General features: G+C 45.4%; 1 protein-coding gene and 1 pseudogene across 2 annotated transcripts; one reads left to right on the top strand and one right to left on the bottom strand.

Moving 5' to 3' along the window:
• Positions 1-15,174: 15,174 nt before the first annotated feature.
• LOC142449215 (anaphase-promoting complex subunit 13 pseudogene) lies at positions 15,175-15,439 on the bottom strand (annotated as a pseudogene).
• Positions 15,440-66,272: 50,833 nt separating this feature from the next.
• Positions 66,273-134,875, top strand: PTCH1 (patched 1). Of its 2 annotated transcripts, none has more exons than XM_075549795.1 (24): positions 66,273-66,458; positions 76,029-76,221; positions 98,625-98,814; positions 101,285-101,354; positions 101,468-101,559; positions 102,932-103,130; positions 103,451-103,572; positions 104,439-104,586; positions 105,459-105,590; positions 105,979-106,134; positions 106,736-106,834; positions 106,984-107,109; positions 110,003-110,121; positions 110,664-111,066; positions 111,427-111,736; positions 116,323-116,465; positions 118,433-118,616; positions 120,207-120,487; positions 122,266-122,403; positions 125,147-125,289; positions 128,221-128,320; positions 128,863-129,117; positions 130,710-131,265; positions 131,980-134,875. In XM_075549795.1, exons 1-23 carry the CDS (start codon positions 66,456-66,458, stop codon positions 131,262-131,264), a joined length of 4,161 nt encoding a protein of 1,386 aa, XP_075405910.1. In that variant the 5' UTR covers positions 66,273-66,455; the 3' UTR covers position 131,265; positions 131,980-134,875. The 2 variants fall into 2 exon arrangements, with proteins under 2 accessions (XP_075405910.1, XP_075405909.1); XM_075549794.1 differs by lacking the exon at positions 66,273-66,458 and adding an exon at positions 73,405-74,450.
• Positions 134,876-144,179: the final 9,304 nt, after the last annotated feature.

The following is a 144,179-nucleotide window of genomic DNA, read 5'->3' as shown; positions in this document are numbered from 1 at the left end:
CTACCCTGCTTGGTGGCTGTTTGTTTAACTTTAAGCCTTTAAGACCCCAGATGCTATATCTTCTAATAGCCAGGCACTATCAGCTTTCTTCACCATATTTGCTTATGCACCCAGTTTGACTTCAGCAATCCTATCAGAACGATGAGCATCAGAGAATGCCAGGTTATTAGAACAAAGTGCCTTGCATTGAGGGAGGACGTGAGTAGAGGACTAATGACCATCTGATACCTTGATAGTTAACATTTAAATATATGTACATGAACCTATATCCCTATCATTATATATTAATATATTTACATATATACATGTCTATATTTATCCATCTATGAATGTATTTTGCCTCCTACCTCTTTCCTGTATTTCCTCTTACTTTCCTCCTGTCCCTTTATCATGCTCAACCTTCATTCTGCTCTCAGAAATTCCTCTCAGCTACATTGAAGTTGATCAAACCCCACCAGGCATTATACACCTTCCTCACCATCAATTTTAGATCTCTTGTTGTTCCCTTGTCCCTGGGTTTGTTGGCTCTCCCTTCCTTTCCCCCTACCTCCCTCTCTCCTGTGTCCCCCCAGAACCATCAGTCCTGTTGATTTCTCCTCACGATTGTTTATCTAGAGTATCTTATATAGATAGACATTAAAGGGTGGGGGGGAGGCTATACAAAGTTCCAGGTTTGACTGCTGACCCTTATGTATGTTTTCTGATCGAGTCTAATGAGGTGATCTGGGCTTTTCTTCTGAGGAGTCTCTGGGTGTATTGGAACTACCAACCAATAGATTAGCATCCAAGAGCATGACCATTTTGCCACCACAAAAACAATGACACCAAATCCATTGCTACCAATAGACTCACACTACAGTAGTCACCCTATAGTACAGGACAGAGCAGAACCCTCCATAGGGTTTCCAAAGCAGAACTCTTTATGGGAATGACCACAGCTGATGGGTTCCAGTCCTTAGCTTTCCAGATTGTGGAGGAGTGCTTTAACCAAAAGGGATGCACACCTGCTGAGGCAAGAGAATAGAAGCACAAAGCGTTCTGACTGAAAACTGCTGGGCTTTCTATCTGGCCAACAGCTCTGGGGCCTCAAATTCCTCCAGTGAGCATTTCCCCCCACAGGATTCTGTGCTTGAATGACTGGTTAAAAGGCAACCATGACACCAGAAGGCTACGGCTCTGCTCTGCAGCCCTCTGTGCTGAAGTCACCATTGAAAGCCATTCAGCCAGAACTAGCCAAATACACCCATTCATCAGAACAATTTTCCTCTTAAAGTTAGCTCCTAATCCCTAACACTATCTGCCAAAGAAGGCTGTGTTTTGTGCTCAGTTTAAGCACACCCCTACCCCAAAGACTTTGGATGTTTGCAAGAAGCCTGGGCTGCACTTTCCTCTCAGCCTGCTCTCACTCACGATGGTATGAATTTCTGAGAACCTCCGTGAAGTATTCCTCCAATGTTGAATGAAACCAGACATGTTTCGAACATCTGGAATCCCTACCTTTCTTTCCCTAGACCCAGCAGACGCTTTCCCTGAAAGCACCCCACCTTAATGATCCCACCTGCCACCTGGTAGTCACCCCCCAGCTAGGCCCCAGGCCCAATCTTCCCATCCTGTTTTCCCCCAACAAGTGCCTTCTGTATTTTAACACTCCCCTTCCCTTCCCGGCCTCGGAGGCACTCAGAGCTGACCGAGGAGGCTGCTGGGACTCAGCATCAGCATCAGGGTGGGCTTTGGAGGAAATGGGCAGGAGCACTTTCCTTCCACTCGGTTATTGAATTTGGAGAGTCTGCAGAGGAAAAAGAATTAGATATATGCAGACATAATCTCAACACATTTTCCAAAGGAGCTCAAATGAAATTTAAAAAACTTCAATATACAAAATGGGAAGAGCTACAGCTTTGTGGGTGGTATCACGGAAAAAGCTTGGGGCCAGGAGGAACGAGAACAGGATTCTAGACCCGTATCTGCCAGTCACTAGCTCTGGACGCGGGGTACGTTGCTGGGCCTTCAGTTTTCTCTTTTCTCTAAGGAAGAATTTGGATTTACTGATGCACTTCTCCAGCTCAAACTTCCATAGGTCTGCAGACACATCTCTTGATCCATATCAACTCACAGGTCAGGGCCCTGAGAGCACACACTTGGTGTTAAGACTTAACTACATTGCTTGTTTCCACTCAACTTTTTCCCCTCTCTCTGGAACAATATGAAGTTTCCAGTCGTGCCTTTAAAGTTCTTCCAGGCCTTCACAGGGTGGTGGTTCTTTTTGTTTTACAGTTGCTGATTTTTTTAAATAATATTTTGTTGTGTTTTCAGTGAAATTTTACACAAGTTGTTCAGTAACGTGAATATGATTTTTCCACAAAGTGTAACCGTCTTATTGTATCCTAGCTCTTCCGTTTCCAACACTTTAGTTTTCCTCATCCCTTTGTCTGCTCATCTCTGTTTTAGAGGAACTGTTGATCTTTGGTTTCACGTAGATAGTCTTCCCTTTCTTTTGTGTGTTAGCGCAGTATTTCACTAAACAGTGACCTCAGGAGACAGATTTGGCCCACGGTCTAGAGAGTACTTCAGGGTGATCGTCTCAGGAAGTCCTCTAGTCCCATTGGCGCAGCAAGGCTGCATTTCCTAGACTTGAGTCCTCTGCCACGTTTTCCTCCCATTCCATCAGGATCCCTCTACGGTTGTCCTGACCGCAACAGTCCATGGTGGTAGCTGGGCACTAGTTAGTTCTTCGAGTCTCAGGGTAGCTCAATACGGTTGTGGCTTCTGTAGTCTAGTTTGTTTTTTCTGAAGCTTTCCCTTCTCTACAAGGTTTTCAAGGCTGGTGGTGATTATTAACAAATGCAGGTGTGTGGTGAAAATTCTGTCTATATCTTCCCTATAGCCAATGTCCAAAAGAAATGTCTAATGGAGCTCTTCTAGGGAAACATGGGCCCATCCCCCAACAGCATCCCCACAGTGAGGTCAGAGGGAGAAAGGATCTGACTGGGTTCTGTGCCATTCCTCACAAAAATCTGCAATACAGTCTGACAGCTTGTCTGTGCCTACAAAGTCCCAGTTCCCCACAATGGGTTGGCCTCCCTCGTTCGTAGAGAAATTCATTCAAGAAATTTTTATTGAGTGCCTATTATGTGGCAGAAACTGTTTCAGAGGCAGGGGTACAGGTCTGTGGTGGGGGGACCATAAAGCTCTTATTTCATCATGTTTATGTTCTAGTGGGGGAGACAGCAGTACTAAATCAATACATGCATCAGGCTATCATGAGTGCGCTGGAGGCGCAGGACACAGTACTAGTGAAACCAAGAGTGGTGGGGGTGGGGTGGGGAGGCTGTTTTTATACGGTCGCAAAGGAAAGCCTCTTTAGTTAGGTAGCATTTGAGAAGAGAGTTGGAAGAAGTTAGAGAGAAAGCGCCATAGATATGTGGGAGAAGAGCACTCGGGGCAAAGGCCTGCAGTAGGCCATGCTTAAGGAGTTTATGGAAGGGGAAAAGGCTGCGGCGGCTAGAGTGGAGCAGGTGAAGGGAAGGGAGATACGGATGGGAGATCAGAGATGAAGGGTGAAGGGAGGGCGAGGCAGCATATGTCTGGTGAGGATTTGGCTTGCACTGCAGGGGCAATGGGAAGACATTGAAGGGGGTGAGGAGAGCTGCGGCGTGATCAGATTTCCTGCACCCAGGAACAACTGCTCCAGCTGCTTTCTCTCTCTGAGATCTTCATCACGCATGAAGAAAACAAGCCCTGACACCTCTTCCACCATTTGGGGATCCACACCATCCAACCTGGTCCAATGAGGTGTGCACACGCTGTGAGCTCCGCCTCCCAGTTCATTCTCTAGGTGCCTTGCACCCCAATACTAGCAGTCCCAGAAGGTTTTCCCTTTGTGCCTTGTGGCTCTCCAGAGAAATCATAGGAGAAATAGTCAGGGGCTCTAGGCTCTCCCACCTCTGTGTGTTTCAACAGGCACAGTTCTGTTTTCCCCATCATCACTGGCTTTTTCTTTTTGTTCTAAGTAAGCCATCACCTGAAAAGTAGGTATCTGGGGGGAAAGAGAATCAGAAGTACATTCACCACTGTTAGCGAGTTACTTCAGGTTAGTGATTACTTCAGGTAAGGGAAGTGGGCTGGAAGAAGGCCAGTGGTGAATAACCACAAATAGTTTTTGCTCATTTTAAAAGAAATATAATACAAAAATGTCAAGGTCTATAAAATTATTGGCAAAGATTGGCGTGTGACGTGGTTTGTGGTAGGTGCTGTTCAGCCTGGATAGAGAAGACACGAGGGGAGAGAGAAGGAGGAGGGGACCTGCCCTCTGAGACCCCAAACCTTTCTAAATGGGGTAATAAGAAAAGACCCACCTGGGTGAGCTCATTGAGAGCTTTCACAGGGAGCATGACAGAATGGATTGCTTCCTGCACAGCTACAACTATGTGAAAAGTAGACATTGGGAGGGTGCCGGCATTAACTTCTGAGGTCTGCCATAACAAAGTCCCGCACATACTCATGTTCTAGAGTCCAGAAGTCCAAAACCAAGGTGTTCATAGGACCATGATCCCTTGGAAGACTCTTTCAGCTTCTGGTGCCCACAGGCATTCCTCCTTGTGACTACACCACAATCTCAGACTTCATCTTCCTGTGACCTTGTCTCCCTTCTCCCTTTGTCATGCCTCCAAAGACACTTATTGAATTTAGGGTTCACCTAGATAATCAAAGATAATCTCATTTAGAAATTCTTAACTTAATTGCATCTACAAACATCCCTTTTTCCCAGTGCTGGGGCATGGTCATATCTTTTTGGAGTCACTATCTGTGATAGTTACAAAATCTGGTGTCAATTTGGCACTTGAGAGGATTAAGAGTGAAGGGGTAGAGTCTAGCCTGTTAATCAAGATATAGCCAATGAGGTCCTCTGTGTGGGCATGGCCTTCTCCAAAGGATTCTGGGAATTCCTGGATTTCCTCCTTGGAGACAGAAGTCTCTCTCTCTCTCTCTCTCTCTCTCTCTCTCTCTCTCTCTCTCTCTCTCTCTCTCCCCTCACTCCCTGAGAGACCCTCTATTGACAAGACACATGGTGCTACACCCTGGGAGCTGGAGAAGCCACATGAACCTACCCTGATGCAAATAGATCTCTAGAGCCAGAGAAGCCCTGTAGAGACCCCTGTCAGTGCTGAGATGCTTACAATGCCACTGGGTCTGGAAGACTTCCAACACACTGGCCTGTGATCTTCCTGCATTCAGCATCATTTCATGTGTTTCATGAGTCTGAAGAGGACTTTATAGATTGGTATTGGAAATATGGGCTAATATAAGACTTATGGACTTGATCTGTACTAGACTTGGATGTGTTCTCAATGTTCAATTGCTCTTGTATATAAACCTCTTTTTTATTCACATATGAGTCTCTATGAATTTGTTTCTCTGGTCTACCCAGACTAGTACCCCATCCAACCCACTCCAGTGTCTCAGAGGGCACTTCTGGGAATGATAATCGTAGAAGCAGACTACAGCCGAATCAGGCAGAGGCACCCAGCCAGAGAGCCAGCAGTGGTATGGGGGTTCATGTGGTGTGACATTACCAGTGGTTGAGGACGTCGCTGGCAAAGGGAAGCAAGAGCATGGTATGGCACAGTAGTCCCCACCCTGGAGGCACATTAGAATCATCTAGGGAGCTTTAAAACATATATGAATACCATGAGCCCTCCCCTAGAGATTCTGTTTTAATAGGATTGGGAGGTGCCAGGGTATTAATACTTTTTAAAAGGTCCTCAGGGGGTTCTAATGTACAGCCATGGTGGAGAACCTCTAGGCGCCAATAGAGTCCTGACTGAGTAGTCAGAGATCTAGAGCTGTGTTCCCCTCCAAGCTCTGAGGCCCATACTAGACAGATAAATTCATACATCAGGTGGGGGAGGGCCTCTTACAGATGGGGGAGAGCCAAAGTATCTTCTTTTTTTTTCACTCACACAACAAATATATTTGATTTTAAAGAACATTTTAGGTTTGGAACAAAATTGTGTCAAAGCAACAGACCCTTATAGCCTTCTCCCCTGCAGTTTCCCCACCTTGAATGAAGGCTATACATTTGTTAAAACTGAGATACCACGGGTGACACATTTTTATTAACTAACATCCATAGTTTGCATTAGGATTCACTATTTGTGTTGTATCATTTAGTGGGTTTTGATAAGCACATACGTATCCATTACAGTGTCATGGAGAATAGTTCCGTGGTCCTAAAAATGCGTTGTGCTCGACCTGATCATTTTCTATATCCTCTCTCCATCACCAAATCCCTAGAAATCACTAATTTTTTTCATAGTCTTTATTATTTTGCCTTTCCCAGATGGCTTACAATAGGAATCATATAGCATGTGGCTTTTTCAGGTCCTTTCTTGGCTTGATAGACAAAATCTTTGATACATTCAACCTTTCCTCCATTTATCATGATGTTACCTATTGGTCCAGTTGTGAGGATCTTGGTCTTCTTGGCATTGAGTTGTAACCCATACTGAAGGCTCAATCCTTGATCTTCATCAGCAAGTGCTTCAAGTCATCCTGATTTTCAGCAAACAAGGTTGTGGCAGTCCATAGTACTTTTAATATTCTTCACCAGCACCATAATTCAAATGCATCAGTTCTTCTGATGTCTTCCTGACTCATTGTCAAGCTTTCTCATGAATATGAGACCATTGAAAATACCAAGGCGTGGGCCTGGTGCACTGCTGTCCTCCAAGGTCACTCTTGTTCTTCAACACTTTGCAGAGATCTTATGCAGCGATTTTCCCCGTGGTTGATTTCTTCACTCCTACTTTCATGAGCATGCATTGTGGATTCTATCAAACAGAAATCTTTGACCATGCCATCTGTTCTCCATTTTTCATCATGGTTGTTCATTGGTTCAGTTGTGAGGATTTTGGTCCAGTTGTGAGGGTTTTGGTCTGTTTGTTTTTGTTTTTTTTTTAACATTTCAGTTGCAATCCATGCTGAAGGCAGCAGTCTTTGATTTCCATCAGCAGCTTCATCTGCATATCAAAGGTTGTTTATAAGCATTCCTCCAATCATGATGCCAAGTTCTTCATATAGATCAGCTTCTCAGATGACTCGCTCAGCTTGCAGATTGAATACGTATGGTGAAAGGACACAACCTTAATGTAAACCTTTCCTGATTTTAAATCACACAATATTCCCTTGTCCTATTTGAATGACTATTTCTTGTACAGGTTCTGTGGAAGCAAAATTAATTATTCTGGCATGTCTATTTTTTACAGTTACCCATAGTTTGTTAGGCCCATGAATTGATGGAACACCCATTGAAATGTTTCAGAACATTTGGGATCTACGAGGAAGAATGTAGTATCAGGATCAGAGGAAAGCTTATCGACAACTTTGGGTATGCAGCTGACACAACCTTGCTTGCTGAAAGTGAGGAGGAATTGAAGCACTTGATGATGAAGATCAAGGATTATATTGATTACAATTCAATAAAAGGAAGACCCAAATACTCACAACTGGACCAATGATAAATGGAGAAAAGGTCGAAATTGTCAAGGATTTTATCTTGCTTATATCCACAATCAATGCTCATGGAAGCAGCAGTCGAGAGAGCAAATGACGTATTGCATTAAGTAAATCCTCTACACAAGGTCTCTTTAGAGTATTGAACAGCAAGGAGGACTAAGGTGTGCCTGACCCAAGCCATGGTATTCTCCATCGCATCATATGCGTGTGAGCGTTGGACATGGATAAGGAAGAAGGAAGCAAAATAGACAGATATGAATTGTGGTGCTGGAGAAGAATATTAAAAGCACCATGGACTTCTAAAAGGAAGAGCACGTCTGTATCAGGAGTAATACCACAATGCTCCTTAGAGCAAGGATGGCAAGAGTCCCTCTTATTTACTTTGGACATATTGTCAGGAGAGACCGGTCCCTGGAGAAGGACATCATGTAAAGTGAGGAGCAGTGAAGAAAAGTTAATCTCCAGGTTTAAAGGCAATGTTAAGCCCTTCTGGTATTGCAAATAATAGAGAAAGAAAGTAAACAAATCTCTAAAAATAAATAAATAAATAAAGTGATGTTGAATAAAAGCCGTGAACTAGGAGGTGGGATAGCTGTCTTCTAGTGATGCCTCTGCCATTAATTAGTATTGCATGACCCAAGTTTTCTTTTTCATTATTTTTTTAAGAAATCACACTTTAATAAAACACAAATGACACAATCTTATACATGCATATGACTGTATATCTATCTACATGTGTCTTATAACATGATTATGAACATATGGGTAAAGAGATAAACTACCCGAGGTTGTCAACATGGGCTGTTGTGGGATGTGTTGATGAAGATATGAATGGCCCTGAGAGAGAATGGAGGGAGGCAATCAAAACTGAATGACTTGCATTCAGACCCAAGTTTCTAATCTGTAAATTGAGGAAGGTAGATTACAGGGTTATTAAGAAAAATCAGGGGAATACTCAAAGATTGGATTGACACAACAACCACATAAATGGGCTACAACCCATCCAAAGCCATGAATCTGGAACAGGACCAGGAAATATTTGGCGCTGTTCTCCACAAGGTCATCGTGTGTTAGGCCCACCTAAAGGGCAACGAGCCACCACGAAGGCGCCTTTCTACATAAAACCTAATCTGAAGTCGCTGAAAGTTAGAAGGGAACTCATCGTTATTTCTCACGTACTCAGAGCCAGGCAAGGAGTCCTGGTGACATGGTGGGTTCCCTGCTGAGCTGCTAGCTCAGCAGTTCAAAATGACCAGCACTCTGTGGGAGAATGATGAGGCTTTCTGCTCCTATAAAGATGTACAGTCACATAAACCCACAGCAGCAGTCCTACTCTGTCCTATAAGCTTACTAGGAGGCTGAATTCACTCCATGGTAGTGAGAAGAACCAGACACTGAAGTGATTACTCACTCCATCTTAATTTTAAAAATTTAATGCCAAATAATAGCATGAGTAGTTTTTCCTATACAATTAGCACATTTACAGTGAATAAAATAGAGGCTCCTTGGGTTAAATAAAATGACCAGTTTCATACAATTGGTTGGGGTGAGCCTAAGGTTTTCCATCCAGGTTTATTTACTTCTACAATTTATTAAACTATGATTTGTAATTCAGAAACATAAACCCATGTCGTCGAGTTGATTCTGACTCATCATAACTCCATCTAGGGGTTTTAAGACTAAATCTTCATGAGGGAGACAACCTCATCTTTCTCCCTCAGAGTACCTGATGAGTTTGAACTGCCAACCTTGCAGTTAGCAGCCCAACACCTAACCCATAGCATCACTAGGGCTCCTATGATTTGTCTAGATGTAGAGAAACTGCAACCTCACCCATTGTTAGGGGAAATGTAATATGGTACAACTATTGTAGAGAAGAGTTGGGCATTTCTTCAAAATGTTAAACACTGAGCTCCCATAAACCAAATCATTGATGTAAAGTCAATTCTAACTCATTTTAAGCCTATAGGACAGAGTAGAACTGCTCCATAGGGTTTCCAAAGCTGTACATCTTTATGGAAGCCAACAGCCTCATCTTGATCATGCAGAATGAGGAGCTGGTGGGTTCCAACAGCCACATCTTTCCATTTTAGCACCCCAACTTAACGCACTGTGCCACTAGCACGCCTACCACATTACCCAACGATTCCAATTCGAGTTATATACCAAAAAGACTTAAAAGCAAAGATTCATAAATTTATCCACCAAGGTGCATTGCAGCATTATTCACAAAAGCCAAAAGGTAAAATCAATTTAAGTGTCTATCAACAAATATATGGATAAATAAAACATGGTACAATCATAGAATGGAATATTTTTTACCCATAAAGAGAAATGAAGTTATGATATAGACCACAACATGGATGAACTTGGGAACCTTGAAAATATTATGCTAGCATAATAAATCAGACGCAAAAGGATTAGCACTGCTTGATCCCACTCATATGAAACAGCTAGACTATCCAATGCACAGAGACCAAGGTTTTCAGGGTCTGGAAGGAGGGGATTAACAATACCTATTCCATAATAGGCACTGTTAAAGGTGATGAAATTTTTGAAAATGGATAGTGGTGATAGTCATACAGCGTATTTGTGTCACTAAATTAACACATCAAAAAGGCCGAAAAGGCAAATATTTTATTATTTTTATTTTCCTACAACTAAATTTCTAAAAAAAAAAAGCAAAACAAAACATGATTTCTCTATACTTACAATTTTATTTGTGAGTTTTCGTTATTACTTTGAACCTAACAATCTATAAAAATCAGTTGGTGCTCAGTTATGAAAACCTTCTATGCAAATCCAAATATCTTGCTTGACTGATTTACTGGTTAAAAAGGGCTAGGACCATAGTCTTATGGGATAATTGAGCCAATCGGCATAAACTCCAGAGTTCATAAAGATAATGTTCTACAGTCTAATTTGGTGAGTAGTGTCTGGCATCTTACAGGCTTGCAAGTGACCATCAAAGATACAACTACTGGTCTCTTCATATTTGGAGCAAAGAGAATGAAGGAAACCAAGGACTTAAAAGAGCAACCAGTCCATGAGTCTAACAGCCCCCCAAACCATGGACTCTTCTAGTGGATACTAGAATTTAACAGTGCCCGCAGCCAATCTGGTAGTTCTACCAAAAAACGAGACTCAAATTCCTTTTAAAAGACCACATTTACTATACTGATAGAGACTAGAGGAGTCCCTGAAACTGTCACCCTAAGATATTCTTTTAATTAAAGCCTGAGCCAGAGATTTCCTTTCAGACAAATAATAGAGTGGCTTATAAAATAAACAAAATCACCCATGAGGGATATGTTGCGGTTAAGGCTTAAACCATATAAGACCAAACAGCCACCATTAGGCCTAAAACAAAGACGAGAAAGCAAAGACAGCAGAGAAACAAGGTCAAGGATACAGGACAAAATACTGAAAATGCTGACATATTATCATAATTATAACTAATCTCAAAGAACCATTTTTACAAAAATTGCCAGATGGGAATCGAATTTGCTGTTAAACTTTCACCTTAAAAAACAATTTCCATTTTTAAGGAAACAATGCTCATTACCTCATTTTTTGGATGAATGAATATTTAATCACAAATTCATGATCAAACTGGTTTACCAAATTCACAGTGACATAGAGGTTAGGCATAGGCTGTTAACTGCCAGGTCGGCTGTTTGAAAGCACCAGCTGCTCTTTGGGGGAAGAGGAAGCTTTCCACCTTAAAGAGTTACAGTCTTGGACACCCCCAGGGTAGTTCCACCCTGTCCTGTAGGGTCACTGTGAGTCAGAATCACTCGAGAGCAGTGCGTTTGAGGGTTCTTTTGAACACAGTGCTTGACACATAGCGAGGCATGGCTGCCATAGAGCCAACTGTGACTCGTGACAACAGATTGAAAAGTTGCTGGTCTGACATCGTCCTCATGATAGCTGGCATATTCTAGCCCATTAGTATGTGTGGTAGATATATAATCATTTGTGAATTTGAGAATTAAAAGTGTAGGGGTGGAGTCAAGCTTGTCAATCAGATCATAGCCAATGAGGCCTCTGTGTGAGGCATGGCCTTCTCCTGAGAATTCTGAAAAATCCCGTACTTCCTCCTACTCTCTGCTCACACCCTGGGAGACATAGCAGCTGACAAGACACATGGACCCACCCTGATGCAGAGAGCCCTGCCAGCCCTGAGATGTTTCCAATGACACTGGACCCAAAGACTCTCCACCCACTGGCCTGTGATCTTCCTGCATTCAGAATCATTGCATGTGTTTCTGAAGAGGACTTTATAGATTGGTATCAGACATATGGGCTAGTATCAGACTTACAGACCTGATCTGAACTGGGCTGGGATATTTTCTCCATGTTCAATTGCTCTTATATATAAATCTCCTTCTTACACACATATGTGTGTCCATGGAGTTGTTTCTCTAGTCTACCTAGACTAGCAAAGTATGTATATTATGCCAAGTAATCTCATCAGTCTCTACCACATTTGCTGGTCCTCCACTTCACCAAAAACTATGTCCCACGCAGCAGACTGAGCCCTCTTATCAACAGGTCCGAAGCAAGAAGATCTGTGGCACAAGCAGGAAAATGTCCATCACAGTTTTATCCATAGGAGAAGAAAGATGAAAACCATCGAAGTGCCCGTCAGCTGATGAATAACCAGACAAACTCTGATACATACACACAGGGAATACTACACAACTTTAAAGAAAAAGGATAAGATGACTCTATGAAGCACTTCACGATATGGATGAACCTAAAGGATATTATGCTGAGTAAAATGATCACAAAAGAACGAATACAAAAGGTTAATAAAATTTTTTAATGAAAAGATAATGGCATTTTTCCACGAACTTTTTAAAGCCCCATGTATTATATGATGCCAATACTGTGTAAAAATCCAAGAAAATGTTTATAGCAGAAAGAAACATTCTTTGAAGATTACTGGAGTAGTAGAGGAAGAGCGGGGTAATCAGTGTCTAGAGAGTAGACATGTATTTACTTAAATGAAGGGAAAGAAAATACACAATAGGGGGAGGGCAGTATAAAATCATGAAGGCAAAGGAAGACAATAGAAGGAGCAAAGAGTTAAAGACGACAAATCCCACCCTTGCCAGTGAGTTGATTCCAACTCATGCTGTTGTTGTTAGGTGCCATCGAGTTGGTTCCAACCACGGACAACAAAATGCAATAATTCCCGGTCTTGCACCATCCCCACTATTGTTCCTATGCACAGTGTAGCCATGGTGTCAATTCATCCCACTGGGGCCTTCTTCTTTCCCCCCGTTCCTCTACTTTATCAAGAATGGCATCCTTCTCTAAGAACTGGTCTTTCCTGACAACATGTCCAAAGTATGTAAGACAAAGGCTTGCCATCTTTGCCTCTAAGGAGCACTCAGGCTGTACTTCTGCCAAGACAGATTTTTTGGTCTTCTTAGCAATCCATGGTATTTCAGTAGACTTCTCCAGCACCACTATCAAATCCATCTTTTCTTCTTCAATCCTCCTTATGCAATGTCCCACTTTTCATCTGCATATGAGGCACTTAAAAGTACCGTGACTTGGTGAAGGCTCACCTTGGTCGTCATCCTTGCTCTTCAATACTCTAAAGAGGTCTTGATACAGCAGAGCTACCCAATGCTATGTGTCTTTTCATCTCTTGACTGTTGTTTCCATGAGCATTGATTGTGGATCCAAGCAAGTTGACATTTTTGACAACTTCAAACTTTTCTCCATTTATCATGATGTATCTCTGGGACCAGTTGTAAGGATTTTGATCTTCTTTCCATTGAGTCCTAATCAAAATGGAAGCTGCAATCCTTGATCTTCAAAAGCAAATGCTTCAGCAAGCACGGTTGTGTCACATGCTTGCCAAAGGTTGGAAATCAGCCTTCCTCCAGCCTTAATGCCATATTCTTCTTCATATAAGCCAGTTTCTCCAGTTATTTGCTCAGCATACAAATTGAGTAAGTATGGTAAGAGGGTACAGCGCTGTCACACACCTTTCCTAATTTGAAATCATTCAATAGTCCTTTGTTCTATGCCTGCAACCACCTCTTGATCTGTGTCAAAGTTCTTCATGAGCAATTCCCATTCTTGCCACGATGATCTAGTTTGTTGTGATCCGCACGGTTGAATGCCTTGCCATAGTCAATAAAACACAAGGAAACATCTTTCGGGTATTCTCTGCGTTGAGTCAAGATCCATCTGATATCAGCAATGATATCCCTATCAGCAATTATATCCCTTGTTAGATGTCTTTTCCTGAATCTGGCCCATTGTTGGATAACTTAAGCAAAGTTTTACTTGCATGTGATACCAATGATATTGTTCTATAGTTTGAGCTTTCTGTTTGGTCACCTTTCTTTGGAATGGGCACAACTATGAATCTCTTTTAATCAGTTGGCCAACTAGCTGTTTCCCACATTTAATGACTTAGACAAGTGAGTGTTTCCAGCACTTCATCAGCTTGCTGAAATATTTCAATTGGTGTGCCATCAATTTCTGGAGCCTTGCTTTTTGTTAATGCTTTAAGTCAGTTGTTCTCAACCTTCCTCATGCCTTGACCCTTTAATACAGTTCCTCATGTTGTGATGACCCCCAACCATAAAATTATTTTCATTGCTACTTCATAGCTATAATTTTGCTACTGTTGTGAATTGGGTGACCGCTGTGAAGGTGTCGTTTGACCTCCCAAAGGGGTCGCGACCCACAGGTTGAGAACTGACCTTTGTCCTTCAGCAACACCGGTTCTTGCTTACGTACTACCTCCTGAAATGCTGGAATGCATACCAGTTCTCTTTGGTACAGGAACTCTGTGTATTCTTTCCTTCTTCTTTTGATGATTCCAGCATTGTTCAATATTTTTCCCAGAGAATTTTTTAATATTGAAACTAGCAACTTGAAATTTTTCTTGAGTTCTTTCAGTTTAAGGTATGCTGAGCTTGTGCTTCCTCTTTAGTTTTCTAAGTCTTTTCACATTTCATTATAGTATTTTACATTGTCTTATCAAACTGCCCTTTGAAATTCATTCATTCATTCATTGGAGCAGATGACTTATTAATCAGTGAATTTATCCATAGTTTGAAACAACACGGGGAACTTTTGGGGTCACGGTAATCAGTGAATGGGGTATCTCTAGATCTGTAACATATGCCCTGTCCCTATCCATGCACTCAGGCTAAGTACACATCCCCCTTCCACTCAGAATGCTTCTCTAGAGGAGTCCATGAGAAGTTAATCATTGTTACAGCTGCTTCTTTTGCCTTTCTCACTTTATCCTCAATCCTCTTGTAGCACAGGATGCATGAAAGCAGCAAGGAAGTGGTGCTCGCTTCGGCAGCACACATACTAAAAAAGTAGCAAGGAAGTGTCCAACACGGACAAGAAGAGAAAATCAGAGTTAAGGGTAAAATCAGAGTTTTAACAATCATGTTCAAACACAAGACATTGGATGAAGAGTTTAGGCACAAAGAGCTAAATATTCCACATTCTTAGGAAAATCTCACTTAACTTCTCATCCTGGTGAATTTTACTTTGCTGCCACAAACGATGTGAGAATATACTTTTAGGTGTTGATTTCTTGCTAAGAGATTTTCATTAGAGTGCTTATAGAAACACACTCATGAGCACACACCCACACATGCACACACATACTCACTGCCCCTGAGCAAGGATCCAGGTGTCAGTTTCCAAGGGCGGGGGAGAGGGGGACACGTTCTCATGCCGGTACAGTAAGGCCAAGTGTGTCCACTTCATTTCTTATTCATTAACGGATTCTGTGGTGCCACTATTGTCTTGCTCAGGTTCAGGAAGCTTGTTCAGAGGTATTACAACACCCTAATAGGGCAGCTTGTCTTTCACGCCAAGTGTCTTCAATCAAGTCCAAGATCCTTCTTTCTCTCTGCACCTCACTGCCCATCCTATTAGATCAGCTACCTGCCCACTGCTTCTGCTAAGCCACACCCTCTGCATTCCCTTTGAAATTTTTTATTCAATTATTTGACTTCATCATTTTTTCCATTTTCTTTAGCTACTCAAATGTCGGAGTTTCTTCTGACATCACTTTGATCTTTTCTTTCTTTCCTTTTTCATGACCTTTTTGCTTTCTTCATGAATGATGTTCTTCATGTCCTCCCACAGTTCATCAGGTCTTCTGTCATAAGTGTTCAATGTGTCAAAGCTGTTCTTGAGATGGTCTCAAAATTCAGATGGAATAGACTCAAAGCTGGGTTTGGGCTTTTCTGAACTTGTTTCAATTTTCCTCAGCTTCAACCTGAACTGAATAGGAGCAATTGATGATTTGTTCCATAGTTGGCCTCTGGTCTGTTTTTGACTGCTGATATTGAGCTTCTCCACTGTGTCTTCCAACAGATGGAGTGAACTGGATTTCTATGTATTCTATCTGGAGTAATGCATGTGTGTAGTCACCTTTTATGGGGTTTTTTAAAGTATTTGCTATGAATAAGTCATTGGTCTTACAAAATTCTTTCGTGCAATCTCCAGCTTCACTTCTATCACCAAGCCCAGGTTTTCCATTTACAAGAGTCTATTTTCAGCTCTTGCATTCCAATCACTAACAATTATCAATGCATCTTGATTGCATGTTAGCTCAATTTCTGATTGAAGAGGTTGTTAGGATGTTTCAGTGTCTTCATCATTAGCTTTTGTGCTTGGTGCATAGACAGGATTGTACTTCAAGACTGATTTTACAGTGTCCTTTTGACAGTGAATGCCCGTCATTCCTCTTGACTGTGTTATTCCTGACATAGTACATCATATAATTTTTTAACTTAAAATGGCCAATACCAGTTCATTTTAGCTTCCTAATGCCTAGGATATATATCTTTATGCATTCCACTTCATTTTTAACAACTTTCAATTTTCCTAGATTTATACTATGCTCATTCCATGTTCCACTCATTAGCAGCGTTTTGCAGCTCTTTTGCCTTACCTTAAGTCCTGCCCCATCACCAAATAAAGATCCCGTAGGCTCCATTCTCACAGACTTTACCCAACTCGCATTACCATGGTTGACTTCACTCCAATAAATCAGTTCTTCCTCAGGAAATTTTTGAGCACTCGCTGACCCAAGGGGTTGATCCTCCGGTACTACCTCTGACAATGTTCTGCTTCCAGTTATTATGCCTTCAGCATCTGACAATGTTTCAGTTCTCTGCATAAAGTTTTCAATCACAGAAATAAAAATATAGAGTCTCCAAGATTGTACATATGTCTTCCCTGTGGGTTTGAATTACCAACCTTGTAGCTAGCAGTCCAATGCTTACCTAACAACAGCACCAGGGTTCCTAAGGGCAACAAAAATACTATTTCCATATACCATCATGCAATGACAGCAGCAAAAATAATTTTTATAGTCAACTTGAACAGAGGTGGAAAGGTTAATCAGATCTGCACCTACAACCAGCCATACATAGGATTGAAAAAGGATATTTCTACATATTATTTATATGCACTACAAATATATCCATGAATATAGTTATATCACACAGGGGACAAAATTATGAAAAGATACTTTGAGGGAATGCCATATACCTTGAGGGAATGAGTCACTGGGTCTGAGAACTCACAAACAGAGTCATATGGGGCCTCATGGTTCATTTGAGTAACCGTCCACAAAGACTTTCTTCCGGCCCACTTTTGTGAGTCATGACTGAGGTTTTAAAAACTTGTGAGTGGACATCTAAGGTGAAACTATTAGTTTCTCCCCTTCTAGGGCAATGAAGAGTAAAGTAAACCAAAGACACAGGGAAAATTATTCTACAGGATTAGTGGGCTACGTGACACCCAGCCTCCACAGCCCCGAGACCATAAGAACTACATAGTGCCCAGCTATCACTGGTAACCATTCTGAAAGGGATCACAACAGGTTCCTAGGTAGAGTGGAGGAAAAAGGTAGAACAAAATTCAAAATAATAAATAAACCAGGCTTATTCTTCTGATACATATTATAACACTTAGCCACCCTGGGAAGACAGAATTGAAGGGCCCTATAGGGTTTCCTAACCTGTAATCTTTAGAAGAACAGATCACCAGGTGGGTTCAAATCATCAACCTTTTGCCAAGTTTAAGTTGAACATTTATCCACTGTGCTCCTGGTCTGGTTGAGATTGGTGAAATCCCTGACTAGGCCCTTAGATATCCTTCAGGTCTGTAACTGAAGGCACCCTCGGGGCCCTAATTCAGCCAAAAGATAGGCCTTTAAGGTAAACAAGAACCCCAGTGGGGAACATACCCCTAAGAACAACCAATCATAGAAGAGCAACAGGACAGCATTTTCCCAGGGGAACTCTCAGAAGTCAGGAAGAAAGAGAAAAACAGGATGAATGGAAGAGGAAAGCACAGGAAGGAGGTGGGAAGAGTACAGTTACATTGTGGGGCTCAAAACAGGAAATTTGTTTGAATTGTTAAGTGGAAAACTTGGTTCTCTGAATCCACAATAGAAAGTATACTTTTAAAAGTGTACTTTTCAGTATATTCAAAGATATGATAAATTATATCACCACAATTTCATTTTAAAATATGTTCAATACTACCCCCAAAAAATCCTGAACACATTGAATTTTACTTATTCCTGATCCCCCTTCCTTCAACCCCAGTCCCAGACAACCATCAATCTACTTGCTCTCTCGGTGGATTTTCCTTTTCTGATATTTCACATAAATTTAATCATATAATATGTATTTTCCCATATATATAATATGGGAATTTTTTTCCATATAAAATGGGGGGATGAAGACTTGCAGAGTTGCTCCTCTAAATATCATAACCTACTCTGTCCTGTAGGGTCATTATGAGTCCGAATTGAGAAGTAAAGAGGTCATCCATGGTGGGTATAGCTAGTGTCAGAAGTAGTAGAGAAGTCGTAGAGCAGAATTATGTCTGACTTCATAGGCAACAGCGTTGGGCTGATCCTCATTCTTAGAGATAAGGAATCTGGACCAGTTCTGGCACTGTGACTACTACAACATATGAGATCTTCCTTGGCTTAGCTAGTTAAGAATTTTACCATGCAAACTGAATATTAGAAGCAAGAAAGAAAGATCACCCTCATTAAGTGACGAATGAAGGAAAAGGCAAGAAGACGGAGAAGATAGGGTTTAGACATGGACACAAAACCTATAAGGTACTTATACAAACTACTGACATTTAAATTGAAGTCTCTTGCCCACAGAAAGAGACAAGCAGGCTGACAGACTGGCAGAAAACCCCAGAATTCTCAATGCAAACATCTTAAGTTACAGAAGCTCTTAGCTTATTTATTTTCCACATTAGGTTCTGCACTCAAAGAACCTTCATGCAGTACACTGAAGATCAAAGAACATTTTTTCCAAGGACAAAACAAAACCAGAAAGAACCCACTATTCCAAATATACGTATGTTCTGAGTTGTGAATATTTTCCATCCTTTATTGTAGGAAAAGAAATTAAGGACAAGAAAGAAGTAGGATCAATTGTGCACATATCATTGTTAAGAAAAATAGGTCCAACTCCACATAATGTTAAGCTGAATCTTTCAGAAATTAAAATGATCAGTTGTCCCCTTTCTTGAGAAATCTTGTGCTATTATCACAGCCAAGAAATTTGTAAAATAAAAACAACATATTGACTTACCTATAGAGACTAACGTATTTCGTGATGAGTCGCATATGTCACAAAATCTTTTTTCTGCAGAAAGATTTTCTCTTCACAGGAAGTTCTAGCTCCCCTTGTCTCTCGCTTTATTTCAAGAGATGTTTAAATTAAAGGGCTCTTGCCACATAATCCTAGTCCCCATGAGAAAAGAAGACTCACAAACTATGTTCTTAAATTTTCCCCAACTGACCAATGTTTATAAATAGTAAACAGTCAACAACACAAAACACATATACAAAAATAAAATGAACAAACTAGCTCTCATTGAGTCAACTCTGTGTCGTTACCCACGTGTGCTAGAATAAAACTGCTCCTTCCATAGGGTTTTCAATGGCTAATTTTCCCAAAGAAGGACGCCAATGAGTGGACTTGAAACTCCAACCATTTGGTTGGCAGCCAAATATGTTAACTGAGGTATAATCACTTGGGCAGGCTTTTCAGCATTAGGGTTCCGTATATATTTATAGTTGTCCTTTGTGTGGCTCGCTGGCAGGAACTGAGAATGCACACATGAATAAAACATAGTTCCTATCTTCACAGTGTAAGGGAGACAAAAAGTTCCAAAGTTAAGTAGAAAAGTCAAAGATAGCACATAAAACTGTTGAGTAAGTAATGCTTTGGAAATGGCTACAGGCCAGCAGGTGGTGGAAGTGTTCGTGGAAAAAACAGCACATTCGTCTACTCTTGAAGAATACGCAAGAGTAAGATGAGTGATGAGTCCTGGGAAGAACCTTCCAGACTTAGGGAAAAGTAACTGCAGGTCACTCTGTGCTGCTGTATGTAAAATAAAAGGAGGAAGAAGTAAACTGGCACATTGAGCAGCAAACAGACATGTAGAGTTTAAATGGTATGCCACGAACTGTTATGGACTGTATTGTGTCCTCTCCCCAAGTAGGTGCTGAAATCCTAGCACTCGTACCTTTAAATATGGCCCTGTGTGAAAATAGACGTTTCTGTTAGATTAATGAGGTCACATGAGAGTTGAGTGGGTCCTCAATCTAACCATTACTGAGTTCTAAAATGAGCCAATTAAAGCTTCCAGGACAGGGCGGCCACCTGAACACATACACAACTAGACCTCTCTATGACAAACTGGGAAAAACAGGGAAGAAGGAACCATAGGGTGGCCTGTGATGCCAAAGAAAAGCTTGACAGTTAAGTCAGTGAAAACCCCTACTTCCCAGAGGTTGTGAGATTGAGCAGAGAAAGGGGAAGAGGGGACCAACGAATCTGCAAGACATGCAGAACTTTGCCCCTGGCCTTGGCTATCCCTCGGGGCTTTCCATAACACCAGCAACCAGGCCCCTGCACAACCCTGCATGGCGCCAGCAACCAGGCCTGGTGCACACGGATCACGTGGTGCCAGCAGTCAGGCCCAGGGGTTTCCCCTCCCAAGGCATCAGCAAGCATTCACCAGCGTAGTTGTCCATGCTGCAAGGCCCACACAGCCTGCCTATGACCGCCCACATGTCCATGTGGCACCATGACCTTTTCACTGTGGTTTACCCAGCTCTGCCTGGCTGTAACTACAAAGCTCTTTGGCCAATCTATGCACCTTTTTCCTTTCTCTCTAATTAATGTCCTCCTTTCCCCCACTCCCATCATTTTCAATCGCCGGTTTTCTTTTTTCCTCTTTTTCTTTCGAGCTCCTTTTTCCATTTTTTTCTTGTTCTCTATTTTTTCCTTTCCTTGTTTCTTTCCTCTTATTCTCCCCCTCTCATTGTTTTTGTTTTGTTGCTTCTAGTCTTCCTTTGGGGCACCAGCTGACAAAGACAACTACTCACATAGGACCCACCACCTCTTGCAGCACTGGCAGCTGACCACAATGCCACCCAAGCAGTAGTCAGCTACGGCCCCACAAAAGAATCGGGAAAAATAGGTGCAAACAACTGAACAATACTTACAACCGAAGAATAGTTTAAAGAAAAGGACCAGGAACTAGAAGAAGTAGAATTTTTTAGAAATGATGTTCAGGTACTTTCAACAGATGCAGAAAAGATTCAAGAGAACCAACCTAAAGAATTGAAAAACTAGAAATCCTACAACAAATGGAATTCCGGACGATTAAGTAGCAAGAGAACAGAATTGGAAAACATGGGATAAGGACAGATGGAAAGCCAAACCAATGCGCTTGAAGATATTCCCTTGAGTACAACTGTGTTGAGAGGAACAGGCAACAAAAGGAGCAAAGGAGTCCAAAGAAAACCTAGGAATTAGGTGGGACACTGTTAGGAAGAACAACCTACGTATGTCCGACTGGTGTTCTGGAGCAGAAACAACAAACAAACAATCTGAAGAGAAAATAGTACAAGAAATCATGAAAGAAGAATTCCTTAAAGTCATAGTAGAGGAGAAAATCACTATTGAAAGGGAATAGGCACCAAGAGAAAAGCATTGCTCCGTGCCAAAGTCAGACTCTCCAATACTGAGGGCCGAGAGTGAAGCCTGAACTTCTGCGGGAGGAGGTGAGCTTCAGTGTGGTTCCAGGTCTTTGGCTTGAGCGATTGGATAGATGGAGGGGTGGATGGAGAGCACGTATAGACAATTCAGAACAGCAAGCCTAGAACAAAAGGATAAGAAGTTTGATTTTAGTGACTGGTATTGATTGAATTGTGATCCCCTAAAACGGGTTTTCTCCTAATGAAACAGTAAACGGCTTCTCCTAGAGCCAGCACCCTAAATTCAGACTTCTAACCCCTGAACTGTGAGAAAACAAATGCTCCTGAAAGCCACCCATTGGTGATGTTTCTGCTATAGCAGCACTGGCTGACTAAGGCAGGTGCATTCGGTTTGATGGGCCCACAGGGTATTTCAAGGTAGTGGCATAAGTCAAGATCTCAGAAGAGAAGTGTGAGGTAAACATGAACTTGGGAGTGTATTCACGCTTAAATTCTGAGTCCTTAGCTTGTGGGAGGCTAAGGGGTACAGTGGGAGCCTTAAATCTACTTTGAATCTTAATACACATTTAGTCTCAAATTTTCTGACCGAGAACCATCAACGTAAAAAACTTTGCCCTGAGGCAGAATGTATTTGAGAGAGAACACTACCACTCCCCCTAGCCAGCCCAGCATGGGGCAGACTTACCTCAGGGTTCTGCTTCAGTGTGTCCTTAGTCGACATTGGGATACTGGGCACGCTGGTTGTGAGTCATGCCCTGACCAAAATGGTCAGAAGCAACTCAATGGCATCTACCAACAACAGAAAACATATTTCAAGTTGAGATCTTTTCCCCTAGAAGAGGAATCAACAGCAAAATCAAGCACTACATGTTAGGAGTTTTGTTCATATTGGTTCTTTCATGTATTGCTCTGTACCAGCACCTAGAAGAATGTGTATCATAGAAGAATGTGTATCATAAGTAATGGACAATGTATATCATAAATAATTTATCATGAATAAAAAGTAATTCCATTTATGAGACTGAAAGAAATTGTCCAGGTAAACTAGTGGAAGAGAAAGAGACTGGTCAAAGAACACACAAAGGGATAACCTGTTGGGCATCTCCAGTGCTATCGCTATCAGTAGTGTACACCAACTATATTTCAAGCATTATTGATTATGGTAAAGGAATTATGAACTGGCCACACATTATACTTTCAGAACTTACTTTCATGTAACTGTCTTCTGAGTAATAGAGCAAAATGAGAATATTTTTTTCTTAATCTCCTGGCTTGGGTAGTGCATTTTATATCATTCAGGCTGATTTTGATGAGCTAAAGTGGTTAAGACACATGCACATATAAACATATAGTTCAACTAAATTTAAAAAACTTGCAAAGAACAAATTCAAATAGTAAAAGAGCATATCTTAGTCTTCAAATTCATATTCTACTGCTTACTCATGATCTCCATTTGGGTGATTAAAGGCACTTTAAACTCGATATGCTGAAAAGCAAATTTATGGTCTGCCTCATCTCTTAGTGAATGGTACCATCCTCCAAGCAGAAACATAAATAAAAACAAAGAGTCATCCCTGACACTTGCCTCTCCCTCTTTCTCCATAGCCACATTACTCTCAGATCCCATCATGTTTAAAGTCGTCACTTTCTCTCCCCATTACCTAAGGAACTGTAAGCGTCTCTTGGACTTCTGCTATAACCTATTAATTATCTACTCCTTTCCTGTCCTTTCTGCCCCTGCCCACAATGTGCTCTGATGCCAGTCTGAGAATGTTTTTCCTACAATGTAAATCTGATCCTGTTTCCCTCCTCTACGAACCAGTTGTCAACAAGTGGATTCTGACTCATGACAACTCATACTGGCCAGAGTAGAAGAGTGTCCAGTGCCGTTTTCTATGGCTGATCTTTTCAGACTGATGCCCTTTCTTCTGCAGTGCCTGGCTACGTTTGAACCACCAGTGGTCCACTTAACTACCAAATGCATGACTCTTTCCTCCTATAAAAAACATTTCGATAGCTTCCTTTGGCACAAAGGGACGTTCTTAAATGGTCTATACCTCCTTCTTGGTGTGGTGGCTTCTTCCTCTCTATTCAGGTCCTTCTGACTCTGCTGTCTAATCTCTCTTGCTGTGCTCAGGCCTCCTTTCAAGTTCTCAATCATACCATTCTTACTCCTACCACAAGGTCTGTGCACTTGCAATTCTCTCCATGTGGAATATTCGTATCAGCCCCCACACTCCAAACCAGTTCACCTTATTCCAAACCAATTCACTCATCTTCATATTTCAGCTCAGAAAGTCCTTCATCAACTTAAGTCAGATCCACTGTTAGGTAATTTCAGAGGTCTTCACTCCTTTCTACCACACCTTTCTAGCATCTCTCTCCAATTAGATGCAGCCTTCACTATTAATTCATTCGTGTAATTATATACATGCATTTAATATGTATGTGCTTTGCATTGTACCATAAGCTGCATGAGTTATAGCTGTTTCCTGATCACTATTATATCCCGAGCACCTAGTTCTGTGCCTGGCACATACAAACAAAAATTTCTCAAGTCAATGCTGGCTCCTAATGACCCTATAGGATAGACTAGAGCTTCCCCTGTGGATTTCTGAGACTCTAGTTCTTTATGGGGATCGGAAGTCTAATCTTGCTCCTGCGGGGTGATTGGTGTTTTCAAACTGCTTTCCTTGTGGTTTACAACCCAACTCATAACCAGTACACCACCAGAACTCCTTTGGCTGGCACATAGTAGGTACTTCAAAACATATTTGTTAAAGTGATTAATGCACAGATGAGTATGTTTGTGTATTTGACATAATTAACCAAAACTATCTTCCCAAACCTCAGAGGCAGACATTTTTATTCAAACCTCCTAGAAAATTGCATGATGAAATGACACATAATATACCCATACGTACACACTATCATCCAGTCTGGTTCAGTTAAGCAACCCTATGGAACAGAGTAGAACTACCCTACAGGATTTCATCTTTCTGGAAGTAGATGGCCACACCTACTCCCAGGGAGCTACTGATTGGTCCAAACCACTGCCTTTTGGAGTAGGAGCTGAGTGTTTAACCACTGTTCCACCAGGACCCCTTTCCTCATCTATACGGATTAACAAAATGTTTAGTCATTACAGAATCATCTGATTTAAATTGCCAGGTTGAACTGAAAAACTAGAGCAATACTCATGAAAAATAATTTTTCAGAACTGTAAAGCAATAAATTTCTATTTTTGAAGTTAAAAAATTTAAGCTGAGTCTCCTTTGGAAATACTACCACAAAAATGAAAGAATCAATTAGAAACAGCATATCTAATGCTCTTTCACTCTATTCTTTGCCATAGTATGCAAGGGGGTAACTCCAAAAAAGATAATGACATTTTTAAGCAATGTATTTAATTCTTTTTAACAACAGTATACTCTTCAAGTACTCTCCATTACACTTAATACATTTGCCCAATCTGCAATTCCATTTTTGGAAACATTTTTCAAACATCTGTTTGGATGGCTGACAGCAACTCCCTTGTGTTTTTCTTCACCTGTTCTATATTGTCAAACTGTTGTCCTTTCATGTCTCTCTTCTTGTGGGGAAACAAAAAGAAGCTGCAAGAAGCAATGTCAGGTGAGTAAGGTACATGGGGGCACAAGAGGCATGCTGCGTTTTTCAAAAAACTGGTGCACTGAGATGGCTACAGGAGCAGGTGCATTGCTGTGGTGGCAAAACCAGTCCCCCATCTGCCACAAATCAGGCCTTTTTTGTCACACACTGTTATGCAATCTTTTCACAACCTCTAAATAGAAAGCGTGATTAACAATCTGACCTGATGGGACAAACTCTAAATGCACTATCCCCCTCACATCAAAAAAAAAACAAAAAACACACACACACAAATGAGCATCGTCTTGATCTTTGATTTCACTTGACAAGCTATGTTTGGATGAGTTGATGATGGCATCTTCCACTGGCTTGACTGCTGTTTGCTTTCGGGACTGTAAGAATAGCACCATGTCTCCTCACCAGTAATGACCTTGGGGGAAACGTCTGGGTCGCTTCAGAGCTGTTCTTTCAAAGCACAGCATGCTTTCACTCCATATTCTTTTTGCTGATCAGTCAGAACCTGAGGCACAAGTTTCACAGTGACCCTTCTCGTTCCCAAATCTTCCATTAAAATTCACTGAACAGAGCTCCAAGATAGTCCTAAGTCCATATAACTTGCCCATCTCTTCGACAGTCCATCATCTTTGAGCACAAGTACACAAATTTTGTCTTCATTTTCATCCATTTGGGAAGTTGGTGGACATCCACAACAAGGTCTGTCATCAATTGACTTTCACCTTTTTTTGAAACAAGGAAACCACTCGTATACTTGAATGTTTCCCATACAGCAGTTCAACTTCACAGAAGTTTCTGGGGCATTTTTCCCAAGCAGGAAATAAAATTTCATGCCATATGCTGGTCTCTTAAATCAGCCATAACAAAACAAAATAAAAGACGTTAAAGTGAAACTGCTTTTATGAAAAAATTCACTGTGACCAGAAAGAACCTTCCCAGGTGACACCACTGGGTGCACTAACTTAGAGTGTGTTACTTGATATGCACTACAAAAGCTCTGCCCAGCGGAGTTTCTTCTGGGTTTTCTTTTTTTGGGAGGGGAGGTGAGGGGTACCCCCTTGTATAACAGCAGACACTTCAAAAACTAAGCAAAAATATTTCACAATACTATTTTGAATAATCCATTTATTATGGAAATTTGGACAGGATATTGCTGATTAAATAGATTCCCAAAGAGTTAGACAAAATAGTATGGTTCAAATGATTAATGGCTGCTAAGTGAAAGGTTGGAGTTTCAAGTCCACCCAGGACCACCTCAGAAGAAAGTGCTGGCAAAGTTCTTCTGAAAAGTGAGTCAATGAGAAGCCTATGAAACACACCCTACTCCGACACAAACGGGGTCACCAGGAGTTGTGTTTGACCCCACGTGGTATTTTAACTCACTCATTGCATTTTTGTTCTTGTTTTATATGTCTGTTTCCCCACTTGTGGAGGACAAGACGTTACTGATCCTTTTTGACAGGTAGGCATTCCACATGCCTACCATCCAACAGCAATAAACCTTCCTTAAATAAACAACTACTAGCTTCGATTTTTTTCATTAAATGTTTCCTCTGTATTCTAAATCACTTTTGAACAAGTTCAAGGAATCTAGTTCAAAATAAGGTGCAGGGATTCCATCTCCAATATTTACATATATAATTATTCCTTTTGGCTTCAAAATATATGCTTAGGTTAATCAAAGACAGTCTTTTAATGTTTTGCACAACCTTCTACATGCTGCCTGAATTCTCTGCTGAAAGAGCAAAAAAACATATGGTAAATTGGGCATCAGAAATCATTGCTAAGAAAGAAAAGAATATTCCAGTATCTCTTATAAAATCGTCTTTTGGAGAGAAAAAACCATCTTTGGAATCAGTTATGCTAAAACAGAAGAAAACCACTGATGGTGGCCTCAACTGGCTGAAAACCTTCAAAGCGTGCTTGCCAGAAGATCCCTTATAGAACTTTGGAAGCTGCATCATATGAATAAAAAATTTTAAAAACCCAACTCATAGGGAACCTCTAAGACAGAATCAAACTTCCCCTTTGGGTTACTGAGACTGTAAATCTTTATGGAAATAGACAACCTCATCTTTCTACTTCTGAGTGGCTAGCAGGTTTAAACCACCAACCTTGCGGTTGACAGTCCAACGTGTAAACCACTACACCACCAGGGTTCTTACTCTGGTGGCAAAATCATATATATATATATATATAAAACTAAATTCATAGTGAAAATTCTTTCCTCATGTTCAAGGTAATTATCTTAATACAGGTTTCCCCGAAGTGATTTTTCAGGAAGGATTTGAGTACAAGTAGTTTATCTAAGAGTTGGCAGTGGTGATGCAGTGGTAAAATTCTTACCTTCCATATAAGAGACCCATTTGGATTCCCAACCAAGATACATCATGCTCAGCAACCACTCACCTTTCAGTGAAGATTTGCATGGTGCTGATTCTAAACAGATTTCACTGGAGCTTTCAGACTAAGGCAGACTAGGCAGAAAGGCCTAATAATCTACACCCAAAACTCAGCCGGTGAAAGCCCTAAGGATCACAACTACCTGATCCCATCGTGCATGAGGTTCCCAGGAGTGTGAGCTGAGCTCATGGCAGCTAACAACAAAAATAGTTTATTTGGGAGTGTCAAGTGGGAAAGTGCAGTAGGGAAGCAGAGAAAGGAGATGGGGGTGGGGGTGGGGGAGGGAAGGGAGTCAATAAAAGACTCATTATCATGAAAGTCACCTCTGGGGATAATTAAACACTGATCCCCATTTAGTTTGTGCTTGAGCACCACTTCAAGGGTTATTAATTCCCTAGCTCATCCAGCCTGCTGTGTGAGGTGAGGGCAGTTAAGCAGTTTGGGTGGCCAGAGAGCCCTCAGGCAGGGAAATGCAGATCTTGCCAGAAAGCTGAGCCAGCATGTTCAGAAGTAGTGAGGTAAAGGGCAGTGGCAGGGTGGCTGAATGTCAGCCACTGTGACAGCTATACAAAAATGGCCATCAGTGGCCATACTGGCTGTTATGATGCATGTTGTCCTCACATGGACCCGAGATGGACTGTGTTCCATGTTTTCAGTGGCTTTGATTTTTCAGATAGAGCTCCAGGGATTTCTTCCATATCACCTCTAGGTGGACCAAGAAAACCTCCAAGTTTTTAGTAAGCCCCTGATCCTCTTAACTGTTTCCACCAAGCAAGGACTCATATTTATGTCTTCAGTGTTTACTGTATACATTGCATTAATATTTATTATTTAATTTTCAAATTCATAACAGCCCTGTGAGGAAGGTGTCCTATTACCATTTATAATCACAATAGAAAAAGAAAACTTCTTCCTGCCCATACACCAGTGCATAGCACAATCTGTGCTCCACAGTCTATGTTCTGAACCACTACCCTATGCTGGAAGGACTCTCCCTGATGCTTGATGAATATGATCCACTCCATATGCTTCGGAATTCACCCAAGAGCAACGAACCTTGTTAACTATCGGGCATCACACTCATTGCCCTGAGTGGTTCTTTCATGTTGGCACTGAGAGCTGGGCCAATTATTCAACAGTCAGTTGACCAAATACAGGACAACTTTGTGTAGGGGAACAGCGCTCTATGGGCCTTTGACTGAAACTTCCAAATGAACATTTCGTGTGGCCAAGTGCTCAATGAGAAAGAAAGTCTAATGAATCTCCATGGTCTATAACTAAAAGCAATGCTTGAACTGCCCAAGCTTGAACACAATTATAAGGGCTCCGTCCCAGGGCTTGGGGCACAAAGTGACTGTTATCTAAAGTTGGAAGGAATTTCCTGAAAGAGTTGGTAGTTGTATAAGGACACACATCATAAAAGCTTGCTTGCTACCCCCTAGTCCCTGATCATGAGAACAAGATTGGACCAGTAAGGACACTGATCTAGACCATGAAATTATTTTCACAGACCTTGCCTCCAACAGAGAAAAATCCACCTTCCTGAAATAACTTCCTTGAATAGACTGCTGTCCTAATAATGAAGGGCTCGTTTTATGGTGGAAACCCAGAGTGAATTTAGACCAAACAAATCCCCACCTTCTGAGAAAATATGAAAATAACTTACTAGATAGTTATGGATTAAAGTCAAAGTATTTCACTGTATCTTCAAAAGCCTAAATTCCTTAAAGGGTACATTTTTAGCTTCTTAAAAACAAACACCTGTTGCCATTCAGTCAATTGCCACACACGGTGGCCCCATATGTTTCAGAGTAGAGCTGTTTTTCCAGTGTTCAATACCTGTGACTTTTCTGAAGTAGATTGCCAGGCCTTTCCATCTCGGCTGTCCGTGGGAGATTTAAGCTGGAAACTGGTTAGAAGGCCAGAGCAAACCATTTGCACCAGCCAGGCACTTTCTAGCCTGTTAAGGCTCAGTTTTTCCTTTTATCATTGTTGAAGGAACCCTCTGGCCTTCTTTGGTTCTATAGAAAGTCAAAACTATTTATTCTATAATCTTACATTTAAAAACACAAAAAATGTTAAGAATGTTAAAAAGATCATCAAAAGACAATGGTCCCCAGAAAACTGGAGCTAAGAAGCAATGGCCTGGAATTGATCGTACTGGAGGCTGTACAACTCTAGCAGCTGTGATTGAAATGCACAAGATGTGAACTGCATGTTGGTGAACTTATTACAAATAAACGAGTTCATAATAAAAGAGGCAAGTGTACCTAATGCACGACTAAATATTTAAGAGAAGCTGGAGATAAGATCAGCTGACACAAATCCTCCATGTTCTGCATGACACTTGTTAATTATCTCTATCTGGGGGAATTATCTGCCATGTTTGGCTTTCTCCAGGGGCAACAACAACAAAACTGTGTGAACTGACTCCAGTAGAGGCAATGATTAAGCAAAGATATGGTAGGGGGAAAATGCTGCTTACAACTCAAAATCATAAAAAAAGAAGGCCATGCTTACTGGTTAGAGCATGATGGGTGAAACCCCTGAGACATGACTTTTCATCACCCTTCAGGCCTGGAACTGAATTCACCCCTCTGCCTATGTGTATCTGAAACAACTGGAAAATTTAATCCGAACAAGAAACATTAGGCTCCTCTGTAGTCGAGCCGTCCAAGAGGACTTGATTTTTTGGTTGTTTTGCCCTTTAACACGGACCTTGTGAAAAGGCCAACTTGCAGCGTGGATGAACATTTAAGGTACACCTGAGAGAAAACCACCAAAAAGTAGCCTTGGTGAGGATGGTTTTATAAACTCAGCAACTAGGACTTCTGAGCTATCTGCAACTACTTTCCCCTTGTAAGTGACCAGTCCCATCTTTGTCTTCCCATGTCAGTGGCCTGCCATAGTAATACTCTTTCTTGAAGACTGACTCAACTTTGCCAAGGTTCCTGCTCATTTTAAAAAGACCTCTCTTCTCTGCTAAGCCATTCCCAGAAACAAAGCACTGGTACAGCTGTAATGGGAGGTAAACTAGATAAAGTTTAACTTATTACAATAACTCTTGACTCATGAAAAATTGTCAGAGTGAGGAGAGTTGCTTAGAGGGAAATTCAGCGCTGCTGGAACGCAGGAGGAGCATCATAAAGATAAGTAGGCACAGACCCATGGGGTTTTGAGGGACTGGGACCTTTTGGCTTACTTCAGTGGAAACCGGCTGGGGCTTGACCTTGGTCCCGCCACGGTCTCTGCTGGAGCCTGGACCATTTGGAGCCCGAAGGGGGCCTTGGTCTCAACACAGCCACAGTTTGCCACGGCCCGCATCAGGGCAGGGACGGGACCCTTGCAGCTCCACGGGCAGGGATCGGGTTCAGCTACATTGTTGCTTCTGTTTACACCTCTGCTCTCTGACCCCCCCCCCCCCACGGTCTTTGATGGCTGCACAGGGTCAGGGGCTTTTTCTTGGCTCAGTTGAGGCTTGTTATCACTACCTTGGGGCAGGGACTAAACCCTTGCAGCTCCACGGTCGGGAGTGGGACTCAGCTACATAGTTGCTTTTGTTTCCCTCTCTCCTCTATATTCCTACACAGTCTAAATTCTCTTACTTGTGAATTTTCTTCCTCTTCTTTGTCTCTTTCCTGTTCTCTCACACTCCACTGCTGACCTCCAGACCACTCCCCTTAGCCTAGGGCATTTACACCTGTGCCACACCCAGCTGGGTGAGCTCCACCCTAGGTAGCTAACCCAAGATCCGGGAAAGCCCTTCTTTCCCTCCAGGGGATACTCTGCCCAACTTCTCACCTGGGAATTCCTGCCTGTGTACCCGGGAGCATAAGGCAGCTTGGTCAACACTCATCAACATTCCAAGCTGTTGCAGGAACCTCTGTCGAACCTCCCCAACACCAAAGCAGGCAACCCACCAGCCTTCTGGGGCAGTACCCTGAAAGAGAAGCCATAGGAGGATAAAGTAGTAGGTTAAGCCCATAGTAAAATTAGCTGTAGGCAGTTCGAGGAAGCATTCTTACAAGTCTCCTAAAGAGAGCCAATGTATATGACAAAATGTTCCTGATCTTTAGACATAAGAGAAATGCTAATTAAAACAACAATGAGGTAGCCCAATTCAAAAAATCAGAAAGCAAAAAGTGTTGGAGGGGCTGTGGTGAGATAGGAACTCTCATCCACTGGTGGTGGACTTGTAACTATGTACAACCACTGTGGAAATCGATCTGGCAATATCTAAAACAGATGGAAATCGAGTTACCATATGACCCAACAATCCCCCTACTGGGCATATACCCAGAAGAGGCAAGAAACAAACCAAGGCCAGACATCTGTGCTCCAATGTTCATTGCAGCACAGTTCACAATTGCAAGGAGTTGGAAGCAACCCAAATTTCCATCAACTGATGATTGGATTAAAAAACTGTGGTATATACATACAATGGAGTACTACGCACCACTAAAAAGCAGTGATGAACATATGAAGCACATAGCAGCATGGGAAGAACTGGAGGAAATTATGCTAAGAGAAGTAAGTCAGGCACAAAAGGACAACATGAGCCCGCTGAGGTAAGAAATTTTTTTTTTTAATGAAAAAGGAGCATAGGGGAAAAGCTACTGCATACAAACATTTTTGAGGTGAGGACTGTGTAGTATGACAGAGACCAGATCAAATCCAGGGATGCACATGGCAGACAACTGGGGAGGAGGTGGGGAAAGGAAAAAGAAAAAGGATGAATATAAGGAAGAAAAGGGGAGCGGGGCATGGGGCGCTAACCCACCCAAGGGGAGGGTATTGTTTATATCTCCACAGGGAAAGAGGAACCAGACTTCAACCCAGTGCCCCAAGGTGTGAATGCAACACTCTGGCATGGAGTAGGGATCCAGTGGAGAGGTCTGGGGGGCTGGTCCCAGTACCAAATACTAAGTGGATGCCTGCCCCTACCCCCAGAAGAATTTTTTTCAAAGGACGGCATTGAATCCGCACCTCTGGGAGAGGGGCATATCTGATCAGAGCACACGGGAGCAGATGAAGGGGGAGTAGGAGAGTGTGGAGCACATCCTGACCCACCAGGCCTTGAGGACGATGACCCCAATTAGAGCAGCCAGAGCCACTATGAGACATGACGCCCCTCACTGACCCATGGCCCAGCGGGGGACAGCACCAGAGACACAGTGTGGGAATTTCACCCAACCTGATCCCACCACACCGAGGCAAGCCACTGGGGGAGTGCAGGGAAACAGCAAGGGAATAGACTAGCAAGGTCCCTAGGGAATGCTGAAGGTGGACTTTGGGGCCAGGGCGTGGTGCCCCAACAGACTGGACTGGAAAACACACCTAAAGGCCAACAAACAATCCTTGAACAAACTACAAGCTTTTCTTTATTGTTGTGTTTTGTTATGTTCTGTCAGTGGTTTGTTGTTGTTTTGTTGTATACTGTTGTTTGTTTTTTCTCTGTCTTGTTTTTTGTGCATGTTATTATCTCCAAAGATCTGTCTAAATAAGATAGACTAGATGAACAATCCAGAGGAGAAAACAACGGGACCAACAATTCTGGGGGGACATGGGATAGGGAGAGGTGGGGGGAAAGGAAGTGGTGTTAACAAACCCAGGGACAAGGGAACAACAAGTAATTCAAACTGGCGGTGAGGTGGGTATGGGAGGCCTGGTAGGGCATGATCAAGGGTAATGTAACGAAGAGGTATTGCTAAAACCCAGATGGGGATGGAGCATGATAGTGGGACAGGAGGAAAGTCAAGGGAAATAGAGGAAAGAGCTGTGAGGCAAAAGGCATTTATAGAGGTCTAGATAAAAACATGTACATATGCAATTATATTTATACATGAGGATGGGGAAATAGATCTATGTACCTATATTTATAGATTTAGTATAAGGTAGCAGAAGGACATTGGGCCTCCACTCAAGTACTCCCTCAGTGCAAGAATGTTTCTTCTATTAAATTGTCATTCTATGATGCTCACCCTCTCGACACAATCGCTGATGACAAAGCCGATGAATAAGCAAATGTGCTGAAGAAAGCTAATGGTGCCCAGCAATCAAAAGATATAGCATCTGGGGTCTTAAAGACTTGAAGATAAATAAACGGCCATCTAGCTCAGAAGCAACAAAGCCCACATGGAATAACACACCAGCCTGTGTGATCACGAGGTGCCAAAGGGAACAATTATGAGGCATCAAAGAACAAAAATATCATATCATTGGGTGCACACCTCTATGATAAGATCCAGAGGACAAATGGGTGTATAAGCAAATGTGACGAAGAAAGCTGATGGTGCCCGGCTATCAAAAGGTATAGCATCTAGGGTCTTAAAGGCTTGAAGGTAAACAAGCGACTATCTAGCTCAGAAGAAACAAAGCCCACATGGAAGAAGCACACCAGCCTGTGCGATCACGAGGTGTCGAAGGGATCAGGTATAAAGCATCATCAGAACAAAAAAAAAATCTTACCATAGTGAATGAGGGGGGTGGAGTGCAGAGTAGAGACCCAAAACCCATGTGTCAGCCACTGGAGATTCCCTTGCAGAGAGGTCTAAGGGAGGTGACGACCCAGTCAAGGTCCGATGTAGCACCGATGAAAAATATAACTTTCCTCTAGTACCTAAATGCTTCCTCCCACCCCACCCCCCACCACCCACTATCATGATCCAAATTCTACCAGAGGATGTACACTGGTACAGAGAGGACTGGAAAAACAGGAAATCCAGGGCGGATGATCCCTTCAGGACCAGGGGTGTGAGTGGCAATACTGGGAGGGTAGAGAGACAGTGGGTTGGAAAGAGGGAACCAATTACAAGGATCTGCATGTGACCTCCTCCCTGGGGGAAGGACAACAGAAATGGGGGTGGAGGGAGACATCGGACAGGGCAAGATATGACAAAATAATAATTTATAAATTATCAAGGGCTCATGAGGGAGCGGGGAGTGTGGAGGGAGGAGGAAAAAATGAGGACCTGATGCTAAGGGTTTAAGTGGAGAGCAAATGTTTTGAGAATGATGAGGGTAATGCATGTACGGATGTGCTTTACACAACTGATTCATGTATGGATTGTGATAAGCATTGTATGAGCCCCTAATAAAATGATTAATATAAATAAATAATAAAGAAAACATCCATTAGTAGTCAAAACATGAAATGTAAAACGTATGAATGTAGGAAATTTATAAATCATCAAAAATTAAATAAAATGCATGAATATTGGTATCTTAAAAGAAAGAAAGAAAACGAAATCACCAAAAGAAAAGAAATATTATCAGAGTAAATAAATGTGTGTGCTGAGTGTTTGTACTGTGAAGGGGAAAAAATGGGGAGTGTTATCTTCACTGAGGTTAATGTTGTTCTCTTGATCATGAATTGAGTTTACCACAGGTACAAGGAGGCAGTTATTCCCAAAGACTAATGAACCATGTGAACTTCAGGCTCCATGATCCTGAGACCAGGTGCCCAATTAAGACAGCTGACTACTCTGAAAGAGATCACTGAAATTCCTGGATAGAGAAGGGGAGAAATGCTGCTTAAAACTCAAAATCATAAGAAAAGGCCAAGCTTAGGGGTTAGCTCATGATGGGTGAAACCTCTGAGACATGACTTTTCATCACCCTTCAGGTCTGGAACTGAATTCACCCCTCTGGCTCAAGAATGAGCAAAGGGATAAACAGGCCTGTACAGTGAATACCTAGCTCGTCTTGAGATACAAACAACCATTGAGATCAAAAGGACAGTATTTGCCCAGGGATAGAGCTCGGAAGGCAGAAAGGGATAGAAAAGAAGGACAAAGGGAAATATTAAACACAGTGAGGAATTGAAGAGGAAGTTGTAAGTTGGTAAGGATTATAATCAATGTCACAAAATAAATTCTGTATAATTTGTGAAATGGAAAACTAATTTGCTCTGTAAACTTTCACCCAAACCACAATTTTCAAAAATAAGTATTTGTTGCGAAAAAATAGAACAGTGGTTTGATGTGCTTTTATTTAAATAAGATAAGCAAAATCGGCAAGTGATGTCAACTTTGGAAAAAGTAACAGAAGGTTTGTTCAAAACCACGAGTTACTCCGCCGGAGAAAGAACAGAATTTCTACTCCTGTAAAGAGTTATAGTTTCCTAAACTCATGGGGGTTAGTTCTACGTTGTCCTGTGTAATTGCCATGAGTCATAATCTAGTCAGTGACAATGCATGTGAGCAAATGTCTTACTTTTAAGTTAAGATTATTTGGAAATCCATAGCCTGATAGAAACAAGAGCAGAGAAAGAGAAGACCAGAGTTATGTAATGTACCAGCAGTGAGGACTAATATTAATGGGTGACTACAACTTTATCCTACAGGGAAACTCTGGACAACCATAAAACCTGAACCTCAGGGTTATCCCACCCAAGGAGGAGGAAGGGAACTAAGCTATTGATAAGTACCAACTTCTGAGGCCCACTGTGTACAGAAATCAGATTCCACTAAGGACTCCCGAGGAGAAAGATGAGGCTTTCTGTTCCCCTAAGGATTTAGTCTCAGAACTACCCTTAGTTCTACTCTGTTTCATAGGATTGCTATGGATTTGAATTGAGTGGACGTTTAGTGAGTGAATGAGTGAGTGAATGAGTGAGTTTTCCTAGGAGTCCTTAACCCACCACCATAGAGTGAATTCTGACTCATAATGATACTATAGGACAGAATAAAATTGTTCCGTAGGCTTCGCAAGACTAAAAAGCTTTGTAAAAGAGAGTCTCAACTTTCTCCTGCAGAGTCAGTACTCCACTCAGACCAGACACTACTAATCATGTCACTCTCTACTTTGACCTTACCAGGCTCAGAATGCTCTCATTAGCTATTCCCCAACTATCCGAATTGACCTGACCCTCAAAATGTCAACTTTTGTCGTCTTTGCTAGACAATGCAAATCATTCAGTCAGTCTAAAGAACATTAATATTAATTAATAATAATTTTAGAAACATTTTTCTATGCTTGTGTGTGTGGATTTTCTTTTTTTTTAAACATTTTATTAGGGGCTCATACAACTCTTATCACAATCCATACATATACATACATCAATTGTATAAAGCACATCCGTACATTCTTTGCTCTAATCACTCTCAAAGCATTTGCTCTCCACTTAAGCCCTCCGCATCAGGTCCTCTTTTTTTCCCCCTCCCTCCCTGCTCCCCCCTCCCTCATGAGCCCTTGATAATCCACAGATTGTTATTTTGTCATATCTTGCCCTATCCGGAGTCTCCCTCCCCCCCCCCCCTTCTCTGCCATCCATCTCCCTGGGATGAGGTCACATGTGGATTCTTGTAATCAGTTCCCACTTTCCAACCCACTCACCCTCCACTCTCCCAGCATCGCCCCTCACAGCCCTGGTCCTGAAGGTATCGTCCACCCTGGGTTCCCTGTGCTTCCAGCCCTCATATGTACCAGTGTACAACCTCTGCCCTATCCAGTCCTGCAAGGTAGAATTCAGATCATGGTAGTTGGGGGGAGGAAGCATCCAGGATCTGGGGGAAAGCAGTGTACTTCATCGGTACTACCTTGCACCCTGACTGACCCGTCTCCTCTCCTAAACCCCTCTATGAGGGGATCTCCAGTGGTCGACATTTGGGCCTCGGGTCTCCACACTGCACTTCCCCCTTCATTCACTATGGTATATATGATATATATATATATATATATTTTTGGCATGATGCCTTATACCTGGTCCCTTTGGCACCTCGTGATCGCACCGGCTGATGTGCTTCTTCCATGTGGACTTTGTTGCTTCTGAGCTAGATGTCCGCTTGTTCACCTTCAAGCCTTTAAGACCCAGACACTATCGCTTTTGATAGCCGAGCACCATCAGCTTTCTTCGCCACATTTGCAAGTGTGTGGATTTTCAATGGTTAGATTCTGTGTCAATTTATTACAGCCAAGACTCTCGATGGTTTGGCAGCAAAGGCCAGGTAATCTCCCGTGATGTGACCCTAATATAGTGTTATCAACTCATAATGGAATCTGCTGTGAGCAGTCAAAGATTAGGGTAGGGAGTGACCTAATCCTATACAAGCAGATACTGTAGAGAGCTTGTTTGCTTCTTATTGGTTTGTATCCTACAACTTGCTCATTGACCCCTGTTTTGTTTGTTTTAACTTGAGCCAATGGACCACCATATTACCTGCCAACCCTGGGCACCATCAATCTACTGCCTGACCTGCTAACCTTGGATTCATTCATCTCTGCATCCACCAGCAATCATCTTCTTGCTTCATCTTCCTGATTCCTGACTTGTCAGCCCCAGCAGCTAAGTGAGTCAGGAAAAGCCTCCAACTTAACATGTGATCCATGAACTTAAATTGAACTGGACTTACCCACTTCTTCAACTGTATGGACTGGATTTACCTGCTTCTACAACTGTGCAAATCATTTTCTTGGTATACATGTCTGTCTTTATATGCATATATAAGTGTCATTGGCTTTGCTTCTTTATAGAACCAGCCTAACACACTCATGGGGGAACAGAGAACAAGTGGGTAGGGTAAAGAAATGTTCCCAAACTTAAATGAATTATTTATCATGATATTACTCTGCTATGGTCAGAAGAAATCTGACAAGGATCTCATGTGTCTAAAAGCATGATGTTAGAAAGACTATACTCCCTGTTGGAGATTCAAGGAAAGACTCTGCTTCCTTTCATTTCCAAGTTCTAGAGGCTACCCACATTCCTTAGTTTGTGACCCCTTCCTCCATCATCAAAGTCCACAATAGTATGGCAAGTCCTTCCCAACCATATCACTTTAACGTCCTCTTTTGCCACCCTTTCCCACTTTTAAGGACCTTTGTGATTACATTTGAACCAGACAAATAATTTTAGATAATAAAGATGCTTAATTTAATTACATTTACAAAATCCTAGTGCCATATAATATAATAAAGTCATGGGATCTTGGAATTAGGACATGGATATCTTTGGGGAACCATTATTCTGCCTACCAAAGCCCCTTAAATAGTATCTCATATGGGCATTGGGTCTCTATTCAAGAACTCCCTCAACACAAGAACATGTTGTTCTAATAGACTGGCATTCTGTGATGCTCACCTTCCTGACATGATCACTGAATTCAAAATGGGTGTATAAGCAAATGTGGTGAAGTAAGCTGATAGTGCCCAGCTATTGAAAGATATTGCATCTGGGGTCTTAAAGGCTTGAAGCTAAACAAGTAGTCATCTAGCAGGGAAGCAAGAAAACACACATGGAAGCACACCAACCTTTCGTGATCATGAGGTGTCAATAGGGTAAGATATCAGACAACAGAAAACCCCAAACAAACAAATATCACAGATGGGCTTTGGGTTTCCAGTGCGATCCCCATCATTTGCATCAATCTAATTGGACATTCCCTCACAGAGGGGTCACAAGGAAAGAACAAGACAGCCAGGGTGCAGCCCAGCACCCACAGAGCACACAGCATTCCTCTGGTTCTTTAATGCTTCCACACACACCCCACCCCACTATCATGACCCTAGTTCTACTTTACAAATCTCGCTAGGCCAAATCATGCACACTGGCACAGATAAGAGCTCTCAACACATGGAATCCAGGACAGATAGATTCCTCAGGAAAAGCAATGGGAGTACCGACACCATGAGGGTAGGGGGAAAGTGGTGGGAGAAGGGGGAGAAATGGGGAAGCGATTACGGTGACACATAATTCTCCCCACCCCTCCCCAGGGGACAAACAACAGTAACATGGACAATGGGAGACAGAGGGCAGTGTAAGATATAAGATAATAATAATTTATAATCTTTGAGGGGTCCGTGAATGTGGGAGGGTGGGGAAGGAAGGGGGAAAAGGAGGAGCTGATACCAAGGGCTCAAACAGAAAGAAAATATTTTGAAATGATGATGATGGCAACATATGTACAAATGTGCTTGATACAATTGATGTATGGGTTGTAATAAGAGCTGTAAGAGCTGCCAATAAAATGATTTATTTACAATAAAATACAAATTTTTAAAAACAGTGTCTTATAGATATTTTTCTAAAACGAGTCTTGTGACAATGCAACCTCACTACTTATTTTCCATCTGCACTAGCTTGGTTCTCTAATATAATATGGATATACTATATGACTCTTGACCCATTTGTTCACATAGAGTTCGTCAGATTTATTCCTCTGTGTCCAAATTCAATAATTCTTGAAGTTGATTGTAATTCTACACTGGAATTGCTATAGTAGTTCCTAAAACTGAGGGGGAGAAGGGCAGAGCTAATTCAATCCCTCTGTTTCATAAATTAAATAAGGCAATGTAGGCTGAAAATACTATTCTTGGTCACACAGCTAGCTACTCAGCAGTAGACACAAAATTTGAATCTAGGGTATTTATTTGTTTGTTTTGCTTTTTCTATTATATGATATTGTTCCTAGAAAGCTATTCCCCCAAGAAATATCCTTTGGGATATAAAATTGCTTATTATTAACATCAGTATTACCTAATTCAATTAGCCCATTCTGGATCTAACATCTCTCTGTACCTCCTTTTTCTTGCCAACAGAACCACTAATTTATCAAAAACAACAATGTAACCAACTAGATAACCTGATTTCCAGATGCCCTCCCAGCAAGGTGTGAGTGTGCGGGTGGTTCTAGCCAATGACCCAGAAGCATAACTCCATTCGGTTTGGCTTTTGAGAGAGCTATAGGTTTTTTATTAAAAGAATAGGCTTCTTATTAAATGAGGAAGCACATATTGCTTTTATTCCTGCCTGGATCATGAGCATGATGGTCCCTAGAAGTGCAGTGATATTCAGCATGAGAAAACCACCTAAGGATGCAGAGCAGAAAAGTTCAAGGGAACTGTGATCATATCAAAGGCCAGTCATCTTCCAACTTTCTTACTTAAAAAAACAAACTCCTACTTCTTTTTACCATTTGGTCAGGGTTCTTTCACACACTGCGAAAAGTAAACCTCCATGATTCAGGTGGCATCAACAAAGGCAGAAATTAGCAATAAGAGTCTAGGTATATGAATATTTTTATCTAATTTTAAAAGGTAAGATATAACTCAAATTCCCTGTTGAAACCAACCTCAATCATTGCCTATAAGATAATAAATCAACTTTCTACTTCCCAGCCTAAATGCATGTAAGTTACCTGCAAGAAATTTTGAGTTCATATACTTTGTGTCCATCTATGTTTCTATTTTGTTCAAGACCATGTGGCCCTTAAATAATTGAAAAATAGGGATTTAAGAACATTTTTCAGCAGGATTTTAATTTAATCCTATTCAATAAAAATTAACTTGGTGTCTTAGCATTTCTTTCTTTTTTATTAGCATTTCTTAAGCACCAATTTATTTCCAAATTCTACATCCATGGAAATATTGTGGAATATTTTAAGTATTTCCATAAATATTGGAATGTGCTATTGATAGGAAGTCTTTTCATATTTTATGACTCTTCTACAAACATAGAATTTCAAAAATCCATTAAACAATGATATTATAGCATATTGAAAGGGGAAGTTGAGGTTCTACAAATACATATATTATAGAGAGATAAAACTGCCAAAAATAGGCAAAACTGGTCAAAATCTACAGGATAATAGTATTTTCCAGATTATTTTACATTTTTTATGACCAAGAAACATTTGCTTCCCTATCAGTTTAAAGTAGCTCAAAGACAATGAAAGAATCAGATAATAGAATAGACAATCCAGAAGCAGCCACTAAATAAAATTCTGTTTTCATTGAAGAGAACCAATAATTTGCTGACCTATTATAAAGTCCTTAGCTATATTGAGGTTCAAATCCTAAAAGAAATAAAACAAGTTACATGTGCACTAAACTTTCATAACAAAAATCAAAAGAAAAAAAGAAATTCAATTAAGGTCAGGATGGTGAGATCTAAAACAAAGAAAGAAAAGCAATGATCTTTTAGGTAACTCAAACCTAAGAATTCTTTTGAACATTTCTCTATAGACAACTAATGGAGAAAAATAAGAGGCAAGTAATGCAAAAAATGTATATTTTTCATGTTCAGTTTTCTCTCTAAATTCTCCAAATTGCAAAAGTTGCCCAGTAGCACTCAGTCTTGACTTTCCTGGACCTGCATCTTATTTCCTCGGAGAACCTAGCTTCAGTGACATGCAGTGGTTTAACATTTCCACCAAAGCTGTTCCTGAGTGACAAGGCAGAAATATGCGCAGACATAAACTATACCCTGGGAAGACCAACTCTTGGACATAAGAGTAGGAGCTTCCAGACAACTAATTGCTGAGAGTAGATGGAAGGCCTGAGAACATGTAGATCATTTCAGAATGTATCTTCTAAAATGAACTTTAATATAGAGGCTCTGGCACTTGCAATTATGAAACTAATGATGATGAATACATAAGACATCTTTGAGCTTCATAGTAACTTTTAAAAATTCTTTGTAAACAGGCATATTTAACACACCAGTTATGGGAATTTATTTCCTACAAGGATATATTTTCAGTCCCCCAAAATCCAGAAAGTGAGACCTGCATGCATGCACTTGAATGCCTAATTGGGAGTGAAGTTACGACTCACATCCCTGCAATGCCTCCTCCTTTGCCTCCTTGTCCTCCATGCAGAGGGAGTTTGTACATTCCAGAAGTCCTGGGGTTTTGTTAGCTTATACAGATACAATGTCTACGTTCTTGTAACTCAGATACAATGCCCAGGCAGTGACTATTGGATTCCGTCATGTCCCTCTGCTATACATGGACTACACTCGGGTAAAATGGGGCCAAGGAAAGCAGGAAGAGAGAATGAGAGAAAGTCTGGAATGATCTCAGTAATTGATCAAGTCAACAAAATTATTGAGCATTTTTATTGAGCACGATGTTGTATTATTGGTGATAGAGATACATAAGATAGCTCCTGTATCTAGTCCCCACTACCATGAGATACATTCTGACTCACAGCAATCCCGCCTAGGGTTTCAAGGTAGCAAGTCCATACAGAAATATATTACCTTATCTTTCTCCCTTGGAGCAGCTGGGGAATTGGAACCACTGAACTTGCAGTTAGCTTACAGGACAGAGGCACCAGAATGCCATCACAGACTGATAGAAATGTTGGATATTGTTGAAGATTTTTTTTCTTTTTTAGGTTGAAAATATCAGAAAAATCTTTTCCAAACTGACTTCCAAAACTGGGAAAGAAATGGCCATTTTTAATGAAAACCACAGCCTGACTCACGCCCTGGTGGCATAGTGGTTATGAGTTTGGCTGAGATGAGCAGTTCGAAACCACTGGACACTCCTCAGAAGAAAGACTGGGCTTTCTACTCCTGCAAAGAATGACGGTCTCAGAAACTTACAAGGACAGTTCTTCCTTGTCCTACAGGGTCACAATGAGTCAGTAAAGACTCCGCGGCAGTGAGTTTGGCTTTTTGTTGGTGCTCATCAGGATGGGATCTCTTTCCATTTCTCTGCTCTCTCTTCCACAACCCTGACTTGCATTTGTTATCAGACACAGTTGATGTTTAAGCCCACTCCAGGTTTACAGGAGCTCTGGTAGTGCTGTCGGGAAAGGGTTGGGCTGCTAACCACAGGTTGGGCTAGAAATCCACCACTCACTCCAAGGGTGAAGGGTAAGGCTATCTGCTCCCATAGAGCTTTAAAGTCTCAGAAACTCTACATAGGATAACTATGGGTTGGAATCCACTCAATGACAGTGAATTTGGCTTGGGTGGGTTCACAGGGAAAAACCTTGGAGTGGTGCAAGCTGTTAATACATTAGACTAACATAAAGGTACCTCAAAGGCCTAGAGAATTCCTTACTCATAATCAACCTAATGGATCACATCCTGCTCTGGCATACCCAAGCCACCAAGAGCGCCTAGAGCAGCATAAACAATGGGGAGGAGAAAACAAGGGGACCAACAGTTCTGGGGGGGGGGGGGACATGGGAGAGGGGAAGGTAGGAGAAAGCTTTGGTGGTGCCAGCAAACCCAGGGAACAACAAGTGATCTAAAATCGATGGTGAGGAGGGTGTAGGATGGCTGGTGGGGGTTGATCAAGTGCAATTAGCTGAGAGAAATTACCAAGAGCCTTCTGAAGGTAGAATATAATAGGGCAATGAGAGGAAAGTAAAAGGAAATCGAGGAAAAAGTAGGAGACAAAGGATATTTATAGAGGTCTAAATACAGGCATGTACATATGTAAATATTTATATATAATGATAGGGAAATAGATCTATGTACATATATTTATATGTTAAGTATTAAGGTAGAAGATAGACACAGGGCCTCTATTCAAGAACTCCCTCAATGCAAGAACACTTTGTTCTAATAACCCAGCACTCAGTGATGCTCACCTTCCTGACACTATCGCTGAAGACAAAATGGGTGCATAAGCAAATGTGGTAAAGAAAGCTGGTGGTGCCCGACTACCAAACGATACAGCATCTGGGGTCTTTAAGGCTTGAAGATAAACAAGCAGCCATCTAGCTGAGAAGCAGCCAAGCCCACATGGAAGAAGCATACCAGCTTGTGTGCTCATGAGGTGTCGATGAGATCAGGTATCAGGCATCAAAACATCCCAGCTCAGTCCAGATCAAGTCCATAAGTCTAATATTAGTCCATATGTCTGATATTTATCTATAAAGTCCTCTTCAGACTCACAAAACATATTCAATGATACTGCATGCAGGGATATCACAGGCCAGTGAGTAGAAAGTCCTCTGGATCCAGTAGCATTGTAAGCATCTCAATGTTGGCAGGGCTAATCCACATGATTTCTCTGGCTCCAGAGGTCTGGCTCCATCAGCCTCTCTCCATGTGTCTTTTCCACAGGGATGTCTCCCAGGGAGTGAGCTAAGTGAGAGAGTATCTCCCACCTCCAAGGAGGAAATACAAGAGTTCCCAGAATCCTCAGGAGAAGGCCATGCCCACACAGAGGTCTCATTGGCTATATCCCAATTGACAGTCTAGACTCCTCTACACTCTTAATCCTCAAATTGACACGAGATTGTTTAATTACCACAGACCAGCCCTTGTCAATTTGACACTTTCACATAACTCTTTAGCCATATATAATTTTCAAACAATAATGAAATCATATCTGTATCTAACAGGATAAAACTAAAATGCATACAATCCAATATGTGCCACCCTCATTTGAACATAACATTCTATAAGTGAACAAAATAAAAATATCCTATGCCCAAAAATTCCAGGTAACTAATACCTACACCTTAATTCTATAATACTATGAATATATTCCCCCATCTATGAAAGTTTGTAAGCCAACCACTTGATGCTTTTATCTACCCCATTTTGGGTATCCAATTTCTATACTGCCCACTTACATCAACCCAGTGCTCTGAGAAGACAATCATCCATGAAATCATTAGCAAAATGCACCAGTTCACAGGCTTAAAAATCTTCTCTTCATCTGGTCGGGTTCTGGTCAACTCAATGTGGGCTCCCTCACTTAGCCTCACTAGGGTGCCCATTGGTCACCTTGCCTTTAGACCATGTCCCCATAACAAATTCTCAACAAGCCTAGTCCCCTGTGCTAGGTCATGAACTTCATACCAGTCAACCCACTCTCGTCTTCTCCTCTAGTTACTTTTTTTTTTTTTTACATTTTATTAGGGACTCATACAACTCTTATCACAATCCACACATATGCATACATCAATTGTATAAAGCACATCTGTACATTCTTTGCCCTAATCATTTTCAAAGCATTTGCTCTCCACTCCTCTAGTTCCTTATAAACCAAGTCCACGGGTGTCAGTGGCCAAACTCAACCTGTCTCTTTATTGCTGCATTTCACTCACTTCCACTCAACAAGTAGATCCAGGTGGCCACCTGGCAAGCATTTCAGCCTGTCCACAGGTTCCCTTTAATGTTCAATCCTAAAGAGGTGTTTTCTTCATGGTTCCAGATTTTTTCCAGCTTCTGACAAAAAGCACTAGTTCAAAATTCAAATATCCAAAGAGTTCCTCTTTTTTTCTTCAATCTGTCAACAGGCCTTAGACAGAGCTCTTGGAATACAAATACTGTGAGTACTCCAAAGCACTGGGTGGGCTTATCCTTTCAGAGCCTTCTTTGCAGGCCTGTCGTAAATCCATCTAACATACAAATTAGTGGCTCGAGGCAAGTAGGCTTAAAGCTCTCTATTTTCATACTTCCCAAAATCATTTCTATAAATTCTTACATCAACAATAAGAAGAAGAAATCAATATAAACAAAGTAGAATCAGATACTATACTCAATTCTTAAAACAGTCAAGTTCAATCCTTATTTATTTTATCTGAATCCTTATCTAAACTAATCTATTGATACAAAAATGTGGGATTAGGTCTCTGAGAGCATTGCCTCAAGTCAGGGCCATTTTGACATCAGTCACCCATTTTCTCTAACCAGCATGGGCTCAGAAATTCAAGGGACGAATTCTATCCCTGAGCTCAAAATATATATTAAGAACATTCATTTTTGCCATTTCAAATAGGAATAACCAGACTACTTCCAAACAAAATAATCAAGACTTAAACTTTCCATGTTCTTTCCAGAAAACAACCCAATAAACTGCGTGGGCATATCTGACCTCTGGCTAGCCGAAGAAGAAACACTACCATGAGGTAGAAGTCAAACAAACATCCACTCTCCATCTTTATGAATTGTTTCTCTAATGCCCCACTCCTGGTACCATAATGTGTTAGTCCCTGTAGACTAGAGAAACAAATCCACAGATACTCATACGTGTATAGGAAAGAGTTATATATAAGAACAGTTGAATGTTGAGAAAACATCCCAGCCCAGTCCAGATCAAGTCTATAAATCTGATATTAGCCCATATGTCCAATACCAATCTATAAAGTCATCTTCAGACTCAAAAACACATGCAATGATACTGAATGCAGGAAGATCACAGGCCAGTAATTTGGAAGTCTTCTGGATCCAGTGGCATTGCAAACATCTGGCAGGGCTCTCCATCTGACGTCTCCAGCTCCAGAGGTTTGACTCCATCAGCCTCTCTCCATGTGTCTTTTACACAGGGATGTCTTGCAGGAAGTAAGCCAAGCCAAGAGAGTATCTCCCACCTTCAAGGAAGAAATACAGGAGTTCCCAGAATCCTCAGGAGAAGGCCAGGCCCACACAGAAGCTTCATTGGCTATATCCCAATTAACAGGCTAGACTCCACCCCTACACTCTTTTTTTAAATCATTTTATTGGAGGAGCCCCCAATAAATACACCTCTTCTCACAACCCATACATACATCCACTGCATCAAGCACATTTGTACATTTGTTGCCATCATCATTTTCAAAACATTTTCTTTCTACTTCAGCCCTTGGTGTCAGTTCCTCATTTATTTTCCCTCACTCCCTCCCCCACCCTCTCTCCCTCACAAACTCTTGATAATTTATAAATTGTTATTATTTTTTCATGTCTTACACTGACCGATGTCTCCCTTCACCCATTTTTCTGTTGTCTGTCCCCCAGGGAAGGGGTTAGATGTAGATCATTGTGATCAGTTTCCCCTTTCTCCCAGTATTGCTACTCTCATTATTGGTCCTGAAGGGTTTATCTGTCCTGGTCACCCCTACACTCCTAATCCTCAAATCGACACCAGATTATGTAACTACCACACCTTCTTTACCAAGCATGTTGTTCTTTTCCAGAAGTGGTCTCTTCTGATAACACATCCAAAGTATGTGTGATGCCTCTCCATACTTATCTCCCCGGAGCTGTACCTCCCCATCGACAGATATCTTTGTTATTCTGCCAGTCCATAGCACTTTCAATATCCTTTGTTAGTACCATAATTAAAATGTGTCCATTCTTCTTTGTTCTTCCTTATTCATTGTCCAACGCACACACATGTGAGGCTCACCTTGGTCCTCAAAGAGACATTCTTGCTCTGCTACACTTTACAGAGATCTAGTGAAGCAGATTTGCTCAACATAAAATATCACTTGATTTCTTAAATGCTGTTTCCATGAGCACTGATTTGTAGATACAAGTAAAATGAAATCTTTGACAACTTTATTTTATCTCTCCATTACATTGTTTATTGATTCAGTTGTAAGGATATTGGCTTCCTTTACATCGAGTGGCAATTCATACTGAAAGCTGCAGATGTTGATCTTCATCAGTAAATGCTATGAGTTCTCCACACTTTCAGCAACTCAAATTCGAAACTCACTTCCCTTCACATCAATGCTGGCTCACAGTGACCCACTGAGAGTTTCAAAAACTGTAACTGTTTGGGAGTAGAAAGCCCAATCTTTCTCTGCTGAAGCTTTGCTGGTTTGGAACTGCCAACCATGTGGATTGCAACCCAACAAGTAACCACAACACCACCAGGGCTCTATAACCATCAGCAATAAGATAGCTACTTTCACCTGGAGGATCAGGAAAGTTTTTGAGCAAGTGACATTTGAACTAAGTAGCAGAGATGGAAGGTGGAGAAATAGGATATTCCAGAAAGAAATAACATGAGCAGAAGTGGAAAAGTAGGAACACATAGGGAGTAAGTACTTGGTTGGTACTTCCCAATGCATAAAAAGGAACCGAGGTGGAAGAGGCTGAGGAGCCTGATTAGCCAGGCATTCTAAGGAGTTCTGACCGTGTGGTGGGTTACATGATGGAAACCACGAGCTGCTCTGTGGGAGAGAGATGAAGCTTTGTCTTCCATAAAGCGTTTGTCTCTCAAAAGGGCCTACCCTGTCCCAGACATCAGTGTGAGCCAGAGTTGCCTCCACAGCAGTGAGGAGAGGAAGGAAGGCAGAATGGATATGAGCTGGAAAGTATTGACGGTTTTTTGGTTTGTTGGTTTTTTCTGGGTCCAGAAGTGAGTTGCATACAACTGTAGCTGAGAGGACTTTAGCATCATGCATGAGGTCGATTGATGTGGGTGAGGGTGAAAGCAGGGCCCAGGGTGGAGACGGTCATAATGATCTACATGAGGACCTGGGATTAAGGGAAATGAAGGACATGAGGGAAGAGCTTAATAAACTAGGCAAAGGGAAATTTATAAATATGCATAAAGTGACCATCATGGGTGGATGTTGATGCTTGAGTATACGCACGAAAGAGTATGTGTGAGTGTGTACATGTGGAACTGTATGCATATATGTGTGAGTGTGTGGGATGAGTGTTGTGAGATAGAGAGAAACTGTAAGAAAAATAGTGAATGGTATTTCGCTGAGTAGTTTGTTTTCATTTTGGCATTTTGAGTTGAGATACAAGTAGACAGCCAGTGTGAAGGTTATAGAATTCCTGAGTTGCTAGGAAAGTTAAGTAACAGAACATTCAGCCACATTGCATCCACACCCCTGTGTGGCAATCATCCGTCTGCTGCACCTCTGTAGTTTGCCACACTACACAATACACCCTATTGTTTCCTCTATGTGAAGCTTGAATTCATCTGCTTGTTTTATTTTATCTTTAATGGTTAAATGACTTTTGGTTAAATGACTTTTGCTTTTCTTTTATACACTGGATTTTCTATTTCCCATGTCTTAAAGTGCTGTGCCAATGCCTGGGTTATCTTGTATGTATCTTAAATTGTATTGATTTTATTGGCTTATGTTTTACACGCTTACTGATTGGATACTATGCCCCCAAATTCTGTCTTCCCTAGAACCTCAGAATGTGATCTTACTTAGAAATAGGGGGTTTGAGAACTAGTTACAATGGTATCATTTAAGAGCAGGGGAGACCCTCAGTTCTAATAACTAGTATAAGAGACATGCAGAGTCTACCATGTAACTGCAGAGGTTGACATAAATGATAAATCTGCAAGCCCATGAATGCCAAGGATTGTCGGCAACACCAGGAGGTAAGAGAACAGCACAGAAACAATTCTTCAGCAGGCACTCCATCCGTAGGTCCTGTCAGCACCTGCCTTAGATCTTTCAGACTTCTGGCCTCCGGAACTGTGTGAGAATAGGTTTTCCACTGTTTTAAACTAATCTGTTTGTGGTTAATAGGTTGTGGCAGTCCTAGGAAACTAAGACAATATATAAACATTTATTCCATCTAGAACTTGTTATTGCAAATAAATAGTGATAAGGTTCCAACTGCATTTTCTTCCAGAAAGATATCCATTTGGGCCAACACCATTTATTAAATATGTTGTTCTATTTAATTAAATTACCTTCATCGTAAGATATTATATTTCCACTTTTACTGGGCTCTAGTTCGTGTGTGTGTGTTCTCTATCCATTTGATTAAACTATTTGACTCTTCCCATGACTCACAGAAGCAAGACAGAGCTATAAAAGCAAGTTGGAGAGCAAGCCTGATGTTTGGCTCTGTCTGGAGAGTCTGTCTTTAAACCCAGAGGAAAATAATATAGGACTCGGAAAGATCAGACATGTGTGAGTAATTAATTTTGGTGTGGGGAAAGATAGGCAGTTTAGGTGGCATTGAAATTTTTATTCTTGGGGAAGTAGTAGAGAGGGCTGGCTAGTTTGACACTGAGTGAGAGGTCAGTCAAGGCAGGCAATCAAAGAATATGCTAATGATTTAAACAAGAAAAGCTCTAGCAGTGAGACAAGAAGAGATGAAGAGTCTGGTCCACAAACTCCAACTTTCTGATACTGATACTAATTTCTGTTCCATGCAGGGAACATCTTATACAATCTTTATAGTGGGTAGAAAACAAACCTCATTGGAAACGCCCCAGCAGGGTTCTAAGGTACGATCGTTGCAAAATAGCACAGCCTTTTCCCTGTGAGCAGCTGGTGGTTTCCAACCCCTGACCTCTGGTTAGCGGTTGAGCTTTTTTTGTTTTCCTTTTTAGCAGTTGAGATTTTTAAGCACTCTCCTACCAGGGATCCTTATAGCCAGACAAGTGGCCTTCAAATGCTATCAGGTACCAGACTCACCTGCGAGATGGAGAGGGGTCCTGATAAAATACTGATGACTAGGCCCCATCTCCAGAGTTCCTAACTCCTTAGGTCCGGGTGTGTTCCTGGTCATCATCCAGTTGACTCTGGCTCAGGGTGAAACTTTACACACTTGTACACATTTACACATGTGTGTAAATACACAGCAGAACAAAATACTACTCAGTCCTGCTTCACCCTCGCCATCATGAATACACAAAAGTCCATTTTGAAGTCACTGTGTATTTTGAATGTCTTCCAACTTAGAAACTTATCTTTCTTTCAGCCTTATGTCAGATAAATTCTGCTGTGATTCACGATGTTTCCATTGGTTAATCTTCATAAGTAGATTATCAGGCCTCTCTATCTAGTCTGCGTTAGAAGTGCTGGTGAAACCTATCCATCATGGGTGAAAAGATTGGAAATACTGGTGGCACATTTCCAGGTCGGGCTGATACTGTTGGTGCAGGGAGCACATTTTTGAAAACCACTGCTTGATAGCTTAGCACCAAAATGACCAGTAGCCCTTGAGAGGTTCAAATGTCATAGGCGAACCCTTCGTGGAAGGCCTCTCTCGTCCCCTCATGCAGAGTTGATGCTCTCCTTCCTCTCAGGCACAAAGTAACATTTGAGTCACATCTTAAAGGATGTGTTTAAAGGTCAAAGGCCTAGGAAGGAGCTAGAGCAGCAGTTCTCAACCTGTGGGTCGCGACCCCTTTGAGGATCCAATGACCCTTTCACAGGAGTCGCCTAAGAACATCAGAAAATACATATTTCCTATGGTCTCAGGAACCGAGACACGGCCCCTCTGTCTCCCGGCGGTTCGCCCCAGTGCAGATACGCTCACATACGAGTACCGGCATGAAGACTATTATCCATGCCACACCATGCTTCAAGACAAAATTTCATTGATTTGTAATTAGGGATAAATATTTCACAATATCTAATTTCATATTGTTTTGTGATTAATCATTATGCTTTAGTTATGTTCCATTTGTAACAATGAAAATATATCCTGCATATCAGATATTTACATTACAATTCACAACAGTAGCAAAATTACAGTTATGAAGTAGCAACAAAAATAATTTTATGGCTGGGGGCCACCACAACATGAGGAACTGTATGAAAGGGTTGCGGCATTAGAAAGGTTGGGAACCACTGAGCTAGAGTGATGGGTGTGGAGGTATGAGGGAATCAGAAATCTGCCAATAATTTTATTTAGTTAGGGAAGAATTCGCTAAATGGTTAGAGATACAACTGTAAAGGGAGGCAGCAATCAGACTCAACAAGGGCCTTGTAAATCACACCAAGGAAACCTGGGCAAGGATTCTTGGTTAAGGAAACTGATTGTGGTATGTACATATAGAAATTTATATTAAAAATATGGCTCACACAGTTGTGGAAAAGGGGGTGTTCTAAGTGTGTGGGTCAGAAGTCAGGCTGGAAGTTTTTCTTGGCTCATGTAGCTGCATGGGCTGATGAATCCAAAATCAAGAAGTCCATCGAGAGGTTGTGGCTATTGAGTCGAATGAATCCAAGGTCAGCAGGTCAAGCTGGTGGTTGCAGAAGTGAATTAATCCAAGGCCATGGACAACACCCAGGATCGGTAGTCAATATGGTAGAGCATCGGCTTAAGTCCAAAGAGCCAGAGATTGAAGAGCGAGCTATAAGATCCAGGCTGAACAAAAAGCAGGCACACTTTCCCACAGCATCTTTTTCTATTGGAAGCAGGCCACATCCTCAAGTTTATCTCAACATGAAGGATTAGTAGGTCTTAACTTCCAAACCACTGAGAATCCTGGTGCAGTCAAGTTGACAAAAAACCTTAGCTATCACAAGATAAGAACTTTTTGGAACAAGATAATGGAGATGTTTGTTTAGCATATGATGTAATTCACACCACTAAGTTATATGGTTAAAATGGAAAAATTATGTAATATATATATATTATCATAAGAATTTTTATTTCAGAACTCTATACAAATTTCACATTTTCCTAAAAAGCAGTGCTTATATTGCTTATAATTTTATAATATATGATAGTTGTGCATGAGTTGAATTGAACCTGGTCTCACACGTAGATGACAAGAATTCAGCCACTCAACTATCTCTTCTGGCCCCATTTTCTATGGTTAGCAAGACATTAAAGCTTGGACAACTCTAGACAAGAAGACATGAAGAAGAATTTAGCCTCCGCCCTGCAGTCAGTTCCACCCCATGGCCACCCCCATGTGCTGCTGCAGAGTGGAATGACCCCGCAGGTTTGTGCTGTTCTTTTATTGTAATTTTGTTTTGTTTTATTGTAATATTAATAGAAGCACATTAAAAAGGTCTTTCTTCCATGGGGTGGCTCAAACCGCTAACCTTTAGGTTAGTAGTCAAGTGCAAGCCATTTGTGTCACTCAGGGACCTTTAAGACGTGGTCCATGGGGTTCAAAATAATTTTATGTCTGGAAAAGTGTGTGTGAAGCAATCATACAGTGATGAGATTCAAATAATTTAGCAACCAATTCACTATCCTAATGACAATAAAGTATAAATAATAACTTATATAATAAATAATAAAGTATCAAAAAGATATACCCAAAGATAGTATATTATTTCATATAGTTAATACTTAAATGAGAACATAAAAGAGGTACACAAAACTATTATAAGTAAGTTTTAAAATATTAATGAAAAATATGAACTAATACCTGACAAAAAACAATAAAACTTATTTAAGTTTTTTTTAAATTGTTTAAATCATTTTATTAGGGGCTCATACAACTCCTATCATAATCCCTACATACATCAATTGTGTGAAGCACATGTGTACATTTATTGCCCTCATCATTCTCAAAACATTTGCTCTCCACTTAAACCCCTGGCATCAGCTCCTCATTTTCCCCCCTCCCTCCCCCTTACCCCCTCCCTCATGAATCCTTGATAATTTATAAATTATTATTATTTTGTCATATCTTATACTGTCCGACGCCTCCCTTCATCCACTTTTCTGTTGTCCTTCCCCCAGGGAGGAGGTTATATGTAGACACTTGTAATTGGTTCCCCATTTCTACCCTACCCTCCTTCCACCCTTCCGGTATTGCCACTCTCAACACTGGTCCTGAAGGGATCATCCACCCTGGATCCCCTGTGTTTCTAGTTCCTATCTGCACCAGTGTGCATCCTCTGGTCTAACCAGATTTGTAAGGTAGAACTGAGATCATGATGGAGGGGTGGGGTGGGAGTAAGCATTTAGGAACTAGAGGAAAGTTGTATGTTTCATCGTTGCTACACTGCACACTGACTGGCTCATCTGCTCCACGTGACCCTTCTGTAAGGGAATGTCCAGTGCCTACAGATGGGCTTTGGGTCTTCACCCCGCACTCCCTCTCATTCATAATGATATGTTTTTTTGTTCTTATGATGCCTGATACCTGATCCCTTTGACACCTTGTGATCACACAGCCTGGTGTGCTTCTTCCATGTGGGTTTTGTTGCTTCTGAGCTAGATGGCCACTTGTTTACCTTCAAGCCTTTAAGACCCCCAGCTGCTGTATCTTTTGATAGACGGGCACCATCAGCTTTCTTCACCACATTTGCTTATGCACCCGCTTTGTCTTCAGCAATTGTATCGGGAAGGTGAGCATCATGGAATGCCAGTTTAATAGAACAAATCTATTATAAGAAAGTTTTAAAATATTAATGAAAATATGAAATAATACCTGACCTAAAAACAATAAAACTTATTTAAGTTATTTCTATATTGCTTCTTGACTGGTGTCTTTACTTGAAATATTCTTCACTTTTATCTGAGCATCATTGGCTTTGTGCTTTATCCTTAACCATCTTTTCACTATAGGAATAGGATACCATTCCTTTAGAGGCAGGCTAAATAATCGTTGCATTTGATATGGTAGAAACAGGCAACTTCTCTGAATATAGTATGTTCATCTCCTAAAAAAAACCCTTTCTACTTCTGCTGAACTTAAAGCAATTGTTCAATTATATTTTTAGCTCTTTGAACACCTTCACTCACTCATATTCATTGACTGATAATTCTCATGGGAAATTGGGGCATAACCCAAAGCTGAAATGTATGCCAGTGTGCCACCCTCTGGATGTTTGGTACTTTTTACATTATGTTTATTTACTTAAGTGACAAAGTAAGGGAATAAAAATGTCATAGTTCATCAAAAGTATAATAAGCAGTAGATAAGAGCAATCAGATTCTATAGATGAACCAAAAATTTTTAAATGTAGCAAACTCTGTTTTGACATCTCTTGCTGATACTGATCAGTGATTTCTCCCCTGGGGAGGGCTCAGGGGCATCTGAGGTCAACCAGCACTAGGTCAAGATGATGAGTCACCTCATTGCTTGTTTATTATGTTACCCGCTTGTGCTATTATATAATATGTTTGTATGTGCATACTTGTTAAAAGATCTGTAAGTCCCATTAAATATACACCCATTGGAAAATATTCATTCTCTTGGTCCCGACATGGGACAAGGAGGCCCCTGTGCCCAGCTGTCTGTCTGTCTGTATTGTTTTCCACAATGGCAAAGTTGCTCCTTTGGACTCGTTGGAGTGTGGGAACCCGCTCACCCCATAATGGGTTCCCAGGGCAGGCTTTGCTCTTGGGTGCCTCTGCCTCCTGCCACACAGGAATCCCTTAGCTCTCCCTTTGTCCTGGACAACAGCTCCCTCTTCCTTTCTGAAGCAAAGTGGCTACCTCTTCCCTAACTCTTCCTCTTCCCCACTCCCAAGATAAGGTTCACTGGCACCCTAACACTGCTTCACCACTTCGGAGACATCCTAAAGATGTCTGGGCTCCTGCATTTATCACCTTATTTTTTGTTGTTAAATACCATGGGGCCCATTCCAACTTATAGCAACCTATGTACAACAGAACAAAACACAGCCTGATCCTGTGCCATTCTCACAATTGTTCTTATCTCCTCAGTACGGCCACTGAGTCAATCCATCTTGTCAAAGGTCTTCTTCTTTGTCTGTTCCCTGCTACTTTACCAAGCAGGATGCCCTTCCCCAGGGAGTGGTCTCTCCCGACAACACGTCCAAAGGATGTGAGACAAAATCTTGCCATTCTTGCCTCTAAAGAGCATTCTGGCTGTACTTCTTCCAAGACCATTTGTTTGTTCTTTTGGCGGTCCTTGGTATTTTTGCCTATCTATTTGGTCTATAACTATTTCTTTCCGAACCCAAGACACATACAAATGCAAGCATAGGACTGTGAATTTATCCTGCAAGTGCTTTTATTATAAAATAGATCATGCTTTCCCATGATCATGCTTACCTTCACATCCACTATTTTTAAGTTTCTGTAAGAGTCAACTGAGCCTCATAAAGATCCCATCTATGTCAGAGTACAGTTGTGTTCTATAAAGGTTCCCAATGGATGATTTTTCCAAGGTGGATCAGTAGGCTTTTCTTCTGAGTCCTCAGGGTGGACTTGAGTCTATTAATCAATTGTACCACACATCCATTAGAACGGTTAGTGTTAGAATGGTTAGTGCTATAAAAACAGTATAACAGTTGTGAGGATGTGGAGAATCAGATCTCTTATCTACTCTTAGTTGGAAAGTAAACCAGTACAGCCACTCCTATGGAAAACCATTTGGTGGATCTCAAAAATATATAACTTAATAATTCTACCACTAGGTATGTTCCATAAATGCTTGAAAGCAGGGTCTCGAACAGATACCTGTACACCAGTGTTCATTGCAGTATGCTTTCCAATAATCAAAAGTTAGATCCAACTCAAGTGTCTCTCAGCAAATAAGTGGATGCGCGATATGTGATTTTGAAATATTATTCAACTATAAAGAGAAATAAATGTGATACATGCTATGACAAGGATAAACTTTGAAAACATTATGCTGAATAAATTAAGTCAGATCCAAAAAACAGATTTTGTATGATGCTACTTATATGAACTACTTAGAATAGGCAAATGCATAGAGACAGAAGTCTCCAACTTTTTAGCCAGCAATTGATGTAATAATCATTTGTACTACACATCCATCAGAATGGTTAGTATTCGAAAAACAATATAGCATCGGAGACAGAGGGAAGGAAGTAGACGCCGGGGAGTTCTAGCTTAAGTGCTACTGCGTTTTTATTTGCAGTGGCAATCTTTTTTTGGAAATAGTGTAGATTCTTGCCCAACATGTTGGCTTTAAATATCACTATCATGTATACTACACACACCCTCATATATATATAAACAAAAACCAACTCACTGCCTGCCATTGAATCAATCCTGACTCATGTCGACCCTATAGGACAGGTTAGCTCTTGGGTTACCAGCCCCAACAGTCAAGCAGGTCCTTATGTGAATATACGTCTGTGTGTATATGTGGATATGTATGTGTTTGTGGGTGTCTCTGTGTGTGTATGTGTCTATATGTGTGTGTGCATATGTACGTGCATGTGTGTATGGGAGGGGGGTGTAGGAACAACAGGTGCCTGGAGGGTGACAGGTCAAGTACTCTCCACCCTAGATGCCAAGAGGGTCTGACAAGACTCCAATAAGCTCTGTCTCCTTCCTTAAAACACTATCCTGAGGTGCAAAAGGCTCAGTGGCCAGGTTCAAGCCCCTACCACTACCGCCACCACCACCACATCTGAAAACATGTCTTCAGCAACAGCTGGTAAAAGTTGCTAAAGGAAATGATTGCTACCCCCAGTGTCTTGCCCCTGGGGAAGTCTTACTCTCTTTCTCACTACCATCCAGTCAATGCTGACTCACAGTGACCCCCTGTGGATTTCTGAAACTGTAACTGTTGATGAAAGTAGAAAGCCCAGTCTTTCTCTCACGGAGCTGCTGGTGGTTTCGAACTGCTAACCATGCGGATGGCAGCCCAGCCCCAAAGCATTGCATCACCAAGGCTCCTGAAAACAATCACATCACATTTTCAAACTCCTGCTCTCCAGAGGGAATCTGCCTAGCAATGACCGGGGGTGGGGTGAGGGAGGGGTGTTCAGAGCCACCAACAGGCCTGCACTTCAGATGAACCCCCAGCTTGAGAGAAGCAAAGGACTTGTTCAGGCTTACATCCCCTGCAAATCTCACATACATGGAAGCTTCGCTTCACACAATCTTAGTCATGCAAAAATAAATGTTGGCTCATCACTTCCAGAAAAAAATATTTTAAATACAACTATGACCGTGGTATTTATGTATTTAGCCTTCCCCCTCATCCAAGTTACTATGTGTCTACCCTCTAGAAATGTTTTCTTGGATTATTATGATGGTGCTCTCTTACCATTTTTGTCCTTTTGTGACTGACTGACTTCACTCAGCAGAATGTCCTCCAGGTTTGCCCACATTATGAGGTGTTTCACAAATTCATCATTATTCTTTAGCCAGGCTCGCTATGCCATTGTATTTGCACGTCTAAGTTTATCTATGCATTCTTCTACCATTAGGCAGTGAGTTATCAATACTTCACATTTTATTTTATCTTTATTTATTTGTTTTAATCATTTTATTGAGGACTCTTACAGATCTTATCACAATCCATACATTGATCCATTGTGTCAAGCACATTTGTACAAATGCTGCCCTCATCATTACCATAGCATTTTCTTTCTACTTGAGCCCTTGATAGCAGCTCCTCATTTCCCCCCTTCCCACCACCCTTCATCCCTCATGAACCCTTGATAATGTATAAGATTTTTTTCTCCCATGTCTTACACCGACCACTGTCTCCCTTCACCCATTTTTCTGTTGCCCATCCCTCTAGAAATGGGTTATATGTAGATCATTGTGATTGGTTTCCCCTTTCTCCCCCATATTCCCCTTACCCTCCTGGTATCTCTAGTCCCATTATTGGTCCTGAGGGGTTTATCTGTCCTGGATTCCCTGTGTTTCCAGCTCTTACTTACCTATACCAGTGTAGAAGCTCTGGTCTAGCCAAATTTGTAAGATGAGATTGAGGTCATGATAGTGGGGCGGTGGGGAAGCATTAAGGAACTAGAGGAAATTGTATGTTTCATTGGTGCTGTACTGCACCCTGACTGGCGCCTCTCTTCCTTGTGACCCTTCTGTAAGGGGATGCCCAATTGTCTACAGATGGGCTTTGGGTCTCCACTCCACACTCCCCCTCATTCACATTGATATTATTTTTTGTTCTCAGTCTTTGATGCTTGATACCTGATCCTGTAGACACCTCGTGATCACACAGGCTGGTGTGCTTCTTCCATGTAGGCTTTGTTGCTTCTCATGGCTAGTTAGATGGCTGCTGGTTTATCTTCAAGCTTTTAAGACCCCAGACACCGTATCTTTTGATAGCTGGGCACCATGAACTTTCTTCATCACATTTGCTTATGCACCCATTTTTGTCCTCAGGGATCGTGTCTGGAAGGTGACATCACAGAATGCCAAGTTATTAGAACAAAGTGTTCTTGTGTTGAAGGAGTACTTGAGTTGAGGCCCAATGTCCGTCTGCTACCTTAATACTTAACATGTAAATATATGTACATAGATCTATTTCCCTATCCTTATAATACTTCACATTTTAAATGAAGTTTGGTTCTATCCTTTTCCCACAGATCTTAACTGAGACCAATTATGAAATCTGAGTAACAATAATGCTAAGTGGGCAAACCAATATCTTTTGTTAAACAGAAGCTATTTTGGTTATTTTTCATCTCTCAGTAGGTTGCAATAGAATCTATTCAACTCGTGGTGACCCCTGTGGTCTAGAGGAGAACTGCTCTGCAGGGCTTTCTTGGCTGTGGTCTCCACAGAAGCAGGTAACCAATCTTGCTTCCACAGCACTGCTAGGCGTGCTGTGACCGCCCACCCTTAGGTTTGTACTACAAATAATTAGTACCCCCCCCCCCGGCCGTTATCATCTTGACGACCTGTGTTAGTCAGGGTTGACTAGAGAAACAAATTCATAGACATTCATATGTGTATAAGAAAGATCTGTATATGCAAGAGCAATTGTACATTGAGAAAACAGCCCAACCAAGTCCAGATCAAGCCCATACGTCTGATATTAGCCCATATGCTCTGATACCAATCTATAAATTCCTCTTCAGACTCACGAAACACATGCAATGGAAGACCACGGCCAGTGAGTGGAAAGTCTTGTGGATCCAGTGGCACTGTATGCATCTCAGTGCTGGCTGGGGTCTCCACGTGGCTCCTCCAGCTCCAGGGCTCAAGCATAATTCCATGTGTCTTCTCAGCAGGAAGACCAAGCAGAGAGTCTGTGTCTAACCTCCAGTAAGCTATTTATCTCCATAGTGCCTCCAAATGAGGTAATCAAGCTGCAACCTGATTGACTCCAGAGGTAAGTTTATTGTGCCAACATGACCAATGAACAGATGTGGGATTAATTGAAGGTCAGAGAGAGAAATGGCTCAACGAGCCTCCCCTTTCTTTTCTCTTATTCTTTGATGATCTGACCAGTGTGCGGCTGCCTGAGCCTGTTCTCTGCCTCAATTTGCAAGCTACACTCCTGAGGGACACCTAACCTATGGACTGTGTCACTGTAGTTTGAGGTTCCTTCAAGACCTGCTTGGCCACCCTACTGGTATGTACATCGCTTGAGCTGGGGACTGTCGGACGCTGTCATCTGGCTGACTGCTGGTGACCTGCCTTGCTTGCTATTTGCTGCCTGTGGCAGGATAGTCTGAATTGTTCTACAGAGGACCACCCGGTGGCCCTCAAGACTTGAAGGACTGCCAGTGTATTAGCTGTCTCGTGGAAGTGAGTTGCACTGAGCCATTTGTACTGCTTTATAGATTAATTAACTGTATACTTCTTATATTTTCTATCTATCTAAATCTATATAAAGTCATTAGTGCCCTGGTTTTGTTTCTCTAGAGAACCCTGTCTAACATCCCACGCCTTCACAAGTTGACACCAGAGTATGTAACTACCACACTACCTTTATTACCTCTTAGGTACGATTACAACTGTATCAAAACTTTTCTGACCTGTTTAATTACATTATACTTCCCCTGGGAAGAGTAAATGGTTCAACACTGGGCTTTGATCCAGAAGACTGGTTGGCTGGTCACACTCAACCGGGAGGCCCTAAGGAGACAGGCTTGGGAATCTACCTCTGAAAGATCTTGAAAAGCCTATGGAGTGGATCTACTCTTCTGACCCGGAGTCACCATGAGTTGGAATCTACCCAGTGGCAACTAAAAACAACATTTGTGGGACACGTGTTCAATTGCCGGCCTGTGTATCTCAAGAGCTGTCATCCCCCCTGAAGTGAAGGCTCGTGTGTTGCTATGGTGCGGAGCAGGGTTCAGCAGAACTCCTGGACTAAAATGAACCGGGACAAAAGCATTGGTGACCTACTTTGCACGATCAACAATGAAACCCCTCTGGAGCACGCAGCCTATCATGGGGATGCAACAGGACTGGCCACTCTTATTCTGGGAGTGACTTGATGCCAGCTAACATTTCTCCCTTCATTGGAAGCCGTTCTGCCACACTTACCTCCCATAGTTTAAAAGTCTCTTTGCCATTTTATCTTTCCAACACCCTGTTTACAGGATAGCTCCTACATTTCTTCATCTAGAAACGTCATACAGGGGAGTCTTCTGTTCATCAGATGCAGGAGTAAGCAACTAGAGTAACTTTCCATATTTTTGATGGTAAAGGGCACTCACAGACTGTGCACTCTACCTGCTTCCTCTTGCCTGGAGATGATCATCCAATCTCTTGACACTATAGACCCTCGATGTACTCCCCTCCTCCTTGGCCAGTGAAAGCCTTTGGTTTATTGAATTCCCGATCTTCCTCCACTAACTTCAAAAGATATTTTTTAAATTTTCTTTTTCAGGTTTTTCTGTTCTTTGTGTTTTGTATTTCTCAGAGAAGTATATTCAACCTTTGTTTTCTTTCTTGCTGTTGCTGTCCAAACTATTCATTTTATTGTTCAGCACATCTTCCCATTATAATTCAGTTGTTCACTTGATCTCCTAATTTCTAGTCAAACATCTTTAGAGAAAGTTTTTGTTTGTTTTGTTGTTTGTGTGTTTTTTACCACTCCAATCCTCAAAGTCCTCCTTCTACAAGCTGGTTTGGCTGGTGGGTATTGTTCCGACAGCAGAGGGTGGGGAATAGTCATTTTGGAATTGGAACCCCTAAATTACACAAGGTGTCTTCATATGGACCTTGTACAGATCTCTCGGATCCAGAATAAAAAACGACCCTGCTAAGGTGAGGCCAGTGTGACACTGCCACTGGCCGTGTGTAAAAGTGGTGCTCATCCTGAAGATGAGGGGGGATAGCTTTTGAAATGTGGACAGATGTTTCTTCTGAGCACTCAATTATTCTTTTGAAAATGATCCAATTGCTAGTGGTTGGTATCAAGAAGGGAATCTCTGCGTGTTCAGCAAATGGTTAACTGGCGACTACCTGAAAGATTGGCAGTTCAAGTGCACCCAGAGACGCCTTAGAAGAAAGACCTAATGAATTACTTATGGAAGGTCCAACCCTTTTTTTTTTAATCTATGAAATGCAGTTCTAATCGGCCCACATGGACCACCATGAACCAGAAATGACTTGAGAGCAACTAGTTTAATTTGGGGGTGGGGGGTTGAAGGTGGAGGATGGTATGGAGAAGGGGACAAATGGAAATGCTTAGACACAACTTTTGGTGGGAGTCAGGAAAGAAGGAAGACTAGAATGAGAGGGTGGGGAGAATGTGTGTATGTGTGTGTTTGTGTCTGTGTGATACAAAAGTAACACTAAGTTTCCAGAAGCAACAAACAGAGCCAAGGACAATCTTGCCCATCAACAAAGCTGATCATGTTCATTCTTTGTTTTGAAATATTCCATAAGGCATCTCTATGAACTTCCATGCCTCAAACATCTGCATCTGGTCTTGTTTTGAGGAGCCCTGGTGGCCCATGCAGTGATCAAACTCTGAGCTGCTAACCAAAGGGTCAGCTGTTGAAACCCATCAAGGACTCTTGGGGAGAAATATATGGCAGTTCATTTCTGTAAATATTTACAACGTTGGAAATCCAATGGGAGCAGCTTTGGGGGGGGGGGGCTGTTATCTATCTATTTACTTATTTAATAAATCATTTTACTGGGGGCTCATTCAACTGTTATCACAATCCATACATCCCTCCATTGTGTCAAGGACATTTGTACATGTGCTGCCATCATCATTTTCAAAACATTTTCTTTTTCTACTTGAGCCCTTGGTCTCAGCTCTTCATTGTTCCCTTTCCTCCCCCTGTGCTCCCTCACTCATGAACCTTTGTTAATCAATAAATTATTGTTATTTTTTCATGTGCTAGATCCTGTTGGGTGACTATGAGTCAGAATACACTGGACAGCCATGTTTTTGGTTTTGGTTTTTGGGGGGTGTCTTGTTGTAGTACTTGTTGAAGTCCTCAACTACCCAAATTAAGTTGCAAAAGTATTGTCTAGTAGTCTCATCAACCATTAACATCCTAAAGCCAATTGGCTTATCAGGCATAGACAGGCTGAGTGCTACAAGTCTTGGTTAGCTGGGTCACCCATTAACACCTTGATGCCAAGTGGTTTGTCTCAGCTGAACTGAGCTGGAGCCAAAAAAAAAACAACAAAAAACGATTTCTGCTGGAAGGAATGTACCACAAATGACTTTGGGAGGGTCAAGGCAGCTCTTGACCAGGGCAGCGAGCCCACCCTGGTGGAAATTCTCATAAAAACACCAGGAGGCAATAACTTACAATATGTGTTTCCAAGGGGCAATGCATATTGCCTTGATGATTTAATTCTTCTAACATCTGAGAGGGAATGGGTATATTATAATCTGACATGATTTTTTAAAAACATGATAACCACACCCCCTTACATACCCTTCAAGTTCCTATATCAAAGGCTTTCTCTCTCCAACTCCAATTATTTGCACTTCCTCCTTGTTTGTTTTACTCCCAATTATAAAGTCTTTGATGGAAATATTTCTAACATTAATACATTCCTATGAAAACTCCCTCCAAACTAACAGGTCGTGTGGGGATAACAGCAAGATCTCTCACACACACAAAGCTTGATAATATTTTAGCTCTACTTTATCAACCAAACTCAATGCTCACAAATTGATCCTGGCCCCCATGTTACAGAGCAGGACTGCTCCACAGGATTGTCTTGACTGTAATCTTTACAAAATCAGTTCACCAGCCCTTTCTTCAAAGATGACATTCTCAGTGGGATCCAATTGCTAACCTTTAGGTTAGTAGTTCAGCAAAAACCGCAGGCACTACCTAGAGACCATCTGCATTCCCACAAGAATAGGTTTGCCAAGAAGTTCTTGCAGCTGTAGGACCCCTGCGCCCACAGGTTGCTCCTAAGGTCCTGGAGTACCTTTGTGTTTGTAATTTTGAATTCCTAAAGCATCAGCAAACTACATAAGTCTCAGGCCCAGGAGCACCTGGATCCATCCCTGAATACCACCAGTCTCAGCCCCCTCTCAAGATGCAAGTGGCCAACTGTGTTTGCAACTGGCTATTGTGTTTGTCTGAAAGATCTTCTCTTTGATTTGGAAAGGAAACTCCACAAATGTTGCTGGAATTCCCCCAACAACATGACTCTTTATTGTGCTGGATTCAAATGCACTGAGCTAAGCTATGTTTCTGATCTCCATTTTTCTTTCACACCCTAAACCCCTCTATCAGGATTTGTTGCTTGCCTTCCTTTTCCTCAGTATGAATAGGGTTCTTTAAAATGATATAGGGGGATATGTTTTTGAAGAAAATGTTTATTTGTTTTTCACAATTATTTTGAGAGTTTTTGTCTCCCATTTCTCTCTCTCTCTTTTTTTTTTTTTAACTAAAGCCATATTAGTATGAAATGACTTTCTACTTCAGCTTAATTCCTAGGACTGCCCAGCATTCCACTGTCTAGTGATCTACTATGTCTCAAAGGTAAATATTCTGGAAATTTAAATGATCCTACATTGAAAAACATGTTTGAAGAGACATTCAAAATTTTGTGGGGAAATAGATTTAAAAGATAATGGAATGTTCCCACCGGGATGAATTGTAACAGCTAGGATTCTGTGGTCTTTCTCTGTGTTGCTGTTTTTTGATAGCCCCAACCTACTGCCATTAAGTCTGTGTGACTCCTAGCAGCCCTATGTTTCTAAGACTCAATCTTCAAAGGAGCAGACAGCCTCATCTTTTCCCCAGAGTGTCTGGTGGCTTGGGTTCTGTAGCTCATGGCATGCACCCATTCACACTGCCTGCCCAGGGCTCAGTGAGAAGACACCAGCTAGTTAACTTTACTCGAAGTTAAACCAGCTAGTTGATTTGAAGATCAGCTAGTTAACTCCTGATAGCATCGGAAAATTTTCTCCCTCCTTCCTTCTCTGAGGAAGCCCTTTGGCGCAGTGGATAAAGTGCTAGGCTGCTTACCCATCAGGTCAGTGATGGAGAAAGATGTGGGGATCTGGCACTAGAGATCACAGACTGGAAAACCCTGTGGGCAGTTCCACTCTGTCCTACACAATGGCTGTGCGTCAACGTCCACTCAAGGGCACTGCGTTTTCCTCTCTCCCCATGTGTCTGTTATTCATCTTTATTCACAATGTGTTCCATTTAAAACAGTCCCTGTCGGCTGAGTGTGAAACATGGTCCAGCCGGCTGGTTTGAGTTGATAAAAGTGATAAACATTGAGTCTCAGCGCAGACCAAGAGGCTCTGAGCCTTTCTCCCGGACCCACAAATACTTCTGTCGAACCCATCCATCCAAACTAGCCTCATCCGGAAAGGCAGCGTGGGTGGGAGCTTTGGGGTGGCATACCCCCAAAACCACAGTAATTGGAAGGGGAAAAAAGCAAATATCAGTTAGTGGATCCTCAGCCAGCTACTAATCTTGGTTTCCAAGGGATCCACCTTGTCTTATAAGTCTCCGTCAGAAATGACACGGATCCACATACATCTTACTGTACTGAACATGTCCCCCGGGGAGGCTCTTGTTATCTGCCTGGCTTCCCTGGCTCTCTGCCTCCCAGTCAGCCTGTGGGCCTGTCAACCAGAATGCTCCCAGCTTCTCAGAGCTGCCGTGGGAATACCAGCAGGAAAGGGCTTTGAAAATTGAGGACAAGAAAGGTGGTGTTCTTCAGTAACCCTTTGGGCAAACTCTTCCCCCGCCCACCCGCCCCATTTGCTGAAAGGAGCTTCCCTGCTCCCCTGCACCCCCACCCCAGGGCTCTGGCAAGGAGGCGTCACGTTCACCAATAAAGTGTGTGTGTGGGGGGGGGGGGGAATGGCACTCGGTGGGGAGGGAGCGCGCGGGGAGACCCCCGCCCGGCGGTCCTCAGCACACCCGGGCGGGAGGGTGGAGAGAGGGGCGCCTCCCAGGAAGCCGAGGAGGGGGCCGCCTGTTTACCCAGCAGGGCTGTGCTGATAGCACGTTCCTCTAGTTTACTTTGCTTTCCTGGAGTTTATTGTAAAGGGGTAAAGTTTTCGGGCTCGTCACGTGACCCTGACAGGTCCTGCCTATGGCGCAGCAGACCACCCACGCCGAGGGCCATGGAACTGCTTAATAGAAACAGCCTTGTAATTGTGAGTCCGAGCTGCACTCCGCCGCGAGCCTCCGGCGGCCCCGCGCGCCGGGTTTTTTACACTTTCCGTTCCTTTTGTAAAGTCCGAGGAGGAGGAGGACGAGGACGAGGACGAGGTGAAGGAGGAGGAGGAAGAGGAGGTGAAGGAGGAGGAGGAGGTGAAGGAGGAGGAGGAGGAGGAAGAGGAGGAGGAGGAGGTGAAGGAGGAGGAGGAGGAGGAGAAGGAGAAGGAGGAGGAGGAGGAGGAGAAGACGCAAACGAAGAGGAAGAAAAAGACCTAGCCTGAGAAGACAAAGAGACCCGCAGCGACAAGGCAAGGGAGTGACGAGGGCAGACCGGGAGAAGAGCAGGCGGCGGAGACGGCCGGCGAGGGGGGCGACGGCCGAGGGGATTGATGTGAAATCCCAGCCCGGCGTCCGCGAGGTCGACGCCGCGCTCCGGCGGGCGAGAAAGCCGGCGATGGTGAGTGCAACGGGGCGTCGGGACCTCGCCCTGCCCTCGCGCAGCGTGCGCCCCGGGAGGCGCGGGTCGGGTCGCCGGGCGCGGGCCCCGGGCCGGGGGAGCAGGGCGCGGGGGTGGGTGGGCTGCGCCGCCCAAGGCGCGGGAGCGCCGGTCCGCGTCCCGGCGCGCGCTCGCAGCGCGGCTCCAGCCCTCGAGGGTGGCCCGCGGGACGAGCAGGGGGGCTGGTGGCGGCGGCCAGGGCCGGGAACGGTTCCGGGGCCGATTCTCACGGAGGGGGTCGCTTCGGATCCCATTTTCACGCTTGATAGGGTCGCCACCTTGGCTTCCGCTCCTCGGCCTGGCGGTGGCTACTGACTGGGCAGTGGGGACAGAGCTGGTGATCGAAGGGCTGGTGCGGAGAGGATGACAGCGCCGGGGGAGGGGGGCGCTGGGAAAGCGTGCGCGCTCAGAAGCTAGTTTTACGCTTTCGGTGGAAGCTTCTAGGTGCACTAGCTGGGGATGGCCAGCACAGGGCTCTCACCCCCACACCCAGCATTTTCGGCCGCCCGGCACGGACGTTCAGTTGCGTTGAGTTAGGAGAAGCACTCAGGGGTCTGGTGATCCTGCCCCGGTGCTGGAGGAAACTGGGCCAACGAGGCTTCCTGAGTTCAGGAAGGGGCCTGAGGAGGCACCCAGTGACTCTGGCACCCGCGGGTTCGGGCACTCTCGTTCTTGGCACTCACTGAAGAGGTGGGTGGCTGGCCCACGGCTCAGAGGACCCTGAGTGCCGCCTCAGGAAAGCCCAACTGTTTGGAACCCAAATCTCCCCAGGACGCTCACAGACCCAAGCCTTTTTAACTCATGTAATACATGACAGTGAATGAATAAGCAGTTTAAAGTCTTCTGGCCCTAATTCCCATCACCTAAGAGGAACCATGTGGTGTGTGGTCTATGGAAGACTCCCAGAGACCTTTTTTTCCCTAGATCTGGGAGAGAAGGCCATCTTCTGGGGAATATAAAAGAGGAGGCCGGAATAATACAGTCCCACAATGATGGCTCCAAATATGTAATAATTGGTTAACTGAGGTCTGAACCACTACAATAATCCCTTTTTCATCATTCTGTTCCAAAAAAATTTTTTCTCTCTCTCTCTCCAGTAATTGAACATGCACTTAATTGTCTCCATACACACAAAAAGACAATGTTTTTTTGGGGGGGCATCCTTTGTTACTGTAACTGATTATTGCTGGGTGGTACCTGGGTGCATTGTGTGCACGTTGTTAAACAAGGGCTTGCAGCTGTGAGTTTGAGGGTGTTCCATTTGTAACCCAGCTCCCTTCTCTCACAATGCTGTAAAAGCCTTTGCTCGTTTTAAATGAAAATGTTGGTTCAATGTTAGTGGACACCAATAGGCCCATCATCTAATATGCCTATTCTCAATGGGGGGGGGGGGCGTAATTAGCGTCATTTCAAACTCACTGTGAGAGGTGTATCTGATTTCTGGTTAGAATCTAGTCAGTATCTGACAGCTATTGCACAGGGAGTTCACACCAAATGGAATTATTTTATGAAAGGCAAAAGGGCCATTCTACAACTTGCCTTCAACATTCTACTGATAGAAAAATTAGTAAGGCAAATGTCTTTCCAGGCTTTTGCTTCTCTCTCTCTCTCTCTCTCTCTCTCTCTCTCCCTCTCTCTCTCTCTCTCTCTCTCACACACACACACACACACACACACACACACACACACACACACACACCTTTTATTTTCTCCCGCCTCTGCCACAGTGTATAAAGCCCTATTGAGACATGTAGGCGTGATGTGTAAACCGGATTAGCAGTATGAAAGAAAGACACACAATAAGCTGGAATTGTTTTACTTCCCTTTCATTTCTCATGGCTATATCTCTAATAAATTTGTTGCTCCAGCAGTGGGTCAAAGGGATCATGTTGCTCAGCTTTTTCATGTAAGGCCCAATGGCAGAGATCATTGAAATGAATGATGTGCCTTCAGCCACAGGAAAAGCTTGATAGAGATATATTAGACAGGGAGCTAGAGACAAGGGCAATGCTCTACCCACTAGTGGACAGTAGTGTGGCTAAGCAGATATTTAGAGAAAGGGGAAGAAGCAGTACAGGGGTCAATGCTCTATTTTCTTTCAAGTTCTTTCAAGCTCCGGACATCTTTGTAGTTGGTGATTCCCTGCAAGAGAATACCAAGTGTCCAGTACTGTGCAAAGTAGAATTCCTCTTTCAAGCTAGTATTTTAATCAGGAGTAACAAATGTGAAAATTTCTGGGAGCTTCTCAGGATATCCCCTCACCCCCACCCTAGCCTCACTGTAAACTCAAAAATGCCAGTGCTCTCATTTACTCCTTTGTGGAGTTGGGAGCCGCTTCCCATTAAAGGAGATCAGGGGTAATTAGCAGCAGTATTTTGACAAGTTGGCTGGAGCTGGTCCCTTTCCTCCAGTCCTGGGGTGGTGGGATAAGGGAAGGAGACAGGGGGAGCCATGGAGAAGGGGAGGGGAGGCAAGCCCAATGGTTTCAAATCCTGAAGCTGCTGAATCTGTGTTTTTCTCCTCCTCAAACCTTTTAGACTTATTTGCCATCACCACCTTTTAAGTAAATACAGAAACTGCCTTGAGAAAACAATAATAAGGCATTCTTAAAGAGCCATGCAAGTATGGTGGACGATGGTACACTGGCATGAGTTGAGCCAAGGTTGAACTCCCATCCAAGTTACCTGCTTTGAATACTCAGGTCCTCCCATGTCACCCACATCCTGTACCTGGACTGCTCACCATAAATAGAACAGATTAGCACACCCACAACTCTTCTCTCTGCCCACCCTCTCACCAGGAATAATGTGAGACTTGATAGAATGCTTGTTTTCTCTGCCTCCCTCCTCCCCCCAGTTTCAATTTTTGGGTTATTAACTTCATTTCAAACTCACTGTTGTCGAGTTATTATTAATCATTTTATTGGGGGCTCTTACAGCTCTTACAACATTCCATACATGCATTGTGTCAAGCATATTTGTACATATGTTGCCATCATCCAGAAGAGTTATAAACTCTGTAGACATTGTACAATGGCCCAAAGGTCAAATGACAACTACATTCTCCTCTCCTACTTGTTTACACTGTAAAAATGTGCTACATTACCTTTGATCTTCTAGATTCATTTAATTTGGTCTGAGAATTCAAGGAAAAGTTAATTTTCCTGTGGTTTTTCAAAGCCCCACCATGTCTGGCTTCCCCCAAGCACGTATCATTGGAATTTGCGACACAAAGGGCACGTGTTTTATTTCAGTGTCATCTTAGCCTTTGGATAAGCGTATGTCATATTGGTGATGTGAGTGGGGTGACCATGGGTATTTGAAGTATCGGAACAAAGATGGTAAGACAGAGTTTAAGGAATCTCTTGTAACAATTTGGATCAAGACTAGTGGGGGAAAAGGCAAATATTGCATGTAGACAAACTTTAACAGGTAAGGGGACATGGAAAAATGGACTCTTGCTTCATACAGCCTAGCAACTCATGCTGGTTGATAAGGCTTACAGCTCTCGCTTACTTGGTAGGTACTGTTTACCTGGGGAGCAAAGTCATTAAAAGGATTCTTCCCTGCGGACACCTTAGCAGGCCTGGCTCTGCCAATCAGCCTATATCAGGTTTGTGGGATCCTTGTGGTTAGTTGAAGTTAACAAACCCCGTGTGGCGCAGCGGTTCCCCCACACAGGGCATGCATATTAAACCCAACAATGCTTACAAATGTAAATAAGGGCAGATTGATTAGGAACAACATTATTGCTGGGAATGTCCCACTCGCCTGCATCAGCAATGAGGCAAATTGGGGGCAGCCTCAGCCCTGACCACCCAAGTTGAGCAGGCTTTACACTGGCTCCTCTTCCCTTTCTTAAAATGTTACACAAACAAGGCCAATTAGATCCTCAAAGTAATTCTTCTCAGTGTATGAAAAAAGCAGACCACAGGCGAAGCGACAGGCAGGGGGGTGGGGAGATTAAGACAATGCTTGTCAGAGCCAAGGTTTGGGATGCATTCGGGAACCCATGAGTAGAATTTGCAGGCCTGACTATTGTGTGAGATGCTGAAAAACCTATCAAACAGTGGGGGATGGGGCTGAGGACACATTGATTCTTGGGGATCAACGTTCAAAATGTTTAGGAATTAAGTCAAACTGAGGGAAATGAGGCCCAGTGAAGACGCTTTGCCATTAAAATGGTGCACAGGTAACAGCAGCCGGAACAAGAAGGATGAACATGTAGCTATTATTTGCACATAGCCTTTAATTTCATTCTGGTATGCCATAATCACCCCAAACTTTAAAAGGTGATTTCCAGCAGCAAGGAGGAAATGGGCTGGTGGTGAATGTCTGCAGAGCCATTCAGTTTGCTAGAATATTAAATCACTCTTCGGCTTTGTGCACTAACCAGCATTATAAGGATCGGGTTTTTGAGGAAAGAATCAATTTGGCTATGTGTCCAGCCCAGCCTCCCTGCGATCCTGTTTACTAACGTCGTGCAATTAAATTTCACGGTGCTTGTCTTCCTTCCTGGGTTTTCGCAGTCCTTCCCAGAGACTGCAAATCGAATCACGTGCTCTTTCCGAGTTATCTGGGTTTTGAATTTCCGCGCTGGCTCAGTACTCAAGTCCTCCCCCGGATGCCGTGAGCATCCTCAGGCACGTCTACTCGCTTTGTCTCTCTTTACAGTTCAGGACACCCTAACCCGCTTCGGGTACGGCAAACATGTTGCTGGCTCGGGACCCAGGGGGCAGGGCCTCCCAGGGAAGCCAGTAAAGAGTAAACGCGGCAGGAATTGTGGCCAGGCTGGGAAGGAAGGTGAAGGACGAGCGGGGAGGAGAATGGGGCTGGGGAGGCAGCAGAAGGGGACGGGTGAAGGGAGGAAGCCGGGAGGAGAGTACGTCTGGCCGAGGGAGGAGGGAAAGGAAAGGGGCGGAGGGAGTAGCTGCGCGAGCCCCCCAGCCAGAGTCGCCTCGGTGGCCTGCTAGCCCGCCGAGCCGGGCGCGGGTCGGGACCGCGGACGCAGGGCGGTGAATGGGGAAAGAGCCCGTGTGTGCAGCCATTGGTCAGTTGCGGAGAGGCCGCGTGGACATTGGGCAACGTCAGGGGGCCGGACCGCCTTCAGGAATGTACTACGGCGCGACCGGCACGTCCGTCCGCGCCTGCCGGTGGCGCGCCTTCCCCGGCCTCCACAAGGCCTCCTCTGAGGTGCGGAGTCGGCTAGTGTGCTCGCCTCGCTTCCTCTCCCTTCCTACCTGCTGGGCCTGGCCGCGCACGAGTGGGGAGCCCGTAGCCAGACGCGCGCGTTCCCGAGCGCACCGGACACGCGCTCGCGCGCAGGCCTCCGAGTGCGCCTGGCGCGGCCCTGGGTCACGTGGTCGCGCGGGCTCCACCCCCACCCCCGTCCCTCCCTCTGGGTTTCTTTCTTTCCTTTCTTTCTTCTTTTTTTTTTCAATGAACACACACCAAGTGCATCTTAAAGGTACACTGCTTCTGATGCCGGCCCCCGTCGGCTCCTCGTTGCCACGGTTCTTTTGCAGTTCAATTCCGTAAAAGAAAAGAAAAAGTAGAAGTATTTAAATAAGGCTGAGTCGCGGGTTTGTGGGTCTGCTTCCTACCGCAGGGAGGGGTTTAATAACTTGCAAACGTAAGAAAAATTCCACTTTCAAAACTTTTTTTTTAACTAAACCGCGCAGCTGTATAGACAGTATAATTTATTCACCCTAAAGGGCCCGGTTTTCTTCCCCGACGGGAAGGGAAGCCGCGGGCTGCCTTGGTGATGATGGCCGCAGTGTGGGACAAGTCCTCGAGAACAGCCCTCCATTTGTTTCGGATGAATCCAACATCAAAGCCTTTATTCTCCCTTGCGTTTCTCTATCATTCCATGTAACAGGATGCGTACCGGGTTTTGTAAGAATTCGTTTAAAACTGACTTTAAATCAATACGGATATGAGGTTAATAAAAAAACCGCAATCTAGAGTAACAAGCTAGAAAACCTCTTCCTCAATTAAACAAGGCTGCTTCTCTGGGCTGTTTAAAAAAAAAAGATTGGTTTCCTTTGCTTATGTCACATTTAAGATTAAAATGAAAAACACTCCGCCTCCACGAGCCTACTTTGGTGTCTGGATTGCACATTCGTAGAACTCCTTCAAACTGGTTGCGCGCTCTTGGTTTTTTTTGGGGGGGTGGGGTTCAGAATTATTAAAGGGGGTGGTTTTTCCCCAGGTCCTTGCTTACCTCTTTAACTCTATTTTGTTTATATTAATGCAACGCGTTGTTCCCTGCCAGAGCTAAGTCTTCTCTTTAGTTATAAAAGAAAAGGGGGGAAAAAAACCTGGCACACACTGGCGCACTATCCAACCACCCTGTCATTATTGGTGCAGGCCTGGGAATTCAAGCCGGACCTCCCAGTATTTGCTGCAGCTTGAAGCCAAGGCGCCTCTGAAAGGGTTTTCTTTGAGGAATTTCAGAAATTGTTTAAGCGCTTAAAAATATATATTACATTTTTCCATGTCTGCCGTGAAGCAAATGCTCGTGTGTGCGGGTCTGTGGGTGCGTGTGTTTGCGCAAAAGGCGTCTCACAAAAAGACGACACTGTGGAAAAGTAAAAAGGCATAAGAAAGAAAGGGGGGGGAGCATTCCTTAATGGAAGTGTTGCATGAGAGAGGGCTGGCGCTCTCGGAGGCTCCCCCCAAGCTGGGGATGCACACACTGGGGTTGCCTACCTGGGTGGTCTCTCTACTTTGGTGAGCTGTTGCTAAGCAGCTAATAATAGTCATGTTTGCTGAGTAATTTCTGCCCTCCGCGAGCCAATCCCATTGCAGAAACTCAAGCCATCTGACAGCCCTGGGGGCGGGAGCTCCAGCCTTTTTCTCTTTCGCTCGCTCTCTCCCCCTCCACCCCCTCCCCTCCTCCTCTTTCTCCAAATGGAGAGAGTTCTTTTTTTTCTTCTTCCATCTCATCTATTGAATCAAGGGGCTGCTGCGGCCGCTGCCCGCTGCACACACACACAGCGCAGTCCCCAGGTCCCCAGAGCTAGAGAGGCGCGCCGCACTGGGGCAGAATGGTCCAGCGGATCGGCGAGGGGTGTAAGAAAACAGAATCCCGCACCGAGCAGCCCGAGTTCCAGCAGTGCGAACAGCAGCTTCGGGAGCCGCCACTGCCAGCGGCCGCCGCGGGAGCAGCAGCGGCGACCGCAGCTCCCCCGGCTCGGCAGCGCTGAGACCCTCCAGGCACCCGTGGACCCCGCAGCAGCGACTCGGCGCGCTTGCCCTCTCCGATAGCTCGGGCGACCTGATTCAGACGGTGGGGTCGGCGGCGATTTCCTCGCGCTTTTTGTAGTGAAAGGGGTCAGGGCGCGAGTAGGGGGACTTGGTGGGGCCGCGAGGAACTGCCCAGCGAGCACCCAAGGGACAGGCTCGCCCCGCGCACTAGCTCTCGCCCTCCCGCTAACTGGATGTGGGCAGCGGTGACCGCAGGGACTTCGGGACCCCCGCGCAATGTGGCAATGGAAGGCGCAGGGTCTGAATCCCAGACAGCGGCCGCGGCCGCAGTGGCAGCTGAGCCAGCCGTGTGAGCAGCAGTGGCGGCAGCAGCAGCAGCAGCAACAGATCTGTCAACCGGAGCACGAGCCGGAGCCCGAACAGTTGGCGGCCAGCAGCGCACTTGCGAGTGGAGCGAGCCGGCGCACCGGGAGTCCGCAGAGTCGGCAGCAGCGCGCCGCCCGGCCGCCGGGGAAGCCTCGGTCCCCGCGGCGGCGGCGGCGGCAACATGGCTTCGGGTGGTAACGCCGCCGAGCTCCCGGACCGCGGCGGCGGCTGCGGCGGGGCCCGGGGCCGACTGGCCGGCGGTGGCAGCAGGAGGCGCAGACGGACTGTAGGGTGCCGCCGCCCCGCTGTGCCGGACCTGGACTATCTGCACCGGCCCAGTTACTGCGACGCCGCCTTCGCTCTGGAGCAGATTTCCAAGGTGCATTTCAGACTCTCTCTTCTCCCACTTTCTTCCCTCCTCTTCCTCAGTGGGATCGCCCCGCCACGCGCGCGCGCGCACACACACACACACTTCCAGGAAACAGATGTAGAAAGGAAAAATGGAGATTGAAAATTTTCAAACCCTTCCTCCAGTCCTGGAAGGAAAAAAACTATTTGAGGGCCGCAGGGGGTGTAGGTGCACCGTGCGTGCGTGCGTGTGTGTGTGTGTGTGTGTGTGTGTGTGTGTGTGTGCGCGCGCGCGCGCGCGCGTTCTAGCCAGCGTTCTTTTCAGGAGTCCTTGAAAGTCAGTCCCAGTCAGTACTACCCTGCCCCCCGTACCCCCTGGCTCGGAACCCCCTCCCGCACCCCTGCCCCTATTTGCAGCCTAGCCCCCTTAACGCCGCTCCATTTCTTAACTTCTTGGAGGGGGAGGCGGAGTAGAGGGGGGCGGAGGGAGGGAGGGGGTGGAGGGAACCGAAATAAAGGTGGTTTCCTTTTCTGGCCGCTGGTTTTGCTTTTGTTGAGCGTGAAATCGCTACTCCCTTAAAAATTATCTTCCGGCGAAGGCATCTCCTCTTTTTATTTCCAGTTTTTGAGTCGCCTGTTCTCTGAGCCTGGGCTGAAAGGGAAAGTTGTAAACAAATTGCCACCTTAAGTCCGCAGTAAGGCCGGCTTCATTGTGTTTACGAGGCTCAGGGAAATGTGTGGAATCCGGTGGAGGCGAGCGCCCGGACTCGGGCCCGCTCGGGCCGCCGCCGGGAGCCAATTGCACCTAGCCAGGACCCCCGCTGGGGCTGTCCTAGGCCCTTCCCCGGCCTATTCGGGTATTTTTCACCTTTCGCCAGAAGGGAAGGGAGAGTAGGGAAAAATCCCTCTTCCAATCACAAATATTGTTAATTTGCAGATGGCTGCCCCACTTCCTAATTCAGATCACACAGCGCCTCTTAACGCTATGGAAATTGATCGCGAGTAAGATCCCGCGGGCGCGCTCACCACGTGGATCTTCATTTACTACCAGGCCGGACGCGATCCGGATGGGGGAGCCCATAGTACATTGTTCTCAAGACTTTTAGCCCCCCACTACCCAGACCCGCCTGGGCACAACGGGATGGCTTGTAGAACAGGAGTTATGTATGGGGCAGGGGGGCTTGCTTTGCCAGTTCTTACTTGTTGGATTCTATCCACAGGATTACAAATTCCGGACAAATATTGCCAGTGTTGGCTGATTTCTCTCCTTTACATCGACTTCCCCTTGGCCATGTAGCCCTTACCCCCAGCGTCACAAATCACACTCTGCGCTACCACGCTGGACGCGCGTGGGGCGCCCCGCTCGCCCCCGCAATGCTGCTCCCACGATGCCGTCGGATTTGATTTATGATCAGCGTCCGCCCCCGCCGTTCGGGGTACCCTAGAACTGACTGGTTGACACCCCCGAGGGAGAGAGCGGGCACCCTGGCCGCCCTGCGCTCGCTCGGGATGCGGCACCCCAGGGCTGCGGGGAGTCGGTGCGCGGGCCGCGGTGGGGGGTGTGCTGTACCTCCTTTGCGCTCACTCCTCGATTCTGCTTTGTCCCCAGGGGAAGGCCACTGGCCGGAAAGCGCCACTGTGGCTGCGAGCGAAGTTTCAGAGACTCTTATTTAACCTGGGTTGCTACATTCAAAAGAACTGCGGCAAGTTTTTGGTTGTGGGCCTCCTCATATTTGGGGCCTTCGCTGTAGGATTAAAGGCAGCTAATCTCGAGACCAACGTGGAAGAGCTCTGGGTAGAAGGTAAGAGACCCAGCGCCAGCTGCTGCGCCCCGTTTGGTTGCATCTCCAACCCCCCTAGCCTTCCTTTCAATTGATAGAGATATTTACTGGCATCTACCTAGAGCCTTTCTGTAAAGAGAGGAGAAACCCTGCCCGCACCGGGGGGGATTGTTTATTGTTTGGGCTCCTGGCCCGGAGCCAGGCCCGCCCGACAAAGACCGCGCTGTAATCTACTCGGGGCGCTGCGCTCTGCTAGGTGTTGTGGGAGAGAGTGGTGGGGGCGGGCTGGCGGGGCGCGAGGGCGGGGGGCCTCCGTGGGACGGACCACTCCGCGCGCTCGGGGTCCCCGGCACGGCAGCCGCCGTGGATCTGCCCTGCCGCGCCCCGAGACGCAGCTAGGGGAGAAGCTGGTCTTTGTAGGCGCCTCTCCTCGGTTTCCGTGCCCTCCTCCGCCCCCACCCACCGCGTCTGAAGAGCGCCGAGTGGGAGGGGGGCGGGAAGGCCACCCCTCTGGCTGGGGGAGTTTGCGCGCCTCCGGCGGCCGCGGCGCGGGGGAGGGCCAAGGGGCGGGCGGAGCGCGGGCCTGGCCAGGCGGCTGCGTGTGTGGTCCTGTTTTTGGACGGCTTTCAACTCTGGGGGAAAAAAACATTTGTCTCAGGGTACCAAAAAGAAAAAAGAAAGGAAGATGGGTGGGGGGTTGAAAAAAAGAATAAAGCACAGACTGGAACGTATGCTTGCAAAGTAAATTGATGTTTCTTTGCGGTGGGGGCTTTTTAATGGAATTATTCTGGGCGAAGCCGCCTTTTGCTGACTGGAAGAAGAAATGTTTCAAGACCGCCTGTTTGGAGGGAGGCGCCACAGACGCTAGTCTTTGATCCACAATCCATAATTTGGGTGTGTGTTTTTTAGGACCCCCCCCCCGCACACACACAGACACACACATTTAGACAATTGTAAACATTAAATAGGGGAGGTTATTCGGTTTTTCTTTTTTTGTCCCAAACAGGAAAACCTTTTACAACCATTTGGTAATAAAGCTTTTTAAAAAAAATCGGTAGTTTTCGGTTGCCTTTTTGGAAAGTAACAAATCCTGCTATTTGGAAACATTTAAAACCCCCAAATACTGCCTTGGGCATCTCTCTAGTGAGAGAGGGGTGGGGGCGGTCAGGGAGACTCGGGTAATTATGTAGGTATTTCCAAACAAAATATCTGGGCCGTTCCTAGTGAATTTGGACGCTGAAGAATTATATACTTAATTGCTAGTGACTCATTTCAGGGAGCTATTGGCGACTTAACCTTGGAGAATATTTTGTTAATCTTTGTTTATAAAGGCTAGGCTTGCAATGTTTTGCAAACTATGGCACAGTCTTTAATTGAGAAGTGACAATTAAAATAATAGTCCAAATAATTAAGACCAGAAAACATTCCTGCCTTCAACTAGCCTGGTAATTAATACAAGTGTTCTTTGACTTGAATCCCTGGAGTAATTTACCTGAGTTCAGCACTGCAATGTCATTGGTAGATTACCGGCGCCTCCCCCAACTACCATCCACTTGATGGATTGGTAGATAAAAGAAGGGTTTTATTGAGCACATCGTATTGAGCCCTGGGCACTCAAGAACCCAGGGGGTTAGGTTGTTAGGCTTTGGCTTGCTAACTGCAAGGTCAGCCATTTGAAACCGCCAGCCACTGCAGAAAGACCGAGCTAGAGCCTCAGGAAGTCACAGGGGCTGTTCTACCCTGCCCTTTAGGGTCGATATGACTGGGCATCTACTTTTTCGGTTTGGGGTATTTTATCACATAAGGAGTCCTGGCGGCGCTTCTGGTTCAGTGTTGGACTGCAAACCCATCAGGGACTCCTGAGGGAGAAAGATGAGACTGACTGCCTTCCCTAAGGATCCCAGAAGCCTAGGTAGCATTTGAGTCCCAGTTGACTGGCTTATGGTGGGTTGGGTTTGGGGACTTGAGCTGTTTGTGATTAGCTGCTCACTTCAAGGTTGGCAGTTCCAACCTACTAGCAGCTGTGTTGAGGTAGGCCTAGCAAAGTGCTTTCATGAAGATTGCTTTCCAAGCCAAGACAGCCATAGAACAGTGCTTACTCCATTACAGACATCAGAATCAAAGCAATATGTTTGTTGAATACATCTGATGCCTCTAGCACTGTGCTAGAAGGATCTGTGAGGGATTCTGCAGTGAGACACCCCCCAGCTGTAACTACTGCAGTCATGTGAACTTGTACCAAATTTGGATTCAGTCTAAAAGGGCTGTAATGGTGAAATTAAAAATTTTTTTTAAACTTAAAAAAGTTCTTAGAGAAAAGGAATTAAGAAAAGTTCTTAGAGGAAGGGGTTGTTCTAGGCATAGGCTCAAAAAAGGAAGACTGAAACTGTAGTGGGGCAGGGGGTGGGGCGGCGGTTGCCCTGAATGGAGTGAGGACTAGGCTTCAGCCCATTAGGGGCCTGGGCTATAATTTGGAGATGGCTTTGAGTACAGCCAGGATAGAGCAGGGCAAACTTCCTGCTTAGGTCACATGTTCACTGGGGCCGACAAATGATTGTCAGGTGTAGATGATAATGGCCAAAGATGGTTTTGCTGAAGCATTTTTAATAGTCGGTCTTTTAACGAGAGATAGTATCTGATTTCTTCTCCACAGTGTCTAGAGACACCTGTGTTTTGGCATTTTACCACTCATTTTAGGTCCTAAAGGGGGGGAAACACCTTTCATTTCAGTCTCTTGGTGCTCCAGTTGGCTTAGTGGGAATAGAATTTATCTTCAGTGGACAGGGTGAGGAACGCACCTGAGACAGACTGCACCCCCCCCCCCACACACACACTGCCTACTTTTGGTCTCTATGCTAGAATGTTCTTGCTTACATATTCTCATTTTCAAAATCCCAAACCAAACTCACTGCTGCTGAGTCCATTACACCCAGCTGACCCGAAAGGACAGGGTAGAATCGCCCCTGTGGGCTTCTGAGACTAGAACTCTTTACCGGAATAGACACCCTCATCTGTCCCTTGAGAAAGCAGATCTTGGTTTCGAACCGCCGAATGTGGCATTTTGCGGCATTCAACCCAATGCCATGAAACCACTCTGCCACCACAGCTCCTGCCATCACCATTTCACAGTCCATAATCATGATCGTCTTTTGGTTTTGTCTTACATAATAAGTCTATATTGTCATTTTTATTTTTGTTTTTTTAATTGTCATCTTAATGTCATATTTAAAGTGCTGTCCCATTAAATGAGAACCTTTGGGTCATCTATTTCTGTGTCCTTGCCCATTTCCCTGTTAATTACTTAAACTATTTGGTTAAACTATTTGTTCTTGGTCTTGATTTATTATTAATCATTGATTGATTTACTTGATGCTAGATTCTTTTATAGAAGAAGCAACATTCATATGCAACTTTAAAAATTTGTTTATGAGAATGAGCTTAGTATCAACAGTAAGTAGTAATTGAATACTTGTTTTGGAGACTAACAATTTCCTGGTGCTATCAAGTTGATAAGACTAATAGCAATGCCAGAAGTAAAACTTCCCCATTGGGTTTCCAAGGCCAGAGTATTTCTGTGGAAGCCAGACTGCTGCCAAATCTCTTTCTTGTGAGTTTGCACCACCGACCTTCCAGTTAGCGACCATGTGCTTTAACTGCTGCACCACCAGGGCTCTTTCTAGGCAGTAGCAGAGATCAATAAATCAAAGTAAGTAGCAACTCTGAAAACCCTGAATTTGGCTTAATTTTTGTGCTGTCCGTAAAGAAGTCTGTTAGGCGGTGTTTTCTTGAGCCTGTCAACTTTCTGTGCATAAATAAATGTGCTTGCTTTACAAATAAGACAAATGAGTAAGGATTTGTGTCTGTACTTAACAGAAGAAATGAAAGAGAAGAGATTTGAAGGGGAGAAGAAGACTAAGGGACAGTTCGGAATAAACGCTAGTTCTCCTATGATTCAAAAAAGGTTGTTAACATACCTACTTGCCTTGATATATTTGTTTGCATATTCTGTCAGCCAAAATAGTGTTACATTTTGATACAGTCAGCAAATATTCTCCTATTAGGATGTGCTTTTTAAGGAACCCTGGCAGGACAGTGGACTGCTAACTTCAACGTCGGAGGTTGAAACTCACTAGCCTATCCAAGGGAGAAAGATGAGGCAGTCTGCTCCCATAAAGATTTATAGTCTCGGAAACCCAAAGAAACAGTTAAAACTCTGTCCTTTGGCGTTGCTGTGGGTTGAAATTGACTTGATGACAGTAGGTTTGGTTATCTTTGACTTTCACACTTAGCCTGATATGCTGAGGAAATGTGGCTTTTGAATACATTAACCACATTGTACTGATGAAATAATCCAGATCAGAAAGACTGCCTGAAGACTCCACAGGGCCAGTTCTACCTTGCCCTACCGGGTTGCTATCAGTCAGCATTGACTTGATGGCGGTGCACATGATGCCCCAAGTGGATGACTGATAATGTTTTCTAACTTAAAATGACAGAGATGCATGAATGGATCTGGGACTTGCACTTAATTCTAGCCCCAATCTAAAAACAATTCGTTCTTATGACATGGCTTTGCTCGATGCTCATCCTCATGAAGAGATATCACTGAAGATTAGGATGCGATGACAAAGTGTGGTGAAGGAACTAAGTAGTGCCCAGCTGTAGGGAACTGCGTGTCTCCCTACCCTGGATTTAAGCCATGAATTTACTCTCAGTTTCCTGCCATACAAACTGCCCTGAGGTTTTACTGCCCTTTGTTCCTTTCCCGCCAGAGGGTGGCTGCCTTGACCCTTGCTAGGATTGGTGCTCTTTCACTCGCAGCTGCTATGCTCATTGGTCAATTCATGACTGGTGGCGTCTCCCCCCAGGCTCTCCAGGAATGCTTCACTAGCATACTTACCTGTTTTATCAGTTGCCTGCCATTTCTTCCTTATTTAGAGATGCACGACTATTGGCTACCTCAGCTGTACCTTATTTTACATGTGATGTAATGGTGCCCGCCCTTTGCTGGCTACAAAAACCTCTGCTCTCAACTCAATAAATGAGGCTTGATCAGATTCCTGTCTTGCCTCCATTTCTCGCGCCCTTGCCTATCTTCATTCCCAGTCCCTCTTTCAGGTACCCACGTTGATGTCCCGTGGGACGGGACACCCAGCTACTAGAAAGAGTAGATTCTGTGATCTTAAAGACTTGTTTTCAAACAAGCAGCTATATAATTGAGGCATCAACTAAGTCCACATGGAAGAAGCACACCAGCCTGTGGGATCCAAGGATTATCAATAATATAATCCAATCTAAAGGAGGGAATGGCATCAGAGCGTAAATTGTGTACATTTGGTTTGCAGAATGTGGGGATGATGGTGGAAGCGAAATGGATAAAGCCCCCAGTGAGTCCCCTTCCCATCATAGTGGAGGGGTGTGAATAGCCCCGGTGATAGCAGACAGAGAGCCCTGGAACGTTAATTACGGCAGACATTGGTCTGCCAAAATGTACTATCTGTAGACCCATTTTAAATCCGTTTCAATTTAAAAAAATACACATGTGGATGAAGCCCCTGGTGAACCCCCTCTGACCATGGACCAGGGGTGTGCATAGCCTTGCCAATAGGCAGAAGGCATTGCAAAGTGGATTGTTGCAGATGCATTGAGGTCAAAGTTTAGGTTAAAATTCAGTCTTCTTCATGCATTTAAATATGTTTTTTAATATTTTCTGCTTTTCTATTTAGGGGGTTATCTGTTTTACTTTTTTTATTCTTAGTTCTTGAATGCTTTTCTGTATATGAAATCAAGGAGAGGTAAATCTCTAGATGGTAACTGGTTCCTTAGGGGTATGGTGTGGCAGGGGAGGTTGGTGGGAAATGGAGAGCTAAGAACAGTGAGTGCAAGAATGAAGAAAATGGCCTAAAACCGTGGTGATGACTGTACAACTCATCTTGATGTGACTGAACTATTGAGTTGTATGATAGATGAATTATATGCCAGTAAAACTATTGGGGGAAGGGGAGGGGGGAGAGATTCCCTGAACATACTTTCTATTGCACTGGTGTTAAGAATTTCTTGACTCTGTTTTTAATTGTATATGTTGATTGCCTTTTAAGAAGTTGTCAAGATTCTAGCTTGGGTTTCAAGATGTCAAGTTGAGCTTATTTGTGAATGGAGAATGGAGGTTTGGTAAGAGAACATGAGGAATGAGATCGTGTATAAAGACATTTGCTACTGATTAAGTTCAGGGGGATGGTATCTAGGTGGGGAAGAGATTGGTTTTCATTTGAGAGGAAAACATTCCTTGGGCACATGTTCCAAAGAGATCTCGGTGATAAGCCGAAAGGAGCCTCCATCCAGAGGCACACAGTCAAGCTAGCTTGCAGTGCAACAATGCTAAGATGTTTGGTGAGCCTTCCAAGATACTCTGGAAGGGAGAATCACGGACGTTGGAGAGGTGGGCGGGACTGAATCCAGGCAGCATGGCAAAATCTGGAAGAACAGAAGGGTTTTGGGTAAGACGAGGCTTGGTAGGTCAGGAGAGGCCTCTTCCTGCGAGTCTCCCAGTGTATTAGGAGGGCCAACACCGCTTCCTCTTTCCACCATTCCTTTTGGCTTGAGTTGTGACTGGTCACAAACCCCTTTATTTAACTTCTGAGGTTCTTGGGTTGCTTAAGTAATCTGTACTCGATTATTAACAGAAAGATGGGTGGTTTGAACCATGGAGAAAAAGGCCCAGAGATGGGCTTCCCATAAAGATTATAGTCAAGCAAACCCTGTGGAGCAGTTCTGCTCTGTAGAACATGGACTTGCTATTAGCTGGAATCAACTAGATGGCAATGGGTTGGGCATGTAAGGGCTCTTTATAGAAAGAGTGGGCTTTCTGCTCCCATAATGAGCTTACAGTCTTGGAAACTCCCAAGAGCAGCTCCACCCCATGCTACAGGGTCACTGAATTGGCATCGACTCTGTAGCAGTGACTTGAGTACCTCCCAGAGAAGCTCTGGTGGCTCTGTGGTTTAAGCATTGGCCAGCTAACCTAGAGCTCGGAGACTCAAGCCCACCAGTCACTAAGGGAGAAAGATGGGACTGTCAGCTCCAAGATTGACAGCTCTGTTCTGCTCATTCAAGGGTTGATGAGTCAGAAGCTATTTGAATACTGAGTTTGGTCTTGAACTTGGACTGTGTCCATCCTGGTACCCAAAGTGCTTTCATCTGGCTCACTCTTTTGGACAGAGAAGGGTAATTTTTTATTTTCAATTGTGGCCATGTTTCTGCTGCCATTTGTTTTTGTTCCGAGATGACCCCTTATCTCCTTTAGAATCTATTCCCCTCCGTATTCACTACCACTCAACTCTCATAGACACAACCTGGCTCTAGAAGTTCTCCCACGACAGTTCTCCCAGGTCGTTGATGTCTGGGCTTTTTGTTTGGTTGCTTTCTCCCAGAGGCTGGCCCAGCCCCTGCCTCCTCCTCCGCAGAGGGTACAAACTTGAAATGAATCCATATCACCTTGGTGTGTGTTTGGTCATTAATGTCATGCACGTCCTGCATCATAGAAGGAAAGCACACAAGTTGATTGAGAGAGGGGGTCGGGGGAAGTGTTTGTCTTTCGAATACACACTTGGCGTTTACAAGTTTCCCCACCTTGGACCTGGCCAACATCCCGACTTCCTTGAACTTCATCATCATTTCCACTTAGAGCAGAGGCACCTCAGCACTGCTGGCATTTTGCACAGGCCGCTGTATGCGTTGTGCAATGTTGGTCAGCGTCTCTGGCCTCTACCCACTAGATGCGAATGACACGAGTAGGAAACACACGTCCCAGTATCTCTCCGGACCTGAGAACACAGGACCTCCCTCCCACCCACCCCCCAACCCCACGCCCCAGTTTGTAACACCCGAAAGCTATCTCCAGACATTGCTAAATGTCTACTGGGGGGGTGGAGGTGAGGAAAAATCAGTCCCCCTGGTGAACCGTCGGTTTAGGTGGTGAAGATATTCCCACTGGAAGATCTAGCTTGTGCAGTTGGAAGGATTTCATCCTGACGGTGGGATAGGCACAGCTAGGATGCTGCAAACATAGGAGCTCTCCCACCTCACCTCCATCGGGACCAACTGGGGAAGTGGTTTTCTAGAATAGCCTTCCAGCGATTCAGCTGCAGTGGGCTGAAGCCTTTGGGCATGAAGGTGACTTTTTAAAAAGCCATCAAAGATCCCACGGGACTTTCCCCCTCCAATACTGAGATAGTGGCCCTGTCCAGAAGCTGGCATAGCATGTAGCTCGTCGGCGGTCTTATTCTCCAGATGTTCCCCTCACAAACCACCGTCCCCAGAGGTGCCCTTAATGGAGCACAAATGGACCGTGCAGGGCGAGGTGTACCAGCCAAAAAGACCAAATGGGCTTCGCTTATCCTGCCTTTCTCCCTCGGTTACCCCCATTTCGCCTCTCTGGGGCCATGAGTTTCCATGTTGTTTCACAAGGGACACAAGCACAGAATGAAAGGCAGCTAGTGTCTGCTTCTCGGCCCCCATCCAGTTGGTAAAATGAAGGATATGTGTTTGGGAGACATGTGTATTAGATCCCAGTGTGGGCACATGCCTGCCACATGCAACCTAGGTGGAAGCAGTTGTGGTTTTACTGTCATCTTTGGAACAAAATTGTTGAATAGTTAAGTGCCAACAACGTGACGACCACGAGTAGCCTTCGGTGCCTGCTGCAGAGGGCAGTCGCTGCAGGGCACCCAGCGCATCTCTTTGCTGGCTGCCTGCCATCCTGGACCTTCAACAAGTTGCAAAGCCAGGACACACAGTGGCGCCTTTCAGAGATCCACGCCGTTGCCGCCACTTGGAGGCTGCACAAAATGACAGCTTCCAGATGTTTGAGCCACCCAATCCGTTTGTTTAGATCGTGCACCCCAGCTGATGGTGAGATTAATGCTGGCTGGACAAGCTATGGGAGACTTGTCTGGTTTCCACCGCGCCATGTTTATATTTTATTTGGAGTTCTCCTTCAAAGCTGACCTCCCTGTGACCCCCACTGCGCTCTCCACTCAGGGGCAGGATCTGATGGCCTACCTACCTTTGCCTGCCTTCTCATACGGGGAGTTAGGGGCCCTATTGTACACGGACACCTCCCATGTTCCCCTTGCTAGCGGTTGGCCTCAAATCCATTTGATGACCATGGCTTTGGTTTTGGATGCTTGAAAGGGTTTGACAAGAATACTTAGCGTTCCAAGACATGAGAACGTCTCCCGGGAGAAACCCGCTTTACTCTTGCTGAGGCGTTTAGGAGTGGGCTGCCCAGGAGAATGCACCCTTTCCTTCATCCCTTCTTGATGAAGGAAACGCTTGTGGCTTTGTTACAGTAGGGACTGGAGCATAGTTGGAAGGCCAGCTGTCCTGTGTTAGGAAAGCTACACCACTGGTGGACAGTCAGGCACCTCCTAGTGAATGACAAGGTAGTTGTTGGAGAGAGCTCTCCTGGGGAGGCCGAGCCTCAGTTCTCATCCAGAAACCCAGGCTAGAGTTGGCCCAAAGAGTCTGCACGGCATGGGGGTCTCATAACAACACTAGCCATGAAGGGGAGGCCAGAGAGAAGCCCTCCCCACACCCCAGCCCCACTGCTGTTTATTACGGTTAGGAGCCCTGAGCAGAAACAGGAGACCTCCCCAAAAGAGCAACCAAGATAGTTTTCAATTATTGATGCAACATGTGAAGAACTGGAAATGAGTTTTGGTAAGTCAGTATGCATGATTTTTTCCCCCTTAAATCATTGCTTAAGGGCTTCTGGCCCCTGGCTTAGAAATCCTGCCCAAAAATGCCAGATGTATTACACAGTCAAGTATTGCAATGTAAACACTGCTTTGTGCCATGAAGCAGGGTGGTCCATTTTAAAAGAGCGAGAGATTGAGAGAGAACAAGAGGATAAAGCTCTTTGCGCGCAGTGAGCACAGTAGTGGTGGTGTCATTTGTGTTGTTGGCTGTGGAGGCAAGATTTGGAACCAGAGAATCCCAGATAAATACTTTGGACTGCCAAAGAATAACAGCTGAAATGAAGATGGCAATGAGAGCAAGCTATGGCTTGGATCATGTTGCTTCATTGGGTCAGATAAGTTTAAAAACACTGAACTAGATGGCGAAGCAACAGCAGGATGGAAGAGAACTCTGTGTGTGTGTGTGTGTGTGTGTGTGTGTGTGTGTGTGTAAGATGTTAACATGAGCTTCATCCAGTTCCTCTCCTACTAGTGGCTTTGGACGGTGATGGGGAGCTAGGCAAAGCAGGGCAGAGCTTCCTTTATGGTCTATGGAGCCAGAGAAAGCCCTGCTAGCTTGTTGCACCTTCTATGTACAAACCTAAAACTTAACCTAGGGTCTTAAAGGCTTGATGAAACCAGCAGCCATCCAGTAGGGAATCAAATAAGTTCACATGGAAGAAACACACCAGCCTGTGTGATCATGAGATGTCAATGGGATCAGGTATCAAAAGATCCAAAACAAACAACTATATCTATGCAAACAAGGAGGTTTGGAGTGGAGACCCAAAGCCCATCTGTAGACAGTTGGACATCCCCCCACAGAAGGGTTATAAAAAAGGGATGATTCGACCAAGGTGCAGTATAGCACCAACACCAACAAAACAAATCATTCCTCTAGTGCCTGAATGCGTCCTTCCCCCCCCCCCCCCCACCACTACCATGGCCCAGTTCTACCTTAAAGTCTGGCTAGACCGAAGAACACACATTGGTACAGATCAGAGCTTTCGACACATGGAATTCAGGACAAATAAATCCCTCAGGAACAGTAGTGGAAGAGTGATATCATGAGGGTAGGGGAATGGCTGGGAATGGGGGAGGGGGGTAAAGGAGGAACCCATCACAAGGTTGACTATATAGCATCCCCCCGCCCCCGGACAAATAACAAATATAGGTGAAGGGAAACAATAGACAGTGTAAAATACGAAATAATAATATATAATTGATCAAGGATTCACAAGGGTGGGGGAGGGAGGAAGGGCTCAAGTAGAAAATGTTTTACACATGATTATGGCAACATATGTACCAATATGCTTCATACAATTGATGTATGAGATGTTATAAGAGTTGTAAGAGCCCCCAGTGAAATGATTAAAAAAAAGAAACCCCAAAAACCGGACAATAGCATGAAACTCGTCTGGTGTTTTGTAGCATTGGATAGTAACCCCAAAAGAAGTTGCAAAACAATTGGGCCTCTGGGGTATAAATGTAGTGAGGTGTCTACTAATGACGATTGTTTCAGATCAGGAAATATCTGTGCCTTCCAGTGACCCTACAGAGGTACTTGTTTTACAATGTAGTGGGTGATTAGAAGGAATTGGAATTTGTGGAAGCTGGTGGCTCTAACCTACCATGTTGGAATGTTGAGGGGAAGGTGTGGTGTCAGTTTTTGTAAAGACCCCCCAGCCTTGCAGACCCTACTGGGCCATTCTCCCCGTTGCAATGAGATGGCAATGGGTTTGTTGTTGTCATCACTGTTGCAGTCTGTTAAAAGTCCTTAGATTATTCAAAATAAGAATATTTTAAATCAATATAAACACATTTTGTGCTAAGGGGAAATAGAGTTTCAGTTTGAATTTAGAGAATTGTTAAATTATCAGCGATAAAACCACCCCAATTTCTGAAGTCTGTGTTATAGAGTGATTTAAAAAGCTGTAATGCCGTGGAGAAGGACAACAGAAACGTGGGTGGTGTGAGATCTGAAAATGATAATAATGTCTAATGTATCAAGGGGTCACGAGGGTGGGGTGGGGGAGGGAGGGAAAAAAGAGGAACTGATACCAAGGGCTCAATAGAAAGTAAATGTCTAGAAAAGAGTGATAGTAACATGTACAAATATGCCTGATGCAATTGATGTATGGATTGTAATAAGAGTTGTAAGAGTCCCCAATAAAATGATATTTTAATACAAATCTAAAGAAAGAAAGCAGTAATGATGAAAATGAGAATTTGGAAATGAAGGTAAATATAGGGCTTCTTGACTCCCTCGTCTTCCTCCCACTACACCCATCCTTTTTCAGGTCTTCCCCACCCCCCATTCCCCGATTTCCTGCTTCACTAGGGAAAACCAGAAACTTCTTCACAAAATAAGCATAAACAACCCACAAAGGCATTATTTTAAAAAAATTTACCTCAGCAGTGTAAGTAATTGCTTATTTGTTTCTTACCTGCCCCCCCCCCCCCCGCCCGCCCGCCCGCCCCACATGAAGCGCATGCATCGCTGGAATACTAAGGGAAAACCGATGTGATGCCCTTTGTTTTAGTTACACATAATCCAGAGGGAAAAGGTGCACATGTTTAATACCTTGCTTAATTGCAAACAAAGTTTGCAATTTGAGAGAATTAGGATTAGGCCTAAATGTCTATTAACTGCTCCTTCTGGAGATTTGGGAAATAGGATGACCCCCCCCCCACCCCACCCCACCCCCGCCTTTTTTTTTTAAATAGGTTACAGTTTCACATGGCTCCCAAAAGAAACCTCTCTCCCTTTTTGTTTCCCACACCAATTGATTTATCATTTTGCTTGCAAGCAGATCCAGAATGTTAGGGCAAGAACACACTCACTTTTTTCTCGTAACTTTGTTGTTGCGGACCGAAACCAGTTGACTTGAATAAATTTTTCTGAGCCCTGAATGTAGCCAGCAACGTGGAAAAATCTTACCATTCAGGGCCGTCTGAATGTACATTTCAGCCACACAGTGAGCTGCATTGGTAAGCACTGGGCTGCTAAATACAACCATTTTTCGCTGCAGCCAGTTGGACAGGTGATTAGCATAATTAGCACTGAGCAGCCATACATATGGTAATCCTGAGTGTGTAAATGCCAGCTGCGGTGTAAAATTTATGTCGGGGTCGGCCGGGCTGGGCGAGAGTATTGTGTTCCAGTGCAGGTCAGGGCCGCCGAAGCTCCCTCCTTTTCTCTGGTTGGTGAATACGCCAAACAGAAGCGCGAGACAGAACTATAACAGCTCCGGCTTTGATGGGACAGCTCCGTTCTGTGCACACACGCCCTTGCACATCCTTGCACACATGCAGCGACCCACCACTTTCCCAATACAGCAAGGTCCAAATGGGCTACAGCCAGGATGGGGGTTTGGGGAGGTGAATGAGCCAAATGATTCCGGGGAGGAGGGGAAAATGTCAGCCTCTGAATTTTAAAAAGAAGTTAAAAGTTCTGCCTTTGTGTTTCTCCCTCGTCCTTTTACCCTTAGCCCATTCCCTTGCACTGAAGGGGGAAAAAAAAATCCCTGCTAGATGGCATTGGGCACTCCCTTAAAAGAATAGGAGCCTTGCCATCTGGGAGGGGTTCGTTAGCACCGAACAAAACACACAGTCTCTGCAGCATGACTCTCCTCCCAAACTGCTTGATTGGTTTTAGAAAAAGACTAGAAGATTCTTTGTGGGTAGAGCCAGACTTATTCCCCCAGGCCCCCATACACCCAGCCTCTACTATCAGACCCACTAAATTATCCTTAGTTGAAAAGAAATGATAACTTGGAGCTCCGGCTTGAGAGCAGTCTTGAATGGCTCGAGTCCATTTAAATGCTTGCTGGGGGAGTGGATCGCAGTGAGGAGTTCACACATTTTGCACATTTGCAGCACTGTTGTCTGAGCCCCTCCCCCCACCCCGTCTTAAGGAGTGGGAATTTTGACAGAATATATAGTTCGCACACACTGACCTCATGATGAAACTTCCTCACAGCACCAGGTGGTCCTTATGAATCAGCCCCTAATCCAGCTAATCCTGATAGCGACAAAATCATGAAAGTGGCCCCCAGTGACGGGCATCTCCATACACAGTCTCCAGGGAAGGGACAGTGCTAGAGATGAATGAGGCCAGCAGCCTGTGGATCAAGGTGCAGGACACGCATGGTCCTGTCCCCCATGCGTGCTGGAGCAGAGGCCAACCCGAAGAAGCCCAGGGTACTGGTGAGAAGCCCAGAGAGCACCGAGAGCTGATGGCAGCCCCGAGGAAGCGGAGAGAAACGAACAGAGGGTACTGTTATGCCACAGCCCGAATGCTATTGGAGCAAGCCCACCAAACAAGCAGTTGGCATTTTCTGTTATTGTTGAGCTGGGGGGTTCGTTTTTTGTTGTTTTTAGTTTTTTTTTTAATCATTTTATTGGGGGCTTATACAACTCTTACCAAAATCCATACATCCATCCATTGTATGTCAAGCACATTTGTTGCCCTCATCATTCTCAAAACATTTGCTTTCTACTTAAGCTCTTGGTATCAGCTCCTCATTATTACCCCTCCCTTCCCCTCCCCCTCCCTCATGAACCCTTGATAATTTATAAATTAGTATTATGTCATATCTTACACTCTCCAATGTCTCCCTTCACCCACTTCTCCGCTGTCCATCCCCCAGGGAGGAGGTTAATGTAGATCCTTATCATTGGTTCCTCCCTTCTACCCCACCCTCCCTCCACCCTTCTGGTATCGCCACTCACCACTGGTCCTGAAGGGTCATCTGTCCTGGATTCCCTGTGTTTCCAGTTCCTATCTGGACCAATGTACTTCATCTGGTCTAGCCAGATTTGTAAGATAGAATTGGGATCATGGTAGTGGGGCAGGGGTGGGAGGAGCATTTAAGAACTAGAGGAAGGTTGCATGTTTCATCGTTGTTTGTAATTGTTAAATGTAGACGTTGTCATTGATAGGTGCTGTCAGATCAATTCTGACCAACAGAATGAAATGTACCCTTTAGGGGTCCTAACGAAGAGCTTCATGAAAAGCACACAGTGGTAGCACCGGAGTCCTGGGGCCAGGGTCAAGCTCAGAGGAAGCATGCTGCTTCCCCATCTGTTTAGAGCAAAGATCGCATCCTCCATACGTGTGCGTCTTCTGCAGAATGATGGAAGATGCGTGTGGCATCTGCTGGCTTGTAGCGTAAGGGTTCCGGTTAATTCATACTAGATCCTGAGCCTACAGAGTTAAGGAGTAAGGGAAGGCAGACTCGGCCACTTTGCAGACTGCCGAAGTCAGAACATCCTTGGCTTTCTGGGCTGGGACGTCTAAGCCTGCCTTGGGCAGGGTTGCCCACAACTTCCATTACTTGAGCAGCTGCTGACGCATGAAGACCGTAGGCCTCCACCTGATGGAGGGTTGCCTTGGGAGTGGGTGGGCCCATAAGACAAAGCAGATTGGGACCTGTGATGGACAGCAGGTCAGTCAGACTGTGTGCTGGTCAGTTGGACTGCTGTGCCCATCAGCCGGGCAGGTGGGCTTGGTGGAAAGTTACGCCCAGGGCACCCAGCAGTCCCAGATGGTGCAGCAAGCCCTTGCTGGCCTGGGCCAGTATGGAATGATGGACTGGAGTGGCTCATGCCCTTCAGCATTCATTCCTCCTCATGCCCTGTGCTGTCAACAGCAAGGGGGGATGTGAGGGTGGGGGTTACCTGCTCCTGCTCTTGGCTGGGAGAGGTGTAGGATTGGAGAGGCAGGGGGTCCATCTCTTCAGGCTCTTTGCATGAAGGCCATATCTTTTCAGGCAGGAATCGCTTCCCCACACCAAAACTGAAGTGCACAAGCTCATCGGAGAGAAATGGCACAGAAGCCCGGGCAATCAGGTTGGGCAAGAGAGAAGGGAGGAAGAGTGGCAGAGCATGAGTTTTCCACCCAGATGCCCAAATCACTGAGTCCTCACTCTTTTTCATTTCTCCCCTCTTCAGTTAAAAAAAAAACAAACAACCACTGGTGGCGATGGTTTTGTATTTGCTTCCATTTGTATTTCTTTCCTGCCTCACAACAACCATGTATAACGCTGAAGAAGACCTGAAGCAAGTAACCCACCAAACAACCCCACTTCCACTGAGCCCTGATCAACTCGCATTGACCCTTCTAGGCTGTGGCAGGACTGGACTGCCTCCAGGGATGCCCAAGGCTGTCGACCCTGCTGGAAGGGGACTGTCCTACCTTACTTGTTTATATCTTTCTCGCTCAGAGTGGCTTCTGGGGAACAGCAGAGCACTTTAATCACTGCGAACACCTGGGCTTCTAGTGCCATTAAAGTGGCAAGGGGGTGTCTCTGTAGATGCTGTCAGATGATTTATCAGATTAATCAAATGCAAATGCTAAGTTTGCATATACACAGACTCTCTTTTCCTAATTGGACTCTGAGTGGGTACTTTTCAGGCTGAAAGGGTCTCATTTGTTTCGACTGATTGACTTTTGGAGGCTTTGAGGGGAATTAGTCTCTTGTACATGAGACTGCTTGTTCCCAAGGCTCTGTACTGAGGCCACTCATCCGTCCATTCAGTCAGCAGGCAGGGCAGAGCAGGATAGTATCTTCTTTAGGGGACTTGGGATCTATTGGGTAGAGGGATCTTCAGTTGAGCCCTCAGATCATGTTTTACATGGCTTTCAGTAAGCGTTTGTAGAAACTTTTTTGCATGAGGGCCACAAACATTCAGTAAGCTCTGTACTGAAGGCTGGCCTAAGAAATTGCCCAGCAGGGATGATTATGACCGCAGTGTACAATGGGTTGGAATAGTCCTGGCCCAGAGGTACAGACAGATTCCTGAGCATACTGGTTGCTCAGCTGGGCTGATCCTTCGAAAACCACACTTTGGCAAGGGGTGAATCAACAAAGCTTCTCAGGAAATTGCTGGGGATGCAATTTACCTTACCTCTTTTACTGGCATGAGTTTAAGGCTCCGATTTCTAGAGAACAGGATCACAGAAGACAGGTGAAGGAGCTTCGAGTTGCTTGTGTTTGGGTGCCCGTGTGCCTCCCTGCTCCCTCTAAGACAGGCTCGGCTGGGGCCCACAAGGAAACGGAGACCTGTCCACTGCGCCAGTGTGTCCTACTGAAAAATCCACCTCCTTAGTGTCATAAGGTAACCTTGTCTCTCCCCCACCCACCCCTGTTTGCCCTGCATAACCTCAAAGCTCCAGATGAGCTAGTTCTGGTCACTGGAATTTGATATTCCCAGCCCACCCACCCCCAGAAGCCATTGCTGGTTCAGAAGAATTCTTACTAGGGTGGGAACCCTGCCCATTGCTGTGTCCCTTCCATTCTGCTGTGTGTGTGGGCTTGCCATGGGCCTGACCAACTCAGGGTTGTTCACAGCGAGCAACCAACCCGCCTCCCAGCCTTGGACTCTGGTCCTCACCTGAGGCTCAGCAGTCACAGGCTAGTGGGGCAGAGCCAAGCATACTGAGCACAAAGCTGAAGGATCACTTCTGCCGCTTTGGAGCCAGGTGATTCTGGGCAAGTCACCCAACAGTTGCAACAACTTTTTCTCGTCTGCAAAATAAAGGTAGTGGGATAACATGCTCTGTCGTGGATGAAGAAATGGACACCTGCTCCACTTCTGGCTCAGGTCAGCTAATCCTCAGGCTATTTTATGAGGTTAGCAGGAGATTCTTATCCCCTCCCTTTACAGAACAGGCTACTGTTGGGTATTTAATGAAGGGAATTGTCCTAAGTCCCAGTGCTACATATGACAGTGCTGGGCCTTGACACCCAGGTCTTCTCACCACCACACAAGCACAGGCTCCTGGCATAACAGTCATCTTGAGTCTTCTTCACTCCGAGGGAGAACAATAGACAGTGATGGGTGGCTGTGACGGCAGCGCATATGTTTGCATTGAGCTGGGTTTTCATTCGTATCCTTACCAAGTAGCATTCAAATTTATAGGGTTTTTTGGCTATTGTTACTGGTGCTATTGTTTTATCGCATAGATCTTAAAGGACACATTTTTGTTAATAAAAATTAGGAGATAGGCCCACAAAAGGGATGCAGCTAATGTTATCTAAAAAGCATCACAGTAATAGCAACTATTGACAGGTGTTCTATGTCTGGATAAGAAAAAGTGCAGACGGATTTGGTTCTGTTCAGTGGTTGTTTTTCCTTTGCAGGACAGGCATTCTCTAGCATAGCAGAAGCCAGGTGAATCCACAGCTTCTTTCTCCTGTTTCTGACAGCTTATTCCAAAGCACCCTGGTTGAGTACTGATGTAAGGCCCTGTGAATGCGTACAGTTTGTAGCACAGGGACACTTTAGAAGGACCCAAGTTTGAAGTAGCCTTTGTCCCACACCCAGTGACTCATGCCACCCTGATTTCTCTCCTGGCTCTTGGCATGCCTTGAAATTATCCGACTGGCTTGCTTCTCTATTTCCTGTTCTTTTTGCCACTTTGAGAGAGAGCATACCAGTCTCATCCACTACAACCTACCCAATTGCTTCGCACATAGTGCCAGTTGTCATCGAGTCAACTCTGACTCCTGGAGGCTTGTGGGTGTCAGAGCAGAAATGTGCTGCATAGGGTTTTCAGTGGCTCATTTTCTGAAAGTTGGTCAAGAATCTCTCCTAAGGAGTTTCTGAGCTAGCAGCCACACTGAATAAGCATTTGCACCTTACCCCCACCCCCAGGGACTCCCAGCACCCAGTAGGCACCACACTTGATGATAGAACCATGCTAAGGCTATTTGTCACATAAGATAGATGTCCATTAAACTTATAAGATCCTACTGAATAATCTTGCCAAGACATTAACCCTAACCAAAATATAGAATGAGATGTTCAATTGGCTAACTATATTAGAATGAAGGATACAGCATGGGAGTAGAAATTTGAGAACAATTTACTTTGAAACCCCTAGTTTCTCCTCCTAACCCAGAGATTCTCAACCTGTGGGTCGCGACCCCTATGGGGGGGGTGAATGACCTTTTCACAGGGGTTGCCTGATTCATAACAGTAGCAAAATTTCAGTTATGAAGTAGCAATGAAAATAATGTTATGGTTGGCGGGGGTTACCACTACATAAGGAACTATATTAAAGAGTCGCGGCATTAGGAAGGTTGGTGGTAGTCTTGTCTTGGTTGAAACTGGTTGCCGCATTAGCAAAATAGTCATATGTTTCACCAGAGAAAGATATGGAAGACCAAGGTATTTTCAATTCCAGAGACAGGACAGATAGGCACTTTTACAGGAGTGTGTGTTTATTCAAATGTGTATCATGACACATCTGTAAGAGGTTGCATTATGGAAGCCCTCACAGACCCCAAGAGCAGGATTCCGATCATTGGGGCTGCCTGTATGCGCAGAGTGGGCCTGAGGGGCCACTGCATCAAAGGGAGTTATGGAGATGCCTGCAATCTTCCATGTGGTCTTTTGGTCTTAGAGATTTGATTTGCCCTAATTTCTAAGTGTCCAGAAAGGTGAAAGGGAATGTAGTGCCATTGGTGGGGACTTCTAGGTGGGCCAACAGTGAGCGCCCTTGGTTGCGAACTGGAAGGCGGCCATTCCCAGTCACCCAGAGGTGCCTCCGGAGGCAGGCATGGTACTCCATGTCTGGAGCAAGGGGCATGGAAAACTGTGGCATACAGCCCTTCTCTGACACACGGGGGCGGGGGGGGGGCATGACTCAGAGTCAACTTGATGACGTCTGGATGTTGCTTCATATTTTCATGCCATACTTGAGCAGGCCGTTTGGAAGCATAGATAATTTGTAGATGCTTGAGCAGAGGCTGTTTGGGCTCAGCAGGTTTTCCAGAGTGGGGCCTGGATGTAATTGGCTTCTTAGCTTAAGACAGTTTCTCCATCTTCACAGGATGTGGATTGAACTTGATTCTGTTCACTCTTTACTTGGCTCAAAATCTGCCACAGCTTGCCACCTCATAGACCAGGGGGGGGGGGTGGGGGGGGCTTGGGGGGGGGAAAGCATGGGGAGGGTCCAGTGGAGGAGCAAGACTGCCCTCAGGCAGCTCCAAGCTGGAGAGGGCTGCAGAGGTTTACAGTCTGCAACACACTGAGTTGGAATTGACTCAAAATCAGTAGGTCTGGGGGATTCTAACATGTTTTTTATTAGCTGGATGATAAGTGGCCTCTCCCTGCACTTCTGTCTCTCACACCAGTTAGCCAGTTGCCATGGGCCCTGACTCATGGTACCCCAATATGTCAGAGGAGACCTGTGCTCGCTAGGGGTTGCAATGGCTCATTTGTTGGTAGATCACCTCGGAGGCACTGTCAGTCAGTTAGCAATGAGCGTGTCCCATGCTCGCACCACCCATCGGCCCCCCACCTCCGTGCACGCACACACACTGCGCTGAACCCCTTCTCTGTGCCCATGCTCATCCACTCAGACCTGGGCCGCCAACCCTTCTGGCCGTGAACCTGGCGAAAATTCCTAATGAGGGCACTATTTGCCTTTTGGCTTGCCTCTTGTTTATAAAATATGCCAAGAGGGCTAAACACCCTGCTGCTCCCAGTTCTTTACTGGCCCAAACCAAATGTTTATGTCCTTGACTACTAAACTTGAAGAGAAAGGACTCTTCTGGGAAGCCAAGATCACGAATAGTTCTCTCCAAACAAGCTGGAAGCCCACTTCTCCACCCACAGGGACTCTTGCTGCCTTGCCCTGGAGGGTTTATGTGCTGCCGTTTGGGGTGTGGGGATACATGTGCTCGTGTATGCACGCAATGGGCTGTGTATGAAGTATGTTTGCTATGTGCAGTCTGAGTGTGTGTCCAAGTATGTTCTTGGGGGGGGGGCTTCTAAGATTCACCCTGTGTGTTTTATTTCTGCTTCCCTTAGGGGCTCTCCCACACAGCCATTTCCTCTTCCACAGTAGTGACCCAACCTCACACTGCCCCTCCCATCCCACACATGCACCGCTCCTGGGAGAGATGCACCCCTTCCCTTCACGGCCAGGTACAGCATTCTGAGCATGGCTTAGTCCAACACTGTAACTGAAATATAACCTTGAGCCTGAGGATTGAAAATCGAGTAAGGGTGGGGAGTAGGGAAGAAGTTCGCAGCACAGGGCTGGGACATTTCTGATGGTGTGGTCACTTGTGCCTGATTGTGCTGGTTGTTAGCATAACTGGCTTTGGCCAAACTAGTTGGAACCAGTTTGGTTCTGAGATGGCAGCCTTTGCCGTATGCTCAGCATCACCTGGGGGATTTCTGGACGACAGAGAAGTGGGGCCATATGTGTTCTGGGTGCTCCCTAGCGCCTCTGCCAGAGCCAGCTTCTACAACTGCACACGAGGGCACGCTGAGGCGTGGCCAGTGCATCTCGTTTGCCATACATGGGTGCTGCCCTGGGGGTCTGACTTGAATCGTATGATTCCGCTTACTCCACCAAACACACATTTGCCACCTTTTCTTGCTTCTTGTCGGCGGGAGAAGGTAAGAAGTCTGTTACCTTTGCCAGATTATTTAGAAGAGTGTAAATTGAAGCCATTGATCTTGAAATGTGCTACAGGAGCTGATTGTTTATACAAGTGAAAGAAATTGTAGCAGGAGTATTTGGTCTGGTGTTCAAGGAGAAAGTGTCTCAGGTTCTCCCCTCCCCTTTATCCATCTGGTATGTTCGTTATAATGTGGACAAAGCGCGTGTCTATTAGGTTTGTGTGTGGCTGAATGGCCAGCAGGCATTAATGGATATAGTGAGTATTTTTTTCTCAACTATTCTTATTAACATCTTGCATCCATATGGTACATTTGTTACAATTGATGAAGCAATCCTGATGTTATTACTAACCCAAGCCCAGAGTTTACATAAAAGGTTCACTCATGGGGTTGTAAAGTCTGATGGGTTTGGATGAATGCATGTCTGTGTTCAACTTTCTAATACCATCCGGAAGTTTGCCTGCCCTGAAAATGCCCTGGGTACCACCTGTCCATCTGCTGCCCCTCCAGAACCGTCGATCCCTGTATTGCCCGTATGTTGTGAGCTGCTGAGTTGATTCCCACTCACAGAACCCTACGTGCCAGAGTGGAACTGCCACGCACGGGGTCCTCGGCCCAACTTTTACACAGCCGATAACCAGGTCTTTTCTTTCTCCGAGTGGCTGTTGAATTCAGGGTTCAGTCAACCCACTTTTTGGTTCGCAGCCCGACTTAACCATCGCTGTCCCCCGAGCCCCCCACCCTCCAAGGTTCCTCCCTGCCTGATTGGTTGGCCTTTTCCAGAATGTCCCATAGGTAGAATGGCGCAGCATATAGCTTTGGGGACTGGCTGCTTTCATGCTGTGCATTTAAAATCCCCTGTGTCTTTTTCGTGTTGGCTAGCTCATGCCTTTTTACCACTAAGAGCACTGCATTAGGAGGCCCTCGTGGCATCGCGGTTAGAGTACTTAGCTGCTAACCAAAGTTGGCAGATGCTCTTCAGGGGACGATGTGGAGCCGCCATTGTAACGACTCATGGCCTTGGCAGTGTTACTGTGTCCCACAGGGTCACTCTGAGTTGGAACACACACGATGGTAATGGTGGTCTTTTCCTAACTACAGTGAATGTGACTCGACTTAGATTTTATGTGTGTGAGTCATCAGCTCTTCACGTTCATGACCAGGGCCCGTTCGGGTACCACAAAGCTCTTCCTGAGCAGTCAGATAGAATGGATGCTTGCGAAAGCTTTGCCCTGCTAATTGAAAACTACATGTGTTTGTCAGTTGGTGGACGAGTAAGTCGTGAATTAAATTATACTCGCCAGAAGATTGGAGAAGAGGCCATGTTTAATCCTCAACTCATGATCCAGACGCCGAGAGAAGAAGGTGCTGATGTCCTGACCGCAGAAGCGCTGCAGCAGCACCTGGACTCGGCGCTCCAGGCCAGCCGGGTCCACGTGTACATGTACAACAGGTAAGGCCGGGCCTCTATGGAAGGTGATAAGATTGTCTTGGAAACATGCCAGGTGTATTAGAGTTTTTCTAATAAAACTGTATCTTTTCCCCATCTAACAGAGTAAGTATGTTTCCCTTAATGTCTTTTCAACAAACATCTTGGCACCTTTGCCCAAGTGAGTAGGCTCCGTCAGGCAGCCACTTGGGAAGCGCACGACCATTCTAGAGACTTCCCTCAGCGTAGCACAGCAGTGACGGGCTCAGCTCCTAACCAAGAGGTTGGCCGTTTCAGCCCAGCAGCTGCTCTGCGAGGGAAAGGTGTGGCGGTCGGCTCCAGAAAAGATTGCAGCCGTGGACACCCTGGAGGGCAGGTGTGATGTATCTAAACTCTACAGTACTTCAGGGCAGGGACTTCCCTCTCCGTCATACCTAAGCATTCAGAACAAAGTAGCCATTTTATTGACGGGCAGACTGGCTATCTGGATTGAGTAATTTAGCTCCTCTCCCTGAATTATTCAGCAGCCCCCCACCCCCTCAGCTGGCACTTACCTCACTGGGCCCCAGCCCCAGGGTTTCAGGTGCCTCCGGGTCCTTGACAGTAGAATTTTGTTGTTGGTTTCTTTGTCTTAACCTGTGAGGTGAGCGGGAAGAAACTGGCAAGAATACAGAAGGAGGACAAGATGCTTGTCCCTGCCCTAGTCACCAGCTCCCCAGGAGTCCCCCTAGATCGGCCTAAGACCCATTCCAGCCTGAAGTGTATGATGCCTGGGCCCTGGCATCAGCTACACAGGTCAGCGAGATTCCTGGCCAGATGTATAGGTGAGGGCTGTGAAAACTATCTGGAAGTCATTTCATGTTTTTGGCATCTTGGCTGAAAGGCAGACCCCCACCTCCTGCCAGCACTGCTGTCTGTCCTCCCCACCCCAAGCCTGGAGAGCACTCTAGGGAAGCAGCCAGGTGAAGTTTCTAAAACTTTGCACTGTAATCGAGAGGACCTGCGAAGAGGCTAGAAGCAGTCCCGAGTCTCCTGGGTGTGTGTTTATTATACCCAGTGGGACTCTGAGGAAACTTACACGCGGAGATGGTTCTGACTCAGAGTGCCTGGTAAGGAGGAGACAGCACCTGGCCCTGCCCCGACCGCTCCGTTTGCAGCCACTGTGCTGTTCGTTTTTCGTGTGGATGTTATGTCTAGTGAACACTCATAAAGTTAAAGAGTCGGATAGGTAAATGAATGAAAAGACGTCCAGGGGAGGAGAAGATGGATGGATGGGTGACTGGGTAGATAGATGGATGGATAGACAACTTAGCTCATGACTTCAAGGCGCTGGCAGTCTAGTTGGAGAGGAAGGATGGATGAACGGATGGATGGACGGATGGATGGATGGATGGATGGATGGATACAGTGGCCCCTAACATCACAGAACTGGCAGTGTGGTTGGAAAGGCAAGGCATTAGTATGGGTGGGCAGATAAAAAGGCAAACACAGTGAGTCCCCACCCTGGGGTTCTCCTCTACCCAGCCCGCTGCTGTATAGAGTTCAAGGCTGTATAGGGGTCCTTTTCAGCAGTGCTGGTCAGACAAAGCTTCGCAAGAAGGTGATGTTTAAGCTAGGACCCTAAGGGCTCTTGAGAGGAAGACTAGGGAAGGGGCACAGTGTGGACGGGTTCTTTGCTTGGAAACGGACTTCCCTGTAAGAGACCAATAAAGTAGAGCAACAGTTTGGAGGGAATTTGTGTTTTCTTTCTGTGCTTCCCTCATTCCCCATTACCTTCCAAATCCCTCTGTTTTCAAGCTGGGCTTATCTCCCCCACCTCATTCAGAAAGGCAAGGGTATATGTCCTACTGCTCTGGAAATAATAGAACTCTGAGTTAAGTATTGGTCAGTACACTTGGCTATCATGTCTACAGGCCAAGAGTAGAGTAAGACTATCCCAGTATCACTGTAAGGTGGGGATTTGGCCGACCTAGCAAGTGTCCTTTATGGCATCTGGCGAAAACAGGAAAAACACTTATGTATTATGGAAGTAGATAATAAAGATACAGTTGCCACTTAAAAAAGTCAATACTATTTTCCCACCTGAATATATGTTTATAAGTTAAAACTTCACTAATTGAGTCTTTTCTTACTCACTTTGAATTTGCGATAATTCAGCTGGGCTGCCCTAAAGTTGTTTAATGCAGAAAAGCAAATGGATGGCGTAAACAAGATTATTGTAGAACTCACTTAAGAAAACAAGACTTTTCAAGTAGTTTTGTGGCACTCATTTACATAAACACCCCACGTGTTAATTACAATCCAGAATTATCTATTCATTAAAGCAAGCTTGCTGGGTCTTTCTTGGCAAAAGTTTTGCTAAGTTTTGACAGATGCTGAAAAGTGATAGAAATTGCCGTTCTTTCTACATATTCTGCAGTTCTGATTGTGCAACCAGTTCCCTTCACTTTCCACACTGAGGCAATCTTTTTAATCTCTGCTTTTCTTTTTACAGACAGTGGAAATTGGAACATTTGTGCTATAAATCAGGAGAGCTCATCACAGAAACAGGTTACATGGATCAGGTATATTTTCTTTCTGTTTACAAACATTCCTAAAAATTTCTCTAAAGACCCCCACTCCCCTCCAGCAGTATGCATTAACGTAACGCAAGGCATGTTCTTTTTACTTTTGACAGATAATAGAGTACCTTTACCCCTGTTTGATTATTACGCCCTTGGACTGCTTCTGGGAAGGGGCAAAGTTACAGGCTGGGACAGCCTATCTCCTGTAAGTGTGTCATCTGGTTTTTCTAGAACAGAATGGTGTGGTGTTTTTTTTTATGTTGTTGGGTCATTGTTTGTTCTCTTTTAGTTTTGAACAAGAAATGAAAACATTGATATTCCATGTGCATTTTTCCAGTGAATAGTGCGGGGGAGGGGGGATCTCAGAATGTTTTTCCCTCTTTTCAAAAAAAAAAAGTTCTGTAGGCATCATTAAATTCCATTCACTTTTACCAACCCATTTATATGCAAATAAAATGCAAATGACCAGGGAGCCAGTACTGATTTTTAACTCTTTTAAATGTTTGCAGTTTTGCCAGTCACTTACGTGAAGATAGGGTTAGCTGGCTCCCCCTCCCCCTGCCCTCCCCCCAAGGAGAGAAGTCATCAGTGAGAAACCATCAGAACTAAGTGTTTCAAGGGAAAGGACAAGATCTTCTGTGAACAAAATACTAACGTTCCTTTGGGTCCCCTGAATGGTTGTTGAAGGGGAAAATTCGCTTTTTCTGGAGGCAATGGATAGGGTTGCTTCTGGGCATATCAGTTGGATCTTATATGGACTGCATCATTTAAAGAATAATTGTTCATCGGTGTAGATGTTTTTAGTTAATTATGCACAAGTTGGTGCCTGGGCTATTGTTTCTGTGCATATCTGCAAAAGCAATCTGGAGTGGCCATGCCTGACCTTCGGTGTACAGCGTGCGATGGGAAATGAGGGGTTGTGTGTTTGCTGGTTGGGAGACTCTGAAGAATGACTTCAGCCTGGCTAAGCAGCGCCAGTGTGGTTTGAACCACACAACAGGCAGCCAAAAGCCCTTCGGGTCTGTCAACAGGACAGATTCCAAAGTGAGTGTGGGGGGGAAGTGGCCTTGATGGTAGTGATGGCAGGGGGCGTGCTTGGTTGATTGCCAGGCTGTCAGAGGGAGCTCATAAGCACAGGATTATTAAAAGTAATAGAGATCAAATATTTTGATTGATGACATTTGCAAAGCATCTATTAGGCTGACGAGTGCTAATTTGACACTGCAACCTCCTCCTCACTCCACCTCCTCTCCTTTCAATTTTGGATATCAGTCTTTTGCTTAGAAGCATCCGTTGGCAACATGTAATTAGACATTAAATACCATTACTACAATAATTAATAAATGCAAGCAAAGATTCATTCATTCTTTGGTTTATGTAGAAGTCAGAATATCTCCTGACATGATGCTTACAGGCAGATCTCCTCACCCCGAACACTTATTTTCTTAGGCTAGCGTTCCAGCATTAACATATTACCAGCACGCCTCATGCAATGCAGATCGATAAGCAGGCTTTTATTTTTTAGTAAGAGCTTGGAAGCTCTTTTTCATTGTTTCGTCTCTTAATTTCTTTTGCAGAGGCAAGCCTCCTTTGCGGTGGACCAACTTTGACCCTTTGGAATTCCTAGAAGAGTTAAAGAAAATAAACTACCAAGTGGACAGCTGGGAGGAAATGCTGAATAAGGCTGAAGTTGGTCATGGTTATATGGACCGCCCCTGCCTCAATCCTGCTGATCCAGACTGCCCTGCCACTGCCCCCAACAAAAATTCTAGCAGAGTAAGTGACAATCATCCAGTCTTTCCGAAGAGACAAAGAGGGGAGCGTTTTTCCTTCTCTACCCCCTCCTTCCTTAAACCCATTTTTAGTTCTCTTTAATATTTCCACTTTTAAGATTTTGTTCTCAACGGTTTTTTTGGTTATGGAACTCAGTTTGTATCTCGATCTAAATTTTGCGGCAAGGTTTGCCATACACCTCTCATTAGCCTTGTTATTAATGTTCCCTGTCTAACAAACAAGTCCTTAATGTACTGGATTTTAACAAGGCATGTGACCTGCCTACTAATTCCTGTAATTATGTGGCTGTCTTTTTATTTTAGCCTCTTGATATGGCCCTCGTTTTGAATGGTGGGTGTCACGGACTGTCCAGAAAGTACATGCACTGGCAGGAGGAGCTGATTGTGGGCGGCACAGTCAGGAACGGCTCCGGAAAGCTGGTCAGGTAATCGCACACAGAGAGTGAAATCTGGGTGCTCCCCTTGTCCTGCTATCCCCAGAAACCGCTTCCATTCTGACGTCTGCAAGTGTATTTGGATGCAGACTCAACCGTTGTCCTAGCTAGCCTGGTGCAATAGCATATTAGAAGGCCAAGCCAGCTGGGGTGGGGGTGGGGGGGACACTTTGTGGGGAATATTTTTAAAGATGGATTTGTAGTTTTCAGCAAGTTTGAAGTTTCTGAGCAGGCTTTTAAAAGATTGGTCCATTGTGTAGGAAATTGGGGCACGTGTAAAAGCAAGCTTCATGTCAAGTGGGCAAGGGCCATTAGTCAAAGCCTACCTTCCAGAGCTCAGTTACGTGGGCCCAGGACAGTCCTCTTCTGTCAGAGAGAGAGAGACCAAGACCTAATTGCTAAGCAAGAGTTGACCCTCTGAGCCAACGTCAAGCATCTAGTCTGTGATGCTCCCTTGGGAAAGCCATCGGCTGGGATTTCTGCACAAGCAACTGTGCCTCACTGCGCCTGGTATATCTGAACAGACCATCTACTCTTCTACCCTTCCTGGTTCACAGAATCAAAACTGAGAAAGGAAATTGCCTATTAATTTAATTTTGGGGTATCTCTGTAAGAGGTTTGTAAGGTTACACCTTTAATATGGTGTATCAGGCTATTAAACAAAATCACCACCCAGGCCCCATTTTAATGGAAACATGTGCTCAAATAGACGACAAGAATTTCTTCCAGTGAGTTGCGGGGCGCGGGGGGTGGAGGGAGATGGAGGATGCTCTGGGCAGATATGCCCACCCCCTTCATGAAAACTGCTTCCTGGGAATGTTTATGCTGTGCCTTCCTGCCCCCTAATCCCTTCACAGTGCCCACGCCCTGCAGACTATGTTTCAGTTAATGACCCCGAAGCAAATGTACGAGCACTTCAAGGGGTATGAGTACGTCTCACACATCAACTGGAATGAGGACAAGGCTGCGACCATCCTCGAAGCCTGGCAGAGGACATACGTGGAGGTAAATTCTTAATGCCTGGAATCCGGGTACACACTCTTAAGTCAACCAACACTACAGGTTAATGGTCTTTTTAAAACATTGTCTTTCGTTTTGCTTTGCTTCCCCATTGGAGTGTATTTTCAAAACGGAAAATTCTGGGGACTTCATGGAGTGTTTTTTGTCTGTTTTCCTTTCTTTGATATTGAAAATCTTGGGATAATGCTTATGCTGTGAAAGCCTGTCCAAGAGACACTAATTCTAATTGAGTTGCCATAAAACATGGGTTAGCAGCCAATTGTGAACTTTGGAGCAAAGGCATAACAGTGTTTGGGAAACACAAGGCCAAGAAGGAGACCAGGTGTCTGGAGCACATTAGCAAGGACTAGCATCTGTTCACAGCTGCAGGCTCTGGTAGGTCATGTGATAGGAGCTGGCCTTTGTTTCCCAAAGCAGTGACCTCTACCGAGCTCTGCATGTGACCTTTTAAACGTGGCTAGTAAGTGGGGGTGGGGTGGGGGCAGGGAGGTGCTATGGCGGAGTGTCAGTAAGAATGGGTTTCTTTGGAATAGAGGAGAGCCAAAACAGTAGTAGACTTATGAAGAGACTAGCAGCCTTAGCATTAATTAAATAAAATAAAGCAATCGGAGGGACCAGCAATTACCCTCTCCTGACAGCGTTCTCACTGATTAGCTATAGGCTTCATGACCCAGGGTCATTTTCCATTGGTCCAAGTTGGAACCCCACCCCCTCCCCTCCCCCCCCCTACCCAGTGTGCTTTTTTTTCTTTCCTATGCATCATGAACGGCGGGGGGTGGGGTGGGGTAGCTTCTTGGCTTGAGGTCCATGCCTTTCCTCGTTCTGTTGCGGAATTGACCTTTTTATTGTGATCCCAGGTGGTCCATCAGAGCGTCCCTCAAAACTCCTCTCAGAAGGTGCTTTCCTTTACCACGACCACCCTGGATGACATCCTCCAGTCCTTCTCGGACGTCAGCGTCATCCGGGTGGCCAGCGGCTACTTACTGATGGTAAAAACAGTTGCCCATCCAGGGTTGGTTTGTTTCCCTGGTTTGATTTTTTTAATTTTATTTTAAGTTTTTTTTTTTTTTTTTACCTTCCCGTGACTACTTTGCTTTTTAACTTCTCTTAACCTACACTTGCATTTGAGACAGAGTTTGTCAGCTTCATAACGGTTCCAAAAGTGGTCCTGTGAAGCGTTTTTTTCTCCCATTTGTGACTCTCCCATCATTTTGTGTGACATCCGTAGTGTACACTGTTGTTAGTGTGGGGTTCATTGCGCTCTACTTTTGAGTTGGGGTGAGGGGTGGGGGGAAACATTAGAATCATTACACATGCTAATGTTTGGCCTTTTGTTCTATGTCGTCCCCCCCCCCACCCCTGTGGTTCTGCTTGCAGCTTGCCTACGCCTGTTTAACCATGCTGCGCTGGGACTGCTCCAAGTCGCAGGGCGCCGTGGGGCTGGCTGGCGTCCTGTTGGTTGCTCTGTCCGTTGCTGCAGGATTGGGCCTGTGCTCACTGATCGGGATTTCCTTTAACGCTGCAACAACTCAGGTACCGAAGGAACCATTCCTCCACTGTTGGTTTGCAAACGCCTTCCTCTCCAGGGCTCCGCGGAAGCACCCGTCCATCCGCCTTAGGCCGCGGCACTTAAATTAAGTCTTCACCGTCAGTTGCCTCGGGTTGGGATGCTGCTGATATTTGGGGCAGTGGACAGGTCCAGGTGGGCTAGTTTCTTGGCAGAAATGCTTCACCCTTCGTTAAAGCCTTGGTTCACATAGAGCAGGGGCTTCTAAAACCTGATTGCTAGGACCCAGCCTCGCTTGGGGTTTCTAATTCACTGGACTGGGGCTGGGTCTGAGGAACTGCGTGTCTAGCAAGTTCCATGGAGCCGGGGCCTGTGCTCTGGAGACGCACTGTGTGAGATGAGCTAGGTTCTTTCTTGTCTAGGTGTGCTAGGAAATTGGGATACGTGGTCCTTGGAAATTAGCAGGAGCAAGGCCTCCTGACGATTGCACCCACTAGACGTTAGGTAACTACCAAATTAAAGTATGTTGTAGGTTGCTCTTTTGGCGGCCACCAAGGGTGCTGGTGGCACTGGGATTCGTGAAATGAGGCCCCACGTCTAATGCTCCGGTCCTCTGTTTGCGCTCAGGTTCTCCCCTTCCTCGCTCTCGGCGTCGGCGTGGATGACGTTTTCCTCCTGGCACATGCCTTTAGTGAAACAGGACAAAATAAAAGAATCCCTTTTGAGGTAACAGGAAAACAAAAGAAGAAAGCTTGGGAACAATGTCCTCGTTCCCCCAGTCTCCTTGCATCTTTTTGAGCCACTCCCTCGGGTTGGGCGCCGCCACAGGGACCCTGCTCTTTGCAGGTCTAAGCGCTGTGGCTTTTCCTTCCTAGGACAGGACCGGGGAATGTCTCAAGCGCACGGGAGCCAGTGTGGCCCTCACATCTATCAGCAACGTCACGGCTTTCTTTATGGCCGCCTTGATTCCAATCCCTGCTCTGCGGGCCTTCTCCCTCCAGGTAAGTTTCCTCCACTGAATCTAGTGGTTGTGAGCACCAGGTTTCTCATCCCAGGTCTACCTTTTCTCCACGATGGGCTTCACTTACTGTGGCCATAAGGCAAAGTAGCTTCGGAGCGCTGTTAAAATGGGGAGTGCTACTGAAAGCGATAAGCAGATCCCTCCTCCTTGTCAAGCCATGTAGCCCACGCCTCTGTTAGGGGTATAGACTTACCCTTTATGTCACTGTGAGTTGCCCTTAGCTCTGACTCACGGTGGCCCCGCCTGTCTCTGCTCCATCATCACCATCACTGCTGGTCGCAACTAGGTTTTCAAAGGCAGAGGGCTCGTTTTCTAGCTGGGTCATACTCTCTGATGATCCGTGAGGGCTTCACTGGTCAACCGTCAGCCATAGCTAAGCAGACCTTTCTTCTCATGTGTGCCTGAGTGACCCCGCTGGGTTTTGCACCGCCAGGGGGGAAGCTTCTGCTGTGGTGGACCTATAGGGGAAGCCTCCCCTCTCCTCCCACAGAAAGGTCACTGCTTTCCACCCGCGCACCTTGAGGTTGGCGGCCCAAGGAGTAGCCACTCGGCCCCGGCTCCTCACTGCTGGAGAAGGACACTACGCTCCAGTGGAAGGCTAGTGGAAAAGAGGGAATTCCTCAGTGAGATGGGTTGACACCACGGCAGATATATTTATGTTCATAACATCACCGATAGTAAGATATTAATTACTGCTGTACCGTTATCTTGGAAGAGAGTCTGCACAAAAGAAGCCTTTGGTGAGATTGATCGATAGGCTCCTAATGACAGGCTCAATGACGAGAATAACTGGGAGGTTGGCACAGGACCAGGCAGGCACCTCGCAACACCACACCCTTTTTAATGCCCTTATCCTTCAGATTCGAAGGGGACTTTCAAGAATTTGTCGGGAAAATCCAGTATCTTTTTGATTCCGTTTTCCCATAGACTTTTTGCAGATCCCCAGTTTAGGAGATCTTGGCATCGAGAAGTTGGTCCAGAGTCTTTGCATAGTGGGACCCTCTCCCCTGCCTGCCTCTTTCGCTTTTCCCCTCCGTGGCTATCTCCTAGTCTTTATCTCTCTGTCTCACGTGCCTGTTTTTCTTCCTGTCTCTTATTTTCTCCTCCTCTTCCCTAGTACAAACTGACGATTCATCGAGACAAGCTCTCCTTTAACGATTCCTCTGGGAAACGCAGCCCAGTACGTTCTCCCCGGGTGAGCACCAGACTGGGCTCAATGAGTACTGTTGGGTTTGCTTCGTATCCCAAACCATTGGAGAGTCACTGTCGTAAACTGTACCCGCCATTTCCACGAGACCTCATTCATTCACTCATTCAGCACTGGTTTATCGCAGTGTCCTGGCTCATCTTCTCTGTGTGAAAAGAAAGAAAAGGTAATCAGAAGGAAAAAGGGAGTAGTGGGTTTTGCGTAGCTAGGAGAATGGGGCTCGTGGTTCTCCTTCCTTCCTTCCTTCCTTCCTTCCTTCCTTCCTTCCTTCCTTCCTTCCTTCCTTCCTTCCTTCAGTGACAGCCATTGTTAGGCACAAATCTGCTGTTGTGGCTGCAGTTCTCCTTGAGTGCCTACCAAGCTGGCAGCCTTCGCCAGCCTCTCATTATAAACCATGTTTGCTTGTGGTCACCCATAGATCATCATGCGCTTCAGCAGCAAGTTACCATGTTGCTTACATTTTCGATAAGACAATTTGCAAGGTAGATGAAGAATATGGGTTCGTTTTGAGGTGGAGACTCTTGGTTATTCTGTGGTTCCATAGCCTTCCCAGGGAATCAGTGCTGGCAGCGCTCTTTCCAGGACCGGGCTTATCGTCATTGCATGCTGAACATACATGTCCAATGACTGCCAAAAGCCCTGTGCAAAGTTTCCCTCCTTGATTGGTTCAGTACCGTTGCTGGCCATTTCTCCCTCACCCTGCCATATATTGTTGGAACTAAATAGTTCTCTGCAACATCTCACACGACTTTAAATGGTATTTTAAATGTTCAAAAATCATGATGATTTCTTGACTATCAAGCAATCCAGTGTTCATTTTTCTGTGTTCTTTCCATGTCCCCCCAGCCCCACCCCCGCCCCGACCGGGAGAGGCCTTCCCACTGTCTTCTGTTGACTCCTATTAACAGGCTGATCTTGTAATTTTTACCAGACCAGCAGGAGACGTGCCAAAGCACTGCAGCTTCTCGCCCTGTGTTTATTCTAGGTTACGGAGTGACTTTTGGATCCGCGTACTATAATCACACTCAGGAATGTCTGTCCTGCTAGTTGTCCTTGACCTTTTATGTTCCAGTGCTCACACACACCACAGTTGACTCCTGAGGCTATACTGGAATGTGCCTGTTAAAAACCTCAGGGACATGTTTGCAATTTTACGTCATGTTTTAAAGGTGGCATTTTGATATCCTCGGTCCACTTTAGACAGATGTTTTCTAAGTGGCCAGCCAGGGCCACGTGGACTCTTAAGAAATGCTCTGACAGAAAAACCTCGCAGGTAACTTCGCTTGTTGTGCCCCTGTAGATGGATCTGGTTTGCTTAGGTTCCAGGTTTGTGGTTGGTACGGTGCTGAAGCTCCCGGCTGCTCACCCACCAGCAGCTCCCCAGAAGGCAAGAGGTGATGGGCGCTCCTGTAAGGATGAAAGCCAGGGCCCCACGAGGGGAGTCCGTCCTGTCCTTTAGGCTCCCCCGGAGTCAAACAACAGCACACGCCAACAGCTGCAGCCCAGTGATGTCTCGGCGATGGAATTAGGGGGAAATGATGGTTTAAGTCCTCCAGGAGGAAGGTGGGGGGCAGGGTGAGATGTTTGAAAGCCTCTTTCTGTTCAGTGCAAATCTCTGATGAGGGGGACTTGCACGGGTGGCCTAACTGGGCTCGTCTCCTCCTAGGCGGCCGTAGTGGTGGTGGTCAATTTTGCCATGGTCCTGCTCATTTTCCCTGCAATTCTCAGCATGGATTTGTATCGCCGAGAGGACAGGAGATTGGATATTTTCTGCTGCTTCACAAGGTACACGATCAGGCTGCCTCCCTCAGTGCCCTTGGAAGGGAATCTAAGGACAGGGTTTCCATGAGTGTGGTGGAGGTCCTGGAGATAGGAAAGCGCTTCCTGAGGCTGTGTGTGCACAACGGAATTCTTCCTTCCCTCCTTTACCTGAACAGCCTCACAACCCTCCAGGGTCCTGATAGAAAAGAGAATTCCTTCTCTTTCGGGTATTGTTGGTGGTTGGAAGCGTGTCATCTTTCCAGATTAGCACAGAGCAAGGATTAAAGATTACTCATCTAGAAAGAAATGTACGTTGAGTATAATTTTTAGGAATTAGATATTGAAGGATTCATCCACATAGAACCTGTTTTGGCAACCAAACTTGAACTAAACCATCCACTGGCCTCCTTGGACTCCCTCGTGTCCAGATAAACCAGGTGGTGGTTGTGGGCTTCAGTGATTATGTTCCTCTGAGTCAGAGATTGGGAAAGTGGCTGTGACCTGCTTGTGGGGAAAAGGAGAGTACTGTGTCCCTGTTTCAGTGTCCTCTTGCTTTCCTTCTCCAGCCCCTGCGTCAGCAGAGTGATTCAGGTAGAGCCGCAGGCCTACACGGAGACGCATGAGAACGCCCACTACAGCCCCCCGCCACCTTATAGCAGCCACAACTTTGCCCACGAGACACAGATTACCATGCAGTCCACAGTCCAGCTCCGCACAGAGTACGACCCCCACACGCACGTGTACTACACCACTGCAGAACCACGCTCAGAGATCTCGGTGCAGCCTGTATCAGTGACCCAGGACACCCTCAGCTGCCAGAGCCCGGAGAGCACCAGCTCCACCAGAGACCTGCTGTCCCAGTTCTCCGACTCCAGCCTGCACTGCCTCGAGCCCCCCTGTGCCAAGTGGACACTCTCCTCTTTTGCTGAGAAGCACTATGCGCCTTTCCTCTTGAAACCCAAAGCCAAGGTAACTACCAAAAAGAAGAACCATGAAGTCAAAACTTTCAGGACTCCAATATAGTCACTCCCCTGCGTGCATGGGGGCCTTTGAATGAGCGTGTCTTGCATTGTAGTGAATCTCTGCAGCAATCGCTTCTATGCATTTAAGCCAACTTCCTCTGTTTAAACATTTTAGTGATCTCGTTTAAAAATGTAACTCCTATGAGTTGTATGGATTTCTCTCTGGCAGAATGACCCCTACACATTAAATCTGGGCTGGTGTGGCAACAGAAAAAAAAAAGTGAGATATAGACAAAGCAGTCCATCTTCCCGAAAGAAGCGCCGATTGTATCCTCTGGGTCTGATCTGGTACCTTATTCTCTTGCAGGTCATGGTCATCTTCCTTTTCTTGGGCTTGCTAGGGGTCAGCCTTTATGGGACCACCCGGGTGAGAGATGGGCTGGACCTTACAGACATTGTGCCCCGGGAAACCAGAGAGTACGACTTCATTGCTGCACAGTTCAGATACTTCTCTTTCTACAACATGTACATAGTAACCCAGAAGGCAGACTACCCCAACGCCCAGCACTTGCTCTACGACCTTCACAAGAGTTTTAGCTCTGTCAAGTACGTCATGTTAGAAGAAAATAAACAGCTTCCCAAGATGTGGCTGCACTACTTCCGAGACTGGCTCCAAGGTGAGGAGCTGTGGGAGGTGGGGTGTCCTTTGCAGACAATCTTTGCTTTGTCTCGTGTGTGTTCTGCGTCTACAAGTTGTCTTCGCTCCCTTTTTCGTTTTACATGATCACATCGCGCTGACATGTTGCATGGGCTCCTGCTTCAAATGCTTATGTAGACTTTCTGCAGTGACCACCACCCCCCAAAAAAGAAAGAAAGAAATCCTCGGCTTTTACCTGTAAAATGATGCAAATACTAAGTGACTTAGAGGCACTTCTGTACGAATTTATGAATAAACATTGGGAAATGAGAAAGTATGTTATAAGACATTGAGTCAAATGCTTTTAGTGTGCTGTTTTGGGTGGTGGCTAATTTAGTTACCAAGTGAAATCAAAGTATTGATTGAATGTCTGGGCTGATTCACTGCCAAATTACAGCTTGCTACACAAGTAGATTTTGGATAATCTGTGGATATGATTTAAAATCCCATATTTGACCGTATTTTCATGTGGCATCTGAAGTAAACCTATAAACGCTTAGTCCCATTTCACATTTCATAAATAATCGATTTCTGCTTTAGAGTACCCTTTTTGCCCCCCTTTCTTTTTATTACTTAATCTTAGAAACATTTCTAGGAAGTATTAGCCAAGGGGGGGGGCGTATTCAGTGATTTTCAAGAACAGCTGTTCGTTCATTCTGTGTTGACACATGCAAAGTGAAGAATCCAGACAATCTAAGCAAAAATGCTTTTACTGAAATACCCAAAGAATTATGTCCCTCAAAAGTTTTCAGCTTCAGCTATCCAAATGATTGTCTAAACTTCCCACTTAATTAAGCTTGTTTAAACAGAGGCTTACGTGCCTGTTTTTGGTCCTAAGTCAGTCCTCTTGTATGTATGTCAAGATTAAGCAGCCAGTCTCCTGTGTATTGCATGAAATGGTAAACAACTGAGATTCATTCTCTGCAGTCGCTGGCCTTGACTGGTGTTACAAGAAGTTTGTTTTATTTAGGAGAAGGGTAAAGAGAACAATATTGGTGCAGTATTATTTTTGTCACATGCTCATGAGATTAAATTTAAGTTTGCTTCAGGTTTTAATTCATACAGTAGTTTTGAAAGCAAGACTTTTTAGGTAATTGTCACATTTGAGAGATACCCTGCTTTTCATCACCCCCCCAACCTCCGCCCCCACCCCCGCCCCATGACCAAAGACATGCAAATAGCTTGCCACCAATGACAAAGAGATTGGCTGTGCCCTGCCCGCGTCTGAGCCCAGGAGGGTTACGGGAGAATGTGTTCCAATGTTGCTTTAGCCTCTCTTTGGGATGCTCAGTATAGCATGTTAGGCAGAGCTTGGGAAAGAAGTATTGTCTTTCTCTAGGCAGCGCCAAGAGGTAACCTTTTCTATAGAGTATTATAAATTATCTTTATGCTTCCATCCGTTTAAAGACTTAAAGCAGCTGGACTTGAGATTCTTTTTAAAAGGTATATTTGAATCATGCTTTGGTTGCTAAATGAGCAGCACCCACCCAGACCAAGTAGACCCTTTGTCACTAATGACCAAGGCAAGGTTGCAGCTGGCCCTGGGATACTCTATTGAGTCTCACCCTTCCTATAGCCAGGGAAGCGCTTTACAAAGAATGACCAAATATGGATTTGCTGTTCTGTGCGTCATGTACACACGGGGCTCATTGATATTTCACACTAAGCCATGCAGCTACAATTTAGATTGGTATTTTCTTTTTAGGATACCATCTCGGCGGGCAGTTTGCAGTTTGCGGATGGTTGATTTTATCTAGTTCAGCGCATTTTGCTAGGAAATATTAGTAGTACAAGTTCCTTATAATGAGAAAAATTCTAGCTAAACATGTATGTTAGGATATAACGTGCTAGAGTGGGCCCAAAGTCAAAGGAAGTGTGTTTTACATCCAGGATTGTGTATTCACAGTAAGTTAGGCATTTAGATTGTAACCACCTTAGCAGTTCGAATCCCCCAGCCACTCCAGGGGAGGAAGATAAGGTTTTCTGCTCCCGGTAAGGAGTCAGAATCAGTTTGGCTGTGAGTCAGAATCAACTCAATGGCAGCGAGTTTGGCATTTGGAATAGACCAAACATTGTTACTTGATGTTTTCAGTAGTCAGTAAATATACGCATTCTGAAGAGACTTACCTTTGTGAAGACAACTAGTGTGTCGCACTCCTTTTGAACTACCCCAGCTATGTGAAAGGCTGCCAAGCGTGGATGATGAGTTAAACCAAATTGCCAGCAAGATTGACTTTCTCTGAAAATTCCTTAATCTTTCACTCACAGCAGAGGACCCCGAAAGTCTTAGTATGTTGCACGTGTGTGTGTGTGTGTGTGTGTGTGTTAAAACTGTACTCCAGAGTCATGGGAACCCCTATTTCCTAGGAAATGTCATGTGGTACCTGAGTTCTTCTCACCTTAATCATACCTTCTGCCTGGCACCCCACTGAGTTCAGGCAAGTGCAGTGCAAGGAAGGGCTCGGCTGACTCAGCAAGCAAGCTGACTGGCTTCAAAGCTTAGTTCTTAAACTTGTGGCCAGGTGCCTTCTTGAGTTACTGAGCCTTTCCAAGGGCTTCGTTCACTCATCTGTAAAGTGGGACCGGTATCACCCAAGTAAGAAAAGCCCAAGTATTCAAGGAAGTGGGAGCCATGCAGGATGATCACCCAACCAAGAAGGAAAGGGTTAAAGTACCTGTCCCAGAGCGGCCACTCCTTGGGGTGGGGAGGGGGGGTTGTAGTGGTATTTGTCCTCTCCTGTTTAGTTTTTTCACCAAGGGGGGGGGGAAGGGGGCTTTAGGTAATAAAATAATATCTGTTCAATGCAGCTTGTGGTGTGCATATGTCCCCCTTGTCTTAGAGTTGGGGCTCAGCCCTCCTTGGTGGTCTCCTCCTCCTCCCCTCCCCTCCCCCACACTGGCCCTGTAACAGGGCCCTCTCTCACCACCAAGCCCAGGGTCCTCATCCCAAATTGTTCACGTAAAAACAATGCCCGCAGCTATGTCAGAAAGTGGCTTTCTTTTTCTTTCCTTTTTTTTTTTTTTTTTTTTGAGTGAGGAGAAAGGGGGCCAAGCTTTCCCTGCTTCAAACCCTGAGAGCTAAAAGCTTGAGTACACCATCCTAACCAGACTGTTAGTCCCCTTTTTCTTGTCCTTCAACTCAGACTCAGATGAAATAAACCCTCTCCCCTCTATAGGCCTTCTCCATTCTTAACTGAACGTGCCTAACCGGTGTATGTACAGCTTTGTTCAGAAGATGTGGTTTCCTGAGCTGCTGGGGCTCCCAGTTCGTCTTGGGAGGTGGCTGGGGAGAGGGGGGAGGGGAGGGGGTGTCAGGAGAGTGTGCAAACCAGCCAGCGCTCAGACCCTAAGGCCGGGTTACCGGGCCATGTTTTCTCTTCCAACATGCTTATCTCTTTACAGCTGTAGCCAAGCCATGGGGCTGTAAGGATGGTTTTGATTACAGAGGCCAAGCCAGCTGTGTGTGGTGGGCTGCGGGCTCGCCCATCCCCCAAGCCTAGAAAGCTCTTTCCCTTCCCCTCCCTGGCTTGTGGTTTGTCATCTGTTCTCACAGAGCCTCCTTGTATTGGCCTGTGGCTTCCTGTTCTCAATCCGATCCAAATTTACCCTGTGAGGTATTTCCCGGTGCGCACACAGACGCACAGTATCCCACCCCACCCCCAGCCCCCACTCACTGGGGCCTTCCGAGGAAGGGTGGCGGAGAGGAGAGTGAAGAGGTGTTGGCCGAGATCTTTACACAACCTGGCAGCAGATCCCACAGCTTGTGTTAGCTCCACAAGTCAAACAGATGGAACAAATTGACAGAACCGTGTTCGCTCACCCTGCGCTCCAGAAACAGCTGCGTTGCTGTTTGAAGTGAGAAGGTTTAATGTGCCCCCCCCCCCCCAATCTGAGTAAAATTCCTGGTTCCGTTGAAGAACCCGTGGCTAAGCACCCTACAGTGGCATGAAACAGTTAAGGAGCACCCTGTGTGTCTTCGTCCTCTCTCTCTTTCTCTCTCTCTCTCTCTCTCTCTCTCTCTCTCTCTCTCTCTCTCTCTCTCTCTCTCTCTCTCACTTTTGGAATGATCATGAAGGAAAAAGGGGGGAAACTTGGTTTTAAGATGAAATGTACCAATTCTTTCTTAGAAATATGCTCACACACATATACAATCAATCTCTCCTCTCTCTCTCTCTCTCTCTCTCTCTCTCTCTCTCTGTCTCTCCCTCCCTCCCTCCTTCCCTCCCTCCATCATTCTCAGCAATAATTATTAGAAGCCTGAAGTGCTTTAAAAAAATTTTTTTTTAAACTGCCATCAAGGCAATGCCAACTCCAGGCCCACCTCTGTGGGGTCTCGGAGTCTATCAAGGTTTCTTCAGCAGACAGCCTCCTCTTTCTTCCCAAGAGTGAGTACCTGGTGGGAGAAGGTCCGTAGCTTACCCCAGGGCACGGGGGTGCCGCACTCAGGAAGCAGAGGTCGAACACGCTGTTTGGACTGGTGTTCTGCACACTGCCCACACTGCCCTCAGCCCCTCCCTGGGACCAGGCGTTGTAATGCATTGCACACTTTTGCCTTTTGTTTTCTAGGGCTCCAAGATGCATTTGACAGTGACTGGGAGACAGGGAAAATCATGCCCAACAATTACAAAAATGGATCAGATGATGGAGTCCTCGCATACAAACTCCTGGTGCAGACTGGCAGCCGTGATAAACCTATCGACATCAGTCAGGTACGCACAGTGCTGTGCTCCCCAGGAGCTCCCCGAATGACTGTGCAGCAGAGTATTGGGGGTGGGGTGGGCAGAGGGCGAGACTTGCAGTCCCCCCTGGCCTGAGAGGTTTGTAGGAAGAATGTTAAGTTGGCACTACTTCGGCCCCTCACACCAGCCAGCAGTGTGGCCTCCAGCAACCGAGTCAGCCTCGGTTCCCTGCTCTGTCCGGTGAGGGTGAGAAAGCCCCGGCCTTCAGAATGACGGTCGGAATCAAATGTAGTTGAGACAATGAATGTTGGAAGGACTGTGTCCTATGGTTGTCTTTCAAGTCCTGGTACGTCCGTCTTATTGGTTTTATATTCGAATTTGGGGTGGGTGGGTTTATTGGGTAGCAGTCATTTGGGGTGAACGGATGGGAATTGGGCAAGGGTTCATCATTTGCTGGGGAAGGTACTGATGTCCAAGGAGTGGAGGGAAATTGCTGTACGTGAATGAAGTCAAAGGAAATGCAGATCCCAGGCCTGCGGGCAGACTAACTCAGTCCAGGAGACAGAGCGGCTTCTATATGGTAACATTCTCCAACACTCTAGATCTCCTCTGTGACACTGGGATGTTGGCGCTCTCGTCTCCTTCCTGGGATGTTGGCGCTCTCGTCTCCTTCCTGGGATGTTGGAGTGTTTGGATATTTTGCATGCATCCCATACTTAATCCTGCCAGCTTCCACAGGTCCTACTCCTTCTGCTCTTGTGGCTTCCTTGTTCCCCTTTAGGCAAAAATCCTTCAGTCCATCTTCTCCCCGGATCTTTTTGTTGTTCTCCTCTTTGGGGGTTTACCCGGTCCCTTGTTCAGAGTTATTATGCAGTGTGGAGCTCTGTGCTTTAGAGTTGCCATCCGCTGTCGGGTTTGACAATGCTGGCCAAAGGGTTGGTTCTGAGAGCCCAGGTCCGCCATGGAGCAGACATGATCGGGCCAGGCCTCTCTGAGGAGCGTGTCCTCTGCCTGGGAGGCAGCAAGTGTGCTATGCCCTCGGAGGTTTCCAGCTGCATTGTGTGACCCCAAAGATGCCTTGAAGACACACAGTTGTTCCCTGTCCTGTGCATTCAATGAATCCAGACCCCTGAAAATTGAGTTTGGCTGCTCTCCTCCATGCACTCTGTCCCTCTATTCGTTCTCTGTTAACTTCTGTCTCTGGTGGTTTTTATTTTGTTAAAATAGACCAAAAGCTTTGGAGGGAGGCCTGAATCTAAAATAAACAGAATATATGCATACACACCCGGGTATGGATAGAACCTGGGTTTTTTGTTGGGTTTTTTTGGTGTGTTTTTCCTCCTAAGCAAAGCCCACTGGGCCCACTGTAGAGAGGGTATATTTGGCGTATTTCCTGCCCGATATGACCATCTCTCAGAAATCAGATTTCCGACGGGACCGTGGTTACACACCAGTCTCTTCCACTTTCTGGCGATGGGCATTTTTTGAATACACAGGTCATAGGAGGCAAGTGTTAGCGAAATTTATACAGATGTTGTTTTATTTTTATAGCTCTCCCCCATTTAATGGGTGGCATTTCACTCAGTGTTAACAACAGAGGTTAACTGCACACAGGCGTGTATGGGGATTCTTGCCAGGTCTGCCCCCACCCCTGTTCCCCTCCTTTAAATATGTCGCTCCAGATTGTCCCTCTCCATCTTGGCTGCAGACGGTTTTTTAGCATTCGGATTTCATTGGTTCCGTCAATTCCTGAGCCATCTGCAGGATCGTGTGTTTGTTATAAACACATCGATGATGTGGCATCGTCTGATAGGTGCAGCTTGAAAGAAATCAAAGGTGTTCTGATGGGATTGTCCACACTTTCCAAGAGCGGGCATTCTGTCCTTTGGGGCCAATACTGGCGCGCAGCTCTGCTTTTCTCTCGAGGCAACACTGGGCCGTCGCCACCCCTGCCCCCAGCCCCCGTCTGAAAGGCCTCTGTTTTTCTCCGTTTGCAGTTGACTAAACAGCGCCTGGTGGACGCAGATGGCATCATTAATCCAAGCGCGTTCTACATCTACCTGACTGCTTGGGTCAGCAATGACCCCGTGGCTTACGCCGCCTCCCAGGCCAACATCCGGCCCCACCGGCCTGAATGGGTCCACGACAAAGCTGACTACATGCCCGAAACCAGGCTGCGAAGTGAGTAGCCCTCCACCCGGGGCGGGGGCCGCCGAGCCCTCTCTCCTCTGGCAACAGCCCGGTGACACTGTCCAGGGTTCACGCGTCTAAACAGAACAATGTATTTCCTTTAGCTGAAAACTCGGGGAGACCGATGAGGGTGTGTAATGGAATACAACCTTGTGCTCTATCACTTTGAGAAATAAGCGTCTCTGGTTTCCACCTGGTGCTTCAGCATGAAGGCGATGTTCGCCAGGAAGGGCTCCTCGGTGCCAGCTGTTCCTGTGAGCGCCGGGGAAGACTCTGGCCGAGGGTCGTCTTCCATCACAGCGTTGATCGCAGGGAGTAGATGTTTATCTTAACTTTGTCAGCTCTGGCATTGAAGGGATTTTTGGCAAGTCGGGCCATTCCTGCAAGCCGCCGAGCAACTGTATTCGGTCAGAGCTGTTTGAAGCAGAACAGAAAAGTCTGTCCACAGTAAAGGGTCCTCATCCATTTCCCACCGTGCACGTCGTTTGCAATTACGTGGGCGACGTTTGTAGCTTATAGTTCGCATGCTAGGCCCCGGGACGGGGCGACGTGAGAAGAGAGGCTGGCCTTTTGTAAACGTGGTTGAAGAGCAAGGGAGTTGGGCTCACTGTATCTAAACCCCAGAGCCTTGTGGCAAGCAGCCAAGGCTGGTCTTAATGAAAATTTATAGTTGAGATTATAATAGGGCAAATCATGTTTAGCAAGTCAACTGAATGACCCCAGAGGTCGGAACACACAGCGGCACCAACTATACACGTTTGTTGTGAGGACTTCTTCGCATTGCATTAGAAAAGAAGCTCAGGGGTGGGGGACGGGGGGCGGTAAGTGTGTTGGATCACTAAAAGGATAAGAAAGTTAAGCATTTTCCCCAGTAAAAGCATGACTCCCGCGTTATTTTACTCCCGTAAGTGATTGAGCAAAACCGTTGAGACTTAGTATTTTCACATGTGTCCATTGCATTAAAAAAAAAAGGCTTCCACAACTTAATTTTGAGGCTGTTTAGAACTTGGACAAAGAGTGACTGCTTCATTGAAAAATATGCAGACCGTGGGCTCCCAAGGCCGCCCCACTCAAAAATAAGGAAAGTTTAAAAGAGGTTAATTGTTGTGGAATGTGTTTTAAACCATTAATTACAGTGATAAAGAACCCAGAGGGTATCGTTGTCGGTAGGTATTATTTGCCCTCTAGTTTAGGAGGGGCATCAGTTGACTTCCTTGCAAAATCGAATTTCTCTTTCATTGTAATTATGGAGTACCTGGGACATTGGTTTGTAAAAAGGAACAAAAACCTGGTATGACTCAGGATAGAAATTTGTCCCAACTATCACACACCTGAGTGGTAAAAATGTTTAGCCTGCGCCGCTGACCCAAAGCTGGGCAGCTCAAGTCTGTTCACAAGTAGAAGAATGGTCTGGCAATCTATTTCTGAAAAACAAAGCAGCCATTGAAAAACCCCCGTGTAGCGCAGTCCTACTCTGACTACCGCGGTAGCTGTCCCTGGTGGCCCATCCCTAACTGGCTGTGCCTGGCAAGGGTCCCTTTCACCTCAGGCCTCCCCGCTGATTGCTCTCCCTCTGTTCAGTCCCCGCAGCAGAACCCATTGAATATGCTCAGTTCCCTTTCTACCTCAACGGCTTGCGGGACACCTCGGACTTTGTGGAAGCGATTGAGAAAGTCAGAACTATCTGTAACAACTACACCAGCCTGGGGGTCTCCAGCTACCCCAACGGCTACCCCTTCCTCTTCTGGGAGCAGTACATCGGACTTCGCCACTGGCTCCTGCTGTCTATCAGCGTGGTGTTGGCCTGCACCTTTCTCGTGTGTGCCGTCTTCCTCCTGAACCCCTGGACTGCCGGCATCATTGTGAGTTGATTCGAAGGGTCTCGGTGGAAGTCAAATTCCTTTCGGCATAGCTCTTTCTGTAGCCGGGACATTTTGTTTATGTCTGGGCCTCTCGAGGCGGGGGCGGTCGGGGGGGGGGGGGGGGATAGATTGCATCATCCACAATGTATTTCTTCTCCTTGAGGTAGTGAGCTTTATGGGGGAGGCAGAGCCCTTAATGGCCTTAATCTTGGGGCCCCTCTCTGACCGCTTAAAATTTCTGTGGAAGATAGGAGCTTTTTAAGCACACTTGCTGTAAGAGGACCGAACATTTATTGCAGCATTCAAAAGCACAACTTAACTCCTTTTTCGTTTTTTGTAATTCCAAAGTGTCATACATAGAAGATTCTTCTACATTTAACTTGGAGGGATCGTTGGAGGAGTGAGGATAGTAAGCAGTGTGGGCAAACAATGAGGTTGACTCCTGGGGACTACTATTGTTAACTCCCCCCCCCCCGCCCCCCCTCCACCCCTCGCCCAGGTTTCCTCTAGAAGAGAATATACTCAGATTTGCAGTTTCGTGGAAAGTCTATAAAATCACGGCAATGTTTAAATTCCATGAACTGTGGGATGGCCTTCCAAATGCCAAAAGTAGAAAAACAGAGAGCGGGGCTTGTTTCCACACTTGAACGTCAGGGCAGCAGGTACGGTAGAAAGTAAATGTTTAGTCTGCAGGCATTTCCATGCTGCTCCAGCGATCGATGCTCATCTTTCATTAACTGATTAAAAGAAAACAAAAGAGACTGCTCTTACCACCACCATCCCCTCCCCCACTCATTCCTAAGAAGGAAACCCTATTTTTTCCCCTTCTCTTCCAAAGTTTGTTTTACTCAAATTTCTCCCCTTTGGCCCAAGAACCCCAAAGTCTCCCCACACATTTTTACAAGGAAGATGAAAGACAAAAGAAGAGCTTCTCCTTGGCTTGAACTGGTTTTTTGTCCGCCCTGCTCCCCACCTTTCTTCAAAGGGAAGGGGCCCCTGTAACCTGACACGGATCAGCTGATGACAGCGTCTCTGTCCTCCTGCTTAGCTCGCTACCAAGTCATCTTCAGTGGGCTCCACACAAAAGCAAGAAAGACTACTTCTGCCTGAACCCACTTTGAGTCACTCCAGCCCATCAGCTTTCTTCAGGATGGTGGAGGGTGACGTAACCAAAAATAGGCATGTTTCCCCTCAGGAGTTGAAGGATGGTCCTTCCTGGTTTGGATCAAAGCAGAAGGACACCATCTTAGTTTAAACCGTATGCAAATTGTAGCTAGCCAGAAGCCCATGTTTCTTTCATCTTTCCAGCGACTGTCCTGGTTCATGTGCTTGACTGACGAATGAAGGGTCGTGGTTGAGCCCACCCGGAGACACCTCGGAACAAAGCCACCGAGAAGTTAGCTGCTGAAAACCTTTAGAGCGAAATTCTGCTTTGGGCCCACATGTTGGAGTTGATCTTTTTGATTGTTTTGTTTCTCTGTTGATTTCATTTGACTGTATTGCTTTCTAGAGAACATAGATTGGAAAATCCCTCTTTATTAGAGTACTACATTGTGCCTTCATGTCCTTACACCTTTGCAGCCTTACCATTGGCTCTGCCAATTGCCTTTCCTCTCAGGGTAGAGTTGAGTTAGAAAAAAGCAGAGATCGTTATGTTTGAGCCGTGGACCTTCCTCCCCTTGGAGCTACCAAACAGAGACCACGCCGGTTCTCTCATGCCCGCCCTGGTCAGTAGGTATCCTGGGGCCGGTTACTAAGCGCTGCACGTGTTCTTACAGGTCACCGTCCTGGCTCTGATGACGATCGAGCTCTTTGGCATGATGGGCCTCATTGGAATCAAGCTGAGTGCCGTGCCCGTGGTCATCTTGATTGCATCCGTGGGCATCGGAGTGGAATTCACTGTCCACGTTGCTTTGGTATGGGAGACGTTTGAAGCAAAAAAAAAAAAAAAACGTTACGGGAAATTAACATTGCCTGTCGCTCTTTCAGAATCCATGTGCGAGCCCTTTGATTTTCTTAATTGCAGGGAGCCCTCCTAACACATGTCACAGTGGAAAGGCTCCAGAATGCAGGAATTCACTGAGATTCGCTGGAATTTTGCGGGCTTCCTCTCTTTCCTGGGGAACCTAAGGAGAAGCGATGGAGGGGGAAGTAGCTGAGCCTTGTCAGCAGTCAGCAGTGTTGTTGGAAAGTGAGCCAGAGAGGACTTTAGTTATCGGTGGTGGTTTAGTGCGCGCACACGGACACACAATGTTTTAAACAGCCGTAACCCAGTGGGGACCGAACGAGGCCGCACTCCCAGGCCTGGTACGGCTGGTGTGTTTGGGAGTGAGGCTAGCTACAGGCCAAGCAGCAGCTGATGGCCTGACGAAAGGTGTAGGTGCGCCTTCTCTCCGAGGTGGCTCCTCCCAAGATGCTCCCCTAGCGCCAGGTTCAGTGCAGCAGGAAGTATGAGAACGGGTGCTGGTGCCAGTGAGCTGAGTCCTTTAGTTCTAGACTTAGGTCCACGCACACATTTGCTGTATATTAGTCTAGACCTAAAAACGCCATATTTTTGACAGCATCATTGTTGTTTCCTTTGCTGGGCTTCTATATTCTGAAGCCACTGTTATCTAGTCAATGCCAACTCATAGCAACCTTATAGGACAGAGTGTAAATCTTCTGCGGAAACCAGTAGCTTCCTCTTGCTCCCACAGAGCACCTGATGGTGTGACCCCACCCTTGCGTTTCGCAACCCAGCACACAGCCCATCGCCTCGCCAGAGTGCTTCGTGGCAGGGTGTAAATGTTCCGGCCACAGTGGTGTTCCTAACCTGTGTTCCAGGAGTTTCTTAAATGTAGGCACTTGATAACTATGTATTGGCTACATGGATGTTGATATTTGGAATGCCCTAACTAGTAATCTGGGCATTAGTTTAAAGTGAACTTGGACTAAGGTCGTTTAAGCCTCACTTTTCAGCCTTTAGCATAGGTTTTCTTTGGACACACGCTTACTTACACATCTGGCTCCATCTTCTCCCCTTTGTATTCCTTAGACAGGTTCATGAAAGACACTTTTCAGAACTATTGTCATACGACTTTGAGGAGATAAACTTTCGTTTTCAGAAGAAATATTTATTTTGTTGAAGATACATTTCTCCCACTATATACTTAAAAGTTAATAATATAGAAACAATATCCTCTGAAAATTTTAAGATGCTCAAATCATTTTCCTTCATTGAACCTGGGAGGGAAAACTCATGATCCTAATACCTTGTCTCCAAAAGTTTGGGGGGAGGAGTGGAGGAGTGCACATCTGTCAAGAACCTGCAAGTCAGCCCGATACGGATGCAAGCCACTTGGGCGGGAGGCGGGTAGGGGTCAGCTAGAATTGCAAACAAGAACCTTTTGGATTTTTCACAGTGGAGTTGTTTGCTGTCTATCTAGATCTGTGAGCCGAAAGGTTGTTTGAATATAAATACAGTGGGGTTTATTGCTGCCTCTGCTCATAGAAGATAAGTAAGTTTGTGGAACTTAAAGGGTTTGCTGGTCCATTCATGGTGATCCATTCATGGGCCATTTCTTGCTGCAACTGGAAACCCTTTCTGAGTGCTGGTGGCAAGAGTCCCAGCCACAGAGGGAATGCGGTGCTCTTCCACACCTCACGTAAGAATCCTGTTAAAGTGGCAGTTGCTCCTCTCAGAAAGTTTGAAAAGCAGAGAATAAACTTGATGAAGAAATCTTCGCTAAAAGATGTTAAGCAACCCCTGTGTCTCTGTCAGCTTGTTGTGTTTCAGTATTACGTGTTGTGTGTGATAGGAGGGTAAGCAAGACGTAAACCTCATGGTCTGAACATGGAACAAAATAGCATGGTCTCAAACCATCCTGGTACCTTAATTCCAAGAGGAAATGAGAATTGGGTTGACTTTTGTGTCTTTCCTCAATAGACACAATAAATATGTAAGTGGGGCCCATTTTAGGAGATTATGTTATAGACACATTGGAAGAGTCTATGTCATGGACAAGTATGGAGATTTGTAGCACGCACTGGTACACCTTATGTATTCACCTGTAAGGGAGCAGAACCACCGTGCCTGTGTCTGCAATAGCAAAGGAAGGGCTTCCTTTTGCCCTGTGCTGTACTGGAGTCCTGATTTGCTTTATGAGTAAAATAATAGACCCTAGAGGGTGCAGCCTCGGAACGCCGTGAGCGCTCAACACACCCCAGAGCAGCCTGAACTTTCACAAAAAGGAACAACTCCTGTCAGGGCCAACCCTCCCTGGTTTGGGGTCCTACTGTAGGACGAGGCAGGCTATAAAAATAAATAACTCACATGAAAATGGTCCTGAGGCTCACTCTTAAAACTGTCTGGCGTACCTGAACTACTCAGTAAAGATTTCATTGGGTTTTTACAGCAACCTTGACCTAGACGAACTGTAGACGTGTGCAGGAGGCAGGGATGTCCCCACCCATAGTTAGAATAGGCTTAATTCCAATTTACAGCCCTGTATTTTTTTTCCTTGTTAAACCTTGATGGTGGCTAGATGTCCTGCAAAGAACATTAGTGTGAACTCAATGACAAAAACGCTCATCTGGCAGCCATCTTTCACATTAAGGCGAAACTGGAGAGTTGACCATAAGAAATCCAGGTGTCTGATCATATGAATTCTCCTTCCCTAGGCCTTTCTCACGGCCATTGGTGATAAGAACCGCAGGGCGGTGCTTGCCCTAGAGCACATGTTTGCACCTGTTCTGGATGGTGCCGTGTCCACACTGCTCGGAGTCCTCATGCTTGCAGGGTCTGAATTTGATTTCATTGTCAGGTAAGCATAAGCCTGAGAGAAAACCGTTTCCTATCATTACTCACTGTGTGGCCCTTGTTATGTTTGTCCACAGTGTCCGGCAAACCTTCGTGGTAGTTCTTTGTGGCGTTTAACTCTGTGTTGCTCGTGTCCTGTTCCCCTTCGGTAGGAAGTAGAGCTATATCTTCATTTACCCTCTGCTTTCTTTTCAACTTACTGACTTGGGCTTATGGCTCGGAAGGCAGGCCAAATAGCATAAGGGTGGCATCTGACCTCCTGGGGGGGGGGGGTTAAGGCAATCAAGATTGACCTCAGCTGCCTATGGCTGATTCCTATGAGGCAGAGGAAGACAGGCCTCCACCCTCCAAACTTTTGACCAGTTCTGATTCCACCTACCCACCCCATGCTCAGCTACATTCAATAATTTGTTGCAGTGGCCATGCATCTCTCAGAGTAGGGTATATTTGGAAAGCAACTGGTTACAATTCCAGTTCAGGAATGACTCAGGATACAGTTCTTCAAGCAAGAATACTGCTTTTCATCTGTGCTCATTGGCATGCCTCTCTCTCCAGCTGTGGCCTCTCAGCCCCTTCAATCTGGTCCTCACCCTATCTAGAGAGTTCATCTAACAGGTTTTCCTGAGTTAGGTGCATATGTGTTTGTGCATATATTTGAGACAAAGTTTATTATTATAGAAAGGAGAACAACTTATTGGCTTTAGGGCAAAACCAGTTGGTCAGTTAGTTCCACATCATGAATACTCACTCGGCCTTCCTACAATACGTACCTCAGTTTGTGCACTGTGGTTTTGTTACAGGGTACCATGGTGAGGTGGAATAGCTTATAGGGTAGACGGCGCCTCTCAAGCTCTACTGTATTTATGAGACACCTGAGGCTCTCGTGCACACAAAATTTAGTAGACGGGGGTGCACGCAGAGTGGTGTATTTCTATCAATGTGGCATCCTCACAGTGATAAATTAACTAATTTATAATTCTTATCAGTGAATGCCAAATAATACATTTGCCTACTTGGATGAAGGTTTTCTTTTAAGCTCTGAATTTGGTTTTCTTTTTTATTTCCCAGTTGTGGTTTGTTTGCTTTTGTTGTAGTTGGTTTGTTTGTTTTCAGGAAATAGTGTTACTTATTCAGGATTTAAAAACCTTATGTCAAATAGAATGTATTCTGTGTTATTCATTTCCCATTCAACACAGAGACACTAAACACCCCTTGAGTGCCGTTTTGCATAGCAACAAGTAGCAAGGACATAGCCCTCCTCTCGTGTAGCTTTCTTACAGTCTCCTCGTGGGGAGAGACAAGTTTACAGCCGTCTTAAACCAGGGGTCACGCAGCAGGTGAGGGGATCTCGGAGGATCTTATCTGGTCTTGTGGGCGATGTTGTCTGAGCCGTAGAGAGCAGAACACTTCGGCAGAATTAGAAAAAGGAGGCGGGGAACTTGGGGACCAAGTTCTCTCATCTAACCGGTGACTGTTCCCTCCCAGAGAAGCGCTACCCATTTCTAGAGCTGGATGGAGACTCTGAGAGCGTCCTCTGGGTCGAGCGCATGAGCAGACATTGTATACACTAAGCCATCAGAAATGTAATTGCTTGGTTTATTCTGTAGCTGGATGGATGGGATGCAAATGTCTTCATGCCTGCTGTTGACATGTGTCTCAGCCTAAAGTTCTAGCAGTTTACATTAGAGCAGGCCATTGGCCGCCCAGTCTTAACTAATGCAGCTCAGAAGTCTCTGTGTTTACAATAGCCGTAAGGTCTTTGTATTTTATAGGGACCCTCTCTCCTTCCATCTAACAGCAAGGCGCACACAGACAGGGCCGAGCTGGCAGCCTGTTCCGTTTTATGATCAAGAGGACCATTAACAGATATTGTGGCCTCCTCCTTCCCAGAATCTCCAGTCTTTCCCCCATCCCAGCCCACTTCCATCCTCTTCGCCCTAAAATTCTTTAGTGGCAGGAAGGCCTTCTTGCTGGAAGTCCGTGTGCTCTCTCCAGCTGTGCAGGCTGCTGCGAAGGGAAGGCCGGGGGCCGGGCCAGCCCGCTGGGCCGGCAGGTTTACCTTGGTATTCATAGAGGACTCAGCCCTCAGCCCTCAATGGTGGGAAAACGGGCCCACTTGTGCACTTTCCTCTTCTTCCACGGTGCTGCGGGCTTTATGTTTGAATTGGCTGACGCAAAACAAGCGTATTCAGAGATGCTAAATTGTTCAACAAAAGATTAGCCCGAGAGCAGCCTGGCCATTGTGGAGCGCCCTCAGCCAGCACAATGCCTGCCCGGCCACAGAATGGGCAGCATTCTCTTTACAGAAAGCTGGTTCCTGTGTTCCCCAAAAAAGGTTGCAATTGGAGCTATTTGGTAAAACTGGAACTCACAGAATTCTAGGCAGCAAGTTGTGATTAATGAAAGCCCAGGGAGACCCTTACCTGATACGCCGGAGACTTAATTAGAGATTCTGCCCTAGATGCAGGCGCATTTCACAGTGGATTAGCTGCCTGCAGAAGTGGGCTTCTTTTCCTCCTGGGCTAAATTGTTTAAATTCTACACCCTTCACTTCATTTGTTTGCTTCTGCTGGGTTTTCATGCGAGGGGGCCCTCCGCTTTGTGTTTGTGCTCTCGGTCTGTGCGGCATTCAGCCTGCATTCCATATTTTTGTGTTTGTGTAACACATTCATAAATAACATTACATGCCATGAGACTTCAGCAAATTAACAAACTCAATTTTTCCCCCTTTCCCTCCATGAACTCACACTTTGAGTTGTGGAATGTAGTCCTCAAAGCCAGAAGGTTGAAAGAAAAAAAAAAGGATCATGTGTTGAATTTGAACGGTATTTGTAACAGCCTTTTCAGTGGTGTGGGTTTTGTCCAATTCTGCGTGTTTGGGGGCATGTGAAGGACAGCGTCATTCTGAGTTCTCTCTTGCCCTTTTATCTTCCAGGTATTTTTTTGCCGTCCTGGCGATCTTAACCATCCTGGGTGTTCTGAATGGATTGGTCCTGCTCCCAGTCCTTCTGTCCTTCTTTGGACCCTACCCTGAGGTCAGTAGAAACGGTGGTGTGGGGTAAAACCCACGGGCCACCTGGTTGCCATTGCCCCGCGTCACTCTAAATTTAGATATTTGGGCACAGGCGGGTTTGCTGCTTGTTTACCTTCTCAGTGGACCTCGCGTGGAGTGCAACTTTGCCTCTCCACCTGCGCCCGTCGCGGGGCTGCTGTTCTGGATCTGTTGCTTTTTAAAACCCATTGATTGGCGCCTTGAGTCTTGGAGACGAAAAAACTAGGGGGCTTCAAAGAGTACAGGGGAAAAATTAAAATATAAGATAGTGGAATTACTCCACAAATTTGGTGGAGCCCCATCATACGTGATACACTTTCCAGTCCAGATGGATACCGGGCTTGCACAGATTAAAAAGTGCACACCCTGCCTTTTCAGTGTCTGCAAGCAAAGAGCAATTATTTCCCCTGATGGGGGAGGTGTCTCCAGAGCTGTGCCAGGGCCCTGGGATAAAGACTCTGCTTTGAACTTTGAGTGTGGCCAACCATGGATAAGAACACTGTTAACATGCAATCCTCTTAATAGGTGTCTCCAGCCAATGGGCTGAACCGGCTACCCACTCCCTCCCCCGAGCTGCCCCCCAGCATTGTCAGATTTGCTGTGCCCCCCAGCCGCACAAGCAACGGGTCTGACTCCTCGGACTCCGAGTACAGTTCTCAGACGACGGTGTCCGGCATCAGTGAGGAGCTTCGGCACTATGAAGCACAGCAGGGCAGCAGGGGGCCCGGCCACCAAGTGATTGTGGAGGCCACAGAAAACCCCGTCTTTGCCCGCTCCACTGTAAGTCACCCTTGGGGCTGGAGGTGGGCACAGTGGTCACAGAGGGTGCCCAAGGCAGCCCCTGCGTACTCCAAGCTGCAAATCACACCGATGGGGCACAGAAACAAAGTAGAGACTACACAGCTACATGCCAGTTGCCTGCCATCGGTGAACTCCATTCCTGGCAAGCCCCACATGTATCAGAGTGGACTGAAAGTGCCCCTCATAAATATTGACCTAGTACCTCAAAGGACAGAAGGCGGTCACTTCAGCAAGCATTAGCTTGAACAAGTCTCTTGTTCTGTGTAAATCCTTTGGGGGCTAAAATGCCAGGGATACTGCACATTTCCTCTTTTTCTTTTTCTTCTTTGTTGGTCACCAGAAGCCGCTCTCCCCTCCCCGTGTTGCTGAGATCCTTGATTGCCCTTGGCAGGTCTTGCTCTTATTCCAGGTGGTGGGAGGGGGCAGAAAAGCTCAGCTGAGAACTACCCTTGAGTTCTGAGCCTCCAGTCATTCAGGAAGTTTAATGGGCCAGCCCGGGAAAAGGCCCTTCCCAGAGGCTGTGTGCCCCAGAACTCGTTCTCCATGGGACTGCTGGAGGAAAAAAACCAAAACCAAACAGGGAGGGTTCTAAGGCTCATGTTCCTCCCAGGGAGGGCCTCCTGCTGTCCCTCCAGGAAATGGGTATTCCAGGCCCAGGCCAAAGCAGCCCTTCTTGAAAGCACGCAAGGCCAACCAAATAACCTAAATTTTCCTCTTCTTGCCCCCCATGGCGATGCCTGCGGAGCTGCAGTGTCAGTCTGGTTTTGTTCAGCGGGAGCCTAAAAATAGGTACAAGCTGAACAACTTTGAAGTTGGTCACGGTCCTTTTGATTGATGTGGCCACTGTGCTTTTCTGTGCTTTGTGTGTAGACCCAGAAACCAGATTCCTAACAGTCCGCTCAAGCCTCGCTGCCCGACAGCACTTTCTGCAGTGATGGAGATGCCTCCTGGCTCCCTGTCCAATTCATCGCCACGGGCCACGGGTGGCTGCTTGCTGCGCACTTGTGAAGCCGAGGCACAGGACTTGATGTTTCAGTCCACCTACATTTAAATACCCACATGCCACTTGTGGCCGCCTGGGGTGGATGGCTTTAGGTGTAAGCAGTCCTGCCAGCAACCTGCGTCTCAACGAACCAGGGCTGGCGGTTTTAGGAGAGGACGCTCTTGGGCTCAGATGGACTGAACAGGATGGCATGGGGGGTGGGCGGGGGGACTGTGTGAGTGAGGTCACTTGGCAGCTGTCTGATCGCCACCCTGTATTTATGGACAGCATGTTTGAGAATGCCTGGCGAGAAGATCTGAACGAAGAGCTCTTGTTGCTCTTTGCATGTCCTGTAGGTTCCTGGACCAGTCTTGCCTTTGTGAGTGGCAGGTCCCTCTGGGCTCCCCAGGCCCTTGCTCTCCTCAGCTGTATCTTGGCTGGAGTGCCTGCACGCTGGGTTAAGGAAATGCTGCGTGTGGGTGGCAAGGCATTGAGCAGGAGCCAAGGTGGGAGGGGCAGGACCAGTGGGTGCCCATACGCAGCCTTGGTGAGTACCCTGCCTGTTCTAACCTGTCCTCACCCTCTGCAGGTGGTCCATCCTGATTCCAGACACCATCCACCCTTGAATCCGCGCCAGCAGCCCCACCTGGACTCAGGGCCCCTGCCACCAGGAAGGCCAGGCCAGCCACCCCGAAGGGAGCAGCCCTGTCGACAAGGGTTGCGGCCGCCCCCCTACAGACTGCGCAGGGATGCCTTTGAAACGTCTACTGAAGGGTCTTCTGGCCCCAGTAAGAGGGAGCGCACGGGCCCCCGGGCAGCCACTTCTCAGCACCCTCGGAGCCCAGCGTCCACCACCCCGGGCAGCTCTGGGCCCGGCTACTGCCAGCCCATCACCACTGTGACAGCTTCTGCCTCCGTGACTGTGGCCGTGCACCCCCCTCCCGGGCCAGGACCTGGACATAGCCGCAACCCCTGGGGGGGGCTCTGCCCTGGCGGGGAGGAGCACCCGGAGATGGATGGGCTGTTTGAAGACCCCCATGTGCCTTTTAATGTCCGGTGCGAGAGAAGGGATTCGAAAGTGGAAGTCACAGAGCTGCAAGATGTGGCATGTGAGGCGAGAACCCGGGGAACCAGCTCTAACTGAGGTGTGTACCGCGAGCGAACGGGGATGTGGGGTCTCTGCTCTTCGGTCGCCAGCTGAGGCACCAAAGGCCGAAAGAAGAACTACTCTCGGTGCCGTTGGCTGCATTTTCTAGTAGACCCCGAGCCTTTGAGAATGAGAGTATCCCGTGGGAAGCCCCACTGAGCTTTTGAAAAAGAGAAGAAACCATAGTCCCTGACTCATTTCTTTCAAGGCAGCTCTGACTCGCGTCCTCCCACATGTGACAGTGGGACTCTGCTCCACACAGCGTATCTTCCCACACGTAGATCGCCAGGCCTTTCTTCCAAGGCACCTCTGAGTACACTCAAACCTTTAACCTTTGCAGCAGAACATGTTCATTCTGTGCACCCTGTTCCAGCTTTGACACCCTTGGGAGGCCCAGTTGACTTCTAACCACTTGTTACGCTATTGAGGGTTCACACAACTGGCCAGAGGAGTTGAAGGGTTTGACCAGCTTTGTGTTCTTTATCACGTACCTAAGTGTATGGCGCATCCATGGTCACAAAGTGAACACGTCAAGTAACGGGCACGTCCCACGTGAAAACACGGACCCGAGGAGCCCCTTCTCCTTCGCGTTACCCGCCCTCTCCAAAGGGCAGCCATTCTCCCCGTTTCTAAAAAGGTTTTACACTTCATAAATAAGGGCTCAGATACTTTTTACCTATTATGACTTCTCTTTTTCTTCCTCTTTTTAAAGGGTGTGTAAAATCTGAAGCAAAGAGGCCAAAGATTGGGAAACCCCACCCCCATTCCCACCCCCTTCCAGAACTGCTTGAAGAGAACTGCCCGCAGTTTGGCAAAGATGCATGCCGCCCGCCCCGGAGAGCAGTTCAGTGTTACTGTAACTGATTGTATTATTTTGTTAAATATTCCTATAAGTATTTAAGAGGTCTATACATGTAATATAGGAAGGGAGGAAGGCAGGAAGGAACGGTCGAGCGAACAACGAGCAGCGTGAAGAAGCCGAGTTGCCTCCCCTCCTGGGCCAGAGTGCAGGGGCTGACGTGGGCGTCTCCCTGTTTGCACATTGGTCTCTGTGCCACAACCAAGCTTAACTTAGTCTTAACCTTCAGCATATTGGTGCTGCTGCTTAAATATTGTATGTATAATTTACCTGTATAATTCTATGCAAATATGGCTTATGTAACAGGATTATTTTGTAAAGGTTTCTGTTTAAACTATTCTAAATTTGCATATCACAACCCTGTGGTAGTATGAAATGTTACTGTTAACTTTCAAACACGCTATGCGTGATCATTTTTGTCATTTTACGAGCAGATATGAAGAAAGCATGTTAATCTCAGTGGCTTCTGTAGGCATCGTCGTGTGCGGCCCTTTTCTTTGGCAGAGCGTGTGAGCGTGTGGTTCTCCCGTGTACTGTACTGTGATTCCTCACCACCACTACCACCACCACCTCTCTTTTTTGTTGTTTCTTCTCACAAACCGTAACCCTCACTGGTCTCTAAACTAATCAGGCTGGAAGAGTCAGCTTCTCGTTCTTGCTCAGTTCTAGTGGTGCGCCAGCCCTGGACTCTGAACATCAGGTTTAATGCTTCGGAAGTGGCAGAGGGAGAGCTGGACTTGCTGCTGGTCCATTGCAACTCAGACAGTCAGGGCTTGTCCTCCAGACAGCCCACCTCGTGCTGCCGGGAGCTGAGCCTCTTCCCATGGGTCATGTGAGTGACGTCAAAAGCTCAGGGCACAAAGCTACCATCTGCCTGCCTTCCTCAGGAGTGAAGAAGTAGATGACGTGCCTCACAGGAGCTTGACGAGGTCTGGGGCATGTGCTCTGAACAATTGTGCAGCTTGATTCAGACTCTAATCATGGCGCGCGCGCGCGCACACACACACACACACACACGGAAATCCTTTGGAGCCCATGGCCTTGCCACAGGTAGGAAATCGGTTCTGTTGATTCTGGGCCCATCATAAACTCAAGAAATGGTGTTTGGGGTCCTTAAGATTGGAACTCCCTCTCTCCGTAAATGATGCAGCGGGTCGGGTTGTCTGGGTGTGTTTGCATCTTAGAAAATAACCGGAGAGCAAGCCATGTGCTAATATATAGCCAGATGTTGCAAGAGGCGGGCTCAGAGGAGGGTCCTCCTGACCTCATTACGATGATGAGATGCATCCATGGCCTTCCTCCCCTTGTCATTGTCATGGTTGATCCCATGTGGCATTTATTAAAGAGCAGCAAGGTGCTAATTCCATAAACCCTGTTGAAGGAACGATTTGGAGGCTGCGCGTTAAACTGGGCGTCCATTTCAAAGACTTGCTTCTGGGTGAGAACTGCTCTTGCTCAGGTTTGGTCCTCGTGCCTCTGCGGCAGCCAGAGCACAGCAAACGCGGGAGAGCACCATGGGCCCCGCCCCCTTCCAGAGCCACACCCGCAGCTATTTCCAGATAAGGAAGGGCCAGCGCCAGCTCTCCAATGGCGAAATGCTGCGCTACTGTTCAACGAGGAATCCTCCATTATTTCCTCTTGTTTTAGATGGGAAATCCTACCAGAAAGTCGATGGATACCCAGTAGGACTAGCAGTGTAGTGACCCTGGGCCCTGAAACTCACCGGTGGAATTGAGAATAATTAGAACCCACCTGCAGCTGCCAGGTGTATGTCAGGGGCCCTGGTCACCCCATTGCTTCTTGCGTTGCCTTTCTGCCAGCCACACTCTCTACCTAGCACCCAACCCTGCTCAGAAAAATGTACTTCCTGAGTAGGACGATTATGCAAAATTCTGCGGTTGGCAGAATCTCCTTAGTTGTTGGTGTGCCCACACTCCTGTCCTGAGCCCAGCTTGTGTGGCACACACCAACCTCCCGTCTTCCCTTAGGGCCGCCCATCATCACACGGGCAAAGGGAGAACTCGAGGTCGCAGGCAACTAGAAGTTTCCTTTAAAACAATTTTTTTTTAATTTCGTCTGTCTTGTTTGTTCATTTGGATGTTTTAATTTTTTAAATACCTTTGCTTATATTTATAATTTTGTATCATAAGAATGTTTCCTACAGTATTTGTCATGCCAGTTTATAACAAAAAATGCAGGGATATTATTTCTATTGGAAACACTTTCAGCTGTTTTACTTTTGAACAATATGTATTTGTATAGCGTGCTTACTAATGTTAAATAGTTCAGAGTATATAACATCTACATTAAGAACTCATGGTAGGTTTTTCACGTAAGGAGTTTAAAGGAAAGAATTCAAACTGTGTCTCATTGTCTGCCAATGTCAACGCAATGGGTTTGTGTCATTTCAATTACAAAGATAAAAGTATGCCATATAATTTATTTATATGAAAATTTATTTTTGTAGTGTACATAGTGGTCATCAAGGCTTTTGACAGAAGTATATTTTTAAAGAATTTATATGTGATGAATCCATAATGTCTGGAACTTTGCTGAGACATAAGTGGGGCACACACTTTTCATTGTAAAATAAAGCAAGGAGGAATGTTAACAGTGTTCAGAGAGCGAACGAATCTTCAAGCAATTGTGAAATGTGCATTAGTTACCATGTGTGACCCAGCATGGTTCTCCTGGGAAGGCGAACTTGTACAAACTCTCAAAATATTAATGTTCAAACACTGATAGAAATTCTAACATGAATAAAAAATAATATAACTTCTTGGTTATGTCTTTGTTTTATAGAATGGTCTTTACTTGAACTGCTTGATAAAAGCGGTCTCTTTTAGGCTGGCCTAAATTGTTTCATCTTGTTAGCCTTCTTAAGTACGTGACTTGTCCCCTCTACTTTAGGGGGCCATCGTTCCTGTATGGACTCTCTGTTTTGACACCACAAAGTGTCTAAATTACCCATGCTGTCCCCTTTTCCATTCTTATTTATCATATAAAGAAGTGCTTCAGATCAGCATAGCTGATAAGATGGGACAACGGGCACATAATGCGGAATACTTGTGTGCCTGTTCGCAGAGCTTACACTCCGCATTATGACCAGGGTGATAGGAAAAGCCAGGATTGTGGCCACATTGCACTGGAAGCCAAGGAGAATTGGGAGAGAAGGCGGGAGCCAATTGCTGAGAATGCGGTGGGTCCTGAGGCTCTAGCAAACTACGGCTAGCTCCTGCCTTTTGTCAAAGTTCCCGCAAGCCAGCCACACCAACTGTGGCCGCCGTCTTGGTGCTACAGTGGCCGAGTTAAGCACATGTGGTGCACTTTACCACTGCAAACCTAAAAACGATTTGCCCCTTAAACATGTCGGCAGCCCATGCTAACATACGGTATCATGTCAGTGGATGTTGCGTCAGTCCCCAGACTCATGGCAACGTGTTCACAACGGGAGGAATCGCTGCCTCATGCTTTGCATCCCCAAGATTGGTTAAGAGTTCGACCACTGTGGTCACCCACAGGGTTTGCCCTGGCTGATTTTTCAGAAGTAGATGAGCATGCCTTTCTAGCTAGTTCTTCTTAGCCTGGAAGCTCCGCTCCTCAACGTCGGAGCAGCATGCATGGAAGGTGAACGAGCTGGTCATCACAGCCATCCTCCCGTGCTGCAAGCACCGCTTTTCATCACTAAGAAGTCTTGTGTGTCTTTGCTGGCACTGAAGGAATAAAGCCTACAGGCACCTGTTCTGACTTAACTACAGATTACAAAAGACGAAGCGTATTCATACCCAGGGGACGCCTGTGTGCCAGTGAGCCGCCCAGGCTTCAAGTCTCATCAGTCACTGCTAATCAAACTAAACGTTAGGCAGCAGCCAGATTGGTATAAACACAGATGTTTCATATTTGGCAACTGACCTCCCAGAGTGAGAAGTAGAGACGGTATCTTAATCCTTCGTGGATTGACGGTCTTGGCATCACCCAGGAACTAGAAACTGATAGAAATAAAGCACCACCGCCCTGCCTCAGCCCTCCGGAGTCAACCTCTGGGGATGAGGTCCAGAAGTCTGTGTTAACAAGTTGCCCTGCTGGGAGTACAGAGATGTTCCAACAAAGGTGACCCTATACTCCTTCCAGCCGAATTGACACAAGCTAAATGGTCAATTGAGACCTAACCTACAAACAGTGTAAATCCTTACTGTTCTGTGTGCTCTTTCCTCAAAAACACATGTTCATCTTTGGGGAAGAGCTGAGATCCATGAATTCTGTATTTGTGTCTGGGAATCCGAAAGAAGGAGTTGGTTCCTTTGTAAGTACTTACAGCTGTGAGCAAGGACTTCGGCACAGAGCCGGGGCTCCATACCATCCCTCCTGCTCTGTCCCTTCCGAGTGGTAAGCTCCATGAGGCCTTTTAGAACCCTGGTGCTCTCGTCTGTACATGATGGGTGATGAGAGTCCCTCGCGGACACCTTTCATCATTTGCTCACCTGAATGTGAATGGATGGGAGCAGCATCTTCTCCAGCACTGAGCGCAGGTTTCCCAACTTAACCTCGGAGTTGCCCCCATTCTTCCTAAGGCAATCCGTAGGACGAAATCAGCCAGTGAAGGTTGTGAGGTCTCACAACTCATCTGTTGTGCATGTGGTCAGCATGAGGTAGGGCCGATGCTCAGCCGCTATTAACAATAAAGTAATAAGGGAACCGACACAAAGCACCAGGAGGCTCGTTTGGGGAAGATTTGCGCACTTACCAGGCCCTCTTTTGAGGCATTTAACCGAGGAACACTATGCTGGGATAATTCCCTGTCTGCTTTAGGTACTTTACCTAGGGAAAAGATAATAGCGTTAAGCAAGGTTTTACGCATTTCAACTTTGTCTTCCTCCCTCTTGCTGTAATTGGCAAGCTGTTCCTAAGGTCTTTGGTGGCACATTTCATATTTAATGCCCCCTTGGGTCATTCATGCAGAAGTCACAGGGAACATGTATTCCCTGTCATGGAATATAGTCAATATTAAGCACATTAGTTGGAATTCAAATTGGGATAGGCTTTATCCCACAAGTGCTTTATTCCACTAAAAATGACCGTTATCCTCCCAATTTTATATTCTTTATAAATGACATAAGCCAACTTGGTTTTTAATCATTTGGCCTAGCAGTAGTTTTTAATATATTTTGTCCCCGCCCCCCCCCCCAATTGGCATCTTTTTTCAAGACTGAGGCAAACATTTATGGGGGGCAGGGCACAAAAGACGTATTTGACAGCGGAGGGGACTCAGTGCACTGTTCCATTTCGGGTAGCAGCCATGTTGAGATGGAGGCAGATGTTTCATTTCATACTAACTGGTAACTGACCTCCCAAAAGGAGGAGTGGAGATGGCCTGTTACTCATCCAAAAAGAATATTTGCCAAGTTTTAATTACTTTTAATGAAGGCTGCACATAACCAGAACATGCGTCAAACATGAATCCGTTTAATGGCTCCCATTGTTGTGGTGCAGGGCAGGTTGGATGCCATCTTCTGCGGAAGTTTCTGCCAGGGAATTACAACTGCCATTCTGAGAGTCTTAAAGGCATATTGTTAGGAACACGGTGGACCTTGGGAAAACAGGAGCCCAGATGTCTCTACTCCATAAAGAAGTATGCACGAGATGGCCAAGATTAAAGAGAGGGTGGCCGAAGTAGGCCCTGTCTACGTGGCAATGGTTTGTTACTTTCACTATTGTGACTTTTGATTCATGACCATTTGTTGCTGATAGTTCATGTCTGCAGCTGAATTCTCTACAAGAGGAAACCCATATGTGTGTATAGGTGTGTAAACAGATTTGTTTCAAGGAAGTAGATCCTGCAGTCAGGAAGGCTGGTCCAAATCCATGATGAAGGCATCAGACTACAGGTAAATGTTCATGTGCTCACATGGGTTAACCCAAAATCTTCAGGTCAGGAAGCTGGCTGCCAGCTCATGAGGCGATCGAAAATTGAGAATCCCAAAATCTACAGGTGAGACAAGCTGCTGGCTCAAGTCCTAGAGAAATCAGGATGACAAGTTAGATGCAGGATCAAAAGGGAGCAAGACTTGTTCCGACAGCATCTGTCTATATTAGATGCAGGTCATTCCCCCCAAGGGAATTCATTAGCTTTTCAGTCAGTTGTAATTGGTTCAATTCAATTCACAAAAGAGATTATGGAGGAACAATCAGTCCAGTATCCCCCAAACCACTGAGAATCACAGCCCAGACAAGTTGACATCAACCATCAGAGTTGCCATTGAATTCGCTCCCACTTAACTGAATGAAATACTGTCCACGCCTGCACCATCTTCCAGCACATCAGATATCATCATCTTGTGACCCACAGGTTTTCCCAGGCTAATTCTCAGAAGCAGGTCAGCAAGCCTTTCTTCCTAATCCATCTACCTTTAGAAACGCCCCGTAAATCTGCCCACGAGGAGTGAGCGCCCTTGCTGACATCTGGAATGCCGTGCTCCTGCTGCTCTTGTTAGTTCTCATCAAGTGGTGATGCAAACGGTTGAGCAGTGACTAGTAACCCAAAAGTTGGTGGACTGGATTGCCCCAGAGCTGTGTACGAACACAGACCTCATTCCCGGCTTCCAAAAAGCCACAGCCTTACAGACCCTTTGACACAGTTCTACACTGCATCCGAGTTGCCATGACGCAGCCTCACAACACACAAGCCACCTCAGTACAACCAACTGACAGAAGCGTGATGGGCTTACTCTCTAGACTAGTTTTCCTTTCTGGTACATGGGGAAGGCACCTTTCATCGGCGAGGCTGTGAGGAAACTACTCCTGTAGATACAGTATTTTCCTTGGAATGAGACAGACCGCAGTAACAGTGTCACCCAGAGAGCGACTGCAGCCAAACCGTTAGCAGCGTTAGCTGAGCTCTCCTCGTTTCGTTTCCCTGGCCCCGTTACCTGACGTCACCTGCTTCCTAGCCACAGGGCCTGAGGCTGTGAGTCTGGGATGGCGTGTGCCATAGGTCACTGGTGACGCAAATATGCCAAACAAAGTCAAATAGCACAGGACATACCGCGGTCAGCAGTAGCAGCCGCACGCACTGTGATCAGCAGTTCATAGTCTCCTAGAAAGTGTGGCGGCAGCTCACAGCCTGTCTTGTTCTGGTCTTTTTCAGAAAATCCTATAGATTTCAGAAAAATCAGATCTAATTTGATACTTTAGAAATCAAATTAGATGAACAAGTTCTGACGGATGAGTTAGTATATAAGGATGAGGCTTTCAGCATTCAGCCCAAGGTGCCAGGATACAATCGTTGTAATTACAAAGTTCAGGCAACCGCAGTTCTAGGTCAGCAGCAAGTGTTGAGAGCCTCAAGATGAGGCGAGAACGGAGACCAGCGCGGGGCTCCCTTTGGAGAGAGAGGAAGCAGCCCTCCATCAGCGGGAACAGGCCAATTTGTAGGAAAGACCAAAGTACCACTCAAGCTACCAAGAAGCAGACCATAAAAAAGAGAGACGGGATCTCTCGGCAGGGAGTAGACTAGAGTGCCAAGGGCGAGGCAGAGACCGTGGCCTTCGGAAAACCCATGGGCTGCAGGAGCCCGCCCAGGAGACACGGAGCTGTGCCAGAGGGACCAGAGGCAGGCTTCCGATCACTGGATGTTTTCATTCGATTCCCACACAGCTCCCACCGTACACCCACTCCTGGAAGTTTATAATGAATCAAAGGAGCTCAGCGCTGGAGGAGGAGGCCCTGGGTGTGGAGATGGCTAACGTACTTGGTGCTAACCAACAGACTGGGACTTCAAACCCAACCAAAGGCACCTCTTTTCTTGTCCTCCTTTATCGTATTGTATTGTTTCAACAGTATGTGTTACTGCTGTCTACAGGAAGACATAGACCAGCCTCTGAGCCTCTCAGACACCCATGTGCAGATGCGTAATCATGGTCATTCAACATATATGTTTGTACGCAAGGCAAACAGCTGCAATGGGGAAGCAATTAGCAAACCTCTGAACTATCCTTCTGATTACACGTAAATTCCAAAAGCTAATTGGCTAAAATGTTTCTCCTTAATTAGAAGCAATTAATATGTGAAACTGGGTGTGCGTTTCACAAGAGAGCTTGCATTTCACGATCAAAATCTCATCATTCATTTACTAATGGTCTCTAATGGCCCGTGATCCGAAGGCACACTCAATTAAGATGGGAACCTCAGAGTACACGCCGGGAAGGAGTCCTGAATTTATGAATTACCCTTCCACGGCTGAGGACCCAGCACCCAGCCAAGGCTGGGCACATCCCCCGCACCCCACGTGCGCACACTTGCCCCAACTCATCCATGTTGTTAAGAAGCTCTGACCTATCGCCTTCAACCCCTTCTGAATTTCCTACTCTTGTTCCTTCTTCCCTGAGAAAGCTTGCCCTCACTCTCTAACCAACATCCACACACTCGCAGCCCCAGCGCCCGGGGCTGGCCGGCCCCTGGCAGCAGTAGGACCAGTCATGAAGACCAGCACTCGCAGATGGTCTGTAATAAATGTGCTCTTGAGAGAGCCTCGGAGAAGCCAGAAGGGCACTGGTTTTGCTTTCACCCTCTTAGAAAATAACATAGAAGAAGATAAGACAAATGGGGGCCGAAGAAGACAAGGCCACAGAAAAGAACTGAGTGAGGAAGCAAGGTCAGAGACAAAGCCTGAGATAACAGACGCATTGGCAGAGTGGAGACGCTGACAAGAACTGGTCACACACTCCAGAGCAGCCGTTCTCCCCCTGTGGGTCGTGACCCCTTTGGGGGGATTGAACAACCCTTCACAGGGGTCACCCGATTCATAACATTACCAAAAAGACAGTTATGCAGGAGCAACAAAAACAATGTTCTGGCGGGGGGGTCACCGCCACATGAGGCACTGTGTGAAAGGGTGGCAGCCTTCAGGCAGGTGGAGAAGCGCTGCTCCTGTGAGCAGAGCAGTGCTCCCAGGTAGGGTTCTCTTTTTTGGGGGGGAATTTATTTATTTATCTCAGGGAGGGTTCTCAAAGAATCGCTGGCTGGTGCGCACAGTTAACACACTCAGCTACTGACCAGAAGGTTAGACATTCCGGTTCACCCATAGGTACTTGGAGAAACCTCTGGGGAAATAAAAACGAAACAGCTATTAAAAGCCCTTAGGAATACAGGTCTATTCTGACACACACGGGATCCCCACGCATATCCTCCTAAAACCAGATCAGAAAGAAAGCATCCTTTTTGTTATGTCTGAGGTGTTTGGGGTTTTTGTTTGTTTTCCTCCTCTTTACGTGTTCTGAAATGTTAATGCAACAGATGTATTCAAAGCAGAGGTTAGCAAACTACAGAGCACATGTCCTTGCTTTTGTAAATTGGTTTATCGGAACACAGCTATTTCAATTTATTTATTGCCTTTAGTTGCTTTCAAGTTACAACAGCAGGAGGCATAGCTACAACAGAGGCCTCTGGCTCAAAAGGCGATGCTGTTTGTATCTGGCCTTTTACAGAAGTGCATGCACCTGACCGAGTGCTGCTGCCCCACAAACTGGCTGCCGTATATACTCCAGTAGAAGCCGACCTGAGTATCAGCCGGGGCACCTAATTTTACCACAAAAACTGCATTAAAAATGTGCTGGAAAACACGACTTACACTCAGTAACCACTTTTAGCAACTCTACAGACAAGTGGTGCTTTTTCTTGAACACAACAGGTAATATTTTCCTCAGGATATTTGCAAGTATTTTCCCCACGACCTGGAACATTAGCCTCCCAGGTAGACACTTGGTTCCCTCCCTAACTGACTGCAAATCTTTGTGGAAAGATCATCTCACCAGATCTGTATTGGTGGTAGCATTCACTAACGTATCTTCAAAGGATAAAAAGGTACCTTAAACATAGCAAGGGCTCAGTGTTGTGCTTGCTGAAAGACTGAGACCTTTGAGTTAAGTACTATTATTATTCTTACATCACCGAACTGAAAAGCAAACTCATGGCGTCCGATAGGACAGGGTAGAATCGCCCCTGTGTGCTACCAAGACTGCAACTTGTTATGGGAGTAGACTGACCTTTCCGAAGCAGATTGCCAGGCCTGTCTTCCAAGTCACTTTGGAAGAACACATCCTTTCAGCAAGGAGCCAAACAGTGACCCACTTGTACTACTCAGGAACCTCTAGTACACTGTGGTCAAGCCGGTTCCGTGACCACCAGTGTGTTGCAGAAAAAATGTCCCTTGACTGTAATAATTTATGGAAGCAGATCAACAAATTGTTCTCCTCCAGGGCTGCTGGCGGGTATCAACTTTTAACAATAGGTTAGTAGTCCACTGCCAATAGGTTAGTAGTCCACCTGAGTCAAAATCTCTAGCTTTGAGGTTCAGGAATTTGTACTTTAGTAAGCCTGTGGAGGATGCTTAAGTTATGAATTGCATTAAAAATAAATTGCTGCGACTCCTCTAGCCAGTCCTGCCTTTAGGAACTTGCATGGAGGTGCTTTTGAGGCAATCGGGGCCGATTTGCTGTACTGTTGTGGTTTCTGTGTTGCTGTGATGCTAGAAACTATGTCACTGATATTTCAAATGCCAACAGGGTCCCCCAAAGTGAGTATATTCAGTGGAGCTCCAAGACTAAGAACAGACAACGAAGAAGGACTTGGCTCCTCACTTCAGAGGAAGGAGCTGCTGAGAACTTTATGCACAGCTTCAAAATATTGCCAGGTGCTGAGGGCCCATGGACAGAAAGAAGCAGAACACCGTGGGAGAGGGTGACGGGGATGGGCCCCTCAGATGGGAAGGCATTTGAAATGTGAGGAGGCGCTGCTTTCTCTGAGCGGAGTCAACCATTTCTTCATGAATCGAGTAAAGCCTGTGGGAGTAGAGCCCTCTCGATCTTCATTTGCTGAGGGAGCATGACTCAAGGTGAGACGAAACAGCTGCAAAAATCTGCTAATGATTAGAACTTGGGATGTGTGAAGTCTGAATCTAGGAAAATTGGCAGTCCTCAAAATGAAATGGAATACATAAAGGTTGACTTCTAAGGCATTAGTGAGTTCAAATGGATTAGTATTGGCCATTTTGAATCAGAAAACCATAGGGTTTACTCTGCTGGGAATAATGATATCAAGAGGAATGGCATTGCATTAACTGTCAAAAAGGACATTGTTAAATCATTCCTGAAGTATAATGCTCTCCGTGATAGGATTATCTCTATACACTTTCAAGGAAATACAATAAACACAACTATCATGCAAATTTATGCACTAACCACAACAGCTAGTGATGAAAAAAGCTTGAAGAATACTACCAATGACTGCAGTCAGAAGTTGAGCAAACATGCAATCAAAATGAATTGATATGTATTGGCAAACAAAGATTGGAAACAGAAAGGAACAGTAGTTGGAACATGTGGGTTTGGCACGTGAAACCAAGCTGGAGATTGCATGGTAGACTTTCGCAAGACCAAGGACTTGCTCTTAGAAGATACCTTTTTTCAACAACACAAAAGGTGGCTTATTTGCATGGACTTCTCCAGATGGAATACACACAAATCAAATTGACTGCATGTGTGGAAAGAGTCAATGGAGAAACTCAAGATCAGCAACTGACCAGGGGCTGACTGTGGAACAGACCCCCAGTTGCTCTTACATAAGTTCAGGTTAAAACTGAAGAAAATTAAAACAGTCCACAAGAGTCAATAATACAACCATGAGTCTATCCCATCTGAAACTTTAGAACATTTCAAGCTGTGAGGACATCAAGAACATTATTCATGAAGAAAGCAAAAAGTCATTAATAAGAAAGGAAAGAAAGAAAAGTTTAAAGTGGATGTCAGAAGAGACTGACACTTGCTCTTAAGCATAGAGCAGATAAAGCCAATGGGAGAAATGAAGTCAAAGAGCTGCACAGAACATTTCAAAGGTGGCTCAAGAAGACAAAGTCAAGTATTGTAATGCAATGTGCAAAGATGTAGAGTTAGAAAACCAAAAAAGAAAAAGCATGCTCAGCATAGAAGGGGGTACCCCCAAAAATCAGAATTGTGCTGGATGGAGTGGAAAGGGATCTTTCGTAGTAAGCATATTTCCCC

This window comes from Tenrec ecaudatus, chromosome 5, assembly GCF_050624435.1.
Source record: "Tenrec ecaudatus isolate mTenEca1 chromosome 5, mTenEca1.hap1, whole genome shotgun sequence".
In the NCBI taxonomy this organism is placed as follows: domain Eukaryota; kingdom Metazoa; phylum Chordata; class Mammalia; order Afrosoricida; family Tenrecidae; genus Tenrec; species Tenrec ecaudatus.
This window is presented reverse-complemented; position numbering and strand designations above follow the sequence as displayed.

Coding starts and splice junctions, on each gene's coding strand:
- PTCH1 (XM_075549794.1), top strand. CDS start 74,253: ATGGCTTCGGGTGGTAACGCCGCCGAGCTCCCGGACCGCGGCGGCGGC. Junction 106,835..106,983: donor ATAAAAGAATCCCTTTTGAG/GTAACAGGAAAA, acceptor TTTCCTTCCTAG/GACAGGACCGGGGAATGTCT. Junction 129,118..130,709: donor CCGTCTTTGCCCGCTCCACT/GTAAGTCACCCT, acceptor CACCCTCTGCAG/GTGGTCCATCCTGATTCCAG.